General features: G+C 41.2%; 7 protein-coding genes across 8 annotated transcripts; 4 read left to right on the plus strand and 3 right to left on the minus strand.

Moving 5' to 3' along the window:
* Positions 1–4647: 4647 nt before the first annotated feature.
* On the minus strand, positions 4648–22610 carry lingo4b (leucine rich repeat and Ig domain containing 4b). Its single transcript, XM_020498075.2, has 3 exons — positions 22262–22610; positions 7989–8105; positions 4648–7860 (listed from the first exon to the last, which is right to left on the minus strand). The coding sequence occupies exon 3, from the start codon at positions 7846–7848 to the stop codon at positions 6013–6015; it is 1836 nt and encodes a 611-aa protein (XP_020353664.1). The 5' UTR covers positions 7849–7860; positions 7989–8105; positions 22262–22610; the 3' UTR covers positions 4648–6012.
* A 15659-nt stretch (positions 22611–38269) lies between these two features.
* On the plus strand, positions 38270–45120 carry ctsk (cathepsin K). The gene is made up of 8 exons (XM_020498073.2): positions 38270–38431; positions 39264–39390; positions 40187–40309; positions 41256–41408; positions 42235–42453; positions 43925–44090; positions 44236–44344; positions 44502–45120. Exons 2-8 carry the CDS (start codon positions 39265–39267, stop codon positions 44599–44601), a joined length of 996 nt encoding a protein of 331 aa, XP_020353662.1. The 5' UTR covers positions 38270–38431; position 39264; the 3' UTR covers positions 44602–45120.
* Positions 45121–45879: 759 nt separating this feature from the next.
* On the plus strand, positions 45880–54563 carry LOC109902020 (cathepsin S-like). The gene is made up of 8 exons (XM_020498072.2): positions 45880–46032; positions 46811–46935; positions 47204–47326; positions 47990–48142; positions 49445–49669; positions 49831–49996; positions 50207–50309; positions 54095–54563. Exons 2-8 carry the CDS (start codon positions 46813–46815, stop codon positions 54192–54194), a joined length of 993 nt encoding a protein of 330 aa, XP_020353661.1. The 5' UTR covers positions 45880–46032; positions 46811–46812; the 3' UTR covers positions 54195–54563.
* Positions 54564–58265: 3702 nt separating this feature from the next.
* Positions 58266–65759, minus strand: onecutl (one cut domain, family member, like). The gene is made up of 2 exons (XM_020497697.2): positions 64376–65759; positions 58266–58952 (listed from the first exon to the last, which is right to left on the minus strand). Exons 1-2 carry the CDS (start codon positions 65409–65411, stop codon positions 58642–58644), a joined length of 1347 nt encoding a protein of 448 aa, XP_020353286.1. The 5' UTR covers positions 65412–65759; the 3' UTR covers positions 58266–58641.
* A 23362-nt stretch (positions 65760–89121) lies between these two features.
* On the minus strand, positions 89122–98694 carry hormad1 (HORMA domain containing 1). Of its 2 annotated transcripts, none has more exons than XM_020498067.2 (16): positions 98385–98694; positions 98059–98122; positions 97756–97900; positions 97581–97644; positions 97409–97445; positions 97290–97310; positions 97172–97198; positions 96963–97030; positions 92105–92256; positions 91027–91184; positions 90838–90927; positions 90628–90685; positions 90448–90509; positions 90178–90261; positions 89913–89981; positions 89122–89681 (listed from the first exon to the last, which is right to left on the minus strand). In XM_020498067.2, the coding sequence occupies exons 2-16, from the start codon at positions 98089–98091 to the stop codon at positions 89589–89591; spliced, it is 1161 nt and encodes a 386-aa protein (XP_020353656.1). In that variant the 5' UTR covers positions 98092–98122; positions 98385–98694; the 3' UTR covers positions 89122–89588. The 2 variants fall into 2 exon arrangements, with proteins under 2 accessions (XP_020353656.1, XP_020353658.1); XM_020498069.2 differs by having other exon boundaries at positions 89123–89678.
* A 219-nt stretch (positions 98695–98913) lies between these two features.
* On the plus strand, positions 98914–108784 carry LOC109902019 (alpha-endosulfine-like). Its single transcript, XM_020498071.2, has 3 exons — positions 98914–99099; positions 103203–103325; positions 106256–108784. The coding sequence occupies exons 1-3, from the start codon at positions 99046–99048 to the stop codon at positions 106424–106426; spliced, it is 348 nt and encodes a 115-aa protein (XP_020353660.1). The 5' UTR covers positions 98914–99045; the 3' UTR covers positions 106427–108784.
* Positions 108785–115148: 6364 nt separating this feature from the next.
* On the plus strand, positions 115149–118196 carry LOC109902018 (induced myeloid leukemia cell differentiation protein Mcl-1 homolog). Its single transcript, XM_020498070.2, has 3 exons — positions 115149–116118; positions 116293–116543; positions 116671–118196. The coding sequence occupies exons 1-3, from the start codon at positions 115659–115661 to the stop codon at positions 116785–116787; spliced, it is 828 nt and encodes a 275-aa protein (XP_020353659.1). The 5' UTR covers positions 115149–115658; the 3' UTR covers positions 116788–118196.
* The last annotated feature ends 25983 nt before the right edge of the window (positions 118197–144179 follow it).

Consider the following 144179-nt stretch of genomic DNA (forward strand, 5'->3'; position numbering starts at 1 on the left):
GCTCTCTCTTCTCCTGTAGCTCCAAGGCATAGCGATTGGTCTCTGCTATGTCTCCCACCAGCTCCTCTGTCAGAAACAACTTGAAGCACTCTGCCTCAGATGGAAATGGCAAGGGGCGGTGCTCTCCAGACTGGGACTCATCAAAGCAAACAACAGGGCCAGGAGGGGTGAAATGGCTGGCAGCCTTCCAGCTACCACAGAACTCCTGTACTTCATCCACTGTTGGTCTGCCTCCATCACCACCAGCATCTTCAAAGGGAACTAGGACGTTGTCAGTGGACAAGGGGTCCTCAGATTCAGGGTTCTCAATGGCTGGGGGGCAGCTCCTCACTGTCACTGTCAGAATCTAATTCCTGACTTTCAGACACATTGTCAGAATCTTTTTTAAATCTCCAGAATTTCTGCATTTGTGAGTTGTCTCCTTTTGAAAGACATTGCTAATGCTACAACTTAACTCACTAGCTACATCCATAAAACAACAACACCGAATGGCTCAGAGTGGGAGTGAGAGGTTACGGGTTTGACTGCCTGCGCTCGCCATTTGTATCAATAAATCACTATCAGAAAATGTTTTTTTTGTGGTAATTATTGATATATTTACTGTTTTATTAACATGTTTTTCAATTACCAGTAATAAATCATGCATTCCGATTCTTGCATGGATTGTAATAAGCACATAGTATGTGTGTAAAATACCTTTTTTAAGGTTGTACTGATTATGAGGAGCTAAGATACTTTCAGCTATGTGTGGAGCCATGTTTGTTGACATACAATGCATTCTGGGTTTCACGTAATCGTCTTTCGCACCAAAGATGCTATAACAAAAGGAGGTGAGTAAGGATACACTCATTTTTTGAGAACTTAAGGAAGTGAATGGTGGGAATTGAACGATGGTAGACGACACACCCCTTCAACATGCATACTATAAACAGACCAAACTCATCTTGTCTTCTCTTATTATCTTAGGTGTCTGTGAGGAAAAGAAGCATGGCTGCGCCCTGAAACTAATCGCGGTCGAATTACTTTCGATTTCGAGAAAGTGTTTTACTCAATAATTTCTATCAATGTTAAGCTCACCCGTGATGTGATTAATTATACATATTAATTGCTATTAGCTAATTCATGTTGTAGTTTATGTCAGCCGAGAGTTAGAAAATATGACCGGTTGTGTTACGTCAATCTTTCCCACAGTTAGCGCTAGGACAAATGTAGCCTACGTTCACACGTTCCAACACACAGGTGTGATCGTTTGACAGTGGTCCCTGAAGAGTATGATCACACGCGTGTGATTAGAACACTCATTTAGAATGCTTATTTAGAACAGCCACTTACAAAGCATGTAGAGGTCTGTCATTTTTTAAATCATAGGTACACTTCAACTGTGAGAGACGGAATCTATAACAAAAATCCAGAAAATCACATTGTATGATTTTTAAGTAATTAATTTGCATTTTATTGCATGACATAAGTATTTGATACATCAGAAAAGCAGAACTTAATATTTGGTACTGAAACTTTTGTTTGCAATTACAGAGATCATACGTTTCCTGTAGTCCTTGACCAGGTTTGCACACACGGCAGCAGGGATTTTGGCCCACTCCTCCATACAGACCTTCTCTAGACCCTTCAGGTTTCGGGGCTGTCGCTGGGCAATACGGACTTTCAGCTTCCTCCAAAGATTTTCTATTGGGTTCAGGTCTGGAGACTGGCTAGCCACGACCCATCTTCAATGCTCTTACTAAGGAAAGGAGGTTGTTGGCCAAGATCTTGCGATACATGGCCCCATCCATCCTCCCCTCAATACTGTGCAGTTGTCCTGTCCCCTTTGCAGAAAAGCATCCCCAAAGAATTATGTTTCCACCTCCATGCTTCATGGTTGGGATGGTGTTCTTGGGGTTGTACTCATCCTTCTTCTTCCTCCAAACATGGCGAGTGGAGTTTAGGCCAAAAAACTATATTTTTGTCTCATCAGACCACATGTGTAGTTCTGGGCTGATCCCTCACCTTCCTCATGATCATTGATGCCCCACGAGGTGAGATCTTGCATGGAGCCCCAGACCGAGGGTGATTGACCGTCATCTTGAACTTCTTCCATTTTCTAATAATTGTGCCAACAGTTGTTGCCTTCTCACCAAGCTGCTTGCCTATTGTCCTGTAGCCCATCCCAGCCTTGTGCAGGTCTACAATTTTTAGCCCTGATGTCCTTACACAGCTCTCTAGTCTTGGCCATTGTGTAGAGGTTGGAGTCTATTTGATTGAGTGTGTGAACATATGTCTTTTATACAGGTAACGAGTTCAAACAGGTGCAGTTAATACAGGTCATGTGGAGAACAGGAGGGCTTCTTAAAGAAAAACTAACAGGTCTGTGAGAGCCGGGATTCTTACTGGTTGGTAGGTGACCAAATACTTAAGTCATGCAATAAAATGCTAATTAATTACTTAAAAATCATACAATGTGATTTTCTGGATTTTTTGTCTCTCACAGTTGAAGTGTACCTATCATAAAAATTACAGACCTCTACATGCTTTGTAAGTAGGAAAACCTGCAAAATTGGCAGTGTATCAAATACTTGTTTTCCCCACTGTACATATGAGATGAGTAATGTAGGGTATGTAAACATTATATAAAGTGGCATTGTTTAAAGTGGCTAGTGGCACATTTATTACATCAATGTTTTCATTATTAGAGTGGCTAGAGATGAGTCAATATGTTGGCAGCAGCCACTCAATGTTAGTGATGGATGTTTAGGGGGCGGCCCGTCAGGAAGTCCAGGACTCAGTTGCACAGGGCGGGGTTGAGACCCAGGGTCTCGAGCTTAATGACGAGTTTAGAGGGTACTATGGTGTTAAATGCTGAGCTGTAGTCGATGAACAGCATTCTTACATAGGTATTCCTCTTGTCCAGATGGGTTAGGGCAGTGTGCAAAGTGATTGCGATTGCGTCGTCTGTGGAACTATTGGGGCAGTAAGCAAATTGGAGGGGGTCTAGGGTGTCAGGTAGAGTGGAGGTGATATGGTCCTTGACTAGTCTCTCAAAACACTTCATGATGACGGAAGTGAGTGTTACGTGGCGATAGTCATTTAGCTCAGTTACCTTCGCTCTCTTGGGAACAGGAACAATGGTATCCCTCTTGAAGCATGTGGGAACAGCAGACTGGGATAAGGATGGATTGAATATGTCCGTAAATACACCATCTAGTCTGAGACACTAAAGAAGAGCGTTCACAGCAACTCCGGAGTAATAGATATTTAGACACTTTTAGCAAAATATGATATTTACATAATACAGAGATCATTTGGCATCTGTTATTTTAGATTTAGGCTACTGTATCTGCAGCATATGCCATCCTTCTACCCATCGCCTAGATTAATTAGTCATTGTCACCTAAAACTACAATTTATTTCCCTTCTTATAAAATCCAATCAGTAAGAGTTCCACAAAATGATTTCCCAAGAAACGGTGACCCAGCACCTTTCTATAATTAATACAAAATAAAATATGTTTGGTAAGTGTAATGGATGAGACTTGAGAATCTTTAACCATGTCGTTTTAGCACCACTCAGTGGCCAGCATCTGGCCAGATAATGGGAACACAAAGCATCATCGTTATTTTATCACCTGGAATTCAGACACAAGGGCCCCAATTCAATCAATTATAGGTATAGAAAAACTGCACTGTGGGTTCATTAAAGGTGTTAACCATGTTAGAACTCAGTCACCTGACACGTTCTTTCTCTTGTGGGTATATCTGTGTAGAGGTGCAATAATACTGTAGACCTGTACTGTAAACCATGAGACCTACTTGAGAGTATATTTTTCTTTGGGTGCCTGTTGTAAACCTAAATAGATTTATACCTACAAAAAATAATGATTTCCTGTCCTCGCTGTCTTTAACATAGGGAGCATTGGATTATGACGCTACAGTAAAACCTTTGGATTCCATTCCATGAGAGGAAATAGTTGCATTAAAACAGATAATATGACAGGCCAGGCCTTGGGTTAGCAGCCACCAGATAGACCTATATAACAGATTGAGACATGCAGAGGTAATCCAAAAGGGTTTAAATCTCTGCTCATGCACGTGATTATCATTTTTTCTAGATTATTCTGGGCAAGGGCAAGAGAGAGAAAATGATTTGCTTTCCACAGAATCCACTTAGAGCTGGTGGGCTTCATATCTGTCTGGACGGGAAATTGTCAGTGGATCTCCTGAGGTTGACCTTCATCCTGTCACCTTCAACTGAACTAATGAGACAATATACAGCAAAACTCTAATTTACTATTTCCCCCTTTCCCATCATAAAATTAAGACTAACAAGGAAGGGTAACAGACAAACACAGCTCTATCAAATAACCATCTGCGTTTGCGCTGAGGCGATGAAACAAATCTGTTTATTTTCTCTGCTCTAATCGATTGAAATGGTCAGACAACTGAGTCAAAACATTGAGATCAATAACGTACTGTGTCTTATGTAGGGAAGGATGTCTCTCTCTCATAGCAATTATTTAACAATGTACTGTATAGTCATTTAAAATAGAGCCCAACTCAGAACCACTGAGATTTGTATGTTGTAGCAGACTGAATAGTTTTTTTGTCATTTCATGAAAGGCTATGGGATATTGCTGAATCAATCCAAGGCAATAAGGCAGGTTAAATAGGTTTTTAATCATTTCAAAATGCAAAAAGATTATATTTTACAAATAAGATAGCAAAACAACAGACTTAACTATAGATGTGTACATAATTTACATTGTATTGGAATTTTGGTTTGTGTGTACCTACACAACAAGTGTACATGAAAGAAGAGTGGCATATTTAAGTAGCACTAATCCACAGGACTAGATACAGCCATAAAGTAACCTAGAGCATGGAAATGTCCATGACCTACATTTGACATTGTACAAGGTACTGTTCGCCATTACAGTTCATCATTGTTTCTTGAATGGCGAGTGAGATTACTCAGGCACATATTTTCAATACCCTGTGATCGATTAACATTCAGGAAAAATAAACAGTGTGAGGTTACATGAATGTTATACAGTTATATTATCATTGAAGCATTGTTGCTGATTGCAATATCTTACCAAATTATACAGTATAAAAAGAAAATGACTTGCTAAAAATAATCTTGAATTCTCTGTATTTGATGTGTTCGAACTATCTTACTTTGTTGTAAAAAATAAAATGGAAATAGGATTTAAAGCTTAAAAGATTGTTTATAATATGACATGGAATTGGATACATTCTCATGTACAGATTAGAATTTCATCACCCGCTGGACACTGTCAAATTCTGATAACTAAATAATACTCCTGTCCCCAAAACAACATGAATTCTCATAAACTAGAGGCTAGTCAAAAAGTGAGCCATGAAATGTTACTGTACAGTGAAACTGATTTATCTACCGTATTTGAATATAGCCTAGTACAATATTCTATACATCTATTATAACTATATAACTACAGTCATGTGTTTGCATATTATTATAGTTTCATAGAGCCTTATGCAAATGGTGAGTATGCAGTCTCTGAATGGATCCTATGTGGATAAGCATAAATAGTTATCCTCAGGTCAGAGGGCAATTCTTGCTTGACCTGTATTGGCAAGTTGACACATGATATCCACACTTACTATACATCAGATCCGCCAAGCACACCAGATATGAGTGAAATGAAAGTTGACACTTTAAGAGCATTCCTTATACACATGAACATGTATAATGTTTCATATCATCATGTTCGATTTGTAGCACTGTAATTGTAATGTTGAATAAATACTGACACCATTTAAAAAAATTGACAACAGAGTTTAAATAAACCAGTTTCTAGACAACCACTGTTCATTATTTTCTTCTACAAGATATTTAGGATGATATGTATAATTTCAGTATGTTAAGGGTGCACTGAGGATCTAGCTTTCTGAAGGCAGGCAGTGTCCCTGTGTCCCTGTAGAGCCTTCACCCTCAGGGAGTGACACAGTCAATGTGTCCCAAGTCCTCTCCCACATAACCTTAGATAAGCTTCATGGTGAACTTGCCAGCATCACCTCCACCCCCTCCTCCTCCTCCTACACCCATTGAGGTACGGGGCACATAGTCGATGGTGGCTGTGTGTTTGATTTGCCCCTTGCTCTGGCTCCAGAAGAACATGAAGACGAAGCAGATAGCCACTGAGCTGAGGAAGGACAGGAAGCCCATGGTGGTGGCGATGATCAGTGTCTTGGCATCAAACGGGTACTGGTTGGCCACCTGGGCAGAGGAGTTGGCAGTAGGGGCGTGTGAGGACTCTATCCAGCCTTCATCGGTGAAAAAGGGCATGGTGCGGTTACGTGGGAAACCCTTCACATAGAGGCTGACGTACAGGCTGTCGTTGCCAGCTGCGTTGCCCGCTGTGCACCGGTATGTGCCGCTGTCCTGAACCTGGGCATAGCGTACCTCTAGAGTCCCATTGGACAACACCCTGATGCGCCCTGTAGTGGAGAGCGGAATCCGCTGGGCTGACAACCAGGTAAAGGAGGGAATTGGGTCACCGTCCGCCTTGCAAGAGAAGAGCACCGTAGTGCCCTCCTCCACCCTGACCTCCTGGGACCTGCGGTCTACAATTCGGGCCTGCCGGCAGGTGAACAGTCTCGGAAGCTCTTTCTCTGAGAAGTCCCGGAATTCCCGCTCTCGCACCATGTCCGGGGTGGAGCAGGTGGGTTGGCGGCCGTCAAAGTTTAGGCGCTGTCGCCGGCGGACCACCCAGAGCAGTCGGCAGTCACAGGCCAGGGGGTTCCCATCTAGCCGCAGGACCTGCAGATTTCCCACCGAGTGGAAGGCACTCTCCTCCAGCGTGCTGAGCTGGTTGGATGTCACGTTGAGCAGACGGAAGTAAGCCAGCCCCCTGAAGGCCCCTGGCTCGATGCGGAGCAGGTTGCCCCCAGCTAGGTGCAGTTCCTGCAGCCGCAACAAGTCCCCCAGTAAGTTACCTTGGATGGCTGTGATGGGGTTGTAGGACAGGTCCAAGTAGCCAAGGTAGACCAGGTGGCGCAGCACCTGGTATGGGACAGCACTAAGATTGCAGCTGCTGATGACCAGCGAGGTGAGGTTGAGGCCAATCAGGCTGTTGCTGGCCAGGGTGTCCAGCAAGGGCCAGTGGGAGATGACGAGGCTGCGCAGTCGATGCAGGTGGCGGAAGGCATTGTTGGGCAGCGCCGAAATAGTGAGGCGGAACATGCGCAGCCGAGTCAGGCTCTGGAGCTGGGACAGTGCCTCGGTGGGGATGGAGGTCAGGTTGCTGCGGTCCAGATTGAGCTCCTGCAGGTTCTGCAGGCCGGTAAAGGCCCGCTGGGAGATGAACACCAGGTCATTCTCCCCAGCCTCCAGCTGGTGCAGGCTCACCAATTCACGGAAGGTGTAGTCCAGAAAGACTAGGATCTCGTTCTCACTCAGGTCCAGGAAGCGCAGGCTGGGCAGTCCGGAGAAGACCCCCACAGAGATGATCTTGAGGCGGTTGCTCCTAATGCACAGGGTCTTGAGGTTCTGCAGGCCCTGGAAAGCCTCCACTTCAATCATGGCGATGACATTGTCACTAATGTCCAGATCCTCTAGCTGGGTCAATCCAAAGAACTGGCGACGACCCAGTGTCTTCAGCTTGTTACGAGATAAGTTAATGCGCTGGGTGCCACTAGCGAAGCCCTGAGACACAGAAGTCAGCTGTTTGTCAGAGCAGTTCACATCTAAAGTCTCAAGCCGACACACACACCTGGCAGGGCAAGGCCAGGGGAAGTCCCCTGCTGACACACCCAATAATCCACACTGGAGCAAGATGCTCCATGCCCCCCATCGGACAACAGACTCCACAAACATCTTGCCTCCTGCCTAAAAAGGGAAACAAAAAGGGCACAAGTTATGAACCGATAGCTAAAGAACAGTCATGCTTACTTGCAATGCCATAACAAATGAAAACAAAGGTATGAATATATTTTAGTACTTGTTAAGGAACTTACCGATTTACTATGAGGATGCAGGTTTTCATAACCAGTGGTGGTCAAGTTGGGATCAGACTTGAGTTAAGTCTTCTATAAGAGATGATGTTCTGTAAAAAACATGTCCTTGCAAATGGCCTAGAGAGACAAAAGAGACAGGAATGAATCTTCCCCCTCCCAAAAAAACATAAGCAATGATTCTTTGTAGCATTTGTAAATCGTGGATTGCAAATGCTAGATTTATGGACAAAGCATGAGTTTCCAACATTTTGAGATAAACCTAACAAAGTGGTGAATTTGAGTGTGGAATCAAGAGAATAAAAAATGTATAAAAAATTATTATTAACATCAGAGCATAATTAGGGTACTATTTAGAGCAGATTTCATAATTACTATCGGCCTACATCTCTGTTTAATACTGATAGCATCTCTACTAATTGATTACCAAATAATAGATCCTTTACCACTTGTACTCTGCACCTTATATCCTCAGTCTAAGCTGCAGGCTAAAAGGTAGTGGTACGGTAATGAAACATACGCCCATGACTGTGCCCCCATCTTGATCTGCACAAAAAAAATCCTCATTAGTGCATCCAGACCTATGCTTACTGATTCTAAAAACCCTGATGAAGGCCAGTTTGGATGGGAGCTGTGCCCCCTGGCCAGACATCTGGATTAGGCAGGCTATCTGGGGAAGGGCCAGTGACACGTGACATGTGAAGGCAGATGTGCACACGTAAGCGATACAGGACCAAGTTGAGAAGGTTGAGTAGGGAATAGTCAAACATTCCCATGGAGGCATATCATACATACCCCAAGAAACAAAAAGATTTTGTCGTACTGTGCAGCCGAATCTTCAATTAATTAAGCAGGACAAGAAATTAGGGAACATTTTCCACTACACTGTATTAAAAGGGATAGTTCAAGATTTTTTTCCTTCTATTTACCCAGAGTCAGATGAACTCATGAACACAATGCTAGCAGCTACTGTAGACTTTCAGTCATTGCACTAACGCTAATAAGCAATAGCTCCAGAAACTACCTTTGACTTCCTTTAAACTGCACACAGACACATAGATTTTTTCATTTGACTCTGGGTAAGTAGAAAAAAAGGCTTAATTGACTAAATCTCTAACTATTCTTTTAAGTACAAATATATAAAATATAATATGACATACATTTCAGCAACATCTGTGATTCAACTACGGTACAAATCAGATTTTGGGAATGCTTTTAAAAAGTTTTAATCCTGATGACGACTAAAGCACTAACTCTTACACCGACACAAATGCCAAAAACATTAGTCGTAACTGCAACTACATGTAGATCTACAGTAGACCTCAAACACCAAAGGGCAACATCGAAATCAACCACATTAAAAGCAGTGCTACTTAAGTAGTTTTTGGGGGTATCTGTACTTTACTTTTTATATTTTTGACTACTTATACTTTTGTTTCACTACATTCCTTGTTTCACTACATTTTCCGACACCCAAAAGTACTTGTTAAATAATAGTGAAGACATCAAAACTATGAAATAACACATATGGAATCATGTAGTAAGCAAAAAAAAGTGTTGCACAAATCAAAACCTATTTTATATTTGAGATAATGCAAAGTAGCCACCCTATGCCTTGACAGCTTTGCGCACTCTTGGCATTCTCTCAGGTAGCCACCTGGAATGCATTTAATTTAACAAGTGTGCCTGGTTAAAAGGTAATTTGTGGAATTTCTTACCTTTTTAATGCGTTTGAACCAATTAGTTATGTTGTGACAAGGTAGGGGTAGTATACAGAAGATAGCCCTATTTGGTAAAAGACCAAGTCCATATTATGGCAAGAACAGCTCAAATAGGCAAAGAGAAACGACAGTCCATCATTACATGAGGACATGGTCAGTCAATGCAGAACATTTATTCAAGTGCAGTTGCAAAAACCATCAAGCGCTATGATAAACTGGCTCTCATAAGGACCGCCACAGGAAAGGAAAACCCAGAGTTAACTCTCCTGCAGAGGATAAGATCATTAAAGTTACCAGCCTCAGAAATTGAAGCCCAAATAAATGCTTCAGAGTTCAAGTAACAAACACATCCAAACATCAACTGTTCAAAGGAGACTGCGTGAATCAGACCTTCATGGCTGAATTGCTGCAAAGAATCCACTACTAAAAAGGACACCAATAATAAGAAGAGACTTGCTTGGGCCAAGAAACACGAGTAATGGACATTAGACTGGTGGAAATCTGTCCTTTGGTCTGAGTCCAAATTTGAGATTTTTGGCTCCAACCACTAATTGAGTACTAATTGATTACCAAATAATACATCCTTTACTACTTTTACTCTGCACCTTATATCCTCAGTCTAAGTTGCAGGCTAAAAGGGATTGGTACGGTAATGAAACATACGCCCATGACTGTGCCCCATCTTGATCTAAACAAAAAAATCTGCTGTGTCTTTGTGAGACAAAGAGTAGGTGAATGGATGATCTCTGCATGTGTGGTTCCCACCATGAAGCATGGAGGAGGTGTGATGGTGGTGACATTGTCTGTGATTTATTTAGATTAAGGCACACTTAACCAGCATGGCTACCACAGCATTCTGCAGTGATACGCCATCCCATCTGGTTTGCTCTTAGTGGGACTATCATTTGTTTTTCAACAGGACAATGACCAAACACACCTCCAGGCTGTGTAAGGGCTATTTGACCAAGAAGGCGAGTGATTGAGCAGTGCATCAGATGACCTGGCCTCCACAATCATCCAACCTCAATCCCAATTGAGATGGTTTGAGATGAGTTGGACTGCAGAATGAAGGAAAAGCAGGCAACAAGTGCTCAGCATTTATGGGAACTCTTTCAAGACTGTTGGAAAAGCATTTCATGTGAAGCTGGTTGAGAGACTGCCAAGAGTGTGCAAAGCTGTCATCAAGGCAAAGGGTGTCTACTTTGAAGAATCTCAAATACATCATATATTTTTATTTGTTTTTGGTTACTACATGATTCCATATGTGTTATTTCATAGTGTTGATGTCTTCACTATTATTCTACAATGTAGCAAATAGTACAAAATAAAGAAAAAACCTTGAATGAGTAGGTGCGTCCAAACTTTTGACTGGTACTGTGTGTCCATGCATACACCATGAAGTTAGATTGCAGTCAATGGTCATGACCTAGGGGTCACAAAGAGACTCTTTTCTCTGTGTATATCAATGATGTTGCTCTTGCTGCGGGCGATTCCCTGATCCACCTCTACGCAGACGACACGATTCTATATACTTTCGGCCCGTCTTTGGACACTGTGCTATCTAACCTCCAAACAAGCTTCTATTGGTAAATAGCCCACCCTTTTCACCTACCTCATCCCCATACTGTTTTTATTTATTTACTTTTCTGCTCTTCTGCACACCAATATCTCTACCTGTACATGACCATCTGATCATTCACCACTCCAGTGTTACTCTGCAAAATTGTAATTATTTGCCTACCTCCTCATGCCTTTTGCACACATTGTATATAGACCCCCCCTTTGTTTTCTACTGTGTTATTGACTTGTTAATTGTTTACTCCATGTGTAACTCTTTGTTGTATGCTCACACTGCTATGCTTTATCTTGGCCAGGTCGCAGTTGCAAATGAGAACTTGTTCTCAACTAGCCTACCTGGTTAAATAAAGGTGAAATAAAAAAATAAATAAAAAATGACCTAGTCTGTCAAATTAGACAGTATCAGGAATCTAGATTCCACAGTCACACGGTATCATATTCCTCTTTATTTATGCTAAGTACATTCTAACAGGTAAAAATAGTATTCAATTTCAACTATTGTTCCGATTGAAATAGTTGTTGTTGAGGAAGCTGCTGAATGAAGTCTGTCCTGAGTGGTAAGGGTATTGGGTTTGTTTTGTTGCCTGATTGGCCGATATGATGCAGCCGTAAACCTTTTGCATAACACAAAAACCCAGCCGTCCAAACCTGTGCAGCGGCCAGCTCTTATCTAACAGACAACCACAACGCCAAATGCAAACAATATCAAAGCCAACCTGATGTAACATCCACTCAGACAATCCCATGGCAGATCCAGAAACCATGTTTGGTGTTTGGGTTGGTCCCCACTGTTCCTTAATTCTTTCAAACATTTGGACTTTCCCACTCAGCTCTCCCCCATCATCACACAAAACTCATCAAGTCCGCTCAGCTGTCATCGTGTTACATCAAACTGTGGACAGATGTCAGAACATTCTGAGTGTCAAAACAGTGACCTTGCAGTGCGTGCCTAGCTACAGAATCCCCATTACTGACGCCATTACTGTGGCTCAAGAGCCTCCTTCTCATTTTGACATGACCCGCAGCAGAAACAGAGCAAAACAACAACCCCAAACTAAGTTTAATCTGTTTTTTATGTGATTCATTGTTTTTAAGGGACATCTGCTCTGCAGCCTGCCTAGTATTTCCCAGAGCCTTTGGTCTTTCCTACCTCAAGACATATTTTTCCCAATCAGTACTGGCAGGAACACTTAGAGATTATAGGCAAAAAGACCCAATTGAACCGGTGCATGATGTCTAGCTAGGGGCCGCTTTGGATGGGCCACGAGAACAGTCTTATCTTCATTCACTGGCAGACTTTTCCTCCCCTCCCCACATTGGTCACTCTCTATATCACCATGGGGTTAGAAAGAGAATGCATAATGTAAGCCAGGCTACACTTTGACACTTGCCTAAGTGCTATTCTTAGACCAATTAAGATGGCTGAAATGAAACAACAGCACAGACCTGGGGGCCCAGGTGTGTGTTACACTCTGTTGAAAGTGTCTCTGTGTGTATATCTGTATGTTTTTATATGCTAGAAAGACATTGTTTATTGCTCCTGGCACCTGCCACAGTGTACCAGCCCCTGTGATATGCACCAGAGTTCTACAAGCGTGTATTAAAAGGTTTGTGAGCAGAACAGCTGCTAGGCTGAGGGGGAGAGAATAGCAGTGCTCTTCAGAATGCCAGATTCTTTTTCCATTGGGTCTGCCAGGAAAAGGAGAAAGGGCTCGTAAACAACCTCAAGTCAAGCGAGCCATTTCTGATTCAATCACTTTAAAACATTTTGTAAAGACAAGGTATATCTCAATAATATTGCATGTAGGGAAGCCATAAAGAAGAGTATGTTTGTCTGACTGTAAGCTTGCAACTGTGACAAATATGATTATATTAACTGTGTGGCACTATGCCCACATTTGCGATTGCATTTGTTTCATATGGATTAAATGTGTTTTATACAAATGCTTTGTGTGTATTTGCAACTTAAAGGTCTGTGGGTTTGGGGGAGTTTTTGGTCTTTGTATGGTGGAATGTGTGTTTATGCGTCGGTATGCTTAGGGTTAAGCGTTATGCATTTTGTGTGTGTGTGTGTGTGTGTGTGTGTGTGTGTGTTCTGAATATTTTTGTATTTACACTCTCACTCTGTCTCACAGGCAGAGGCAGAAGTGGGTCACTGTGACAGCCCACTTAAATAAATTTGGTTCCAGAGACACTGTTCCGTTGTGTTGCAGGGTGCACTATATTATAATTCTTTATCAAGGCAGTCAGTTAAGTCACTGCTCACACAAAGTGCACTATCTGAAAAATTAATAATAGCACAAATAAATTAGAAAAGTTAATTGGTTTCAGTGTAGCACAGATGTGACATGCCAAATGAGGTCGTTTTAGTTAATAGCATGGACTGATTGAATCCATCGAGGTACAATGAGAGAAAGAACAATGTCTGACAGGAGGAGATAGATGGTAAACAAGGGTTCCAGCAAGCACGCTTCATCAAAAGGTGCTGGATTCTTCTGAAGGTGGACTTCAGCGGTCAGGAAATGTTCTGCCTATGGGGAACATACCAAGAATAAATAACAGCGGCCAATTATACCATTTGTGGATTACATTGGGCCTCTGTTACAAGGTCTCCTTTAGGCTACACTTTCATTAGAAAGTCCTTCCATTTTCAGCATACCCTCTCTGCTTTCACTATTCCAAAACAGCTTTGAGAGGACAAAGATATCAACCTCTTGAAAGAGAGCCACAACAGTTTGTTACAGGTTGTGTTTTTCACAGAAAAACAACTAAACTACATAATCCTCCACACACACACCACTGGACAGGTGGAGCTTTTTCCCTTTGGCACACTTACCGGGCTGCTTGCTAATCTGATCAGAGCCATCCACAATCCTAAATTGATTCCAATAAAGGTAACCTGCTATGGTGGTGCTAAAGCTATACTGTGGGTCAAATCATGTGGAATGGTAATAAAACTCACATACTGTACTCTCTGGGTACAGCACATACTGGGGTTGTTCTCTCATCCAATAAATGTGATAACCGCGGTTGAGTCTAAAATAATACATCATCAAATAAAGGCTCCAGAGACACAGAGTCCATTTCCTTGTGACCTCAGAGTAAGTATGCAGGTTTTTTGCTCAAATAGATTGGTTGGCAAGTTAACAATGAAGATTTATTATAATGCTGTGATGTTGTGTTTACATCATTGATTATTTTAATAAGTCCTCTGATATGCAGAAACACTACGGAATTTAGTTGAACATAATCAAATTTAAAGGTGGAATGAAAACATGAGTAAATATTAGTCCTAGTCCTTTAGCACCTCTCTCATAACCACTGCAATGATGAAAATAAGTAATTTGCTGGTTTGACATGAGCCCAAGTGTATTGCCATTTAAATATTCATATTGTGACTTTAATTATGTATGCATAACAACAATCGTTCCAAATGGGTATTGTTTGAGGCTAATGATATGGCATTAAAAAAAAGAGAACGACAGAAACAATCCTTTGAAACGGTCAACCCAGGACAGAGTTGGTGTGAACATAATACATTATCCTCCATAAACAGAGGGGGATACATGAAGAAAAAAAAACGATTTGCCTTGTGTAAGTTTAAGAAATATTGCCTAGTATCTTGTCATTCTGTGACCAAAAACCCACATATCTTTAAGATATTTAAAAACAAAAATTATGAAAGTTCACAGAAGTAACAAGTAAAAGGTAGACCAACCAGTTAGTTCATGTTTTTACTGATAACAATTTGGTTCATTATTTATTAAGTGATTAAATGAAGTGATTATTCTGTTACCAAATCGGTGAAAAAAGAATAACCAGAATATCTGTAACAGGCTGACTGCAACTGAATGCCTACAATGGGAATTCATAGTCAGAAACCACAGTTGGGTCACCTGATCCTGTCCTCCCTTCCACTGGCATACTGTTATGTTCAGCTCATAACTGTTTTGTTTCTGTCACGTGGTGGTTAAAGCAAGAGTTTGAAAACAGTCTGGATAACCCACCTCTTACTGACACCCACCCACTGAGCACTGACCTACACCGGACATCCATGAAAAGTAGTTGAAATTTGGTCAGCCCAAATCTGAACCAATCATAGACGTCTGTTTCACAAGTTTGGACAGCACAGTACAGTACAGCCCATCACAGTATAGTACAGTACAGAAAAGTAGGTCAGTGCAATACAGTAATGTACCGTAGAGTTCAGTACAGTAGAGCACACTAGAGTAGAGTACAATATAATTTACTCTAATGTACTGTACTGAAATGTACTGAACATAAAAATAAGATAGCAGTTTATTAAAACTTCTTCAGGATAGGTGGGTCCCCCACGGGACGGTTGAGCTAACGTAGGCTAATGCGATTAGCATGAGATTGTAAGTAACAAGAACATTTCCCAGGACATAGACATATCTGATATTGGCAGAAAGCTTAAATTCTTGTTAATCTAAATGCACTGTCCAATTTACAGTAGCTATTACAGTGAAAGAATACCATGTTTGTGGAGAGTGCACAGTTAGGAACTTTTAAAGTTATTAACACACCTATTAGGCACATTTGGGCAGCCTTGATACAACATTTTGAACAGAAATGCAATAGTTCATTGGATCAGTCTTTCTTTAATCAGCTCTAATGTGTTATATTCTCTTACATTCCTTTCACATTTCCAAACTTCAAAGTGTTTCCTTTCAAATGGTATCAAGAATATGCATATCCTTGCTTCAATGCTTGAGCTACAGGCAGTTAGATTTGGGTATGTCATTTTAGGCAAAAATTGAAGGGTGTGATCCTTAAGAGGTGAACAGTGCAGCTCAAGAAGAGTTAAGAAATTATTTACCAAATAAACTAAAGTAAAAAAATATATAAAAAGTAACACAATAAAATAGCAATAATGAGGCCATATAAAGGGGGTAATGTACGGGGGTACAGGTAGGTCGAGGTAGGAGTGAAGTGACTATGCATAGACAATAAACAGCGAGTAGGAGCAGTGTACAAAACAAATGGGGGGGGGGGGGGGGGGGTCAATGTAAATAGTCCAGTGGCCATTTGATTAATTGTTCAGCTGTCTTATGGCTTGGGGCTAGAAGCTGTTAAGGATCCTTTTGGTCCTAGACTTGGCGCTCCGGTACAGCTTGCTGTGCGGTCGCAGAGAAAATAGTCTATGACAATTTTTTGGGGCGTTCCTCTGACACCGCCTATTATATAAGTCCTGGATGGCAGGAAGCTTGGCCCCCGTGATGTAATGGGCCTTACGCACTACCCTCTGTAGTGTCTTATGGTCAGATGCCTAGCAGTTGCCATACCAGACGGTGATGCAACGTGTCAGGATGCTCTTGATGGTGTAGCTGTTTGGACCATGATAGTTTGTTGGTGATGTGGACACCAAGGAACTTGAAACTCTCGACCCGCTCCACTACAGCCTCATCGATGTTAATGGGGGCTTGTTCAGCCTGCATTTTCCTGTAGTCCACGATCAGCTCCTTTGTCTTGCTCACATTGAGGGAGAAGTTGTTGTCCTGGCACCACACTACAAGGTCTCTGACCTCCTCCCTATAGGCTGTCTCATCGTTGTCGGTGATCAGTCCAACCACTGTTGTGACATCAGCAAACTTAATGATGGTGTTGGAGTCGTGCTTGGCCACGCAGTCGTGGGTGAACAGAGAGTACAGGAGGGGACTAAGTACACACCCCTGAGGGGCCCCAGTGTTGAGGATCGGCGTGGCAGACGTGTTGTTGCCTACCTTTACCACCTGGGGGCAGCCCGTCAGGAAGTCCAGGATCCAGTTGTAGAAGGAGGTTTTTAGTCCCAGGGTCCTTAGCTTAGTGATGAGCTTCGTGGGCACTATGGTGTTGAACGCTGAGCTGTAGTCAATGAACGGCATGCTTGGCAGTGTGCCAGTGTGCGCATGTGACAAATACAAATTTGATTTGAAATAAAAAAAGTTCCCAGAAATGTTTCATACGCACAAAATCATATTTCTCTGAAAATAAAATGTTGTGCACAAATTTGTTTACATCCCTGTTAGTGAGAGTTTCTCCTTTGCCAACATAATCCATCCACCTGACCGGTGTGGCAAATCAAGAAGCTAATTAAACAGCATTGTCCACAGCACAGGTGCACATTGCGCTGGGGACAATAAAAGGCCACTTTAAAATGTGCGGTTTTTGTCACACAACCTGAGACATCTGTGACATTGTGTTTTGAGGGAGCGTGCAATTGGCATGCTGACTGCAGGAATGTCCACCAAAGCTGTTGCCAAAGAACTGAATGTTCATTTCTCTACCAAAAGCCACCTCCAACATCATTTTTGAGAATTTGGAAGTACGTCCAACCAGCCTGACAACCGTTTGCTGATGTCAACGTTGTGAATAGAGTGCCCCATGATGGCGGTGGGGTTATGGTATGGGCAGGCATAAGCTACGGACAATGAAAATGATTGCATTTCAAGCCTCAGGCCAATTGTCATGCCAGTCATCCGCAGCCATCACCTCATGTTTCAGCATGATAATGCACTGTCCCATGTCGCAAGTATCTGTACACGATTCCTGGAAGCTGAAAATGTCCCAGTTCTTCCATGGCCTGCATACTCAGCAGACATGTCACCCATTGAGCATGTTTGGGATGCTCTGGGTCGGCATTTACAACAGCGTGTTCCAGTTTCCACCAATAGCCAGCAACTTCGCACAGCCATTGAAGAGGAGTGGAACAACAGGCCACAATCAACAACCTGATCAACTCTATGTGAAGGAGATGTTGCGCTGCATGAGGCAAATGGTGCTCACACCAGATACTAACTGGTTTTCTGATCCACACCCCTATCTTTTTTTAAGGTAGCTGTGACCAACAGATGCATATCTGTATTCCCAGTCATGTGAAATCCATAGGGTAGGGCCTAATGAATTTATTTTAATTGACTGATTTCCTTAAATTCTTTGAAATTGTTGCATGTTGTGTTTATATTTTTGTTCAGTATATATTTAATCTCTGATGTTTATTGAAAACAAATACATTTGCAGAATGAGAACTTGTCCTTCAAATACATCGTTACAGATGTTGGTTAGCTAGCTAGCACATTTTTGCCATATTAGCATTGACATGAAATCAGTCAAAACACCTCAAAACAAGACATGGTATCAAGAACAACATACAACTAGCTGAAACAACTCCCCTCATGGCAGTTTCTTATCATTATTGCTAGCTACCTGGCCATCCAGAATCACAACAACACACTGCCTTCTGCCCCATTAAAGTGTTTGCATTGTTTTTGTGAGATCTGCTAACCAGTCTATAGTACCGATCAGGGACCCATGATGTCATTCTGTTACCATTATTCTGTTACCATGTGTTAATCCACTTCACTATAGTTCAATAACCAAAATGTATATATATTTTTAAACTCAAGGTGCCATACACTACATGACCAAGAGTATGTGGACACCTGCCCGTCGAACATCTCTTTCCAAAATCATGGGCATTAATATGGAGTTGGTCCCCCTCTTCTGGGAAGGCTTTCCATTAGATCCTTCAGGGACATGCTTCCATTCAGCCACAACAGCATTGAGGTTCGGGAACTGATGTTGGCTGACTAGGCCTGGATCACAAGCTGTGTTCTAATTCATCCAAAAGGTGTTCGATGGGGTTGATGTCACGGCTCTGTGCAGGCCAGTCAAGTCCTTCAAAACCGATCTAGACAAACCATTTCTGTATGGACCTCGCTTTGTGCACAGGGGCATTGTCATGCTGAAACAGGAAAGGGCCTTCCCCAAACTGTTGCCACAAAGTTGGAAGCACAGAAGCATCTCAAATGTAATTGTATGCTGTAGCGTTAAGATTTCCCTTCACTAGAACTAAGGGGCCTAACCCGAAACATGTAAAACAGCCCCAGATCATTATTCCTCCTCCACCAAACTTTACAGTTGGAACTATACATTGGGGCAGGTAGCATTCTCCTGGCATCCGCCAAACCCAAATACATCTGTCGGACTGGCAGATGGTGAAGCGTGATTCATCACTCCAGAGAACGCGTTTCCACTGCTCCACAGTCCAATGGTGGCGAGCTTTACACCACTCCAGGCAACGCTTGGCATTGCGCATGGTGATCTTAAGCTTGTGTGCAGCTGCTTGCCCATAGAAACCCATTTCATGAAGCTTCCGGCAAACAGTTATTGTGCTAACGTTGCTTTCAGGGGCAGTTTGGAACTCGGTAGTGGGTTTCAACTGAGGACAGGTGATTTTTACTTGATATGCGCCTCAGCACTTGGCGGTCCCATTCTTAGAGCTTGTGTGGCCTACCACTTTGCACCTGAACCATTGTTGCTCCTAGACATTTCTACTTCCCAAAACAAGCACTTACAGTAGACCGGGGTAGCTCTAGCAGGGCAGAAATTTGACCAACTGACTTGTTGTAAAGGTGGCATCCTATGACGGTGCCACGTTGAAAGTCACTGAGCTCTTCAGTAAGGCCATTCTACTGCCAATGTTTGTTTATGGAGATTGCATGGCTGTGTGCTCGATGTTATACACCTATCAGCAACGGGTGTGGCTGAAATAGCCAAATCCAACTAATTTTAAGGGGTGTCTACATACTTCTGTATATACAGCATATCATAGCTGACACCCCATTATTTCTGCAGACATCTTTGAATCTTAATTCAGTCATTTTTGGACAACGTGGTAACATAAAACACTGATGGAGATTTCACTGTCATTCTGTTACCAAACTTTACATCTGCACTGTTCTTTGAATAAATGTATTTTTTTTTAATGTTCTGTGGAAATAAAAAGTAGTCCTTGTGCATAGACTTGTATGGTTTGTTTAATTTTGAAATCAATGTTTTTTGTTTGGCATACTATTAAAGTGTCGTCTCACCACCATTATTTTACTGTGGAATTGCCTTGATGTTAATCCCCTGGACTATAAGAGTCAAATTGGAGCAGAATGGATGAAAGTGTGCAGGGATCTGTGGCGCATTCTTTCGGGTTCAAAGGGCAAGGCCATGCGGGTAGAGGGGTCACACTCCCACTTTAAAAATGGGCATATCTTTTTTTATAATTGGGGCCACATCTTAAAGGTGCTATATGCAGAAATCGTTCTGCCATTTCCTGGTTGCTAAAATTCAAATAATTTTAGTTTACGTGACAAAACAAGCAATGGATAGAGAATTATTGTACCATCTAAACCTCTGTGAAATATATTTTCAGTAACCAAAAATATTGTGTTTTCAGCTCTTTGAAGCTGGTATACAAAACTGAAAGTAAAAGATGCAAAAACTAAACTTAATGACTTAATAACCCACATAGAACATATCTACCGCTTCTTAGACTTCCTTTCAATGAGAATGATAGACCTATAACCCACATTTCTATGTGAATTTGGTCAGGTCGCCCAAAATGTTATGTATTGCATCTTTAACGATTAGATTTATAAATAGATATGTATTTTTTAGTGCCGTACTAGTTAGTGCAATACTAACAAGTAATTGTTCAAATATATCTTTAATGCAAAATAATGATTAGTGCTTGATGAGTCACAGCTGCCCAGCAACGAAATAATGCATCTTAATTGTATGCATTTAATGACTCCCATATTCCTCCATGACACATCTTAAAAGATATGGCCGTTTTTATAGTGGGAGTGTGACTTCGTTACCGCGTGACCTTGCCCCAATCATTTTAGCTAAGCTTACTATTAAGGGCTGCAGATGAAGCTAAAAGTTGCAGCTGAGCAACCCGTCAAAATAGATTCCCATTCCTAGATTGTTGGGACTGTATAAGCAGCCCTGCCTCACAGAACTTTGAAATGAAGAACAAGTACATTCGAAATATTAGCTTTACACTTCGGTAACGATGACCAAGCAAAACAAAGAAGGCACTGATGAAAAATACTTTCTTGCTTGACCCAGATCAGGTCTCGTTAATAATTAAAAGTCAGGATAAATCAGTCCCCTAACAAGGAGACTGAAATACTTCCTGTGCATAAAGCACCTCCTGATTAAAGTGCCTATTTGGCCAGTCACCAAAACGTACTCTTTGGCACTCAGCTTTGCCAGTCGCACTTCATTGTTGTGATATTCGCCTTCTCTCTGGCTGGGGGGAAAAAAAGAAGAAAAAAAATCTACAGGCTGGATAACATTATTGTATCTTTCTCTCTCCCTTGATGAATTATAATTGAAATGTTAATTTTAGTTTATCAGGCTACAGATGAAAATCAATTATGAAATTGAAAATATATCATAAACGTCTAGTTATCTAATTATACATTTTAATGGATATTCTTATGATTGGCTCATCCATCAAGAACATTTACCATGCTCAATCAGGATTGCTTTAAATGTTTTTTTTTAAATGGTCACCACCGGAAAAACTTAGCATCATGCATACACTTACATCTGAAAATAAATCAAGTAGTCTAGCCTTTGCTTCTTTGACAATATAGCGTAGCCAACCCAGGTACTGTATTTTTATATATTTATATATATTATGTGTTTTTGTTCCTTCCATATTAGGTTGTGGACCTGTTCAAATGTTGTGTCAAAGGAACAAAATGGAAATGACAGTCACCATTTTGGCACTTATTGTGGGATTAAAGTCGAAAGCCATGTCAAGAACTCTTTGATCAGGTCTCTGTCCAGAAGCCCACGTTGACCATAAAACTATTACATGGGGTCTGAATTAGGCTGACCCATAAATCAATCGGCGACAACACAAGTTTGCTCCTGGACGACTGTCTTGCTTGAGTTTCCAGAAACAAACAAGTATGATGTAATTCACAATATGTAACGTTACAAAATATTGTTGCCCACAGGTGCTTAGTTCATATTATTGACAAGTAGCCTACAATGCAGATTGGTAAATCAGTAGCCTAGTTTATGAACTATGTCTCATATAAAAACACAATTTCAAAATCAATTAGGGTTATGGTTACACAATTTAAAATGTACACTGAAAATGGTATACAATGAACGAAAACTCACCAGCTAATGACTTCAATGAAACGTTGATAGTACAACATTTCCATATTTTACCCACAACTCCAAACGTTCGGGTTCCTTCTCGCCTAAGCTTTTCGTTCGGTTGCTGGTTGATTTATCATGTTTTACAATACTTTAAAACATATGCCTTGAGACCTCACAAAATTTAATTCGTCCTCCTTCATTAATTTCTTCTGATTACTGCACCACCCTCGGGGAGTAGTAGGATAATTACGCTACGGAAAAGAATTTAGGTCGACTACTTTATTCTCTTCTGACGCTATTGAAAGCCCGCCTTCTTGCCCCTGCTCGTGCTCTTCTGCGTGGTAGTGATGCTCTTGCTCAAGTCGCAATCGCATCCCACAGAAAAATATCACAATTACCTCAAGCGAACTGGAGGAAAGTAGCCTATAGGTGTGAATCAACGAACCAGTCAACGACATGAATGAAACACTTGTCCATGAGGACAGAGAGCAACGGCCAAGTGTGCAACAACGGGTTCATAGTAGGCTACCATTGATGCGCGAATATGGTGGCGAAATCCCTGAGCTCTCAGCATTCTGACAGGATTTGTGATTTTATCCACTAGACTGATTGAGTTCTGGAAATGATCCAGGACAGTACATTACTATCGCGCTAGGTAGGCCAATATTTGGGAATGATGGGCAAATGTGCACTCTGGTCAGCCACATTTTTTGACTTAGGCAAGACACCAGCTGGTTAGAAAATAAAGAAATATATAGAAATAAAAAACTATAGGGCAATCACAGACTAAATTCATCTCCTTCAGTGTTAGGTTGGAGAGTCCATGCCTCAAAAGTGTTCATACAAATGCATGCAATCATTCGTGGATTTGCCCCAATAATCCTCACAAAACACTATTTGACATTTTAATTGGTACAAAAGCATGTTGGTATGGTTGATTCTAACCTGACATTAAGTATTCCCTTTAGGTTATACAAGAGATTTGTGTTCAAGAATAATTATGTCTAGCACCTTATCAAGTGTGGCCAACCTGACAATGCCCTGTGAACTTCCCATCAGTGGGATTCGGGCAAACTACTCTGGGTTTTGTTTTAATCTAACACTGTGACTGTTTCTCAGAAAGATGCCAGATGGTCTAGATGTTGGGCCTTGGCTCCCGCTAGTAAATGGTAGATTTGGTCTCTATCTCACGTTCCATTTTAAAGAATCCTCATCAGTTTGCCTGGTGTTCTCTGATTGGAGCAGGGCAGCCTTGCGGTTCCTCTCTATGGAGCATAACATGGAGCATCTGCCAGCCGGTATGTTCCTGATGAGGAGCAAGAGGAAAAGTGCGTCTGAAACTGAGGCAGGTGCAGAAGGTTATTGCGTTTAACAACACTCAACACATGGCCATGTTAATTTGGAGAAACTGCCCGAGGCCTTGTCAAAGTTAGTTTTGAACAGATGATATCCCTACAAGCTCTCACATTCTCACGTCAGAATTAGACATTCATCCATGTTTCTCAAATGTCAAATTTCAAAGTGTTTAAGGTTAAGTTTATGCATCAGCTTCAAATGTTTAAGGTAATGTTTCAGGTTAGGCATGAACTCAGATAGGTTAAGGTAAGGGTTAAGGTTTGGGATAGGCTTAAAACAAAAATATAGAAAATGACTTTCTATCACTGGATTCAAACATGCAACTTTTGGAATTAGAGGCAGATGCTTGAACGTAACATCGCTCACTGTTGCCCCTAGTGGCTGGTTTCCACGTCATCTCCTGACATCCTTGGACATGGATGGACGTCAGAATACTGACTTGTATCATGGGTGACCTGCCTGCGATATCCAGCATTCAGAAAGAATGGGATTGATATAAAAAAAATGCATTAGAGATACATTATGTCTTGATTGTACAGGAGTACCACGCTCTCCACATTACATTCTGTTACATTGTTTTGTCTCTGAGGTGCATTAGTTGGCGTTGGTTGCTTTGCCGACACAATGTAGCTGACAGTCACTTAATTCATTTTAATGACCAGTATGATACATTTGCTGTAGTGATCGTGAGTAGCCTTTTATTTATCTGTATCTGAAACTGGTGCGCCATCCATTAGTGATTTGGGAGGACAGTGGCACTCTTGGCAAAGCCCAAAGGACTTTAATTACGTTTGGCCACTGGGGGGAGAATGTCTAAAATGAACAAAGGGAGATGGAGCCGGTTCTCTATAATTAGCCAGGTTCACCTTTACCACCGAATGGAGTTCACTTACTTTAATCTGAATTAAAGTAGTACAACAAAACAATCTAGTGGACTACATTAGTGTCACATACTCCATTTCACATATATCAGACCTGAACGAAATCTGAGAAAACACAACGAGGAATGATTTGAATCATTGTCAAAATCTTTATATCAACATTGTCGATTAATGTAGATATATACTTCTAGCCAAAAACAAAACATGTACAGAATAACAGAAAGATAATGTTGTGCTTCATCAGAATGATACCGTAAAGGATCATAATCTGTATAATATGAATCATCTTCATGTTTTTCTCTGCACGGGAAGGAGCCTGAAATTAAGAATGAGCTCTTTCTTGAGGGTTTTTCTTTTTGTAGCGGCTACCACAGACAGCTGGTCAAAGACCTGCTAACAGGCTCTGCTTGGTTAGCGGCCAGCACTTCGTTTTGTAACCAAGAAGATTACATTGGGATTATTTGTTTTGGGTGGCTCTGATCCATCCTTAAATATTTTTATATAATGAAAACAAGGGAAAAACAAAAACAAAACACACTCCCTTCTCCAAAGCAAGACTCAAGAAATGAATTAAATATAAATGCTAATCTCAGACAAACATGTAATTAGTAAAACAATGTTGTGATGAATTTGTTCAATGTTTTTGCAAAACAGAATCATGTGTTAGTAATGTTGCTTGGTTGATGCAGATAATAGATTCTGGGATACTGGGAATTTGTTAAACTGTCTTTCATCTGTTATAATAGTTTGACCACCATTTCAATTTGAGATTTGAGTTTAAAATCTTAACAGACCGAACCAACCAACCAACCAAGTAAACAAACACACACATGCCCACACACAAAATAGTAACTGTGGTGCATGGAATTTCAGATGATGTCAAAAATCATCCTAATACTATTTCGTGGTCAAAGCATGGAACTCCAAATAGACCTATTGTCACGTTCTGACCTTAGTTCCTTTTTTATGTCTCTATTTTGGTTTGCTCAGGGCGTGAGTTGGGGTGGGCATTCTATGTTTTTCTTTCTCTGTTTTGTTCTTGTTCTATGTGTTTGGCCTGGTATGGTTCCCAATCAGAGGCAGCTGTTTATCGTTGTCTCTGATTGAGAACCATACTTAGGTAGCGTGTTCCCACCTGGGTTTGTGGGTAGTTGTTTTCTGTTTTGTGTTGCTGCACCTTACAGGACTGTTTAGTTTTCCTCTCGTTGTTATTTTGTTTAGTGTTTCTGTTCTAATAAAAGTAACATGAACACTTACCACGCTGCACCTTGGTCCTCACCTTCTTCAACCCACGACGATCGTTACAGAACTACCCACCAAAAAAGAACCAAGCAGCGTGGTGAAAGGGACTCCTGGACAGGTGAGCAGCGTTATCTGGAGTATGAGACAACCTGGGAGGAGATAGAGTGGTGGTCGGTCGACCCAGGGAGAGTGCCGGAGCCCTCCTGGGATTCTCTGGAACAGTGCGAGGAGGGATACTGGAGAAAGGACTTGGCACAGTGGCGCAATCACGAGGGGCAGCCCCAGAATTGTTTTGGGGGGGGACACGGGGAGATTGGCAAAGTCAGGTAGGAGACCTGAGCCAACTCCCCGTGTGCTTACCGTGCTGAGTGAGTGACCGGGCAGGCACCGTGTTATGTTAGGCGGTGAGGCACACGGTGTCCCCAGTGCGCGCGCATAGCCCGATGCGCTACATCGCAGCTCCACGAATCGGCCGGGCTAGAGTGGGCATCGAGCAGCCAGGAGGGATGAAGCCGGCTCAGCGCATCTGGTCTCCAGTGCGTCTCCTCGGCCCGGGTTATATGGCACCAGCCCTACGCACGGTGTCTCTCCTCCCTCCAGGTTCTCCCACCTGTCTGGCGTCTCCAGAGCCGCCCTCCTGTCCGGCGCCGCCAGAGCCGCCCTCCTGTCCGGCGCCGCCAGAGCCGCCCTTCACTCCGGCGCCGCCCTTCACCTCCAGAGCCCTTCACCGCCAGAGCCGCCCTTCACTCCGGCGCCGCCAGAGCCGCCCTTCACTCCGCCACCACCAGAGCCACCCTTCACTCCAGCGTTGCCGGAGTCTCCCGCACGTTGTTTTCTGTTTTGTGTTGCTGCACCTTACAGAACTGTTTCGTTTTCATTTTACTCTCGTTATTTTGTTTAGTGTTTCTGTTCTAATAAAAGTAACATGAACACTTACCACACTGCATCTTGGTCCTCACCTTCTTCAACCCACGACGATCGTTACACCTATCAGCTTTTAAACCCCCAGTGAGGCCTCAGCTGTTTTCTCTTGTGGCTCTGCTTGGCTCTTCTAATGAGCAGGCCCATAATGCAGAGCGCTCAAGTATTCTTTAAAATATTGGCACCGCTATGAAGTGAATGTCACTGGTCACGATGGCAACACCCACCCGTAGCACGCGCTCCAGCAGGTGTATCTCACTGATCATCCCTAAAGCCAACACCAAATTTGGCCGCCTTTCTTTCCAGTTCTCTGCTGCCTGTGACTGGAACGAATTGCAAAAATCGCTGAAGTTGGAGACTTTTATCTCCCTCACCAACTTTAAACATGTCTATCGGTAAATAGCCCACCCAACTTACCTACCTCATCCCCATACGGTTTTTATTTATTTACTTTTCTGCTATTTTGCACACCAGTATATCTTCCTGCACATGACCATCTGATCAGTTATCACTCCAGTGTTAATCTGCTAAATTGTAATTATTCGCCTACCTTCTCATGCCTTTTGCACACAATGTATATAGACTCTTTTTTTCTTTTTTTTTCTACTGTGTTATTGACTTGTTTATTGTTTACCCCATGTGTAACTCTGTGTTGTCTGTTCACACTGCTATGCTTTATCTTGGCCAGGTCGCGGTTGTAAATGAGAACTTGTTCTCAACTAGCCTACCTGGTTAAATAAAGGTGAAATAAATAAATGAAATAAAAAACTTCAACTGTGAGAGACGAAATCTAAAACAAAAATCCAGAAAATCGCATTGTATGATTTTTAAGTCATTAATTAGCATTTTATTGCATGACATAAGTATTTGATCACCTACCAACCAGTAAGAATTCCGGCTCACACAGACCTGTTAGTTTTTCTTTAAGATGCCCTCCTGTTCTCCACTCATTACCTGTATTAACTGCACCTGTTTGAACTTGTTACCTGTATAAAAGACACCTGTCCACACACTCAATCAAACAGACTCCAACCTCTCCACAATGGCCAAGACCAGAGAGCTGTGTAAGGACATCAGGGATAAAATTGTAGACCTGCACAAGGCTGGGATGGGTTACAGGACAATAGGCAAGCAGCTTGGTGAGCAGGCAACAACTGTTGGCGCAATTATTATAAAATGGAAGAAGTTCAAGATGACGGTCAATCACCCTCGGTCTGGGGCTCCATGCAAGATCTCACCTCGTGGGGCATCAATGATCATGAGGAAGGTGAGGGATCAGCCCAGAACTACACGGCAGGACCTGGTCAATGACCTGAAGAGAGCTGGTACCACAGTCTCAAAGAAAACCATTAGTAACACACTACACCGTCATGGATTAAAATCCTGCAGCGCACGCAAGGTCCCCCTGCTCAAGCCAGCGCATGTCCAGGCCCGTCTGAAGTTGGCCAATGACCATCTGGATGATCCAAAGGAGGAATGGGAGAAGGTCATGTGGTCTGATGAGACTAAACTCCACTCTAAACTCCACTTTCTGTGTTTGGAGGAAGAAGAAGGATGAGTACAACCCCAAGAACACCATCCCAACTGTGAAGCATGGAGGTGGAAACATCATTCTTTGGGGATGCTTTTCTGCAAAGGAGACAGGACGACTGCACCGTATTGAGGGGAGGATGGATGGGGCCATGTATCGCGAGATCTTGGCCAACAACCTCCTTCCCTCAGTAAGAGCATTGAAGATGGGTCGTGGCTGGGTCTTCCGAAACACACAGCCAGGGCAACTAAGTAGTGGCTCCGTAAGAAGCATCTCAAGGTCCTGGAGAGGCCTAGCCAGTCTCCAGACCTGAACCCAATAGAAAATCTTTGGAGGGAGCTGAAAGTCCGTATTGCCCAGCGACAGCCCCGAAACCTGAAGGATCTGGAGAAGGTCTGTATGGAGGAGGGGCCAAAATCCCTGCTGCAGTGTATGCAAACCTGGCCAAGAACTACAGGAAACGTATGATCTCTGTAATTGCAAACAAAGGTTTCTGTACCAAATATTAAGTTCTGCTTTTCTGATGTATCAAATACTTATGTCATGCAATAAAAAGCAAATTAATTACTTAAAAATCATACAATGTGATTTTCTGGATATTTGTTTTAGATTCTGTCTCTCACAGTTGAAGTGTACCTATGATACAAATTACAGACCTCTACATGCTCTGTAAGTAGGAAAACCTGCAAAATCGGCAGTGTATCAAATACTTGATCTCCCCACTGTACATATAACTAGGAATAAAGTGACAGATAGTAAACAGTAGCAGCAGCATATGTAATGAGTACAAAAAGGGGTTAATGAACATAGTCCGGGTAGCTATTTGGTTAACTATTTAACTAACTATTTAGCAGCCTTGTGGTTTGGGGGTAGAAGCTGTTCATGTCCTGTTGGCTCCAGACTTGGTGCAACGGTACTGCTTGCCATGTGGTAGCAAAGAGAACATTCTATGACCTGGGTGGCTGGAGTCTTTGACAATTTTCAGGGCCTTCATCTGACATCGCCTTGTATAGAGGTCCTGGATGGCAGGGAGCTCGACCCCAGTGATGTGCTGGGCCGCACACACTACCCTCTCTAGCACCTTGCGGTCAAGCAGTTGCCATACCATGCAGCGAGTCAAGATGCTCTCAATGGTGCAGCTGTATAAATTTTTGAGGATCTGAGAGCCCATGGAAAATCTTTTCAGCCTCCGTAGTGGGAAGAGGCATTGTCATGCCATCTTTCCAACTGTGTTGGTGTGTTTGAACCACGATATGGACACAGAGGAACTTGAAGTTCTCAACCCGCTGCACCCAGCCCCGTCGATGTGATTGGGGGCGTGCTCAGCCCTCCGTTTCCTCTAGTCCACAATTTTCTCCTATGTCTTGCTGACGTTGAGGGAGAGGTTGTTGTCCTGTCACCACATTTCCAGGTCTCTGACCTCCTCCCTATAGACTGTCTCATTGTCATTAGTGATGAGGCCTACTACCGTCATGTCATCAGCAACCTTAATGATGGTATTGGAGTCATGTGCGGCCACACAGTCATGGGTGAACAGAGAGTACAGGAGGGGACAAAGCACGCACCACTGAGGGGGGTGTTGTTCCCTACCCTCCCAACCTAGGGGGGGGGGGTCCCATCAGGAAGTCTAGGATCCAGTTGCAGAGAGAGATGTTCAGTCCCTGGGTCTTTAGCTTAGTGATGAGCTTGGAGAGCACTATGGTGTTGAACGCTGAGCTGTAGTCAATGAACAGCATTCTCACATAGGAGTTCCTCTTGTCCATGTGGGAAAGGACAGTGTGGAGTGCAATAGAGATTGCGTCATCTGTGGATCTGTTGGGGCGGTATTCGAATTGGAGTGTGTCTGGGATGATGGTGTTAATGTGATCCTTTACCAGCCTTTTAAAGCATTTCATGGCTACAGATGTGAGTGCTATGGGGTGTTACGAGATTACCTTGGCGTTCTTGGGCACAGGGACTATGGTGGTCTGCTTGAAACATGTAGGTAATACAGACTGGGTCAGGGAGAAGTTAAAAATGTCAGTGAAGACACTTTCCAGCTGGTCAGCGCATGCTCTGAGTACGCTGACCAACTGGAAAGTGTCTTCACTTTCTCTTCCGAGTGTTAGGATTAGGGCCTGGTCCGGGTTGAGCAGTATGCCCAGCGCCGCCGACTCGTTGAAGTAGAAATCCATCTCCAAATCAAGGTTAGTTATCGCTGTTCTGATGTTCAGAAGCTCTTTCCGGTCATAGGAAACGATATCACAAACATTTGGTACAAAAAAAGTTAAGATCATCGCAAAAGAAAACCACTCAAAATGATACGTTCCAGCGCCATTCCTCCCCATGTGCAAAGCCAAAGGAGGAAGCCCCTAAGTGATATTACATCCCAAGCCTTACGGTTTAACTAGTTACCCCAAAACTAACAGCTGTCACGTGGATTTTGTGTCAAAGTCACTGATGGTATTTCAGTACAGACTAAGGTCTACCAACACTAAGATCAGAATGTGGTTGGATGCATTCTATGCAATGATAGATTTCCCATCCAGGGCCTCAAGTCTTTGTTGTAATACAATGTGTTGCTAATTCTCTGAACACTGATTGACTGATTCAGGACAGGCTCAGCCATTCACCAGATGCTTTTATCTAGAGCGACTGCAAGTCAACACATACAGTAGGCCTATTGGTACATGTAACCCGTGTGGGAACCTACAGCCCCATGGTCCACTTGAATGAACAATCTACAAAACTACAGTTATTCATTATCTAGTCTGATTTTCTAACCCTTTCAAATGGTGAAAGAATGCCCAGCTATAATGGGACAAGTGGTTATTTTCAACACATCTGGATGTTCCAGAGTTGAGGGACATTCAAATCAAACAATCCTGCCTACCCCCTTGGTTTATCATAGATGTATTGCATTGAGAGATGATACAGAATATATTAAACAGTCAATTTAAAAATCAATGTACTGGAATTCAAATCCAGCTTCTCCTTTTATAAACTATCTCTGCTGAGAATGAAATAAAGACTACACTTGAATCTGTTGTCAAAACATATATTCAAACCCTCTAGTTTAAATGCATTTCTCTGAATTGGTCAGTCACAAGTGCACACAGTTCACATCTGAATTCAAACCCAGGCATACACATATTTCAGTAGATTAGAAAAAATCTGAATGAATGTTACTCCATATACAGATACTGGACAGGGAATAAACAAAATAGATGTATAATTATCATAACAAAATATATGGATTGGTTGTAAATTCCAAAGCTTCTACTGTGGAATTGCTGTAAAAACATGGTAAAGGAGCGGTCTTATGGATCTTGGTGTGTATATATAAACATGGAGTATATATGGTTGTTTATGATTACTTTGTTGCTCTCATAAAACAACACAATGATGTCAGATTACTTATTATTATAGTACCAGACCAGCTTAGTCAAACTGGAGATCCCATCCCATGAATCAGTCATGGGATTGGTCATATGATCAGAGCAGAGGATCCTGGGAGGTGATCTGCTTCCAGTTTTGTGGTGGGCTCAATGGTATGCACAAAAACAGGAAACAGATGTGGCCTCCCCTCCAACAGCTCTGTCAGGTCTCACTAAATATTGAACGGAAATTCAAGTAAATAGGAAATCGAATATGTTTAATGTAATGGTACCAGGATTTTGTACAGAACACAAAACTATGTAGTAACACAATGACCATGCCATTTAAGGAACTGTAGGTGAGAGTGGGGTAAGTTGTGCCAAAAGGTTAGTTTAGCCACCCCTTGTTTCTAGGATACCGTACACAAAATGAACCATGTAACCAAATATTTGGGAAGAGGTCATCTCTTCGAGTCTGTGAAGGAAGAAACCACATGGAAAAAGTGGTAAGCAAGTTAGGTCCCAAAAAATTATTTTCACTAAGTCAAATTAATTTATTGCGTTATAGGTTTCTTGATGCTTAAATCTAAACCAAGTAGATCATTTTAAGGCTTTTTATACATTAGTTGGGGTCTCTATAAACTACAATATGAGGTCCTAAACCTAGCATGAAAGCTCTTCCTCAGCTGTGTGGGCTAATATAGTCCAAATGGTTTCTTTAAGATAAATTGCGCTATTTGGTTTTATGCATATTACGCATAGTATTTTTGCAGTTGGTCATGCATAGGAACTTAAGATGCATTTTATTGTTACAGAGCAAACATCATGTCCCAAGTATACAAACGAAAAACAAGCAAGGGTTTAGCCCCTTGAGGTTCTTGAAAGAGCAGCCAAGGAAGTGAGAGAAAGGAAGAAGTCCATTTGAGCAGCAGCAAGGGATGAAAAAAATGGACCAAATTACACTTAAGAGTTATATAGACAAAAAAGAAAATGAACATGCACCTGTTCGAAAGAGAGACTATGAGAGAGTAGCAGTGGCACACAAGCTCTTGTCTGACATGGGTCAGAGCTTGCTAAACAAATCAAGAATCTTGCAGACCAGTTTCATGGGCTTAGTAGCCTCAGATGCAGAGAACTTGCCTACGAATTTCTACATTGAAACAACATCCCTGTCCCAGACATTTCCTGCCCCCTTTTGAAGACACCTCGCATCTGTGTGATTAGTCAAGTTCAAACTATGAAAAATGCCTTCCTCAGTTGAGTTTGTATTTGTATTTATTATGGATCCCCATTAGCTGCTGCCAAGGCAGCAGGTACTCTTCCTGGGGTCCAGCAAAATTAAGGCAGTTATACAATTTGTAAAACATTACAATACATTCACAACAGATTTCACAACACATTAATTGTGTGCCCTCAGGCCACTACTCTATTATCACATATCTACAACATAAAATCCATGTGTATGTGTGTGTACAGTGAGTATGTTATCGTGTGTGTATGCATGTGTCTGTGCCTGTGTTTTTGTTTCTTCACAGTCCCCACTGTTCAATAAGGTGTATTTTTATCTGTTTTGTAAATCTGATTTTACTGCTTGCATCAGTTACTTGATGTGGGATTCAGTTCCATGTCTCATGGCTCTATATGGTACTGTGCACCTCCCATAGTCTGTTCTGGACTTGGGGACTGTGAAGAAACATCTGGTGGCATGTTTTGTGGGGTATGCATGGGTGTCCGAGCTGTGTGCCAGTAGTTGAAACAGACACCTCGGTGCGTTCAACATGTCAATACCTCTCACAAATACAAGTAGTGATGAAGTCAATCTCTCCTCCACTTTGAGCCAGGAGAGATTGACATGCATTTTATTAATGTTAGCTCTCTGTGTACATCCAAGGGCAAGCCGTGCTGCCCTGTTCTGAGCCGATTGCAGTTTTCCTAAATCCCTCTTTGTGACACCTGACCACACAACTGAACAATAGTCCAGGTGTGACAAAACTAGGGCTTGTAGGACCTGGCTTGTTGATAGTGCTGTTAAGATGGCAGAGCAGGACTTTATTATGGACAGACTCATCTTAGCTACTGTTGTATCCATATTTTTTGACCATGACAGTTTACAATCCAGGGTTACTCCAAGCAGTTTAGTCACCTCAACTTGCTCAATTTCCACATTATTCATTACAATATTTAGTTGAGGTTTAGGGTGTAGTGAATGATTTGTCCCAAATACAATGCTTTTAGTTTTATAAATATTTAGGACTAACTGATTGCTTGCCTCCCATTCTGAAACTAACTGCAGCTCCTTGTTAAGTATTGCAGTCATTTCAGTTGCTGTGTAGCTGACGTAGACACACTGGCTTTACTCAAAGCCAGTAGCACGTCGTTAGTAAAGATTGAAAAAAGTAAGGGGCCAAGACTGCTGCCCTGAGGAATTCCTGATTCTACCTGGATTGTGTTGGAGAGACTTCCATTAAAGAACACCCTCTGTGTTTTATTAGACAGGTAACTCTTTTTTCCAATATAGCAGGGTGTGTAAGGCACATAGAGTACATGTATAGCACATAGTGTACATTTCTTCAGCAGCCGACTATGATCGATAATGTCAAAAGCCTCACTGAAGTTTAACAAAACAGCCCTCACAATCTTTTAATCATCAATTTCTCTCAACCAATCATCAGTCATTTGTGTAAGTGCTGTGCTTGTTGAATGTTCTTTCCTATAGGCGTGCTGAAAGTCTGTTGTCAATTTTCACTGTAGAATTGCATCTGATCAAACACAATTTTTTCCAAAAGTTTACTAAGGGTTGGTAACAGGCTGATTGGTCTTTACTATTCTTAGGTAGCGGAATGACTTTTGCTTCCCTCCAGCCCCGAGGGCACACACTTTCTAGTAGGCTTAAATTGAAGATATGGCAAATAGGAGAGGCAATATCATCCGCTGTTCTCCTAAGTAAATTTCCATCCAAGTTGTCAGACCCCACTGGCTTGTCATTGTTGATAGACAACAATAACTTTTTCACCTCTTACACACTTACTTTATGGAATTCAAAATTACAATGCTTGTCTTTCATAATTTGGTCAGAAATACTTGGATGGGTAGTGTCAGTGTTTGTTGCTGGCATGCCTACATTTTTAAATCTTGCCAATGAAAAAAATCATTAAAGTAGTTGGCAATATCAGTGGGTTTTGTGATGAATGAGCCATTTGATTCAATGAATGATGGAGCCCCCCTCTAGGCCACAACTGAAGTGTTTTCTTCCAAGGTGTAATGAAAGGTATTATCACTGGGATATGAGGTTACCAGGGCCTGAGCCTATGTTAAATGTTTTTTTATAGTACAAAGTGTTACAAATGTGTGTGTTTCATGTTAAGCCTATGTTAAGTGTTAAACCTGTGTTAAAAGATGCTTAAAAAAATTTTAAGAGAAAAAATTATGCAAAATGATGATTTTGTTGAATTGTGTTTGTGAAATAAAGATAGACATTGTTTTAAAAATATGATGGTAATATTTAATATAGTACAGAAATGTGTAGATGTGTAGATCTTACACCAAGGCGGCTTAACTTACCCTGCCCCTATGCTAAATTTACCTCACACCTGGGGTTAAGGTGCCAAACAACTAATTTTATTGAACAAGCTATGTTTTCAAAACTGTTATGTTTACATGAATTCTGATTATTTCCAACAACATCCAGAAATACAGTACCAGTCAAAAGTTTGGGCACACCTACTTATTCAAGGGTTATTCTTTATTTTTACTGTTTTCTACATTGTCGAATAATGGTGATAACATCAAAACTATGAAATAGCACACATGTAGTAACCAAAAAAGTGTTAAACAAATCAAAATATATTTTATATTTGAGATTCTTCAAAGTAGCTACCCTGTGCCTTGATGACAGCTTTGCACACTCTTGGCATTCTCTCAACCAGCTTCATGAGGTAGTCACCTGGAATCCATTTAAATTAACAGGTGTGCCTTGTTAAAAGGTCATTTGTGGAATTTCTTTCCTTCTTAATGCGTTTGAGCCAATCAGTTATCTTGTGACAAGGTAGGGGATAGAAGATAGCCCTATTTGGTAAAATATCAAGTCCATATTATGGCAATAACAGCTCAAATAGGCAAAGAGAAATGAAAGTCCTTCTTTACCGTAAGACATGAATGGGAGTCAATGTGTAACATTTCAAGGTAGGGGTGCAGTCGCAAAAACCATCAAGTGCTATGAGGAAACTGGCTCTCATGAGGACCCACACAGGAAAGGAAGAGGAAGGCAGAGGATAAGTTCATTAGAGTTACCAGCCTCAGAAATTCCAGCCCAAATAAATGCTTCACAGAGTTCATGTAACAGACACATGTCAACATCATCTGAGACTGTGTGAATCTGGCCATCATGGTCGAATTACTCCAAATAAACGACTACTAATGGACACCAATAATAATAAGAGACATGCTTGGGCCAAGAAACACGAGCAATGGACATTAGACTGGCGGAAAATCGGTCTTTTGGTCTGATGAGTCCAAATTTGAGATTTCTGGTTCCAACCGCAGTGTCTTTGTGAGACGCAGAGTAGGTGATTTCCACGTGTGGTTCCCACCGTGAAGCATGGAGGAGAAAGTGTGATGGTGTGGGGGTGCTTTGCTGGTGACATTGTCTGTGATTTATTTAGAATTCAAGGCACACTTAACCAGCATGGCTATCATTTGTTTTTCAACAGGACAATGACCCAAAACACACCTCCAGGCTGTGTAAGGGCTATTGAGAAAGAAGGAAAGTGATGGAGTGCTGCATCAGATGACCTGGCCTCCACAATCACCCAAACTCAACCCAATTGAGATTGTTTGAGATGAGTTGAGTGAAGCTGAGTTATGCTCAGCATATGTGGGAACTCCTTAAAGACTGTTGGAAAACATTCCTCGCGAAGCTGGTTGAGTGAATGCCAAGAGTGTGCAAAGCTGTCATCAAGACAAAGGGTGGTTACTTTGAAGAATCTCAAATATAAAATATATTTGAATTTGTTTAACACTTTTGGGTTACTACATGAATCCATGTGGGTCATTTAATCGTTTTGATGTCTTCACTATTATTCTACAATGTATAAAATAGTAAAAAGAAAGAGAAACCCTTGAATGAGTAGGTGTGTCCAAACTTTGACTGGTACTGTATATGTAGATATCCTTGTTAGAAAGAATACTATATTTCTCACATTTAATTTGTTTGCTTAGCAATTTCAAAGTGAACACTCCATTGGAATTCAAGTTATTTCAAGTATTGGCACTGTCACATAAACATGGTCAATCAGAAAATACCTACTAAAATACCAACGCCCCCCACTCCACAAACACACCAACATGCACATGCACATGCACGCACGCACACACACACACAAACACATCACCATGACATGTTCTCGACCTGAGAGGGGGACTGCTGGTTGAACGATGCAGACAGTCCTGGTCTCATTATCTAGAGTGGCTGGCCCAATCAAACAGTGCCTGAAAGAGTCTTAAAGGAGCTTAAGTCTCATTCTGCTGCCCAGTGAGCTCCGGAGGGCCAAGGGCAAATGCTTCAGGTGCCCAAGTCTATACCAGAGATCAGACAGATTACAAATGGTCATTGACGAATGCCAGGCTAGCTCCCTTGCACATGAATGACTCTCATACTCGAGACTCCACATGGCTTGACCTTAAACATCAACCTTCTACTTTTGAAACAGAGAGAGCTAAACATCTTTATTCTGGTATCTAGTGTTTTATGTTGAAATAATGATAATGTCTTATAAAAAATGGTAACTAGATTTGACCAAGAAACATGTTCTTACGATGCAAAAATTTGAGGAAATCCACTTAAACATGCATTCATTCAGCACAGGAGAACAGTTTGGGTTGAATAGGGCCCCATTTTACATGAACAAGTGTGAGTAATCAACATGCAGTTTAGTGTGTTGTGCTCATGGTTGAGTGTATGTCACGAGATGCATTCTTTTTTAAGGGGTGATTTAAGCATGTAGAGTCATGTCTGACTGCATGTACCTAACATCACGAGACAGTCTACATATACACACAGCCCTGACACATTGGCTCAGGACCACAGGGGGTTGACTAACACACGGAAGTACCCGTTCGAACATCAGAGCAATGGTGATCATATGCAGAAGGGGGGGACCGTAGCATAGAATTTTGGGGATTTGCTACAGACAGTATGTCACATTCTATATAGAGAGGCCACCTTGAGACTTGTATATTATACTTAACCCTGATTTGAGTCACATGGAAAAATTCAACTTTGCGTCAGCTATCCAAAGTGAAGGTCCAAAGTTATCCAAATGGCCTATCCCCCCCACCACCAGACAACACCACCCCACTCACAGCTCATACCCTCAATTTTACCAGCATGCCTAGTATTTTTTTTTGCATTACACCATTATGTAATTTACAACGTAGGCTCATTCTGAAATAATAAATACTATACAAATATTTTGTTGTTTGATATATATTCACAATCATTCACTTTCTTTATTTTCTGAATCTTCTAAATAAATAGTTAGAGGCTACTGCTTGCCTACATCTTTTAATTCAAATAATCGTTATACACTTGTTATAAACCTATGCGACTGAGATAAATGTGCACAGCGAATAAAGGCCTATTGCAATGTTAAATATTGACTTAAAAGTTAGAGACGCCGCTGCAATTTGACACCTGACATCATCTGGTTGGCTCCTTTAGATGATCGAATCCAGATGTAATTCCCCTTTGCGGAAACTGTTTCCCCTCCTAAATTTAGAGCTCTCTTTGCACTTCCTCAAACTGCAGACTATATAACTGCTCACACAGTGACATACTTCATCGTAGGGAAACAACTGGTCAAAGTAATTCATCCGACATCTTCTCTTCAAGTCTACGATCAAGGTAGAATTTGCCAACTCCACATTTTTTTCAATTTCTTAAATCCGCAAACTTTTGATGTTGCCTTTATGTCTACATTATTTTTTCAAGCAGTCATTTGGTAGAATTATGTTCATTAGAACGTTCAGTTTCACTTGGGATTTTATGTTTCCATAAAATAATTACCACATCGAATTAGTTGTTAAAAATAACATTGATAATCACTGCGTTTCGACAAATAGTAGGCTTCGTTTGTTTTATAGTTAAAACATTGCAGAGCAGTGATGTGATTATAAGTGTACTATTTTCTGTTTGCAACAAAGAATGCATTTTGGTCATGGTGTAGCCAAACATTTATCATAGAAGTGAAACAGTTCTAAAGTTAACTATGAAACCTTTATTGCCTGTATAGCCTACATTAATTTATAGCACCATGAAACAATGGGAATATTAAACATGAAGTAAACCCTAAGTAAACCCTATTATTACTGTGCAGCAAAGGTCTATACAGTAGCATGAAGTTCCCTATGAATGAGCTGAGGAATTTCCCATAGAACATAGAGATACTGTCTTTTGTTATGACACCTCTTAATAATGAGGCAGAGCGAGAAAAATATGAACTGAAGCCCAATGTACTTCACCTCTCTTATGGATGTTACGTTGTCAGTATGAAAGTCAACAACCATTTCTGTATTTGTACTGTAATTAGTGCCCTTCCTTGGGTTTGTCTAGACTCTTAGGTGCTGCCACAATATTGAAATGTAGAAATATAATGCATAATGCAATTATCTAATTGTATTTATCAATGTAATATGTATACATCAAGAACTAAAGTAGCCCTTTTGTCTTTTCTCAGAATGCTGCTGTGTGGTTGTGTACTGCTGCTCTTGGGCTCAGTCCTAGCCCATCCCCTGAACGAGATGTCACTGGAAGTACAGTGGGACTCCTGGAAGACCACCCACCTGAGAGAGTACAACGGCCTGGTGAGTGTCCGTCTTTCTGGCTGCCTGGCTACCTACTCCTCACATTTATGCAGTGGTTTTTGTTTAAATTCTGCCTGTTCCTCTAAAGGTTGGTAATTACAGAACGATTACCTCAGCCTTGGATAACAAATACTCATGATGTTTCTTATTTGCTTTGACAGTGAAAATGCTTTTGAATATCAAAGCCATTCTTCATCATGACATTAGTTATAATATAGTCACTTATACGTATGAGAACACTGTTGTCTTTAAGTCAATAGTTTACAAAATATTGTGGAAAACTTCTGTATGTGTTGTTGTCCCTTGAAATGTTTTGTTATTATACCTTGCAAGCAAGAAAAGCAGGAAACATGAGAACTAAATCTTCCGTTCAGAATTTCAACTATCTTGTTTTTACAGTAAAGAGTTATCAGCCAAGCTGTTAGGAACACAAGTATTTCAGTGCTATAAGCTAACTTGACCTTACAAGACAATGTTTGGGCCTCACTGCTTCAGGATGTGTGTCCCCCACAATTTACGGTCAGCACATTCCTCAGCAGAAAACACAAGACAGCACTTTTCCCCCTACTACATCCAGCTTTGAAGCATCATTCCTCACACACTGTAATGAGTGATCGATGGCACTGTTAAAGAGTTGACAATAAATATTTTCCTAACTACCTTTCACCTCCACCATTTTGTGTCTCTTTGAACCAGTTCAGTTGCACTGTGGAGACTGTGAGCACAGGGACCAAAGAACACACGAATGGCCAGCTGTATGATTGATACTCGTGTTTTGTGGATGTTTTCATGGTAGGGGGAGGAGGCGATCCGTAGAACCATCTGGGAGAAGAACATGCGTCTGATCGAAGCCCACAATGAGGAGGCCGCTCTGGGCATTCACTCGTACGAGCTGGGCATGAACCACCTGGGAGACATGGTGAGTTAGTGAGCCACATCCTCTATGGGTGTTTTTTGTTGTTGTTGCGTACATGGAGAAAAAGTACAAAAAATGGGAGGGTCTAAAAAGGGTCTATGTAACTCCGTGTGAAAACATACGTCTGGAATGATATGTCAGAGGGAAACTATTTTGTGTTTGCTGTCCTCAGTTATCCTTTCTAACCATTGTCTCCCTACTGTCCAAGGCTTATCATTTTGGGTATGTGTTTCAAATAGGGGAATGTCCCTCAAGTTGTAGTTATGGTTTTATTTCACAAACAAGATCAAGCACAGAACAGAGTAGTGGCTTTTAGCTGATGCAGAGCACAGCCATCTGTGTTTTTACTCACTCAATGGCTTACTGATTCAAATGGAGGTTGTTAGGTTAGTGAACATTAAATCTACCCCTAGCCGTGACTTGCATGTCAGGTTGGGTCATGAGTGATGACTGTGTTAGTGTGAGACTTGAAATCCCTGAACGGGCTGTAGATTAAAACGGCAGGGAAAAACAACCTGATATATAGCAGCTTGACTTTTACTGCTTGGCTTCTATGCCACTCATTAATGCCTTGTCCATTTCTTATCCATCGGAGTACACAGAGATCAGTTCATCTGAATGTCAGTTTCACTTCTATGTTGAGATGTTCTGTAAATAAAACAAGGATGTATAGTACTTAAAGTTTCACAGAGACTAGCAGTAACCTAACATGTTTTAGCACTCGTACGGTATCAGGGCATGATGGGTTTAAAATTATGTAAATTGTGTCCGTTTTTATTTAATTTTTTATTTCATGATCTCCAATGGGATTAATAAGCCATTGCTTTTTTAATATGATAACTGCTGGACTATAAACATGGAACCACTTGTCCCTACTCATAGTGGGTAAATGGTTCATAGTCTATTGCTGTGCATGCATCCTCATCCTCATCCGCATCCCTCTCCTCAGACGTCAGAGGAGATAGTTGAGAAGCTGACTGGCCTCCAGGTGCCCATGAACAGGGACCGTAGCAACACCTGGATCCCTGACAACAATGTGGGGAAGCTCCCCAGGTCCATCGACTACCGCAAGAAGGGCATGGTGACCCCAGTCAAGAACCAGGTTAGAGGATGCGAACAACAACGAGCTGTCACTCAAGTCCACTGTTTCCCCTAGATGTATTTCTTATTTCCTAGATTAATTGCGCCAAAATGTTCAAACAAGCTTAATTGAGGCCAAAATAATGGTTTTAGGTAGAGAGCAACAGTCTAGGCGGGGTGCCATCTGAAAATGTCTAGGGGAAACACTGGGTTATAAAGAACTGATTTCATATTCCTCCTTGCTTTCAGTCAGTTTAGTCAGGCCTCTTTGTTTTCTTGAGGTAGCAAATGATCACAGTTACAGTACAGTCACGTAACCTGTCTAGGACAATAAAAACCCATGGTTTGTCTAATTGACTTAGACAAGTAAAGAATGTTTGATTATGAAAGGTAATTACTCATTATGATCTAATTGGACACTAAGGCATTATTTATTATTCATGTCAACATGGTATTTAGTTAAGTGGTACATTAAGTACCCAGGCTGAAATATGGAGTACATCTTTGCTACCAGGGAACACTAGGAGATTAGCCCTAGATTTATACCATTAATGAACATTAGGTCACTTTACATGAGCACTAATAGTCTGTGGTATCAACAAAGAGCTGTCAGGTTCAGGAGGGATGTGATAGTGAGGTGTGAGTGCAGTATGTCTACCCTCTAGTGGTGAATATGATAACTACAGACGTTCTGAGGGCAGACGAAAAAAACATTATTTGCTGAAACCCTCTGAAAGATTTTTTTCAATCAGGGCCTTTGACTCTCTGTCAAAGTGCACCACCTGATGGACAAATTGGAGAAGGCAGCCGTGACCCTAATGTAAATGCTTATGTCCTCTCTTTCTCAGCTCTCCTGTGGCTCATGCTGGGCCTTCAGCTCTGCTGGGGCCCTGGAGGGCCAGCTGGCAAAGACCACAGGCAAACTGATAGACCTCAGCCCCCAGAACCTGGTGGACTGTGTCACTGAGAACAATGGCTGTGGTGGAGGCTACATGACCAACGCCTTCGAATACGTTGAGGAAAACGGAGGCATCGACACAGAGGAGACATACCCTTACCTTGGCCAGGTAGGGGCATGGTTTGGCTGACATTGAAACAGAATGTGACTGTCGTTTTAGTTTGTTCGCCAAACTAAAACAGCTGTTTTACATCCATGGTCTTATGTAATTCTCCAATGGCCGAACTACAAACAACACAAGCACTTTGCTCACTTCCATATTGTTTAGTGCTTTGCTTGTATGTAACCACTTCTGTAGTTGTCCACATTTTCCTGGGATATACAGAACACACCACTACCAAGGTGCTATGAAAGTTATTAGTAATTTGCTAGAAATGTACAGTAGCAACATAGTACCAAGACCAGCTATAGTGGAAAGTCAGTAAGCCTGATCACCAACAACGACGAGACAGCCTACAGGGAGGATATAGGCACTCTGACTGCGTGGTGCCAGGTAAACAACCTCTCCCTCAACGTTAGCAAAACAAAGGAGCTGATTGTGGACTTCAGGAGGAACCAGGCTGGACACGCCCCCATCCCCATCAACGGGGCCGCCGTGGAGACGGTCTGCTGTGGAGATGGCCGTCTCAGAGAAGCTGAAATGGTCTAACCACACGGACACCGTAGTGAAGAAGGCAGCGACTCTTCAACCTCAGGATGCTGAAGAAATTTGGCATGTCCCCGAGGGCCCTCACAGTGTTCTACAGAAGCACCGTCGAGAGCGTACTGTCGGGTTGCATCACAGCCTGGTACGGCAATTACGTACAGCCGAACGCACCATTGGGTGCACACTGCCTGCCCTACAGGACATCTAGAACACCAGGTGTCACAGGAAAGCCAAGAAGATCATTGGGGATCCCAGCCATCCAAACCATGCCCTGTTCTCCCCGCTTCAATCACTCAGACGCGAGCAATACAGGAGCATCATGGCAAAAACTGAAAGACTGGCCTATAGTTTCTACCCTCAGTCCATCAGGCTGCTGAACAGCCACCACTAGTCAGCTATCTGCTCCCCCTATGGACATCCCCCCGCTACTCCCCGCAAATGGACATCCCCCCACATCTTCAACTCTCACTTATCTTACCTGCTACTCTCCCTATGGACATTCTTTCTCCTGCTGTTCCCCCACCCCCCAGTAGATTTTACTCTGCCCCCACCCCAACATTCATCACTGTTGCAGTTGTTAATATGTTTATTATTACTTTTTGGTTTTGATTCCACTCAATGATCATGCTGCTGCTCCCCCTATGGTCATTCTACCCCACCCCCCCAACAGTCTTTACTCTGCCTCCACCCCAATGACCATGTATTTATTCACCACTGCCACAGTTGTTATTATGTATATAGTGCTATTTCTATTTCTATTGTTTTTATTACCATTTTCATCATTTTATTTCACTTAGTCCTGCATGTTGGAGCTCGAAGCCTAAGATGTTCACTCTACCCTGCAATCACCCCTGCAATCCTGTACATGTGCCCATTAAGCGATCGGAATCGGAATCATAAATAAACCAATCCATGTCTACCACTCTGTCTACAGGATGAGCAGTGTGCCTACAACGCGTCTGGCATGGGTGCTCAGTGTCGCGGGTTCAAGGAGATCCCTGAGGGAGACGAGTGGGCACTGACCAAGGCTGTAGTCAAAGTGGGGCCTGTGGCTGTGGGCATTGATGCCACCCTCTCCACCTTCCAATTCTACCAGAGAGGTGAGTGACATTCTGCCTCCAAGTACCATGGATAGAATAATCAACCACGTGTAGTGGTCTAACACATGACACATGCCAGTAGACTCCTAAAGCACTTCTCTTAAAGCTTATTGAAGCTCATTCCTTTACACTGTAATTTACTCAGGTGTGTACTACGACCCCAACTGCAACAAGGATGACATCAACCACGCCGTGCTTGCAGTGGGCTATGGACAAACTGCCAAGGGCGTGAAATTCTGGATCGTCAAGAACAGGTGGGTCACAATGCACTGGGCTTATTCAATGGCATCAGGTAATACGTTACACACGGTTGACTTGAAATGTATTTTTTCAAAACCACGATTTATCCTCTTTATCCTCTCTCTCTCTCTCTCTCTCTCTCTCTCTCTCGCTCTCCCCCCTCTCTAACAGCTGGAGCGAGAGCTGGGGCAAACAGGGCTACATCATGATGGCACGTAACCGCGGGAATGCATGTGGCATTGCCAACCTGGCCAGTTACCCCATCATGTGAACACCAAGCGGCGGAGTGCACCATGGAGGCAGGGAAGCCAAACCACATAGCAATGACTACACACGATACAGAAAATAACACTATGTTTCTGGAATAGCACATTCATATAGTCTGGAAGTTTGGGTATCCCAGAGTTTTTTTTTGCAACCTACTCAAGTCTTACTGTTATATCTTCAAACTGCCAGACTTCAATTGTAGTCTGATCTACAGTGGAACAACTATGATTGTGATGAGGAATCTGTGTAGTGCACAGCACTTTGCATAGGTTGTATTCAGTGTGTCAGGTCAGGTAACATTGCTGTGCAATGGGAGTTTTGTCTCACTTTCCTGTCAATGCAAAAAGGTGTTAAACTTAGTAAATGTAAGTGTGTGTCGATCAAGATTGCTCCCGGTGGGTTTTTCTTTGAATGATGTTGACTTTTATTTTATTGTTCAGCACTTTTACACCAAAATCTGATGATTGAATTGTAACATTGCTTTCTATGAAATGGAATAAAAGTTGATTAATTTGAAATGTGAGTGTATGTGCCTGTACATTTCCCCATTGAAGGGAAGAGATGTGAAAGAAAGACCAACAGAAAAAGGAAGATTAAGGTTCCTGAGGTTTTTCAGCGATGTTAAGTATCTCAAATGAACAATCATTCAGTGTACCTTATTGCAGTGCTGTATGTATACACACACAACAATATGAAGGAAGTATACATGTACATGTGTTGACTGTTCAATCTGATGATGATGATGAATGCAGTACTGATAAGAAGCCTTCTTGAGGTCATGAGATAGAGAGACAATGAGAGAATAAACAGGTGAAAATGTCACATACCAGTTTCATACCAGTAACGCCTCTTCCTGCCTCAGACTCACACCTCTCAAATAACAGACTTCCGGTTATCTAGTCTTAAAAATCAAATGAAAGCTCTTGTATAGTTAATGTAGTGATGATTGAATGTAATGTTTATACATACACTGATGGCAATGTTTAAAACAGAGTTTGGCAGGTAGCCTACTGTTAAGAGCAATGGGCCGGTAACCAAAAGGTTGCTGGTTTGAATCCCTATGCCAACTAGGTGAAACATTTGTAGATGTGCCCCCAAGCAAATCACTTAACCCGAGTTGTTTATATATTTGAACAGATATTTAAGAACAGTGGGCTGGCTAATAGTCAGTATATATATATTTTCCCCCTAGAAGTCATACACATTATAATTAAGGGGTCTATAATATTGTTTTTTTTAAATGCAATGAGAAATAGTATTTTAGCATGGTCAACATAGACATTTATAGATGACACATTAGAAATGGTCAGTGAGGAAGTTCTACCACATGACTTGCACAAATAAATATCAAGCAGGAAAACAGATCCCACTGAAATCAATTGACGCGCCTTGCTCTCCTCTGAAGTCATCATCAGGTGCAACCGAGTTTTACAAGGTAAAACGTTTCTCCGTTTTCAGTCGAGGCAGATAAGACTATTTCAAGTTCATAATGTAGTTAGCTAGACTCGTTTTAATTAGGAATTTGGTTTTAACTTGCCCTTATTTTAAAACATTTTGATAAAGCATTCGCTTTACATTCGTTTTTAATTTGTCAGTGTAACATTACTTGCTTATAACCATTCATGCATTTGTGTTTTCTTCCTTTCGTGAAATTGTCAAATTCCTCTTTTCATTACAACCTTTTTTGTAACTTGGACGACATCAACATTAATTAGTTGTACAGTTTCATAAACTAGATGATTTCTACTGATAGCCTAGTGGCAAACCTACTGAGATACTTATTTAACTAAATAATATGCCTACCCAACGACACAATATTCTTATTTTTTATGAAATTAGATCATTTGACCCGTTTTGGGGCTTTCTTTTACGCAGTAGAGATGGGTTAACAGATAGCCTAATCTTGAGCACTGAAGCTTCCTATTGAATAGGCCATAAACATCTTTCTATATGCAACGTTTTTGTAGAATCTGAGTGATGGAGTTATTTATTTGATCAGCGTTTAAAGACTCTTGATCAACAGTTTGCTAGCGGAACGGTTTCAATAACCGTTGATGGTTGGTCTTGTGACATGCAGAGTCATTGTGTATAGGCTACAGTTGTTGACGTAATTGAGCCGCACACACACTATTAATTCCTTATTTGGATACACAATGAAATACTACAATATAATTGCCTCCTGGTTGTATAACACTTGTCTATCTTCTGTGCAGGCATGATGTTGTGGAGCCTGCTGCTCGCTGTGCTATGTGGCACAGCAGTTGCCCTGTTTGACCCGATGCTGGAACAGCACTGGCAGATGTGGAAGAAGACACATGACAAGAACTACCAGACTGAGGTGAGATGAACCAGCATCACTGTCAGATGTTTTGGCGAGGATAAGGCCAAGCTGCTACTATAGTGGCATTTAGACAGGTTCTGTTTGCTGCATAGGTTGAAAGTACCACCACCTTTCCCACATACATTTCTTACATATAACTAGCTATCACTGAATGCATTGTGATTCAACCTGTGTGGTTTACATATTTGAAAGTGTACTGTTTTACAAGTCATAGACTGAGATTTTTCTACCCCTGTGTGTGTGTGTGTGTGTGGATACCGTGTAGGTTGAGGAGCTGGGCCGAAGGGAGGTCTGGGAGAAGAATCTTCAGCTGATCAGCCTCCACAACCTTGAGGCATCCATGGACATGCACACCTATGACCTGGGCATGAATCACATGGGGGACATGGTGAGGGCCTCAGATCACTGAAAATGCCAAGGGACAATTTGGAACTCTGATATCTGAAGTTGTTAGTAAACTTAGCACCTACCTTGGCCTGATTCCATACAATTTTGATAGTGCTTGTATGGATAGTGCTTCCAAAAAAACATATGCAGAATATTTGATGCTTTCAGTAGGTAATGCAGTCAGCCTGGTTTACATGAAGGAAGATTCAAACATTTAGATTTTGACCTACATTACTATTTATTTTGTTGAGTTCCTTTGTGGTTGTTTTCCGGTGTTTGATTTTCTTGGCTAATAGCTCTTGAAATGTTGCTTAAACTGCTTTCCTGAAGACAAGACAGTGCATGCATTCCTTCCTAATCTTAGTGATTAATGAGCATGACTGCAAATATACTTCCTTATTCCTCTAGTATGTATAACAAGTGGATGTACCCTTTCATGAGTACGCATCTGATTTGTTTTCTGTAAATACACAAGTAAAAGTATCATCCCATTGCACTACAGTATGTGCCTTTAAATGTATTTGTTATCCTGTTTCAACGTGTTTCTTCCTCCAGTTGATGTAGCCTTGGGTTCATGGGATGGCTTTATTATACTGATTAAAGTAAGTGCTCTTTAAATGCTCAGTCTGGTTGACGTGTTGCCTCTCTTGTCAACCATTTTCAGACCCAGGAGGAGATTGTCCAGTCTTTTGCCTCATTGCGTGTTCCTGCTGACCTCAAGAGGGAGCCCTCTGCATTTGTAGGATCCTCCGGTGCCCCCATACCTGATACCATTGACTGGAGAGAGGAGGGCTATGTCACTGGAGTCAAAATGCAGGTAATGATGAACAGCTATCAGTGCAGTTTGTGCCTGCTCCTTTATATACTGACATGTATGTGTAACTGATAGATGCACAAACACTACATGTTAATGTTGGTAAACTGTAATGTCTTTGGCTATAATGTCTTTTTCGCTATGTGTCGGGCCCCAGTAAGACTAGCTGTCGCCAATGGCGTCGGCTATCGTAGAAATATTGTTTCAATAATATCTCTCAGATACCGGAACTTGTGAATTCAAATAGACATTATTACAAAGTAACAAGCTGAGCTGGTCCATGGAGCAACTGCCTTCCCCAGTCTCAGCACATTCCTTTATACATTTTCAAGTTGACATATATCTTATAGTTCTTCCCCTTTATGTTAATAATCAGCTCATTTTGGCTTCATGCCACTTTGGTTTCCCACTCTAAATTCCTTCCTGCGGGTGGGCTTGATTATATTGGTGGTGCAATTGTGACTGTTTGGTTAAAAAATCATTTCAACCCACACCAAGCTGCAGTCATAAGTATATTCATTATATTGATTATGACCCTTCTTATCCAGGCATACATCTGGATTACAATGTGTGTCTATTTCTTTGGTATATTGACTTTTCTCATGCTATATAGGTGTAATTATAGGTTTCTTTTAAGCTTTTAATGATTCTGTTTTGCTATATTATTATTTCACAAAACCACCCATACAGCTAATGGGGATAAATAATAAATAAATAAAATACATTGTGTACATTGTACTGTTGTATGTATATCATACATTATATGTATTCTCTTTTTTAACTATTGGTAAATATCCTTGGGATGAATTAAAGTTGTTGTTACAGTAGAATAACGGATATCAGGATGTTAAAACACAGAGCTGTCTCTTTTCAGGTCGTACTTCCTCTGTTTGTTTACTGTAAGGCCTCTTCCTTGTTCTCAGTCATTTCATTATTTCATTTTTTTTGTGAGGAAGTCGTCGGCTTAAGTGCTAGGGTGTGCAAGTTTAAAACCACTGAGTGACAAGCACTGCATGTGACACAAACATTTCCGTTACACTTTATTGTGCCAGTAAAATGTTTCTGTATTACATAGTAATACCGCTGAGCACTATTTGAAACCTACTTGTGAATTATATTTCACTTTTTTCCCCCTTTTTGTTTTATTGAATGTTTCAGAAACCATTGCCACCACATTATTTCTTGTAGATGTAATAGTAATGAAACAGTACAGTAAAAAAAACAGGTCAACTAATAGGACTCTCAAATCAACTTTATCCAGGTATTAGATGTGGATTGCTTCCCTAACAATTGTCTTGTCCATAGGGCTCCTGTGGCTCCTGCTGGGCATTCAGCTCTGTCGGGGCCCTGGAGGGCCAGCTGATGAAGACCACAGGTGAACTGGTAGATCTCAGCCCCCAGAACCTGTTGGACTGCTCCACCAAATACGGCAATCAGGGCTGCCACGGTGGCTTCATGACCAAGGCCTTTCAGTATGTCATCGACAACCAGGGCATTGCCTCTGACGAATCCTACCCCTACAAGGGAGTGGTGAGGATAAACGAGTATTAACAGTATTAATAGTGTGTAGCTGGGGTCAGCTGCCCTTGGTAAGTAGCTGCAGTAACTAGCTGGTTGTAGCTTATTTCCCACACCACATTAGCCTTGTGCAGTAGTATCTGACCCCTTTGTTGTCTTGTCTCCCCTGTTAGCAACAACAGTGTGGCTACAACCCTGCTCAGGGTGCTGCAAACTGTTCCAGATACAGCTTTCTGCCTGAGGGGGATGAGGGGGTTCTGAAAGAAGCACTGGCCATCATCGGACCTATCTCTGTCGGCATTGATTCCACCCGACCTAATTTTGCCTTCTACCGCAGAGGTACGGAAAACTTAATTTCAACTTCTTGGGTCATGTTTATACATTTTAAGGACAGTATGGTCTTGACATTGGTCATGTATATCTCAATCTGAAACTATGTGGATTTTATTGTGTGTCCACTTTATGGTCAACCGTTCGGCTTTGACTTGTGGAGAAATGCATATATATTGAGGTTAGACTTGTCATGGTCCAACCCATGTATAATTGTAGGAGTTTACAATGATCCAACTTGCACAAAGAAGACAAACCATGCTGTCCTTGCTGTGGGATACGGTACCCTGGGCGGGCAGGATTACTGGCTGGTGAAGAACAGGTAAGGGGATTTAGAACTTCACTCAGAGTTTCCATTTTCAAAGCTCCATCTGCTCTTCTGTTGTTCTGTATCTAGATATTTAGTCAAACAGGGCTACTGTTCAGAGCTGAGATGAAAAGATCCTCCAAGTGGACTTGTATTCAACTAGATTCCCCTTTTCAAACCTCCGTCTGCTCCTTTGTTTTATTCTGACAAACAGGACCATGGTGAAGGGTAAAAATGGAAGTCAAAAGAGAAAGTGAAACTCAAATTGGGCTTTAGACAAATGAACCTTGGTAGTTTGGGATTTAATGCTATTGTTTATTGTGGGGTTATTCAGCTGGGGGTCTGCGGCCCCTTAGGGGTACTGCAGGGGGTCTGCCAAAATAATAATAATTGTAATATTATTTTTTCCCCCAATGTTTTTATGAATATCTCTAGCAACAACAGAATAAACAACATACCTACTGTAGAAAACAGGAGAATATCTTCTTTCTACACTAAAAACATCTATAAAAACAACATGCTAAAATTTCTAAGATTTTACTGCGTTACAGTTCATATCAGGAAATCAGTCAATTTAAATAAATTCATTAGGCCCTGATCTATGAATGTCACATGACTGGGAATACAGATAGGCATATGTTGATCACTGATATCTTTAAAAAAAGGTATGGGCGTGGATCAGAAAACCAGTCAGTATCTGGTGTGACCTCCGTTTGTCTTATATTTTTGTTCGGTATAATAATGTAAATTTGATCTCTTAACTCCTAATATTGAGCAAATTACACTGATTGGAGCCAATTACACTCACTGGAGTATCTAACATAGGCTTTGAAAAAGCGTCAGCGAATAGGCTACCAGTGCGGCACGTGCCACAGGCTGCTGGTTAGCTGACTAAACTCAACTCCGCGGTGAAGGTGGTTTCTGATAAACTCCACCAACGGAGTTGAGCAGAGACCAGGCTTTGTGGAATATAAGCTCTACATTGATTTGCCCAAGGTCAATACTTAAAAAAATGTAAATTAAGAAACGTTTACCTTGTACCTACCAATGTTTATCCTCTGTTTATCATAAACTTTATCATAAACTTCCTTCACGATGGAGTTGAGTCAGCTAGCTGCTGGGAAACTTTCTTGATTTGGACATACATGGCTGGCTAACCTTTGTTTAACAGCTAAATAGCTGCTCTTAGCGGAAATGTGTTTGGAGTTACCTTTCTAGCTAATTGGCAGTGTTGGGTAGGTTACTTTCTAAATGTAATCCATACCAGTTATTAGTTACCTGTGCAAAATTGTAATCAGTAACCAGTAGCATAACTTTTGGATTACCCAAACTGAGCAATGTAATCTGCTTACATTCAGTTACTTTTAGATTACTTTCCTCTTAAAATACTAAAATGTATGTTACCAATTGAACCACATCTATTGCAGGATAAATCAATGTTAAGGTTTACATAGCTGGCCATATATCGATGTTACATTTTACTCTATGGGTTGGTTATGTAGGCTTCTTCTAACCCATCACTTTCTACTACATATAATAATACCATTAAATTATATCTTTACATTAAAAACCAAAGTCTGTCAGAATTCCAGTCATTACAAAAAATGTTATACCCCTTGATCTTCAAGAATAGGACTTGGAAATATGTAAGTATATGTAATATACTTGTCGTGGGTGGGGAGTCAAATGCAGGAGACAGAGAGTACAATGCTGTGCTCTTTAATTGCACCAACGCACCACAGGGTGCTCACAATAATAACGGCCCCAAAACACAGGGAATGAAAAATGACTACTGAAAAATACACGACCAGGAACTAACACGTTCCTCTACTACAGAGCCGAAGGTTACAATGCATAATCCCGCACAACAACCAGGCGGGCCGGCTGTCTAATAAAGACAAACTAATCATCACAAACAGGTGCTACCAATAAACATACAAGGAGGGGGAGGAAAGACAATCAGTGGCAGCTAATAGGCCGGTGACGACAACCGCCGAGCGCCACCCGACCGGGAAGGGAAACCACCCTCCGTCGGACTCGTGACAGTATAGATTAGCCTAATTGTTTTACCTGAGCATAACCCCAAAACTAAGGACAGCCTTACTCTGTTGTTTATGATTTTGTTGTCATGGAGGACTGATTAGGCTCATTGATTTGAGTTGAAAAGTAAATTCTGCGCTCATGGAATGTCATGCTTTGAGCACTACTGGAAAGTGCTATTTATATGTGAAAATTAAATGCCATATGCTGTATTTGCTACAGGCCTATTGTTTACCTTTTTGTTGGTGACACTTTGATATCTTGATAGTATGCAGCTGTTTAATGGGCAAATCCACAGATGAAACAATAACAAAACGGACGCCCCGCCTCTGTTTTGGTAAAAAGCTGAGGGATGGGCCTGGAGAAATGTAACCACTCTCAGATTCATAGACAGAGCTACGGATGCAAGGACTGACTATCCATGATATCACAATTATTATTTTAACCATGTTATGAGTCTATACCTTGTGTGTTTACATTTACAATGTTTACAAACATTGGAGTAAAACAAGCTTATATTTTGGGTTCTCATGGAGTGTGACAGTTGAACTATACTCATGAGGCATTTATAAGTTGTATTCTTCAAGAATAAATGTATATATATGTATATATATAGAGAGAATTTATAAATCCACAAATGGATGTAGCAACTACAGATTGCCCCTTTAAGTCTATCAAAAGTGTGCGAGTTGGAACGTGTCCATTAAGCCTATGGATTTAATTGTATTATCAGCATGAATTAGATTGAGCAATACAAGCCCCACTTTTATTCCTTAGGCTTGGATATGCACTGTGCAGCTGTTACATGAGCGCATTTCTCACTGGCTGTCCACTGGTTTCAAAAAGAATGATTGATAGACAGCTTAAACTTCTTGAATTCAACCATTATTGGGTTCAAATACACATTTAGATATGTGAACAGCCATCCACAACAAACACAATCCGCAAGGCGCAAATAGCTAAATGAGAGAGCAGCAGTGTGGTTCACGTCAATGCGCTATGTAGATATCAATAATAAGTGATATCCGTATCGCCGTAGACTACACCACTGCTGTCATCCTTACCTCCAAGCGTTTATTCAAGTTGGATAATCTTTGGATGCCAACAGAAGTCGTACCATTGGAAGACATAGCTTGGACTGTGGCCTAAAAAAAACTATTCCTGCTCTTTTCCCACGATCCATCAAACCCATTTTGTGAGTCATCATAGGGGTCTCTGACTTGTGGTCAGACTCGCTCAGATGGAACAAATTTAAATTTGCGCCTTTCTTCAATGCTGATTTGAATGTCATTGAGAAAACAGAGTGTCAAAGATTTTTTTTCGCAAACCTCCTTTCCGAATTTAAAAGTAATCCTCGAAGTAATCATCCAGTTTTTCAAAAGTGTCTGTAATCCGATTACAATATTTTAGCTGGTAATTTAACGGATTACAGTTACCGTTTTCTTGGTAATCCCTTACATGTGATCCGTTACTCTCGAACCCTGCTAATAGGCTATGTTAGAGTTTACATTTCCTCTTACAATTATAATGTGGGGAGGTCAAAATAATGAAAAATTATCTATTAAATCTTTTCCATTATGATTCAGCTGGTGATAAAACAAGACAGGTGATTTATTTTGTTGCTAATGTAGGATGGGGGTCCCTGGGTCCAGGTTTGCCTGGCAGGGGGTCCCTGGGCAAGAAACCCTTGAAGACCTCAGGTTTATTGAGTATTGATGTTCATTGGAAATATGTTTAAATCTTTCTCACCCTCTGTCTAGCTGGGGCTTATCGTGGGGAGACCAGGGATATATACGGATGTCACGCAACAAGGACAACCAGTGTGGCATCGCCTTGTACGGCTGCTACCCTGTCATGTAACTCCTGCTAACTGGAAAAACGGAGCCCTTTTATTAATTGAATATAATTCATTTTTACTAGCTCCATTGTTTTAGTCTTGTTTTACCATTTCACTTTCTGTCACTTTCTGTCTATATAGACAGTACTTCTTTAAAATCGTTTTTAGAAGTAATGTATAAGGCAAATGTGATTATCTACATTATCACTGTATCTAGCGTCCTGTCCAGGGGGTGTACTAGTACATCAAGTTGCCTCACACTACAGAAACAGGAGCTAGGCTCTTGCTCGTATGAGCCGTTTTAGCTCGCACATGCCAAGGCTCGTGCAAAGCTACTTGCTTAAATTAAAGTATATTTTGTCATTGAATAAATATAACTTTTAAAGAACTGATTTGAATTTAATTCATATTTCTACCTCCAAACTGTAGTGACTGTAATGTGCAATGTGTGTTTATTTCCATTTCCTCCGTCACAGTCAAAATGACAAGTATGTAGACCTACATCATGTGTGTTGCCATGTAGTGTGAATGAAGTCAGCAAACTAAATTGGGTTACAAATGAGTCATTTTAATTTTTTGGTGCAACATCACAACAAACAATTTCACATGAGGTATTCAAAGGGATTCTCTTTAGTTGTTACAAAATGTCCCACCATGATTGACATTTAAAGTGTTGTGTTTTAAGCCTTTGGTTGGTTAGCCACATTCATTAGTTAGTCTAACACATGGACGAGAATGGCACGATAAGTATGGTGGGCGAGTCCTAGTTTAGGAACCCAGACACAAACCCATGTCAAATACAATATTTCCCTCAATTTGGCCTCGTTAAAGCTTTTGAATTGAGTCATTTATTCCTGCTTCCAACAGTGGGATCAAACAGTATTTCAAATACACTAACATATTGGAAAAGGGGTAATGGTTTTACAAATGTGAAAAAATAGCTTTAGTCTCCTCTTGACCTTTTGTTTTTGGTTGAACTCTTGATTCTTGGGCTTTCATAACTGTTACAGTAAGTCACATGATTCTAGTTTGGTACAAGGAATAGGCAACGTTGATTACAGCAAGATCCTCCTTGCCTGGATTGTCACCTACTTTTTTGGTCTTGAAAATGATTATATACAGATTATTGGTAAGTATGACTTCTGTAGTACACTGGACTACGCTTTGGCTGGATGGGGCTTGGTTGCTCCTGTAACAGATTGATTCCAGCACATTTGGTTTTCAAAAAGCATGAGAGACAGATGGACAGACAGATAGACAGAAAGGATGGAATCTTTGGTTAAGAAACTTATTTGCCACACAACATCTCACACAGTTGAGGTAGATGGGTAAGTATTCATGTACACAGGGGGACAAAGGGAACACTGGGGTTACGGAGTCCAAATACTTCCTCTACAGTCACAACTTCATGTCAATCTCTCAGTTCCAACTTCAAATGCTGAACCTAAAAATAATGTGCTACTTAACACATCTCACTGGACTTCACTATCTTTGGATTTCTGGTGTACTAATTAAGATGGAATGATAACCCCACGTATAGTACAAAAACAATATCAGAGCGTATCCATGCATATTCAGTTATACTTTGGTATATAATGTACCTGTGTTTTTAAGCCCCAGAAGAGCTTGAAAACATTGTCGACTAAGATGTCCTTTAATCTAGAGAGACATTTCTTTACGATCCACTAGGGGGTGCAACAGGCTAAATTGATGACAGACCATCTGCAATGGTCTTATCAACTCTCCATTCAAAGGAGAGATCTCTCCTCAGGTAAAACAGAGCAGACAATGACTGAGAAGTCTCTCTCCCATTTGAAGGCAGACTCTATTCTAAAATATGGGCAGCGGGAAAAGAATAAAGGTGTCATGGGGACCTATTCTATTGTCTTTGATAGAACACCACATGACAAGCTAGAAAACAAGGAACATCAAAACTGGTAGGGGTTTTCATGTTCCCTGCACCAGACTGGCCCCCTCCCTTGGTCCCAGCATGCTTACAATTGTTGCTCATTAAACTTTAATTCTACTCTATTGTGCCCTTCCACCCCCTCTCCCAAAACATTGCACCCTGTTCAGGGGTGATTCAGCCACTTCTCTGATCTCCCCGCCCCCTTTGAATACCCCTAAACCCACGGGTCTGGCCAGGAGCAGACCCTTAGACCAGATACGCAGAGAGGAGACGGATGAAAAAGGCTCCCTTTGAAGTCTGCAAAAGTCGATGGCCTCTTTCATGACCGCCCATCTTTCAAGTGCACGCTGTGAAGGGGCCCCGACAACACGCCCCTCCCAAGGTTAAAGACAGGAGAGGTGCACGCTAGCTGGTGGACAAGCTATCCATCCCCACTACCCGACAAAGCAAAACCGAGAACACGCTAGAGGAGCCTGTGGAACTGAGAAGACTGGCAGAAGGGATGAGTCTGGAGGATGGTGAAATCACATTGAGCAGGACATAGACAGGAGTGTGTGCACTGCATCAAGGGGAGTCACTGCTATGCAAACCCCGGGAAGATGCACAGCATGCATGTTTCCATGGGGTCTCAAAGGATTCACACTTAAGAGCCTGAAATGCTCTGTAAGTGCATCCCTGGACTCTCCAGACACTCTGCTGAATGATGTTTGAACACAATTTTACAAGCAACCTGTGAACCTATGAGATGTCACATTACCACAACATTCAAACAAGCTTAGTCTTGGCATAAGACCTGACCACAGAGACATTTGCCAATAGTAAAGAAATCCCCATTATTCTACAAAACAAAGGCCTTAAAGAGAGAGATACATAACATCACTGGGAGTCGGGGGAGAGGAAAGGGGTTTAGGCCATACATTCAGGGAGGACAATCTTAATCTTTGGTATTACGATGGGATTCTACAACTAAAAGTACCCATCAGAAAAAAATTATGTTTCACACAGACATACAAAGCATTATTAAATAAATACTTACAGTATATAGATAGCATAAATAAACAACCAAATAAATAGAGAGAAACAAAAGAAAAACAATAAATGCAGAAATGCAGTAATAAATACATTGATCAGTTCAGCAATGGCATTTTAAATTCTTGCTCCAATGAAACTGGTTATAAAGAGCCATGTTAAAACCGTCCCTCGAGGAACTAAAATGACCTTGGTGTACGTAGCAGGACTGGAACAACAACTCATACTTCCATTGGATTTCTATAAATAGAGCAATGTGCTTGAAATCTGTACAAAAGGGCTGAAAGAATCACATTCCTCCATTTTCCAGGCGTCTGTAAAAAAAGATTTGCAATGGAGCCGAGGTTTGTTCAGTTAAGTGTTTTGAAACATGAGTGGAAAAAATACTACACCATTACTATACATTGTGTTACAAGTACTTCTTTCCATTGCGTCCGTCGTGTTCAAAGTGTTTTGGTTGAGTCAAAATGGCTACAGAGCTTTTGTGTGGTAGGTCAGTCAATGTCTTAAAGCTGGAGGGTTGCATCAAAAAGTCTCTGACTTGGCATCCCTTGAAATTCTGCCCTTATTTACTGATTCTGTCCCGATTTAAAGTGAGACACACCAAGGTTGCTCCTTGAAAACTGTGATTCATTCAAGCTGGAACCGTTGTCAAGAAGTGTAAAATAAAAGTCAAGGTTCTCGTGACAGGTAATGATTGAAAACGGAGAATCGTGGAGAGAGAAATAACCTCCTGATCATCCAGAGAGTTCTGCAGTCCTGCGAACCATGTTATATGGGAACACATGCCGCATTCTTTAGAAAACGTGATGGAGCTCTGATTTTGTCACAATCCCCATGTTATTCTCTGTGACCTTCGTCTTGACTCCTCAGAGAAACAAAGGACATAAGATGGAGATCTGTCGATGTAACGGGTGGTGAAAATTTGAATTAGGGGTGTTATGCAATGCAGTGATGCCTCTTGATTTCTCTTTCTACTAAGGGAGATGAAATTAGCCCTGAGGGCAAAAAAAGTCCTGATTATTAATAGCCTCATAACCATATTATTCCTTGTGTCATAATAAAAAATAAAAAAAAGTTGCATTTTTAACTCTGGATTGTTGGAAAAGGACCCGTAAGTAAGCATTTCACTGTTAGTCTACACCTGTTGTTAACGAAGCATGTGGCAAATGAAATTGTATATGATTTCATAACCTACCATATTCAAATTGAATGTGATGAAATGAAAGAAATCAAGGGTGCTCACTGTTACCCTCTTAAAATTTGAATAAACTATTCACCCACGACCATTCAAATTATAGGAACTTGTCTCATACAAGTTCTCATATTATTCTGGGTATCACCCCTTCAATATCAAGGAGTGATCAACTTTGGTTTGAAATGCTCTGTGATAATTCTTCATAAAAACTAAACTACGCCAACTCCATCACTCCCTCTAATAACGAGGAGTACATTATTACGCCTGATCTCTACCTAGACCAGTCTATGTGCCCTCTGCTGCCACGACGCCCACCCAGCCCACCTCTATCCCATCAGGCCGTGCTGCAGGACACGGCCGAGGAGGACACGCTGGAGCCCGAGGAGCCTGTGGAGGAGGGGCGGCCCTCTTCCGCCCACTTGTTGACGTTGCGGCGTCGGGCGTTCATGAAGAAGTTGCTGACGGTGGAGAGCTCCAGGCCCAGCTGCTGGGAGATGGTGACCTGGAGGTCCTTGGCTGGCCGGTGGTTCTCCCGGAAGATGGCCAATAGGGTACGCCTCTGGAGGTCTGTGAACACCAGCCTGGTGCGCTTGGGGCCCTGGTTGCGCTCCAGTTTACTCTGCTCCTGCTCCTTCCGCTTGCAAGCTGTAGGCAGAAGAAGTAGAAAAATGGGTTAGCTAAAACAGACTGGCTAGCTAACTAGGACAAATGGATTAGCTGAGAGAAAGTGGATTTCTTGAAGGAAAACAGATTAGCTAAGCAAGTTTGATTCGCTAAAAGAGATGAATCAGCAACTTGTTTCACTGCACAGTTGGTAAAGTAAACCTAATCCACCAGAAATCAAGACATTAGGCTGTCACACTGTTACTAGTAGGACACTCAACTTGGATAAATGCTTACTAGACAACAAGACAAGGCCTAAAAATAATTGTTGTCATGGACATTATCCCCCACCAGCAAAGAAAAAAACATAAAATAGTCTACAGATAAATAACAAATAAAGAAGTTGTTCTAGGCACACATTTCATTTTTTACTGAATAGGTCAACATTGACATTTTTGTCATTTAGCAGACACTCTTATCCAGATTAGTTAGTGCATTCATATTAAGATAGCTAGGTGGGACAACCACATATCTCAGTCATAGCAAGTATATTTTTCCTCAATAAAGTGGCTAACAGCAAAGTCAGTGCTAGTGGGGGGGAGTCAAGTGCGAGTGTTAGTTCACGAAAGGCAAATGCAGTGTACATGCCACTGGGCTAGTCTGCTCTGTTTTCTGTTGGCATGTGCAGACCTGTGACAGGTCAGTGCGCCTGAGTGACACCTGACCTGTGTGTGGTGGGAAAATTAGGTTAACACAGCGCATGTACATTAGCAAATGGGGAGTTTTCAGAATTAGCCTACGCTAGACTAGAGCATGAAATAAAATGTCAATTTGACCTACTGCACAACAACACTGGCTTCTTCAATCGGCCTACATGCAGTTCTGGCTTATGTTGTTGCTATTACTGACTATCAAAGGTTTGTTTAATAATTACTGTTACAGTTTTACCTAAACATTTTCACACATTTACTGGTAAGACTCGGCTACAATTTCGCTTCGCTTTCATTTCGAATTTCAGTTCGACTAAATTCCAAGTCGTTGTTTTCCATTTACACTTATCCAGAACAGAGGATGGAGATGTAGCAATGGGGGCAGAGGCTACCATTCTACAGGAATAACAGACATTTTCCAAGGCAAAAAAGAGAAGCCAACTTGAGGCAGGCAAAATTGGCCATGCCAACCTAATAGCATCCAAATGTAGACTATAACAAGCATTTTTTGCAGTAAAATCCCTAAAGTCTTTTTGCATTAGGATGGTAAATGACTGTCTATGTGCAAGTCTGTGCATCATTCACAGGAGGGTGAAAAGTGTTTATGCGATTCACACACAATTGCAGTCCGAGATCATAGTATACAGCATCCAGTGCAGTCCTCATAAGGAAAAAGAACATCATGTCTGAGAGAAAATGCAGTAATTGCTATATATATTGTTCAATGTTTACATGTAGCCTAATTAGAGTGTTGAGAGAAAACGGTATAGGCTATGGCCTGTGTCTGCAGTGCATCCATATGAGGATTAGACAATACAAAGTGTATGGGCTACTCTGCCCACAACTAAACATTTTACCACATATACAAGTAGGCCTACAATAGTGTTTACTGGAAACACTACACCCACCGTTGTCTTTGTAAATGAAGACAGCCCCCCCCCCTTCCTTCTTCCTCCTTTTCCCTCCTCTTCCCCGCTGACTTGTCTTAGTGGACACTCCAACATCATTCGTTTCTCATAAAAGTCATTTACATGAGGCGGAGAGAGTGAGTGATAATCACTGTAGGGAGAACTCATTTATTTTCTATTAAATAGGTTACGTCAGAGAGGATTGAAACAAGCAGAGTCTGCACTGCTCCGAGTGTTCAGAAGCCCTAAGTGGACTAAAACATATTTGGGTGACTCCTGTAATTACCTAAATGCACACTTTTAAGACGTCTCAATCAGCAGTGTGTGGTTGTATTGCTTTTTTGCTGATGGTGAGGGGCTTTTTAAAGCGTAAGCAGTGACACACCACACACACACACAGCGAGGCTGCCCCCAGTCTCAAAAAAAGGCGCTGAGATGTTCAATAGATAGATTGGCTTACTGTATATCTCCCCGTTGAAAATCATCTCACACATTGAGGGTTGATAGGCCTAATATTTGCTGTAAACCCACAGTAGTGCAAATTATAAACAGCAATTCGAAGACAATTTATACATATTTTATAATTAGGACATTTATTAGCAGTGCCATTATAACGATGACATTTCAAATTCACTAGCCTATAGCTGAGGTCTAGTTTAGCAAATGTGAATGTTGTGCCTTAATACATTGTGCTGTAATTTCCACTCTATATTTACTCTGAATCATTATCTGAAGGAAATGTTAGACTCTGCGATGTCTAACCTCTTGTCAACTTGAGATTACAGGGCCTGTTAGCTTTTAGGCATCTACAGCTCATTTACATTTGAGAGTTATCGAACCATGTCTCATTAAAATCTGAACGGCCTGAAATTTCAGAAACATGTCAATATTACCACAACTAAAATATATAGGTTTTCCCAACTGCTACATGTTTTACTGGCATTATATATTCCTACCGTGTCAATACGAAGACTGCAGCTATAGAACCCATACTGCCCTGTGCTCAGAAACACATTGTAATGAAAGCAATGACATGAAAGTAGTGGTTAGTTTGCTTGTACTGTGGAATTATGGGTTGTTGGAGGAGTCAGGGTGTCCTACAGCTCCTTTTTCCCTCTGCCCCTCCATCCTATCCTTTTCTCCCTCCCTGGCTGGCGATCATAACGCCGACCATTAAGTAAATGCTTCCTTATGCTGTAATCATGTGTAAAAGGCTTGCAATTACCATGTTATAAATCCCTGGCACTGGGGCTACTCCTGGAGACATAAATATTCCCCTATAGGCTTCTTCTGATCGTGGGAACAGCCCCTGATCATGATGTATGCCCTTGTCTCGTGTTGCTGAAACGTGATCGAAAGCCCTTTCCCTACCCCCCGGCGTCTGAACCTCCACCCCCCTCCTAGCCGACCCCCTCCCTGTCTCCCCCCTCCAGCCCCAGCCCACCCCCTGCTGATTTCTTGGGCCAGGGGCTGATAGAAATTATTGATTAAATCTGTGCAGCTCAGACTCCTCGACCCATAGAGGCTGGTTAACCCCTTCCGTGCCAGAATGGGGAGCTGCAACAACCCGATAAAAACAACATTGTTTGTTTGGGAGACTGGGCTGTTAAAACCACACATTTTTATATGCAAATGTTTCCCTTGTGACCTTTGAGCTAGGATAACTGAACTGAATATAGCAGCGTATATACAGTGGATTGGCTTCATAGCTTTCATTACTGGGTGATGGCGCAGCCACTGGACCTGAGACATAAACCGCATTGACCTTTCTTATTAATTTAGACCTTCAGTCAAGGGCTTCAGCCATCATCTTTAAAGTTAGGTTCCCTGATCCCTCGCGACTTAAAGTGTTCAAGCACCACTGTGTGGTCTTTAGCTGCACCCTGCCTTCTTCTCTGACTACAGCCTGATTGCCTCCTCCTCAGCCTGTGGTTGGCCTGAAGATGCATCTAATATACAGAGCCAGAGAGCATAACCACTAAACAGGAGAGAAAAAAAATAACCTTCTCCATGTAAGTGCTTCAGAATGTCTCATAAAGAGGAATATTAAAAGACGATGACATTACATAATCAGGTCCACCATTTATCCTAAAGCTTTGCATAATAAACAAAATTCTCGAGGGAAGATAACTGGCATGATAAAAAATAAATAAACATGGAGAGCTGGCTGAGACACTGAGATGCTGAAGGAGCTGATGGGTATTTAAGGAAGTGCTGCATTAAGGTAGATCATCTTAAAACTTGAGGCGTGACGGAAAGAACACTTGAGCTATCTTCAGACTAGGGAGCACAGGGCACTGTGCATTCTAATTCCTGTCTCGATCTGCCGATGCGGTCGAGGTGTGTGTGGGCATGGCGTGCTGCTCTTTCCCATGGAAATCAATAGAGGCTTGTAATTAAACAAAAGGGGGTTGGCTGGGAAGGGAAAAACAACCCCCTCAGAAAGTAGGTTATTTAGAAAAGTGCAGAGCTGTCCAAATTGTGAATTTGCCATTAACTAAATATGCAAGTTTAGACTGTGTGGGGGAGAAACGTTGTCAAATGTTAGTACGCTTGCAATACATCCCCCATGTAAGCTCCTTAATTTTTTATGACTAGGATTGATCTGCTCCTTGAATTTTGAGCAGTGAGTCGTGAAAAAAAATCTATGACCGTTGAGGTAAAATAACAAGAATACTGCAAGATAATCCAAATTGTTGGGTCATCTATCATAAAAAGGTGGTGTTTCCACAAAATGAAAAAAAAATTATCATGTTTACAGATGACACAACACCTCAGTGGAAACATGTCCTCCTTGCACAATAACACTGCTTCAAGTCAAGATTGGATGCATTGAAGACAACATAACATGTCACATAACAGAAACTCTGCAAATCTAAACAAGATAATTCATCACTTGCAACTGGGTTGAGTATGATTAGTGGAAAATTTTGTCAAACTGAGGATGTACACATGTGTTCAGAGAGCTAAACAATCAAAGATCAATAATTGTAAGAGGATTGCAAGAGTGCACAATCATTACTTATGAACCCTATTGTGCTTTTGGGCTTAATCAGTTGGGCTGCTGACAGATAGTGAAAAGCTGTGATCAACTGTGCTTGCTTACACAGCTCACAGACCCCTGCCAACATATACACACTCCTCTCAGCCCATATCATATTACTGTGCTCACTTGGATCTCTTTCTGTGCTTCATGTATCAGATGGGTTCTCAGTCTCCATGGAGTGACAACACTGTAACACAGCGCTGCATATTGTGCTATCTTCTTCACTGCATATCCGCAAAGAATATCAAATGTCAACCAAATCATGTCCTGCTTTTTAAAAATACATATATTTTTTCATAATGTTGTTTTATCTTGTACTCCCATTTCACAAATATTCATTTTATTTTTCTAAGATATGGGGATTTCAAATTAAGTTTGGGTGAAAGCACAAGTGTATGTTTCCACAACAGAAACAACATTTCCTAACTATCTCCCCAACTCTTAACTTCAGGCATGCACAAACAAATAGTGTTTTATGGTGGTTTTATGGCAGGTTTCACCAACAATAATCCTTGTAATTATGATCTCCATGGTTCATTTAAGAAGGCAAAATGTCCATTCTGAAGGTTTAACTAGATCACAATACATTGTGTACCCTGCTCCTTGAATGCTTTGTCACATGTATTTTGTGAGAGTCCTAAAATGTGAAAGGCATGACCGTACAAACTATGGACCAATCATTCAAATCTACCCATTAGGAACATAGGAAAGGCACAACTAGTTTTTCATTCCTCTGAGCAGCATACAGATCGTGTTGGATTTTTGGAGAAAAACATGGAGAGAAATGGAAAGAGATCTTACCTTCCAGCCGCAGTGAGGCCATCCTTTGAAACTCGGGCTCCTGCAGCCAGCGGGACATCCTCTTGAAGGTCTCGCGACCAGACTTGAGCTTGCCCCAGGGCTTGGGGTTCCTTAGGAGGTCAGACAGAGTGCCCTGTGACCTACACAGCACCCTCTCTGCAAATATGGCCTGGGGGATGCTGTACCTCTTCAGCTCAGTGATGATCCTCTGGGCCACATCCCTGGTGTCGATCTCCTCTCCAGCCCCTCCACCTCCACCGCCCTGGGAGCTGGGCAGCATGCCCTCACCGCTGGGCGAAGAGGATGAGGAGTGAGAGAGCTCCCCGGCCTTTGAGGACTGATGGCTGGAGTGGTGGTGTTGGTAGTGCTGGCTGTAGATGTGAGGATGGTGGCTGGGCGCGTGTTGGTGAGCCTCCATCTTGTTCAGCTGATGGCTGACCGACGAGTCGCCGCCCAGCCCTGAAGGGGACATCTCCCTGCCGAAGTCCGCCGTCCTGCAGAAGATGTTGCCCCCATGGACCTCGTAACCACTTGGAAGCATCTGGCCACCATTGCCGTTGGGGCTGTTTCCCAGGCTCCCATAACCGTGCATGGGTGTCCCCAAGCCAGAGCCTGTAGAAGGTGGCGAAAGGCTCTGTGTCATCCCCAGATCTTTGCCGTAAGGGTTGTAGAAGTTGCCACCCAAGCCTCTGTCCTCACGCATGAGAGTAAAGCTCCCGATGACATTGCTGACCGGCAGGCAGGGATGGTGGTGGTGATGGTGGTGGTGAAATTTGTCATCGAAGGGCTGCAGGGGGGTTAGTGTGGTGTACGTGCTGCCACAGCTAGATGGAGCATCTCCTCCATAGCCCAGGGCTGACATGGAGTGGTCGAAACCTGGAGGTCGGTGCTCATGCTCCAGGGACATGGAGTGCCCCCCAAGGGAGGGCCTGGGGAAAGCAGCTGAAAGGTCCCGTGAATGCAGCATCGCTCTGCCATCCTGACTGTGGAGCTCAGAGTGGATTTGGACAGACATCTCCCCTAGGCTTCCATCCATTTTGAATTCAGTTAATTGACCTTTTTTTCTATCTTGATGGTGTTGTTTCAGTAGCCTAGTTGTTGTTTAACAGTAGCCTAACAGTCTGGATGGCCCTTCTTCTGTTGCACAATACTATGGATTTATTGATTTCTGAATGGATTGATTTATGAGCTTCTATAAGGTCTAATTAATTATCTGATAACAACTTAAGTAGTATCTTTAAACTCCTTCAAACTCCAGGAAATCAAGTGTGAAGCAGCTTCAGTAAGATTAACTATCACATTATTTGGATTTGTGCTACAACACTCTTCTCATCCTTTCTTTGGGGCTCAACTGTGTTCCTCCGCAGAATCGTCGCTCTTTTGCCTGCGGGAGATCAAATGTTTACTCGTCTGTATTTTAGTTATAGCCTGCTCATGCAAAAGTGACGTTTAAGCTATTGTAGACTATAACCACAGTCACAAGCATTTCAAACATTAAGAGTATTTTTTCATTCCTTCGAGAGCCGATCAATGCATATGTAACACAAAAAAAAAGACATCGAGATGTCTTCACAGGCAAATCCACTTTTACAAATCACATTAATGCCTCTCATGCAAAGTTCTGAATACTCGATGAGGGCGCACACGATTATTTGGACATTAACGTGCGTCATGCTTGTATATTTCTCAACACAACACGGACAACGAATGGTCGTTACATGTTCTATTTAGGAAATGTCTGAGCATTTAAGTTGTTTTGAGATATAACGACACCAAAAATAAACAGATATGTGGCCTCATAATTGTATTATTCCTACCTTATTCCGTTATATGAGCGCATCCGCGTCTGTTGTCGGTCCTCTGCATCTCTCCGATTGTGTCGCTTGTCTCTTGTCTTCCAGCCTGTCCGCGCAGATTCACACAATTGGTCAGATGCATGGAGGGATGCTTCACACAATAAAACAAGAGGCCAAACAATTGGCGGTTCGGTATACGTCGTCCTTTCCCTGTCCTTTCGTATTTTTTTTTAAGTCAAACGTCCAACTGTAGCCTCGCTCTTCTCTACCTAGCAGCTCTCCTCTTTTTCTTTCATTATCTCGTGAGATTTTCCTCCTCCTCTTCCCTCAGCCTGCTACTTCATCGATTTCAGCCCCACCAACTCTTTCGCTTCTCTTCCTCCCCCCGCTCACACTCGCTCCTTTCAGTAGGCTACGTCACAGTCTTAAAAATCTGACAGATGTGCAATGAAATTCCAACTCCAATTAACCCTTTCGCTTCGGCCAACGTCTCCAGGGAGGGGGCAGGGTTTGACCAACTAGGTGAAGACGAACCCTTTTTCACAACCCCCAATTTAAGCCTTTTTATCTAATAGCATGCAGAGATGATGAATTTTGCGAACATCCTGACCATGGTTCAGCTATTTAATTCGCCTGATCCTGGACTGCAACGGTTAGGCTACTGTAGCTCACTGAGATAGCTTACTGTGTTGTGCTTTTGTGTCCATCCATGCTACACAAACCTATTATTATCTTTAGACGACGGACTGCAGATTTAACTGTAAACAATTGTTTGTGTCCATATTTTCCTTTATTGTTATTATTATAATTACTAGTAGTGGTAGTAGTAGTAGTAGTAGTAATGAAGTAGTAGTAGTGGTTGAATTCTTATTATTATTATGGGATTATTATTATAGTATCCGGTTACTATTATTATTAGACATAGTGGCCTATTAATAATAACAAAAGTTATTAGTCATGAATATGCAATTATAAGAATCGCATTACAGTCTTATTGGCTATTGAAAATATATTTATATTGAGTACATGGTGTAGACTCTCACCACCCATTTTGGAATACCTAAATCTGCATCTCTCCGTAGGGCTCATCTGAATGATATTATAATGTCCTCCTGCTTTAAAGCTTCTTTTGATTTTTTTTCTTATTTTGGAGATTTGAGGGAAATGTAAATCCAACCTCTTACACATAAACGTTGTCAAGTGACACGCTTGTAACTGATTCATTTAGGGAACCTCTTAATCAGCACTCAAACCACGGTTGAGCAGGCCCGTTGACACCAGATTGCGTACTTCAATCTGTAGTTCTAAACAAGATCAATGAGGCCATTCGTTTAAATGCGACCTTTTTACATAAGATACTCGACCTATAGCAGATATTGCTCTGGCTTTTCATTTAACAGCACATATTTGGTGAGTCCACTGTGTGCGTGTGCGTGTGCGTGCGTGTGTGTGTGTGTGTGTGTGTGTGTGTGTGTGTGTGTGTGTGTGTGTGTGTGTGTGTGTGTGTGTGTGTGTGTGTGTGTGTGTGTGTGTGTGTGTGTGTGTGTGTGTGTGTGTGTGTGTGTGTGTGTGTGTGTGTGTGTGTCAGATCGAGAGATTTGGGAGTTGAGAGAAGGAGATGTGGTTGATACTAGGCATACTAATCATATCTAACTGTCAGTTTAATTTTCAGAGATGAGCAATTCTGGCTTTTGAAAAAATTCCGTGTGCGGTGGGACCGATGCCTTCCCGGAGCAGATGCTGCCCTATCGATCCGCGCCGAGAAAGCCTGGATGGTGAGATACATGTATGGATAGCAAGTAGCTGGAGGTAAAATGGTCAGCAGCTACAGAGCGAAAATAAAAAGGTCTTTTAGGAGGTCGGGGTGAAAGTTCACCTTCTGTGGCTGGAAAACTCGAGTAGGCATGCTGACACCCGAGCTTCAGCACTCAGACGCTGCCCTGGAGTATGTGGCCCTCAACTTCGCGTCATATCCGTATTAACAATATATGTAATTGACAGAAAGACAAACAGTAGGCTACTGTTTTTATTTTTGTCAACTCCCATTGATTAAGATTATACAAAAACAACACCAGGCTATTCTCGACGAAATCAAAGAGGCTGTCCGGTTATTTCTCTCTGCCAAAAAGCAAATCAATAGCCTATATATCGTCATATGGACATTGTTTTGTTTTTGACCTATGCTGCTATCGGACTAAAACGCAAGCCTACTCTCATCTTCTTCAATGATTTTGTAAAGGCTACTGCTCACATAAAATGCTTAATTCATAGATTTTTCTCAAAATCTATCCAGTTCCCTTACCTACATTTTATTAGCATAATAATTACATAGCCTATAGGTTTCACAGACGAAGCTCTTGCTTTGAAGGCCTACCAAACTGGATGCCACTTTCACTTCAAATAGCACACAATACAACATTTAGCCATTTATCTAAGACACTATATTATGTTATAGGCCGATTGTAGGCTACACAGGCCTATTGCCGGCTACATATGGCTATTGCCATTATAATACCAACAATGACAAGTATCATGATGACAAGAATAAACGCGGGGATTAAAAAGATGTCACTGTATTATATTTGTTGAACATTAAAATATCAAATATTCTACCTGACGCAAAGATCTGATGAGTTTAATCAGGCTATGTTGAGGCACAGATACATATATATTTTTTGAAATGTTTACTCTTATCATAAGCCTATACATTGTCATTGTATCAGAGATTTCAAGTTGACCTTTTTCAGACCCACTAAAGGAGAACAGTTCCTCAATGGACGCATGATATCTGCGAGGAAGGAAAAGTAGGCCACAACTCCCTTGGTAATCTATATCTGTAAATTCATTTTCAATCTTAGTACTAGCTTCAAATCGCTCGAGACCTTCATGAAAATCTGTTTTTGCTTTGCATGTTTTATTTTTTAGAAAGGACTATGTGATGCATAGCCAGCCTACAGGAAAAGACAGTCCTACCTATGAAGAGTTTCCGTTATCCTTAGGATGTATTGCTATTTCCTAATGTAGGCTAGTCAACATATCTGGCAAATGTTTTCAAATAATTGTTTGAAGCATAGGCCTATATGCTTCTATATTACACAATAGCCTACTGAGTTTGATATGAGTCTTGGGGATTGTAGCATTATGATCTTATTTGATGGTGCTTTCATCTTGAGAACCCTCATGCATTATTAAATCCGGCATGATTTCACTTGAAAACAGAGGCACTGTTCTGCGCAAATGATGGAACACATGAAACCTGAAAGCGAAACCGTGTCCAGTGCCTTGGTTGTTTACCTTCTAGCCCATAAGGGACAGGGCTTTGAGACCATGTCTGTTTCCTCTGCTTTTAACCATTAAGCGAAGACTCCTTACCAGACTAACTTTTCCTCGAATCCATTGAAGATTAGGCTAAAAAAAAGTAAGCTATAGGCCAAGTGCATGAAGATGAAATATCACACACACAAACACACACACATGTACACACACACGTACGGTTTACATTTCCATATTTACTTTTAAGCTAACCTCAAGTTTCGTACACGCACAATGAAGATGTTATGTGTGAAAATATTAAGGCTAAACATGTGATCTGTAGGCATATTGTCTCAGAGTTATCTGATTCCCTCTTTTTTATGAAGAAAACATAATATACAATATGTATGTACTGAATAGACTAGTTGAGTCGAATACCTAATAGGCAAACCATAAAACAAGAATAAAACACAAGGCCTTGCACTATACTTCTGCCGATCACTAAACATTCGGTTAGGCCTATTCTGCAAGAGAAACACAGAGGAACACATTCGAGGTTATTACATTTATTAACGTTTTACTGTGTATTATGAACTTTATTTATTTCATCATTATTTATGCATACCCTACTTTATGTTTATTCGTAAATGCAGCCAAACCATACAAACGTTACATGCTCTCCTGTAACAGCTTGTTCAACAAAACCTTGCATCCAAAAGTTACTTTCCAATTTCGTTGTGTCAGTATAGGCTTATGAAGGCCTATCTCACCATGTGCATGGGACAGACTAACTTTTATTTTAACGAGTTAACAAACCATACGCTAATAAACTGAACGATCTTGACATTTTTACATTGTAAAAACTATTCCAAACGTTCATTGTGCAGTCCATTGGATATATATTTTGATAGACACAAAGAAATATATGTGTCCTGTTGTCTATTCTCTTACTAAATTATCACTTTCATTATACCAATCCCAGTTACACGAACTTCAGCATTTCCACTTTATATAAGGCCATTAACATACATGTTTGTTACTTGAAATAGGCCAGAGCATGTCAAAAGTTGAAATAGTTTCAATAGTTTCAATCAAGAAAATGTCGCCAGTTTGTTGGTCTGTTTAGGCATTATGCTGTGACGTAGAGGTGAAGATTATGGCATTTGGAGTTGAGTTTGGGATTTGCATAATAAATTGTAAGCTTCCTTTTACATTATGTTTATTCCAAATATATCATAAATGTTCGTATATTTGGTCACATATGGGAGTGCATTTGGCCTATAAATGGTAGACTATAGGCCTATTGGAAAAGTGTAAACTGCTAATGCCATAAATAGACAAAAGTTAGGCTATAAAGGTGATAGGCCAACTTGTAAATTGTAAATATCTATCCATTTATTTATATTGTTGTGCAATTTGTTTTTCAGTTTCAAGATAAAATGTAAATAAAGATAGCTGTATAAAAAGGTATTACGAAATAGCCTTCATTGTAACCACAGTGCTGAGAGTTTTTAAACCGCATAATAATTGTATCTAATCTAATTCTTTCTCAAACGATTAGAACTACCTCATGCAACATTTTTTAAAGTAAGAAAATACTAATTTGTCTCTAAAATATATATATTTCGTGGTCTTTTTCTCCCCCCGAAACTGTATGAATCTTCATTTTATTGTTTTTATTTCATTGGGCCTATATTTTAATTAATTAAAGGAAAATACACCCATCAACCAATCAATAAATAAATTACTACCATGATGCAAGAGAATAATCAATAATTTAATCAATTTGACTGGATTAGATTTCTAACATCAGAAAATAAAATTATAGGCTATTGATCTATTCATCAATGAAAAGTCTGGATCATATTCGTGTAACTTACAACATAAGACAACACAGGTGTTTTTAGTTAGTCAATGCATGAGTGAGTCAATAAATCCGATAGACATATAGCTTGATAATCAATTGTGGATGTACTTTTAGTTGTGGATAACGCATACTTTAGAATGAAATCAAACGCATTGTGGTTAAAACGTCGTAAACCGCGCATAGGCCGTTTGCTGAAGTCGTGTCAATAAAATCCATACTTCCCTTAAAAATGTGTCATCTTGGAAGGCAAACTCATATTTGCTATCCAATTATGATCCAATATTTTGATGAGATCCAAAAGACATCAACTGCGTTGAATGACAGGTTGACTGACATCAACAGAGGCTCAACGTGTAGCCCAGGGGTTCACTTAGGTGCCAAAAGAGCGCGAATGTAGGATACTTCCTCATTTAGAAATGAATATTTTTGTGTTCTAAGATGTTTTATTTTATTCTAAAAGTATAGCAGCATATCCTACGTTAACTGTATCCAGTCATTCGCCTACCAATGCCAGTAATGATATCCTAAATGTCAGGGTCAGAACAACTTTGTGCACTTATGATTTGATGCCTTATACTATTTTCTCTATGAACATATCTAGTAATTTGACTTTAGTTTTGACTTTTTTTTACAGTTTAATATTGAACTTAGACGTCCAATAGGTAATAGAATACGTTACACGTAGGCTATTTGTGACCTGTTAAACAATTAAAAAACATTTAGATTCAAACGCTAAATACGATAAACAATTAGCCTAAATTACTGTACTTTTGTTTACACTGGTCTCAATTAAATTAAAATAATATATTATAATACATCGTAGATAGTTTTTGCCCTAGCCTAGGCTAATAATTGAGGAGTGTCGATTTTTCGATGCATCGAGTTTTCAGATTAAGACACGTGTGTGCAGCCAGGTGCAGCTGTTGGCTAAAATGATGGCATAAATGTTATCAACATGAGGGTCTTCGATAAAACCACATTTTGAGTTGTTTTAGCTTAGTTCAGTTAACTTAGTTCGGTGTAGGCTAAGTCTTCGGTGTGTGCATATTTGTTGATGTTTAGCCTAATCAATATAGGCATCTTGCATATTTACAAATATAGACCTAAAAATCACATCGCTGTTATAATTAGAAAAATTACAGGAATCCATTCTTTATGTTAATGACATTACATATTGCTAATGTTTGCATCCCGAAAGAGGGAAAAACGATTTCATATGCAACCTTCTGCTCGAGGGGTTAGAAGGATCGATATAGTTGCCCTTTGTTTTACTCCCTGAATCTGGTACACATCTTACATTAACTATGTAGGAGTTCTGTAAAGTTTGAACATTAGCAGTAGGCTACTCAGCAACTGACTTTCCTTGTGCAGTTTCTGCAGATGGCAACATAGGCCTGCAGGAACATATGAGTGCAGTAGCATTAAACACAGTCAAATTGGTCTTGTGTAACTAAAACCCCAATGTTGTATGAAGAAAATTGTCTCTTGTCAAAGTTAATGTGAAATAAATATTGCCTTTAGGTCATGGTTACAATCTCACCTTATTCCTCTTGGTCAATAAAATATTTAGAGCCATCTTTAAAGCCACAGTCTGGGATTTGGGATGCTGTTCACCAGTCATTTAATGAGCTTAAAGGCCCAATGCAGCCGTTTTGTATCAATCTCAAATCATTTCTGGGTAACAATATTAGTGCCTTACTGTAATATATTAGAATGGGCAAAGCTTTTTAGCAAAAAACTCTTTCTCAAGCAAGAATTTAGCTAGAACTGTCTTGGAGTGGTCTGATTGGGGAGGGGGAAACTGAAAACTATCTGTTATTGGCAGAGAGGTTTGGAACCCTCTTTCTTATTTGTCTATGATCTATTATTATTTTTCTGTAAACCAATTTATGATGTCACCATGGAAAGCCCATACTCCCACCCTGTCACAGTTCTTGTTTCTCGAGCGCTGTGTGAATTTGAGAGGGGTTACATTTCCCTAGTCCCATCCCTCAGCTGTATATCAAAACAACTGTCAGGGACCCCATTTTGTTTGTTTTTCAAATCCCAGAATATAGTTTTATAGAATCTATGCATAGTACCTAGTGAAATTATTCTAAAAAGAACTATTTAGGATTCTTCTACAATAAATCTAATAGAATATCAGAAAAGATTCTGATTGCGCAACACCACGTTTCACTGCAACCTATTGCCACGAATGCCTTTTGATGGTCTTGATTGTCAACTATGTTGATGCAATATGTTTTGGTTTTTGCACATTGTATTTTATTTTCTATTCTACCTTATAGTTCAACAGATTTGATTCCAAAGCAAGCTAACATGAACACCCCCTCTCCCCCTCTTTCTTCCTGACCCCCCTCCTTCTCTCGCTTCTCTTCTCTCTCTCTGTCTCTCTCTCTCTGACTATCTCTCTCTCTCTCAATTCAATTCTCTCTCTGTCTCTAATGCTCTCTCCCCCCCCCCCCCCACACACACACACACACACTCACACAAACAAACCCTGCCGTTCTATCATCTCCCTCCTTGCATGCTCTCCACACCTTTCAGTCCCGCTTGGAATAAAAACCCATTTCTCAGAAATATCCATAACCATCTTATGAATTCCCTAATCATAACTGCTTAACGATGTATGACCGTTTGCCACTGTGCATTAGAGATACCACTTATGAAACATTTACAAATAGATTAGCATCATACACACTGTTCTATTTTCTATCATGATAATGCTTGCCTTGGCCTGTCAGCATGAGTGTGTGTCTCTTACAGCCAAGAGTGTATGAGTCTTTGCGGGTTAGCTCAGTGTTGTCTAGTCGGTGCTGTTTAGGGTTTGAAGCCGTCAGCGTCGCTCTGTCAGGTCAGCACCTGCATCCATTTCCCCCTCCTCTCCCATCCTCCGTTCCGCAGCCGCAGTCTGCTCCGGAGCTCTCCTCTCCTCAAATTATCCCCTGCTTTCCGTTCCTTGTCCTGTTTTTTTAATCCGTTCTGCATCCTCTGCCTGAGCTCTGTCTCCCTGCTTGCGGCAGGGCTCTTCTGTGTCCCAGCTGCATATGTGCGTCTCTCTCCTGCCTACCGGTTCTCTCCCTTCTCTCTTTAATCAGCATGTTAATAAGAAAGGTAACTAATCAATACATTCAATGGCCTGGCCTGGCGATTGATACTATCTCAAACACCCCCCTCACTCTCCCCAGCCAAACACACACACACACAAACACACACACACACACACACACACACACACACACACACAAACACACAGAGTTCAAGCACTCTTGCTACAGGGGCTCTCTGTGGTAATTGTAATACATTATAATTTTCCAAATGTTTGGGGCAAATGTGTCACATCAATCTAATTACACAGAGTGAAAGGCTGACCTTTCTTTCTTAGTCTTTCTTTTTTCTCTTCCCTATCAGTGAACTTCACATTTGGTTGTTCATACTGTAGCTTTTAACCCATATTCTTCCTTTTTTTGTAGGCTAGTACTGTAGTGTTGTTTAGGTTATTCGGGCTGGGAGGCCTACAGAATCCTCAGGGCAGAAAAAGGTTGGTCTCAGAAGGGATACAAATGTTTAGGAGAAAATCTACTCATACAGCTCAGGGCTTTTAAAAAAGAGTAAAGAACATCCTGCCTTGTACCAAAGCAAATGCATAACCACATTCCCACCCCCCAATATTACTAATAGACAGAAAAACTTCCAAAACAGTCCTCAGGATATGGACTCAAACACAGAAATAAAACATGTCTCTGCAACTACTGAGGCTCACATGAGAGACATGGCAGAAGATAAAGGGAAAGGCTTCATGCAGGAAGGAGGCAATGCTACATTGGCAACTCTACAATACAAGGTGGCCTTTTATGGCTGACAGTATGGGCTTCTCCCTCTGACCTTAACCCAATGTGGTTTTGCCTTCTGGTAACTTCACTGCCGAGGCCAGAATGGTGTAGATCCATTTACATCTGTCTGTGAGTTGAAATGTTTCCCTTTCCCCCTCCGTATCATTTGACCCTCTCGCGGTGTGCAATCAATAAGAAAAAGGCTGCAATGGTACCTATTGTATGAATTATTACTGACAATGTGTTATGAATTTATTGTAAATATTTTATTATCATTGAGTCAAGATAATAACTACATTATTAGTTGGGGTAACATGTATTTATACAGTACAATGTATTTTAGAGCTTAAGAGTTTTTAATGATTTAATTACCTGCCAAAAGGGTCTCATCTTTTTATTATTTTTTAAAACATTTTAGAACAGAATTGAGGTATTGTAAATTCCCACTTCAGATCGTTGTGTTATGTGGGTGGAGGATGATTGTTATTACATTGGTTTAGAAACACCACAAAGGAAACTGAAGCCTAAGAATGTCCCCATAATGTTTATACATGTTGAGTGCATTTCTAACAAACAGTGGCCACTGTTTAGTCTGGATAGAAATGCACTTACATTGTACTTGAAACATGCATGTTTGAAACCTTAAAAGGCTGAAGAGAACATATCTAAATGTTCAGTAAATAGCTACCTTCTGGTTGCTTGTACATTTGGAAAATTGCTCTTATATTAACAGTTTCCAGGTAAATGGCTGAACAACAGAATCCAGGCAATGGATAGGTATCAAACCTGCCTCAGCCATGTTTATGCAATATCCTTGTTTACAAACAACCTGCACATTCATGTCTGATTCAGAAAACTGGAAGCATCTACTTGAGAGGGGGGAGTCCATGTTGTATTGATGTACCCTAACCCATTCTGCAAAGGTATTAGACCAGGGTGGAAAACCTATGCTGCATAAACACTGCAATGCGTATTCAATTGATTTGAGCCTAATGTACAGAAAGCTGTGAATATCACTGGGAGATTCCACATCTAAGGCATTCGACGCCTTATATCACAAATTCATGCTTTGCAGGATACCTCTATAGCCCATATAGCCTATATCCTGTTTCATTGCATTATCTGCATGTCCGAAGCCTCCCATTGGGGCTCAGAATGACCACTGGCCCCAGTGACCCTCAGCTCTGCTGTCACCCTTCATCATCCCGTGCTCCATCTTGGATGGTGTGGTCACCTAGCAACGGAGGCCAGGGTTCGCGGCTCATGGACCAGAGGCTATTGGGAAATTAATCGATACTCCTCGGCCAAACTCGGCTCATCCCCTTCCCCCCCTTATTATGGCCAAATGAGACGAGGCATTTCTCACTTTTCTACACCTCTGTTTGTGAGGATATCCTGTTACAGGACAAGAAATGGCTCTGCTTGCCATCAGCCTTCAATGAGGATGCTTATCTATGTATCTGTCCCTTCACCCACCATCCATTTCACCAATGAATGATGGAAGGGACAAATAAAGCAAATTTGTAAGGATTTTAGTATCTTTGAATTGAGTATGGCTTTCAGTCATATAATGCTGACCGGAGATTGTTTTGGTGCAAGATCCTCTGCTATGTACAGTATGGTCAGCACAATGTTTCTGACGGCATTTAGTGCCTGCACTCCATTTTAGAGCTTTTGGATTTTCAGTTTGATTCATGAAATCGTATTAAACAACTCTCTGATGTGAACACAACGATCATTTCCAACAAAGCCAAATTAATAAATGCTAATAGGATATTGGATTGGGAAATAAAGGTGAAGCTGAGGTTTAGGCATATAGCTAGTGTTATCTAGCAATCCAGATCTGTTTAGCAGGTTCCCTGTTTATTATGAAGGTCCCCAACCTTTATAATCAGGCAAGGGTCAGTCACCTTTGATCCCCTCCGACCATACTGGGAGGATGGGCAAAATTCGATCACCTTAAACAGTTTAAGACAGAAGGGCAGAGAAGGGGAGGACGATGAAAGGTTGGGGGGAGGGAGGAGGGAGTAGGAGGAGGAGAGGGAGGAGGTGTAACAATCCAGTGCTAATCTGTTCCCTGATCAGAGCCATCAGACTGAATGGGGAGACTAAAGTAGATCTGGTAGTCCATCTGTGCTGATTTACCTCCATTGTCTTCCCTATCTAAAAGGAGGAGCACCATTTTTTGCCATTCCTGTACAAATGATTTCACAACAATTCAGAGATTTCACCCTAAAATCACTGCAGCCGATGTTGAATATTCTTAATATGGTTCTGATCATATTTATTTCTTATATGTGGGATACATGTGTGACAAAACAGAAACTGTCTTCGCACAGTAATAGTTGTAGTACTGAAAGCACCAAAGCATACTGCAGAGGCACACACCGAGGCAGCTGTGGCGGTAGCCATCTTTTGGAGATTCTCCACAGATCAGGCAAACAGCTTTCGTAACTTTTGTTGCTCATCCCGATAAGAGGATGCCGCGTACACACAGATGGCTGTCCAGCGCGTGGCCGGAGGTGGGCAGTGAAATGACCCCCCCCCCCCAGCTGGACACTGTGGACAGGTCACTGATCTCCAATCCCTTCCTTTTGAGCCAGCTGCCAGCAGGCCATGCTAATGGTGAACCCCTCCCCCTCAGAGGCCAGGCCACAGGGAGTGTCCAGCTGCCCCCCGCTCCCCGGCCTTTCACTGGACACCATAGAGCCTGGGGGGGGTAGGGGCAGGGGTGGAGGCCCACAGGAGAGGCAGATGAGAGCAACAGCCACAAGGATGAAGCATGGAGGCATGACAAGAGAAGAGAAAATAACATTTTAACCATAAAACTGAGTCGCCGCCTCTGGAAACTGGTGAGACAGTATGTGTTTGTGTGAGAGTGCGGCTCCCATTGTCCCTGTTCAATGTCCAGTTGAGGATAGAATGGTGGATGATACAGAATGGATGGAGGAGCTCTGGAGAACGCATTGACTCAGCAACACATTACATTTGGATGTGTCTGATGCTAATGTGATGCTCTTACGGACAGTACTGTTTCCAGTTCGATGACTTGGCATGGGCCCATCCTGCACAGGGGGTGGTAGCTCTACTGAGCTGGAGCCTGGCTGACAACTGAGAGAAGGCTTTTGGGTTTGGTTGCCTGGAGTAATGTCGATAAATCAATAGGACACACGTCACTGCAGGCCTGAGAAGCCACATGAAACTGCCATTGATCGGCATAAAGTGTAGCGGAGGGGAGGAGGGTTGGGGGGGCTGAACCGAGGTGTTGGGATGGGAGGTACGAGGAGTCGAGAACCCGACCTTCACAATGAAGACACGGGTCAACTGTCGGGGCAGTGGCCAGTAGCCCTTGAACAACACCGCAGAGCCACGTGCCCATCAACACCACTATGTCACAGTTTACAAAACAGGAACAGCCTCCATCTCAGCAATACACTGCAATGGTGCACTCTGACACATTACTTGACTGACTGGCCCTGTACAATACAAATATAGCTTATAATGTCACATTGTAGCTGTTTTCACTGAAATAGATCATGTAATAGTGTTAGGAAATACTTAATCATGTAGGAATGTTCATGTGATTTAATTGTGTTTAATTTTAGTGAATGGAAAGCTTCATCAACTTAAACCAAACTAGATTGAAGGAAAATCTTAAAAAAGGCACTCAATATACAGAACATGGTTTTCCATAACCACTGTTTCCTACGACTCAATGTCCATGACCGCAGCATTGTATACCAGATCCACTGTAGCAAGTCCCCACAACCAATTCCCCTCTCCTCCTGCATTTTCAGCAGTAGTTTCGATTGCCGATCAATACAACAACACATGATCAACACAGACCAGATCATGATATCCATCCCCCTCACTTAGGGCAGACCAGGGGAGCACCAGGAGCCAATGAGTCCCTTGTTTAAAGTGTGATAAGTTCAAAGCACACTACAGACAGACAAGGGTATGTCTGGTGTCAAGTTCTCTTGACATTCTGTCTGGCTCTGGTGCAGCGTTTTGATCTTCAGTGCTGACCAGGAGGAAAGCGTAGACAATCCCTCAACCACTCCCTCTCTCTCATCCAATTTCTCTTAGCTCTCTGGCCTTGCCCCTACATTTGCTCATGGTGAGCTAATGGCCAGCACATTGATCATGCTTGTTCGACCTCCAAATTGAGGTCAACCACGAAAGAAGCCCTCTCCAATGTCAGGAAACAACTGCTGATTTCAACAGTAATATGTGCTTTATTAGCTTTTATGAAATCATTTAATGTATTTTCTTTTTTTTTCTATTGCCACATGAAACGCCTATTGTTAAATATCTGTCCCATGACATTTTTATTTATTTAGGCCAACTCAAAGTTATTACACATTGTATAATTTCTTTAAAAGTGGAATATATATAAATTCCAACACCGTTGCATTAATTTGCCGGACACTTTCATTATCACCATAGGAACATGAAATAGGCAGGTGTAAATAAATACATGGCAGTCTCTGTCCTTGCTCTGCGAGTTTCCATGGAAACGGCTGATAGAGTATCTTATCGATCGCGGTGTCCAGTCTGAATTGTGTAGCCTCCTGAACCGACTTTTTTTCTGCAGTGATGGGCGTGGATCAATATCCCGATATTGTATGCTTTTTCGCCTTCCGTCCTCCATAATAGCAAAAGATAGAACAAATAATTGGAAAATGTCAGAGATACTATTTCTAGAAAAGTCTAATGATCAACTGAAATGCTTTAATTGACATTAAAACGAGCATTTAAATGTATTTTATCCCAAAATGTGACGCATGCTCTTGTATGGCGCGCGCATGTTTTGGGGGCAGAATAATGGTCGCGCAGCCCTCAACATTCTGTCACAGCCACTCCATAATCACCCATTTCTTTAGTCTCAATATTTACGCATAGCCTACAGTCAGGGTGCATTCACCCAAATGTGTATCCATTTACCCAAATCGTCTCTCTATAGTCGAATGAGTATATTTAACCAACTGCTAAATAAAAGTCTATTCATCTGTTCTAAACGTAATGGCGCGAGAGGAGCCGCAGCGGACCTGGGGGAGCTCGTTTAAATCCTGCCTGAGGGATCCCCCCAGCTAGGGGTCATGGTTGAAGTCATGGAGCATCGGATTTAAAGGTGGGCTCTCCTCAAGGTGTCTCTGTCGCCCCGAGGCACGGTCATCACAATTCCTAGATAGGTGGAAATGGAAGTGCAGAGTGGACAAAGGCTTTTGGACACTTCAAGAAATGTTAGCCAATGAGCTTGGTGATGGTCAAACACCTTCAATAAAAACACCTTGCCCTAACCAATACACTATAGCCTTGTACTGTTTCACAATTCATCTGGTCTCCAAACCAACATTTTTTCAGGACCTATTGATATGGGGGGCAAATTATTATTGTAGTGTCAGTTTCATTCAGTGTGAGGCTACTAATAAACAGACAGATATGATATTAGACTTTGAAAAAGAGCGTAAAATAATATGGCCTATTTTACTTCCAGCATGTCATGTAGTCAATGAGAGTGTGTTATGGATGTCCATGTTTACAAAAAAAGGGAACATGAAATGCATAGAAGCAGACTGAAGGTGGTTTGTTAGTGGACTGGTGTCATGCTGCTATTTTTTTTATAGTCCAGCACCAACCTGACATATATACAGTCTCTCCCCACACAGAGATGTCAATATGTTTGGTCTTCACTGGGTGGAATGCGCCCTCAGGCTCCCATATGAAATTAGCTGACCAGTCCCATGTTGGTTCCTTTCATGCCCCCTCTTAATGCTGTGTATACTATTGTATCAATAATTCAGCCACAATTTAGATGTAGTTGTGCCACATGTTACAGGTCAATTGTAATGGTTAGATTGCACTGTATGCCTGATATACTCTAGATAGAACTTTTGTGACCAAGCTATATCTTAGAAAAAGGAGCTAAGTAGATCCATACAGGGTTCTTCGGATTGTCCCCATAGGGGAACCATTTTTGGTCCTAGGTAGAACCCTTTGCAAAGGGTTTTTACTTATAATGTAGGGTACTTCATAGATGTAGGGTACTTCATAGAACCCTCTGTAAAGGGTTCTAGGTAGAACCCTCTATGAACGGTTCCACCTTTCTTAGTAGCCTTTAAAATAAAACAATTTATGACAATACCTTACACATATCATAAGGCCTTTAATTGAGGGACTAGTTATACCCTAACACAGTGGTGTTATGAAACTCATGGTTTACAGGCCACATCTGGCCTGCAAGTCACATCACTAGAGTTTTTACATTTGAGTAATTTAGCAGATACTCTTATCCAGAGAGACTCACCGTAGCGAGTGCATACATTTTCATACTTAATTTTTTTTTTTATGCTGGTTAACCAATGGGTATTGAAGCCATGTTTTTTCAAGCAGCATGCTCTACTAACTGAGCCACACAGGACCATTGTGCTGGCTTGCAAAGAGATGTCTAATTCCTATTGGAATCCAGCCAGTGAGGATATCCAACAACTTGAACATTTAATCACCCGCAACCTGCATTCAGAATGACTGCCAAGGTAGGGAAGATTGATAAAAGAGACTAATTAAACCATCTCAACTGAAACAACCATCTCAGTAATGGGTGCATTCAGTCCAACTACTAACAGATTTGATTAGTTTAGAAAAGTGTATCTTATTTATCTTTGTGTAGTGTAAGATCAATCAATCAATCAATGTACATGCAAAAACACAGATATTGAAACAAACAATTCTAAAAATCAACCTGCTATAGAGCTGGGAAATATAAGAAGGTTTGGGAGTTGTTTTGAGTGTTTTTTCTCTATACAGAGTAAAAATAACACAATCACTCTCACCTTTGGTTATTAACACCAACACTCAGGATATTTAAAACGGAAATATCTTATTCACATAAGTATTCAGATCCTTTACCATGAGACTCGAAATTGAGCTCTGGTATATCCTGTTTCCATTGATAATCCTTGATATGTTTCTGCAACTTGATTGGAGTCCACCTGTGGTAAATTCAATGGATTGGACATGATTTGGAAAGGCACACAGCTGTCTATATACAGTTCCACAGTTGACAGTGCATGTCAGAGCAAAAACCAAGCCATGAGGTTGAAGGAATTGTCTGTAGAGCTCCGAAACATGATTGTGTCGAGACACAGATCTGGGCAGGGGTACCAACAAATGTCTGCAGCATTGAAGGTCCACAAGAACACAGTGGCCTCCATCTTAAATGGAAGAAGTTTGGAATCACAAAGACTCTTCCTAGAGATGGCCGCCCGGCCAAACTGAGCAATCGGGGGAGAAGGGCCTTGGTCAGGGAGGTGACCAAGAACCTGATCGTCACCCTGTCAGAGATCTAGAGTTCCTATTTGGAGATGGGAGAACCTGCCAGAAGGACAACCATCTCTGCAGCACTCCACCAATCAGGCCTTTATAGTAGAGTGGCCATACTGAAGCCACTCCTCAGTAAAAGGTACATGATGCCAAAAGGCATCTAAAGACTCTCTGGCCATGAGAAACAAGATTCTCTGGTCTGATGAAACCAAGATTAAGCACTTTGGCCTGAATGCCAAGCGTCACGTCTGGAGGAAACCTGGCACCATCCCTATGGTGAAGCATGGAGGTGGCAGCATCATGCTGTGGGGATGTTTTTTAGCGGCAGGGACTGGAAGACTAGTCAGGATCGAGGCAAAGATGAACAGAGCAAAGTACAGAGAGATTCTTGAAGAAAACCTGCTCAGAGGGGCTCAGGACCTCAGACTGGGGCAAAAGTTCACCTTCCAACACGTGAACAACTCTAAGCACACAGCCAAGACAATGCAGGAAGGGCTTCGGGACAAGTCTCTGAATGTTCTTGAGTGGCAAAGCCAGACTCCCCATCTAGCCTGACAGAGCTTGAGAGGATCTGCATAGAAGAATGGGAGAAACTCCCCAAATACAGGTGTGCTAAGCTTGTAGCGTCATACACAAGAAGACTCGAGGCTGTAATCGCTGCCGAAGGTGCTTCAACAAAGTTCTGAGTAAAGGGTCTGAAAACGTATATATAAATGTGACATTTTTTTAAATATTTTTTTTTATATAAATTAGCAAACATTTAGCAAACATGTTTAGAAAACATGTTTTTGCTTTGTCATTATGTGGTATTGTGTGTAGATTGATGAGAATAAAAAAAATAACAATTTAATCCATTTTAGAACAGAGCTGTAACAAACAGAATGTGGAAAACTTTAAGGGGTCTGAATACTTTCCGAAGGAACTGTAGGTAGAGTTTAAAACATTCTTATACCTAATCCTTTTAATAAACTCTGAAGCGTTAAAGTTTAAACATTGAGATAAACACTAATGCTTATGCACTATTTCAAATGTCAAATAAAAAAATACAATGAAAACGTGTTCAGATTCAAAAGGGTTCTAGGTGGAACCCTTCTTGCCTTCCATAGAATCCTTCTTCCCAAGACGGTTCTTAGGATGAGAAAGGTTCTAGGTTGAACGCTTTGCCTTACAAAGAACCCTCGTCTTCCAAAAAGGGTTCTTCAGATGAAAATGGTTATTGGTAGAACCCTATCCCTCTGCAAATAACCCTTTACAAAACCTTTTTTATAAGAGTGTATAAGCTTCACGCTAAAGTGGCTTGTCAAATTCATCATATTGTAGGCCTTCTGTGCTTTGTGACACGGTTCTGACACCAAGTAGCTGAGCCTGAGGTCCATGCTCCACAAAGGAGCAAAAGGCTGAGAGTGTGTCATATGAACACACTTAACTGGGGATGTATCCACTATCCACAGGACTGGTGGGTCCAGACAGGTCTCAGGGGTTCTTCCTATGCCGTCTCCATTGCTGTGTTGGATACTTGCCGTTATCTGGGCGGCTAGCTCAGCCGCGGGTGGTTACTGTTAGCTCCACACACTACAACAGAAATGGAAATCACTGTAGTGTTTGTGCGTGCTGGATGGGAGGAGGGAGCAAGAGGAGGAAAGTGTCTGCCCTCGCATCCCGCTGAGATGAAAACCCTTCAGCCTAGAGAGGAGGAAATGCTACCAGGGCAGAAGTCAGCCTCCCCGGGCCTCGGCATGTGGGAGAGAAGGAGAATCAAGGAGTCAAACTTTTCTCTCCCTCCAGCAGATTGTGTGTGAGAGCTGTCAAAGTGAGAACCTGGTGCTAAACTTCAGCTGCTCAACTTCATTTGTACATGTAAATGGAACTTCCTGAACATATTACAGTTTACTATAGAATACTACAGTACTTACTATAGAATTCTGTATTAAACTGTAGTATACTGTACAATACTATACTACCTACTATCCATCGATCATGTATAGTACTTAGTACAGAATTTGTAGTATACTGTAGAATACTATAGTTAACACTACAGTATTATCCACAAAAAAACACTGTAATAAATACTACAGAAATGTCAGCAAAAACACTACAGTCTGCAAAAACATTTTTTTTAAACTATAGTAAATAGTACAGTATTTCATTTGCATATGCCCTGCCCATTCTCATCGCCCATAACCCAATTTGCAGCACCCATATATTGTGTTCCCTACAAGTTATAGAAAGGAGCAGAATCTCTGAACTACCCTTTCAGAACCCAGTCCTACCTACTTACAGGTTCTGGAATATTTCTCTAGTAGATTTCCTCAAGGAGAAAGCCTCCACTTCTATATCAAAGATAAAACAAAGCAAAAATTGTTTTACAGTAATGTCCCCCAAAACACTACAGTAAATACTACAGTATACCGTACGGAAGTCCGCAAAAACACTATAGAAAATACTACTGCATACCACAGTCCGCAAAAGCACTACAGTCGTTACTTAAGCAATCAGGCCTGAGGGTGTGTGGTATATAGCCAATATAGCACGGCTAAGGGCTGTTCTTAAGCACGACGCAATGTGGAGAGCCTGGACACAGCCCTTAACTGTAATATATTGGCCATATATCACAAACCCCTGAGGTGCCTTATTGTTAGTATAAACTCTTTACCAATGTAATTAGAGCAGTAAAAATAACTGTTTTGTCATACCTGTGGTATAAGGTCTGATATACCACAGCTGTCAGCCAATCAGCATTCAGGGCTCGAACCACCCAGTTTATAATATAGTATATACAATTTTTTTCCCCACTATAGTGTTTATACTATAGTAAACTGTAAATACTACAGTATACTACAATAAATACTAAAAAAGGTCAGCAAAAACATTCCTACTGTAGCATACACTATAGTTTCTTTTCATGTGGGATGTACTGTTGGTCCAGTTTTCTACTGTTATGCAAAAAAGAAGACATAGCCTACACCTTCAAGGGCCTTACTGTGTGTTAGATCTGTGCTGGCCCTGTTGTCGTGGCTCTATAAAACTGGTATAAGGGATGTCGCCCAAGTCATCTGACCATCAGCATGCGTTCCCCTGCCTAGCCTTGGGTACTGTAGGTACGGCAGTCAGTAGTTATTCATCATCCGCAATGTTAACGATTACAGCATGTCGATAGCAAACCCAGGAGTTAAATGAGTTTGTGCACTCAGCTACGCCTGTGCTTGCAGTTCAAGGTCATTCCCTTGATCCTGACAGAGGGAGGATTCTTGGCTATGTTAGAAAGAAGCACACACATCTCGCCCAAGGTCAAGTGTGCCACTATTTAGAACAAATAGATACATGAAACACTCAATCTTGTGAGTGGGTAAAGAGTGGCCTCAGACCTTGGCCAGGGTGAAGTCACCAGCCACTCATATATTTTGTTCGTTGCTTGTATTTCAAGTTGAAGTTGGTCTCATCAGTTAGTCTTTTACATTTCCAAGTCGGGTTGAATGTAATTCAACGGAAAAGTTAGCATAGATTTTTGTCACGTTTAAGGACATGCTAGAGTGCAATGTGCAGAGAGATCTCAAAGGCTCCAGGTGACATATAGAGCATTTTTCATGCACCTGCTGACCAAATATACATCCGATTTCCTTAAAGCTTTTCAGCAAAATGTACCATGACCAAGACTGCTTTTTCACAAGGCTTAAAGCATTGTGTTTGACCAAGTTGGACAGGCAGTTCACGTGGCGAGAGGATACACTTGATTTGGAGTTAGTTAGCAGCTCATGCCTATCGTAATGGACAATGGTGAGGGCAAGTGTCTCTCCCTCCCTCCCCTTTCTCTCCTGGCGTGTTCCCCCCAGAGACACGAGCCTGGCCGGGCGCTCTGATGACCAAGCGTGACATTTAAACCCCTGCCCTCCGGTGGCTTTGGGGGAGGGTGAGGTCCATCTGAGCACAGAGAAAAGGGGTACAAGGCAGAAGCTCTCCCTTCAATCTGCCCTCCTCCTCCCTCCCACTCTCTCAGAAATCCTCAGTGTCAGAACTCAGCCATTGTAAGTGTCCTGAACTGAAGAAAGGGCCTTTGGTAAACAATTCAGCTGTCTACTCAGATCACAATGGAAGCACATCCCATTGCTTTGAGCATCTGTTTCAAGTAGGTAACACTACTGCTCAACACTGACCATATACATATACTCAATCTCAGAATCTGTTCTCCCTGGAAACACCTGCTCACATGGAATCTTATTTAACTTATTTTAATGCAAATCAAATAGGAATAGGCTTTCACTCTGCATACAGTGCTTTCTATGGTACCACAAAGCAAATCATTTTAGAGTTCTAGTTGTGATTAAAATGTAGTGCAGTTGGAAGTGAATACTGTAGAGAAAGAAAGAAACCTGTTTATTGGTGCAAGTACATGGAAGTATTTGTCAATAGTCACATAGGTCTACAGATACTGCATCCTTTATCATCTAGGCCTGAGTCTCATCACATTCTGCAGCAACCTATCGCCCCCTTGTGGTCGTTTTCAAAACTACCAAATAGCAAATTACGGTATAGTATGTATTTTATATACTAGTGTAATACATATCATTTATACTAGTTCAGAGGTATTCAGTGTGTTTTCCTCTAATTTAGTTTACAGCTTCCCTATTGTTTATTTTTGCAGACTTTAATCAATATATATCAGGCTTTCCCTCAAATTGTTGTTATTGTTCATAGTCATGCTCAGATACCATGTCGTCTATATTCCGAGGAGACTCCCCCAGTTCCTTTTACCTTTTACAGCAAAGGGTTAACATCAGCCACGATGCTCTGCTGAAGAACCGCTAATCAGCTAGGAAACATTTGCTGCCCTTCTGGCAAGGTCAAAGGGGTCACAGTCCCTGGCTGAATGTCCAGTCCTCTCTCTCCCCCGCTTGCCTCTAAACCCTAACCGCCTCTGGAGCCCACAGGCCCTGCAGGCATAATCACAGCACCCCCTACATACAGCCTGAGTGTCTTTCTAATCTAAGGCTCAGGGATGGGCCAGTCCATCCGTCTATCAGTCCGTCTGTCTGACAGGGCTTCCCTCCTCATCACATGAACCGCCTCGGCCGGCTCATATTGACTCAGAGACCCGGGCCTTGGCTCCACATAGTGGGAGATACGGCCTCTGAAACCAGCCTCATGTTTGACCAGCTGATTGATTTGTTAACACTTGCCATTCGACGTGTGTCCCTGAATTTAATTTCAGAATTCATTTCTTGAGACGTGTGTAATACAGGCATAATGTTTGAAGGATAGGGGGTGGAGGTAAGTAGCATTGCATTTCAGATGTTGTCTGCTGATGTTGGCATGTCGTTTTTGATTCATTTGTGCACTTTACCTCATTGGAGTAGGCTAGAAGAGCTTCAGTCATACTGTATTTTCTCTGATGTATTACACACCTGATATACACTGCAATTCAGCTTTTAGACACTAATGTGTACAAGAACAAATAAACCTTACTAGAAACTCCACATGTTAAAACTGTCCCATCAATGTTGTCAAGTAGCCAGTTACCAATAATTGCTAAGCAGTGGAGGCTGGTGAGGGGATAGTAATGGCTGGAATGGAGTGGCTGGAATGAAACACGTTTCCATGTGCTCACTCCATTCCAGCCATTACTATGAGCCATCCTCCCTTCACCATCCTCCACTGTTACAAAGCTATAGGAGTTAGATTAACCTTAAATCATAAAAGCCACCTGTTCAATGTGTACTATTAGATTAAGTATTGGTTAGAATAATCAACCTGGATACACAGGTACTATAACTACAATATAGTGTAACATGACTAGAGACATTCTTACTGTCTTTTTATGACCGTGGGCTGTCGATATAATAAAAATGGTTGAAAAATGCTTTTCACAGCTCATAAAGATTGTCAATTCGCTGCTGAGTGGGAATTGTCAAAGGCACAGAGGGTATTGTACTAGATTTTTCAGTCCATTCCACTTTCCACTTGAATGTTATCTCCAGTGCCTATAAAAAAACAAGAGACAATGAAATGAGGTTATTCTCCAGTGCCGAAGACAAGCCCTGTTCGGATGTAGGAGCTGATTTGATGGACTCTCCCTCTCCCGCCAGCCGGTGTGGTGGAGAGAAGAGAGAGGGCCTGTTTGGATATGCATCACAAAGGCTTCCTGCAGTATTGATCTGCAGTGGGTTAAGGTAGTCTATCAGCAAATGTCCCTCTCTCTGGGAAAAACAACAGCTGATTAAAAGCACACAGCAGCCAGGCAGGAGGCTGCTGATGGCCGGTTATCTCAGCCCAAAGGTCAGTGTGTACAGATATAATCCACTTTCACTTAACAGCTTAATTTAAGTCACACCTCATGCTAATGCCGCCATTTGGCAGTCCCTTTGTTAAAGGTTGGCTATTATTTAACAAGAAGATGATACAGTATTGTATAGATTTTTCTGCACTCATGCTAATAGCATCAGGTCTTGCAGACAGGAAGCTGAAGCTCTTTGAGCTTGAATTGTAGCAAGAACTTGCGTTTCCTTTTTCCAACCATGACACTAAAACAGGTGCACCCAGGTTTGCTGCTGATGGAAGCAGTTGTATCTGAGGTTCAGCACTAGCATGTAGAACTATCTGCTCTTAAACATACAGACCGAAATAAGAACCCTTTTTCAAAACTGAGAAAAGGCACTTTAATTTATTAGAAACATACATTTAATCAAATAACTTACAACTGGAGGGTACTGTATATTGATACTTTATATAACAATATAAAATATAAACACAATTTTGCACAGTATAACGTTCATGGTAATCAAAAGACAAAAATAAGTCATTCTCACAATGAAAATGTCATCCTTTGAAATAAATAAAACTGTGAGTTTCGTACTTCACAGACCCTAATATACAATTGTAGAAAATACATTTTTCCCAGTCTCCATATCACACACTAGCATGTACCTCAACAATGGAAACAAAAGTATAAACATAAACAAGGTGGACTAGAAAGAACCATTTCCTGTATCCTTTCCATTGTAACAACAGAATGCAGAGGTACTATTGTGGTGTTGGCGCTGGGCACTACAGCTTTTCCTTTAAAACAACTAAAAAGGCCTAGAGGCCATCCAAATTAGAACATTAGTTCTAGTCTTGACATGTATCTTATAGGTAAGGTGGAGAGGTCAGTAGCGTTCCTTGGGTTCGCTGAACTTACGTTTCTTCGGCACAGAGGCCTGGACATCCTGACTGCAGGGGAACTCGAACTGCGATATCTGCTAATCAGAGAGTGACAGACATTTTACAAACTAATGCAAGACTCTAAAATGAATAATGATTGCCAAACAATATTCTGTATACACCTAGATGGGATGGACTGAATGAGTCATATTGACTCAAAAAACATGTAGGTTTTATCTTTAAAAGACAATTTGCAAATTATTATCACTCCTTCCTTGAGTAAGACTGGGGGCTGAAATCTATGATGCTCGAGGGGGCGTGTCTCCCACCATTTTGTCTTCGATGGGAGAGGGCTTCTTCTTCTTGACACTGTGCACCTCAGTCTCAGCCTTTCTCTCCTGCGCACACACACACAGAACAAAGACAGTAAATCACAGACTGCAGGGAAGTGCTTGAGAAGCTAGTCAGATACACTAGTCCCATAGATATACATCCTCCGTGATCATTTTTACATGACGTTATACAAAGATGTCTTCCATTTGAACAGAACCAGTAGGAGTTAGATATGGTTGTGCGTTTTTGGGGGGCACTGACCAGGGTGGACCTGGTGACGCGTCCGCTCCTGGTCCTCTTAATGACCACTTCCAGGTCAGATGTCCTCTTTCCCAAAGAGTCCATCTGAGACAGACAGGTCAATCAAACCACAGACCGTTACCTTCACAACTGGAGCAGCCCCTATATTACTTTATATTCATACAGTACCATCCCACCTATGTACTTGTATTGTTCTGTATTTACATTTGGTTGATACAAGGCCTATCTTAGTCATGACTATGCAGAATGTACATTTTGTTGTTATTTTACCTGAGAGTTCTCTGTGCTCTCTTCACACACCTCCATCTTCTCCTGGCAGTTCACCTGGACCTCTTTGAGCATCAAACATGATGAAAACACAACATGGATTTCAGACCGCATTTGACTTCTTAAAAGAGAAAAAATGTTCAGTGAAACTTCTTTATACTAAGTTTTGAGAGGAGGTCCTACCGGAATTGTCCAAGTAAATGTCGTTGTCCGGATTTTCCATTACTTTTATCATGCGGGTCTGAAAGTAGAAACCCCATAAAAAATGTTATATACTGTAGATATATCCCATGGGATAGAGACAGCAGCGCCCCCTACTGGGTTAAAACAATAGCGCCTTGCCATAGGCACCCAGTCAAATTAGCCTAGATTTATGTCAGCCTCAGGTCTCACCTGCTGACTGCTGATCTTGGTCACTGTCCCCCCCTCCTCCATCTTCAGCTCCCACTTGTCCCTCACGCAGATTGGCTGCTCGTCATCAACCTACAGAGAAAAGGGGACAGTTGTTTAATCAACGTGTCACCCACTAGTCTGGTTGACATTACTCTGACTCTTTAGTTATTTCCCCCGTTTCCTTCATACCTGCTCCAGCCTTTCTCTCTCTGTGGTCACGTCCACCTTCAGGGTGTGGAAGGGAGTGACCACCTCGCCCATGGTCAGGTTGACGGGCTCCTTCTCAAACTGCATGCTATCGCCGTCCCCCTCCATGAAGCCTGGGGGCTGGTAGTCCTGGGGAGTGACTGAGATATACACACACACACACTCTTTAGGTGGTTTAAAAAAACAACATATACTTGTTATATCCTATGAAAGTTACATTTGACTTCCGTACTCCGTCCGGGTTTTGTAGGCTAAGAATGGGCTTCAAATTTTGATATCAAATTCATAAAAACGGGGTCATTTAAGATATATTTATCGTATATATGCCAGTTTTCAACGTATTTGACGCTCAATAAGCACAAAGCTGAAAAGTTTCATTTGAACTACACAAATGAACTACATGTGTGTTATATTGGCCATATACCACACCACCTCGGGTCTTATTGCTTAAATATACGCTGAGTATACAAAAAACCTGCTCTTTCCATGACATAGACTGACCAGGTGAAAGCTATGATCCCTTATTGATGTCACTTGTTAAATCCACTTCAATCAGTGTAGAAGGGAAGGTGACAGGTTAAAGAAGGATTTTGAAGCCTTGAGACAATTGAGACATGGATTGTGTATGTGTGCCATTCAGAGGGTGAATGGACAAGACACAAGATTGAAGTGCCTTTGAACTGGGTATGGTAGTAGTTGCCAGGCGCACCGGTTTGAGTGTGTAAAAAACTGAAATGCAGCTGGATTTTTCACACTCAACCGTTTCCCGTGTGTATCAAGAATGGTCCACCACCCAAATGACATCCAGCCAACTTGACACGACTGTGGGAACCATTGGAGTCAACATGGGCCAGCATCCCAGTGGAATGCTTTTGACACCTTGTAGAGTCCATGCCCCAATGATTTGAGGCTGTTCTGAGCACTCCTAATGTTTGGTATACTCAGTGTAATTAAATGAATTTGATCATTCAAAAGACCTGGGACATGACCCCGGAACAGCGTATTGCATCACATCATCCCTTGTCTTTTAGCTTACTCTACATCATTGTGTGGTCTTTACCGTCGTCGTAGTAGGAGAGTTTCATGTTAAGACAGACATTGTCTGGCAGAGGACCCAGGTTCTGCATCAGTGTGTAGAGTTTACGCACCAGGAGGATGCTGGATTTTTTTGTGCTGCTGCAAGCCAGTTTTCCCAGATTCTTGCTGTTTTTGCTAAAAAAAAATAAATGTAAACATTTTTAAACAATTTAAAGTGTCTTTCTTCAATGCTTCTCAATGAAATTCTGCCATGTTATCATTATGTTATACACATTAGGGTTGAATATTTTCCCCGAATTTGACAAATGTCCGCCAAGACCGGATGTGTCCTTCAAAAGCATTACAAAGCATATAAATAGGCCTATGTCTGGATTTTATTAGAGCTTTGATCGTAAAGTCATGCCTGATGCAACCTAAAGCTGATTAAATACATTTTATGACCCTACATTAAAGACAATTAATGAGCCCAAGCCCAAATGATTGAAACAGTTATCCAATACAGCTACTTCACATTACATAAGACAGAAAAACATAAAAGCACATAGATGTAGCTAGCTATATGCTCTCTTGGGTAAATACATGAAACAAGCTCCAGTAATCTTTTTGAGTGTGAACTGTATTACTGTACTGCATTCTATTATACTGTATTATATGTACTGGAATTATGCAGCTCGTTCAAACCATAATAAAGCAGGGAGATAACATGCGATTCTGGTGCAGCACATGCGGTCTACAAAGTTATAAGTATAGGCTAGTGAATTTGATTGACATTTTTCATAATATTTCCCCTAATGTTATTAGTCTACCTCCTCTTTCTCTCTAGTGTTGCTTCATTCCTTCCTTGCTTTCAACAGTTAAATTTAATTTGTTTTGTTGTCCTTATCTTTATCATTCTAATGACATGCTTGAATAATATAGGACTAGAATGAGATGCAACAGGCTTTCACTTCTCTTCATGAGGATTGGATGGTTATGGGTCTACATAAATAACTGCTATAGCCTACCGCCATCCCACATTCGCTCTTCTTTCAAACTACCCATGAGTTCTATTGGCTGCTGTATTTAACATTCAGCAAACAAGAGCTTGTGTCCCTCTTCCAATAGTCTATTGGTATAAAAAATGCAAAAAAATTATATCCAGCCGCTATTCTAGTCTAGGTTTTCCTGCATGGGAGCATTTTTTTATTTACAGAGAGAGGACAGCTGAGTACAGGTGTGTGCGCAAGAGACAGAGGCTATAAGTTAGAAGCTTATTATGCATTACCCATCATCATTTATTACCTAAATATAAGGCTAATACTGCATTGGATGTATTACCTGAACGAGGTAGGCTAGCACATCTAGAGTGCATTTGGAAATTATTCAGAGCCCTTGACTTTCTCAAAAAAATTTTTACATTACAGCCTTATTCTAAAATGTATTAAATAAAACCTGTTCCTCATAAATCTACACACAATACCCCAAATTTGGACAAAAAGACAGGATTGTGTTGAGGCACAGATTTGGGGAAGGGTACATTTCAAAACATTTCTACTGCATTAAAGATCCCCAAGAACACAGTGGCCTCCATAATTATTAAATGGAAGAAGTTTGGAACCACCAAGACTCTTGCTAGAGCTGGCCGCTCAACCAAACTGAGCAATCGAGGGAGAAGTGCCTTGGTCAGGGAGGCGACCAAGAACCCAATGGTCACACTAACAGAGATCCAGACTTCCTCTGTGGAGATGGGAGAAACTTCCAGAAAGACAACCATCTCTGCAGCTCTCCACCAATTAGGCCTTTATGGTAGAGTGGCCAGACGGAAGCCACTCCTCAGTAAAAGGTTCATGACAGCCCGCTTGAAGTTTGACTAAGGCACCTAAAGACTCCTAAAGAGGCACCTAAAGAAACAAGATTCTCTGGTCTGATGAAACCAAGATTGAACTCTTTGGCCTGAATGCCAAACATAATGTCTGCAGGAAACCTGGCACCATCCCTACGTGGTGGTGGCAGCATCATGCTGTGGGGATGTTTTTCTGCGGCAGGGACTGGGAGACTAGTCAGGCTCGAGGGAAAGATGAACGGAACAAAGTACAGAGAGATCCTTGAAGAAAACCTGCTCAAGAGCACTCAGGACCTCAGACAGGCATATGTTCACCTTCCAACAGGACAACGAACCTAGGCACATAGCCAAGACAACGCAGCATTGGCTTCAGGACAAGTCTCTGAATGTCCTTGAGTGGCCCAGCCAAAGCCTGGACTTGAACCTGATTGAACATCTCTGGAGAGACCTGAAAATAGCTGTGCAGCAACGCTCCCCATCCAACTTAACAGAGCTTGACAAGATCTGCATAGAAGAATGGGAGAAACTCCCCAATACAGGTGTGCAAAACTTGTAGTGTCATACCCAAGAAGACTCGAGACTGTAATCGCTGCCAAAGGTGCTTTAACAAAGTACTGAGTAAAGGGTCTGAATACTTATGAAAATGTGATATTTCTGTTTTTATTTTATATATACATTCACAAAAAACTATTAAAACCTGTTTTTGCATTGTCATTATGGGGTATTCTTTGTATATTGATGAGGGGAAAAAACTATTGAATCAATTTTAAAATAAAGCTGTAACGTAACAAAATATGGAAAAAGTCAAGGGTTCTGAATACTTTCCGAATGCACTGTACATATAGGCCTATATACAGTTGAAGTCTGAAGTTTACATACACCTTAGCCAAATACATTTAAACTCAAGTTTTTCAAAATTCCTAACATTTAATCCTAGTAAAAATTCCCTGTTTTAGGTCAGTTAGGATCACCACTTTATTTAAAGAATGTTAAATGTCAGAATAATAGTTGAGAGATATTATTTATTTCTGCTTTTATTTCTTTCATCACATTCCCAGTGGGTCAGAAGTTTACATACACTCAATTAGTATTTGGTAGCATTGCCTTTAAATTGGTTAACTTGGGTCAAACATTTCAGCCTTCCACAAGCTTTCCTACAATAAGTTGGGTGAATTTTGGCCCATTCCTCCTGACAAAGCTGGTGCAACTGAATCAGGTTTGTAGGCCTCCTTGCTCGCACATGCTTTTTCAGTTCTGCCCACAGATTTTCTATGGGATTGAGGTCAGGGATTTGTCATGGCCTCTCCAATACCTTGACTTTGTTGTCCTTAAGCCATTTTGCCACAACTTCGGAAGCATGCTTGTGGTCATTGTCCATTTGGAAAACCCATTTGCGACCAAGCTTTAACTTCCTGACTGATGTCTTGAGATGTTTCTTCAATACATCCACCAAATTTTCCTCATCATGATGCCATCTACTTTGTGAAGTGCACCAGTCCCTCCTGCAGCAAAGCACCCCCACAACATGATGCTGCCACCCCCGTGCTTCACGGTTGGGATGGTGTTCTTCGGCTCGCAATCCTCCCCTTTTGTCCTCCAAAGATAACAATGGTCATTATGGCCAAACAGTTCTATTTTTGTTTAATTTGACCAGAGGACATTTCTCCAAAAAGTACGATCTTTGTCCCCATGTGCAGTTGCAAACCGTAGTCTGGCTTTTTTATGGCAGTTTCTGAGTTTTTGGCTTATTCCTTGCTGAGCGGCCTTTCAGGTTATGTCAATATTAGACTTGTTTTACTGTGAATATAGATACTTTTGTACCCGTTTCCTCCAGCATCTTCACAAAGTCCTTTGCTGTTGTTCTGGGATTCATTTGCACTTTTTGCACCAAAGTACATTAATCTCTAGGAGACAGAACGTGTCTCCTTCCTGAGAGGTATAACGGCTGCGTGGTCCTGTGGTGTTAATACTTGCGTACTATTGTTTGTACAGATGAACGTGGTACCTTCAGGCGTTTGGAAAATTATCCCAAGGATGAACCAGACTTGTGGAGGTCTACATTTTTTTTCTGATGTCTTGGCTGATTTCTTTTGATTTTCTCATGTCAAGCAAAGAGGCACTGAGTTTGAAGGTAGGCCTTAAAATACATCCACAGGTACACCTCCAATTGACTCAAATGATGTCAATTAGCCTATCAGAAGCTTCTAAAGCCATGACATCATTTTCTGGAATTTTCCAAGCTGTTTAGGCACAGTCAACTTAGTGTATGTAAACTTCTGACCCACTGGAATTGTGAAACAGTGTATTATTAGTGAAATAATCTGTCTGTAAACAATTGTTGGAAAAATGCTTTGTGTCATGCACAAAGTAGATGTCCTAACCGACTTTCCAAAACTATAGTTTGTTAATTAACAAGAAATTTGTGGAGTGGTTGAAAAATGAGTTTGAATGACTCCAACCTAAGTGTATGTAAACTACCGACTTCAACTGTATATCAATCTTGAACACGATTATCTATTTTGGATGCAATTTGAATGGAATTGATGGAAAGAAAGAAAGACTGCGAGAGAGCATTCACTCATGCACCGATTTAAAGAAACGATAAAGGAGTGTTTTAACCACGGCAATTAAAGAAATATATAATCTTTACAATAAAAAAATAAGGTGATCCCCGAAAGCCAGATGGAGGTGTGCAAATTAGATGCGCATTCAGTCTTTATATTACTGTAGCATAGGCTATACTGCAGCAAATGTAGGACAACCTATCACAATAAAAAAAATTACAAAGTTACCAAGGGAGGGTCTACATACTGAGATGGGCTGTCGGTTCCCACCCTGAGTGTTGATGATTCATTATGCAGTGACCAGAGGGAAGGCCTTACTGAATCCAGATTTAGACATCGCATATAATTGAACAGTTCCATTTCAAGTCATGCTGTTCATATAAATAATTTATAATAATTTACCGGTTTCTCAGTTATTTGGGCAGTAAATCTCTGTAAATCTCAGTAACCGGGTTCCCACCATTCAACCCTAATACACATTCACAAAGCTATACCTTTCAAAGTCAATTTTGGGTCCCTTTTCAGTGTATTGGACTTTGAACTGGTAGCATTCAGTAACCTTCTGGAAATTGTAAAGAAAGACCAGTGTCACAATGAGAAACAGCTTGATTCAAGAGGTTACACATACTGTAGTTTGTTCTAGTGCAGAGAATCAAAGCATTACTATGATCGATGCCTATGGGGTTAAAAAGTAGTCTATTACCTTTGGATTCTCTGGGTCTGTGTATATCTATAGAAAGTGGAAGGAGACTACAAACTTTAGCAACGGAAAATGTAAATGCTATATATGCTGAAGAAAATACTTGATACGATATACTCACAGACATAACGACCGTCCTCAACTGTTGGAATACAAGACATTCATTATTTGTAATTAATTAATTAACATTAATAACATGCAGATAATGAATAAACAACTAAATGCTAGCATCTCACTTACGTATTTTCTCTGAAGGGCATCAAAGCATCCATGCATCCTGGGAGGTGTATAAAAGAGTCTTAATTAATCAACACTGAATTAATCATCTAACTAGGATAAAGGGAAAGGATTTGGCCACAGAGTACTGTACTGTACTGTAATTTCCCACTGAGGTTTGGTGGTGAATACTAACCACTGTACAATCTGACTGGCACCAGGGCAGGTGCGCTCCTCCCTGAGGATCATAACTTTCTGCTCTGTGGCATAGAAAGAGAAGTGTAAGGCTACTTCTTGAAGATCTCGGCTAGGGTATCATAATTTAAATAACAATTGAGTTCATTTAAAAATAACATAAATTGTGTTTTGACCTTCAACATATTTTCTCCCATAAGCTTTTTCTGGGAAAAGACCCCTGAGATAAGTGATGCTGGAGACTGCAATGGCCAGCAGTTTCTTCACAACAATCAAGGACTGCTGCTCTGTTGAAACTACATTTGGCAGCAACTGGGTGCCCTATAAAATATAACAAAGACAGGCGCTTACACCGAGGCAATTTGAAGAGGTCTGAATAAATAGACGCATGTAGATATTCATAGAACATGCCATTTGCTAGCTATAAAACAGCAATTCAATAGGACCAAGGTCTGGCTATGGATTGCCAAATGTTTTACCTGAGCAGCCCGCAAACGTTGTTCACAGGCCATGGTAGTAATAGTTGATAACAAGTTGTCAAATCTACAAAATTAAGATTAATCAGAAGCCAGGTAGCTAGCTATCAAGGTAAAGCTATGTTGAAATATGTAACTAGCTAGCTAAGTACTAGTTTACACAGATAGATACAGAAATATGTTATACTAATCTGGCTAGCTACGTCAGCTAACTAGCTATCTGCATTACATTCGTTAGCTAACGTAGCTAGAAGTACACACACCTACTGATCATGACACTGATTTTACTCTACAACCCATTGTGAATAGTATGAAATTGCATAACTCACATAGCTAGCTATTACTATCTAGATAGAGCGCAGTCACTCAAATTTGTTTTTTGGTTAAAAAAAATTATACAAAAATACAATCTAGAAGCTAGCCAGACCGAATTTACTAAAAAACTGTTGGATGTTGGGCCAAACTCGCGCCAGACACACACATTTACCCGCCAAACCTGACAGCTAAAGTAGCCAATCAGAGGGAAGCTTAGATAACGTACATTTTCTTGCCACCACCACAAGCATTGAGTGATTAGTGATATCAAATGTAATAAGTGATATGTCCTGGCCGAGGTAAACATCAGTTTTAAATTAAGTTGATTGTTGTGGCTCTGTTAGTGTAGTTTGATGCAACGCTGCGCACAGATTGAATATCCGCACTCTATTGGACACAGCTCTGTCATTCAGCATTTCTCTATGATTAGTAGCATTTCATTGGCTCTCCTGGTATCTAATACAACGTGTTTCCTTATACCATTGGTTACTGTATATGTATGTCACAAATGGCAATCCCACACGACGGCGTCACAAATATCTTGCTTTTTTTGTGTCGAGGAGCCTTGTTCACAAGAGGCAGGTTAGATTTTGTGGAAGCTAGAGGAGCACCCCTGCATACATTCTAACCTGCGTTTTCAAGCAAATCGGACTTCTAGTCCATTATAGCTGCGTAATGTCGTCCGAAAATCTATCAGATTCTCCGATGGAATATGAGGATGAAAAACAGGTGGGTTTAATATCATGACACTATCTTGAGTTGGAAAGCTAACTATAACGCTAGCTCGTTGTAACGCGTTACAAGTAAAGTGTTTGATTTGATAGCTAGCTAGTTAGCTTTCGTTATAGCATCAAACCTGTAAACTTCTCGTTTACCAACAATGACAGTGTGTATAAATGTTTTGGAAAGGTATTGAGTAAGATTTACGTGTCTCCCGATAATCAATAATAACGTAGGTACTGTATTATTGAGTTATTTGTTCCGTTTTCCCTTGTGCCATTGTGGCTCGCTGGTCCATAGGTTATAAAATATGCCTGGGCCGTATTGGTCTATCCTGACACTGCAGTAGTTGAGGTTGAGTTTTCCGGCTTTCGAGACAAATACAAACAATACTACTATAGCCTATCCTTTGAAATCTGTGTTTCAATGGAAACCAGGGTCGATCATCACAGTTACTTACATGCTAGCGGATCAGTCACACAAAGCTTTAATGATGTATAAGCTAGATCTATTGATTCATACTCGTTTTCAGTCCCCTATGCTTTGTGAATGTTATTTGCAGTGTTTCACTGATATTAGGCGTAGCTATATATACAGTTGAAGTCGGAAGTTTACATACACTTAGGTTGGAGTCATTAAAACTCATTTTTTCAACCAAATGTTTTAACAAACCATAGTTTTTGCAAGTCTGTTAAGACATCTACTTTGTGCATGACACAAGTCATTTATCCAACAATTATTTACAGACCTATGTTTTCACTTATAATTCACTGTATCACAATTTCAGCGGGGCAGAAGTTTACATACACTAAGTTGACTGTGCCGTTTAAACAGCTTGGAACATTCCAGAAAATTATGTCATTGCTTTAGAAGCTTCTGATTGACTCAAATTATGTAAATTAGCCTATTGGAGGTGTACCTGTGGATGTATTTCAAGGCCTTCCTTCAAACTTCAGTGCCTCTTTGCTTGACATCATGGGAAAATCAAAATAAATCAGCTAAGACCTCAGAAAAGAACATTGTAGACCTCCACAAGTCTGGTTCATCCTTGGGAGCAATTTCCAAATGCCTGAAGGTACCACGTTCATCTGTACAAACAATAGTACGCAAGTATAAACACCATGGGACCACGCAGCCATAATACCGCTCAGGAAGGAGATGTGTTCTGTCTCCTAGAGATGAACGTACTTTGGTGCGAGAAGTGCAAATCAATCCCAGAACAACAGTAAAGGACCTGGATGAAACCGGTACAAAACTATCTATATCCACAGTAAAATGAGTCCTATATCGACATAACTTGAAAGGCCGCACAGCAAGGAAGAAGCCACTGCTCCAAAACCGCCATAAAAAAGACAGACTACAGTTTGCAACTGCACATGGGGACAAAGATTGTACTATTTGGAGAAATGTCCTCTGGTCAAATGAAACAAAAATAGAACTGTTTGGCCATAATGACCATCGTTATGTTTGGAAGAAAAAGGGGGAGGCTTGCAAGCCGAAGTGCACCATCTCAACCGTGAAGCAAAGGGATGGCAGCATCATGTTGTGCGGGTGCTTTGCCGCAGGAGGGACTGGTACACTTCACAAAATAGATTGCATCATGAGGAAAAATTATGTGGATATATTGAAGCAACATCTCAAGACATCAGTCAGGTAGTTAAAGGTTAGTCACATGGTTCTTCCAAATGTACAACGACCCCAAAGCATGTTTCCAAAGTTGTGGCAAAATGGCTTAGGGACAACAAAGTCAATGTATTGGAGTGGCCATCACAAAGCCCTAACATTCTCATTCTCTCTACTATTATTCTGACATTTCACATTCTTAAAATAAAGTGGTGATCCTAACTGACCTAAAATGAGGAATTTCTACTTGGATTAAATGTCAGGAATTGTAAAAACTGATTTGAAATGTATTTGGCTCAGGTGTATGTAAACTTCCAACTTCAACTGATGAAAAGTCACTTGTACAGGCAGCATCCTGAGTAGATGCTGGTGAAGGTCAGAGGTCTGTTGACAAACCCACTGGTCATATCATCAATATTCATTGACTAGCAGGTATAGGGAAGGTACTGATGCTATACTTTGTCTTATCGATGATAATGGGTGCTTTTAATGCAATGGTATTTTGATACAATGACTTGAAGCGAAACTGGTCATTTGAGAATAACATTTCATGGTAGCTAGCTACTATGGGTCTAGCAGTTTGGAACCGTTTGAGGGTGTGAAAAGTATCCAGTCCACTCTTGCATTTTCCCTCATTGGGGCTGAATATAGCAACTTTTTACGTTTTTATAATGGATCCAAGTGAATCAGCAAGGGAATCTGTTCATCTGCTTCTCTACCCTGAGTCACCTAATATCCCTGCTCCAGCAAGCTTTGCGTTTACTGTCCTCTGCATGGAATGGCAGATATTCTCCTGTACTTCGATTGCAGGGTTTTGTGGGTTTCTCAATGTCTTCTTAGCTTTATTTAGCCAGATAAGTTATGTCTAAACAGTGATGCTGAGACTCAGATTTTTCCAATGAAAATGTATGCCAAACTAATAACCAATGATTGCACAGTAATAAAAAAAAAACATGCATCCACAAGGACTACTTTTAACAGTTTCCACACAAAAAATTTACAAAACACATTTACTTGAAGAACAGTACAGATACAAACAGAATGATGGTTTGTGCTGTCATTCTGTTACCAAACTTTGCATCTGCACTGTTCTGTAAGTACAAAAATAAAATAGAAATTGCTACATTTTCTGTAGAAATTGTTAGAAGTAGTGCTTGTGCATAGAGTTGTATGGTTTGTTTAACTTTGTAATCATTGGGTTTTGTTTTGACATTTTAAAGTGAAAAATCAGTCTCAGCTTCACTCTGTTACTGTGGAATTGCCCCAATAGAGAATACATGTTTTGCAGAGTCTCTGGACTGTGGGCAATTATAAGGTGTGTCCTGTTAGCCTACTTTCCACTGGCATCTGTCCATGGACTCCACACTGGCAGTAAAGGGTAAACCAGTTTGTCTAGTGCAGGAGTTGCCTCCAGTAAAACCATAGGCTTACACCTTACAAAAAGCTTTAGCATGAAGGTGTCATGTGAACACTAGAACCACTCTGCAAGCTCTGTGTACCTAGACTTTGGTCAGCAATTACTCAGGCCTGTTTCTGTATAATATTCTCCATAACCATAAATAACCATGGCTTGTACATATTTGCAGACAAACTGTTTTCCTTTCATAAAGTCATCTGTTTTTATGGCACCAATAACATGTCAGGGATGGGGAAACGGGTAACAAGGCTGTTTTATCCACATTAGCTGAAGAAAAGTGTGTAAGATATGGGGAAATAATGGATGTGAAGCTGCTTTTTAGTCACTTAATTCTTACTCAATCATAACACTCGTCTTCTGAGTGAGTTGTTTATCGCAGGCAACCATGAGGGCGTGAGAGAGTGTTGCAGGAGAGCATGCAGAGTGTGACTCATACTATGAAGACGCTTCAACTCCCTCAAGTCATTTTCATGGCGTTAGCCCACTTCACAGCTGAATATGAGTAGGGTTAGGCTATATGATTCAGATGCAATCCTTTCTGAAGTGCACAGTGCCAGCCCAGTAATCTTGTTGTTTTGTCATCAGACCATCTTATAACCTTCTTATTAGTTTCAAGTTTTAATGCCACAAGTACAGTGAAATGTTCTTCTTGCAACTTCTAAACCCAACAATGCAGTAATCAATAACAATGTAATACTAAAAACAACATAAGGTAGAACATAAACACACAAGAAATAGAAATAAGAATAACACGAGAAAGTAAGTAAGCATTCTATATACAGGGTCAGTCAGTTCCAGTACCATATTTACAATGTGCAGGGATAGGAATGGAGGTAGATAATTGTAGGGGTACGGTGATTATGCATCAGGACAGTTAAATGGAGAATGTCTATTTTAAAAGCCTATGCTTGTTCTTCTCTGCGCATCATGGCTGACATTATGATGAAGGATATATAGGCGTAGGCTACATAAGCCTATTGTTTAGATGTTTCCCCTCTTTAGCTAAATTCCTTGCACATAGCAAGTAGCACCCATATGACGGCACATCAAAATGTTTTCTTTGTCTGGACAGGACTCTCAGGAAAAGAATGCCAACCTTGTGAAGGGTGAAGAGGTCAAGCTGAAGGCCAAGTACCCCGGCCTGGGCCAAAAGCCTGGAGGCTCTGACTTCCTCATGAAGAGGCTACAGAAAGGGGTAGGTGGAACCCTTCTCCTGGAGAGCCACAGATAATATATGCTTTTGATTCCGCATGTTAGTGAGGCTGGAACAAACACCTACACACCCTTGTTGACCACTTGACTAGGAAATCGCATAGGCTTTGAATACACCTCTAAGACATTTCAATGCGTTCTGCATTTATGAGGATCTGAGATTACCTTGGTATGTCTGTGGCAGTAGCGATGTTTCAATTAACTTGTCCAGATACTTTTTTATTTTTTTGTCAACATTTTAGAAAGTTCACAAAGAATAGAGATTTAACTTTAAGTTTAATTATCTTGTGTCAATAAATACAGCTGGACGTAATGACCTCGCACCTAAAAAATTCTATATATTTTTTTAGCAAAAACCTACAGTGTCGAATAACAATAATGGTTGAAGTATTTCATTACCCATTTAGGCAAATTGTGCAGTAATAAATTGGCGACAGCCTCTATGCCCTCCCACACATCGGTTTCATGTCTCGGGTATAGCCAGTGAAAGTCATGTATAGAATGCAATAATTTACTAATATTTCCATATTCTAATAATTCTCATGTGCCAATGTATCGCCATGGTGAAACTTGCACTCCTGTAGAGCTGAAATAATTGGATATGGAAACTTGCATCCAGCCAACCAGAAAAGCAAGGCAAAGCAATTTAGTCATTCTTGGAAGTCAGGACAATCCTTGTCCTGCAAAAAAAATTTATTTTATTGTTGAAAAAAATGATTTAGAATTATTTAGAATTAAAATGTGTAGTGGAGCTTTATAGTTACTTGTGACATACTTTTTCTTGCCACTGTATGTGAACCCTTTGGAATTACCTGGATATCTACATTATTTGGTCATCAAATTTGATCTGATCTTCATCTAAGTCACAACAATAGGCAAACAGTGTGCTTAAACTAATAACACACAAATTATTGTATTTTTCTTTTATATATTTAATACATAATTTAAACATTCACTTTTTCCAACCTACACTGTATGTGAATGCTAAAAGTTTCTCTAAACGCCTTGATGTCCACGGTAAGGCAAATTGTCTATAAATGGAGAAAGTTCAGCGCTGTTGCTACTCTCCCTAGGAGTGGCCGTCCTGCAAAGATGACTGCAAGAGCACAGCGCAGAATGCTCAATGTGGGTTAAGAATAATCCTAGTGTCAGCTAAAGACTTATAGAAATCTCTGGAACATGCTAACATCTCTGTTGACGAGTCTATGATACGTAAAACACGAAGCAAGAATGGTGTTCGTGGGAGGGCACCACGGAAGAAAACACTGCTGTCCAAAATCAAATCAAATCAAATGTATTTATATAGCCCTTCGTACATCAGCTGATATCTCAAAGTGCTGTACAGAAACCCAGCCTAAAACCCCAAGCAGCAAGCAATGCAGGTGTAGAAGCACGGTGGCTAGGAAAAACTCCCTAGAAAGGCCAAAACCTAGGAAGAAACCTAGAGAGGAACCAGGCTATGTGGGGTGGCCAGTCCTCTTCTGGCTGTGCCGGGTGGAGATTAAAACAGAACATGGCCAAGATGTTCAAATGTTCATAAATGATCAGCATGTTCGAATAATAAGAAGGCAGAACAGTTGAAACTGGAGCAGCAGCACGGCCAGGTGGACTGGGGACAGCAAGGAGTCATCATGTCAGGTAATCCTGGGGCATGGTCCTAGGGCTCAGGTCCTCCGAGAGAGAGAAGGAGAGAATTAGAGAACGCACACTTAGATTCACATAGGACACCGAATAGGACAGGAGAAGTACTCCAGATATAACAAACTGACCCTAGCCCCCTGACACATAAACTACTGCAGCAAAAAAAACATTGCTGCACATCTGAAGTCTGCAAAAGTGGATGTTCCACAGCGCTACTGGCAAAATATTCAGTGGACAGATGAAACTACAGTTGAGTTGTTTGGAAGGAACACACACCACTGTGTGGAGAAAAAAAAGGCACCGCACACCAACATCCAAACGTCATCCCAACTGTAAAGTATGGTGGAGGGAGCATCATGGTTTGGGGCTGCTTTGCTGCCTCAGGGTAGCCTAGACCGCTTGCTATCTTGGACAGAAATGAATTTCAAAGTTTATCAAGACATTTTGCAGGAGAATGTTAGGCTATTTGTCTGCAAATTGAAGCTCAACAGAAGTTTGGTGACGCAACAGGACAACGACCCAAAAAACAGAAGTAAATTAACAACAGAATGGCTTCAACAGAAGAAAATAGGCTTTCTGGAGTGGCCCAGTCAGAGTCCTGACCTCGACCCAATTGAAATGCTGTGGCATGACCTCAAGAGAGCAGTTTACACCAGACATCCCAAGAATATTGATGAACTAAAACAGTTTTGTAAAGAGGGATGGTCCAAAATTCCTCCTGACTGTTGTGCAGGTCTGATCCGCTACTACAGAAAACGTTTGGTTGAGGTTATTGCTGCCAAAGAAGGGTCAACCAGTTATTAAATCCCAAGGGTTCACATACTTTTTCCACCCTGCACTGTGAATGTTTATATGGTGTGTTCAATAAAGACATGAAAACGCATAATTGTTTGTGTGTTATTAGTTTAAGCAGACTATTTGTCTATTGGTGTGACCTAGATGAAGATCAGATCAAATTTTATGCAGAAATCCAGGTATTTCCAAAGGGTTCACCTACTTTTTCTTGCCACTGAAACTACATTTATTCCAAAAACATTGTTTCCATTTGTCTAAATAAAGTTAGACAAAAGAAAATCCACCCCTGTCGAATGAATAAAAATTGAAGAGCTTTAGAACATTTCTGCCATTTCCATGACACATCGCAATTATTTTTTTTGCGACATTGCTTTTGTTGAATAAACCAGCGTCAATGAACCTGCCTATATTAATTTTAACTAGCAGAACTACTCAAGACAACCTGAATTGAATTCCTTTTTTCTTGCCCCCACCTAGCAAAAATACTTTGACTCAGGTGACTACAACATGGCCAAGGCCAAGATGAAGAACAAACAGCTGCCCGTGGCAGGCCCCGACAAGAACCTCGTCACAGGGGACCACATTCCCACGCCACAGGACCTGCCCCAGAGGAGGTCCTCCTTGGTGACCAGCAAACTAGCAGGCTAGCCTAGCCTCCACCCATCCACCAGGCCCCCAGCTAACGTTCCCCAACAATGTTCCCCCCCCTAGTCATCTCCAGGCTCCACTTGGCTTTAACATATCGGGGAGAGCTGTGAAAGTCAGTACATATTGCTTGTATATGGGTATGGTGGGGAGGGGAGGTGAGCTGGGACCTTTTCTACCATCTCTCCACAAAGCTCTGCCCTCTGCGCACTCTGCTCTACCGCCTCCCTTATGTCTTGGTTTGGTGTTCAGAGGTACATAAAGTAGATGTGCCATCAGGGAGGCTGAGTTTAATGCACTTTGTATTATGTACAGTACGTTTTTGCATCCCGAACGACACCAAAATATGTTGTTGACGAGGGAGTTGGGAACCATGATCGCTCCACATTTTTCGATGTTGTGTTCTCGTCAAAGCTGGGGGTAGATGTTTGCGTATTTTGCTTGCACACCAAATCTGGGAGGGAAGGGAACCATGGTGAAGTATCCAAAGGAAGGGAGCGGTAATCAGAGGGAAAAGTAGAAACTGATTTGTGGTTTCCTTTATCTCATGTTCTGTCAAACAAAAATCCAAGGTCGTCCATGCTGACCTGAATGAACAGATATGAAACTGCACATTTTCTGCTCATGTCGCTTTAATTCTTGACTCCCTGTTGCTCTTTTTTTAAATATGCTGCATGATTGTAACATGTAACGAAATGTGCAAATCTGGAGGGGTTAGACGACTGATAGGAAGTAGCAAGCAACCAAATGGAGCCCTGGAATGTCCATGGTCACTCTCCACACCTTCCTTCCCTCTCAATGTCCTGACAATCCACACACTCTGTCTGTAGGCTGCCCATGGCGAAAGCAATGGCAGAGCAAACTGAATACCCATGTATCATTTTTAAGGCTGGGAAAAGAAGCAACTGTTTAATATTCAAGTTAAATCTCAGTTCTGTGGCTATTACATCACCTCAAAAAGCCTAAATGATTGGTAGGGGATCAATTCAGTGTATATTTCTGTATTGTGTTGAGAAAATTGACATTTGGTATGATTTGTGTCTTCATAAAGGGTTGTTTGTTCATTGTCACGTATTAGCCATTTACTACAATCTGGCTCTTTTCACTGTTAATGGCAGTTCCTGTTGAGAAACTCTTCCAGTAACAGAAGAGTATTGCCTAGTTCCCAATTACATTAGTTGCTAAACCTCTCCTCGGTCTCTCCTTCAAATTCAACATAGTAGGAGCCTCCCAGTGTACTGCTAAACAGTCGGCCCCTGGCTCACACAGACCTAACTGGGACACAGCGTGTTTTAGAGATATGCTCACTTGACGCATGTCAAAGGGAAGGGATTTTATGACAGGAGAGGGGGGGGGGGGGGGGGGGGCGCAGGCAGGCAGGCAGGCAAAGTATGAGTGTGGACTTAGTTGACCCTGCTCATACCTGTTGGTATGGTACAACTTGCCAAATAGTTAACTCATACAAAAGTAAAATGCTTGTACTCTGGTTTAAAGGTCAGAGGTTGTAGGCTATCACCTGAATGAGTTGTCCTATCACACTACACACTTGATCACTCCTATCTTGGCACCTTTTGAATATTCCCTGTGTCTAATTGGCATTGAGTGTGCTTGTCTGGGTTAGTATGAATGTGCTACTGTTCTCTGTCCCAGTGGGTGTAAATAGGCTTTTGGAGGCAGAGTTTTTTTTTTCTTTCTGATTTCACTACTTGTAGTTCTCTGATTCCAATGTTTCCTTTCTCCTGTCATTGAATACACCTACGTAAGCTTTATATATATAATTGTTTTTACTGCAGAGACATTAATCTGTATAATATGAATGTGTGTAAATGCTGCTGATTCAGTCGATGACAAATCTTTTAAACTGAGATATTACCCTAATAAAGAACGCCTGTCCTAGGATTCAAACAATCGGACCCACTCCTACCATGAATGTCTGCTAATGAGAGACTCACTAACCACTCCAGGTTTGGGAGTATAATTCCATTTCAATTAGGATATGAATTGAAATTCTACCCATGATCAATGCAATCCATTTTGGGAACTGGCCAGCTGGAGTTGAAATTTAATTGACACCAACATGTTATTTGAATAGAAAGACCGTGCAGAATCCTAAATATTTGTAGCATGGCTTATTAAAGTGTCAAATAATATAATTGGATATGCTGAAATTAAGGTTGTTGAAACAACCGCAATCAAGAATTCCTCTCATAGGTTTTTGTGCACTGTCTGGCTTTGTATGGATTCATGTAATGAGAGATATACAGGTGAAGTCGGAAGTTTACATACACGTTAGCCAAATACATTTAACCTCAGTTTCACACTTCCTGACATTTAATCCCAGTAAAAAAAAATCCCTGTCATAGGTCAATTAGGATCACTACTTTATTTTAAGAATGTGAAATGTCAGAATAATAGTAGAGAGAATTATTTATTTCAGCTTGTCAGAAGTTTACACACTCAATTAGTATTTGGTGGCATTGCCTTTAAATTGTTTTAACTTGGTTCAAATGTTTCAGGTAGCCTTCCACAAGCTTCCCACAATAATTTGGGGGAATTTTGGCCCATTCCTCCTGACAGAGCTGGTGTAACGAAGTCAGGTTTGTAGGCCTCCTTGCTCGCACACGCTTTTTCAGTTCTGCCCACAAATGTTCTATATGTTTGAGGTCAGGGCTTTGTGATGGCCACTCCAATATCTTGACTTTGTTGTCCCTAAGCCATTTTGCCACAACTTTGGAAGCATGCTTTGGGTCATTGTCCATTTGGAAGACCCATTTGCGACCAAGTTTAACTTCCTGACTGATGTCTTGAGATGTTGCTTCAATATATCCACAATTTTTCTTCCTCATGATGCCATCTATTTTGTGAAGTGCACCAGTCCCTCCTGCAGCAAAGCACCCCCACAACATGATGCTGCCACCCCCATGATTCATGGTTGGGATAGTGTTCTTCGGCTTGCAAGCCTCCCCCTTTTTCCTCCAAACATAACGATGGTCATTATGGCCAAACAGTTCTATTTTTGTTTCATCAGACCAGAGGACATTTCTCCAAAAAGTACAATCTTTGTCCCCATGTGCAGTTACAAACCGTAGTCTGGCTTTTTTTATGGCAGTTTTGGAGCAGTGGCTTCTTCCTTGCTGAGCGGCCTTTCAAGTTATGTCGATTATAGGACTAATTTTACTGTGGATATAGATATTTTGTACCTGTTTCCTCCAGCATCTTCACGAGGTCCTTTGATGCTCTTCTGGGATTGATTTGCACTTCTCGCACCAAAGTACGTTCATCTCTAGGAGACAGAACGGGTCTCCTTCCTGAGCGGTATGATGCCTGCGTGTTCCCATGGTGTTTCTACTTGCGTACTATTGTTTGTACAGATGAACGTGGTACCTTCAGGCATTTGGAAATTGCGCCCAAGGATGAACTAGACTTGAGGTCTAGAATAGTTTTTTCTGAGGTCTTGGCTGATTTCTTTTGATTTTCCCATGATGTCAAGCAAAGAGGCACTACGTTTGAAGTTAGACCCTGAAATACATCTACAGGAACACCTCCAATTGACTCAAATTATGTCAATTAGCATATCAGAAGCATCTAAAGCCATGATGTAATTTTCTGGGATTTTCCAAGCTGTTTAAAGGCACAGTCAACTTAGTGTATGTAAACTTCTGACCCACTGGAATTGTGATACATTGAATTATTAGTGAAATAATCTGTCTGTAAACAATTGTTGGAAAAATGCTTTGTGTCATGCACAAAGTAGATGTCCTAACCGACTTGCCAAAACTATAGTTTGTTAACAAGAAATTTGTGGAGTGGTTGAAAAACGAGTTTTAATGACTCCAACCTAAATGTATGTCAACTTCCGACTTCAACTGTAGGAGGGTATGTTAAAATACCATGTCTTCTGTTCAACTATGATAAGTATGTGCCAGAATGTAAACAAGTGAAAATGACTGTGTGCTCTAAAGTACCTTGTGCTGCTTACCTAACCTGTTTTTGTTTAGCATACAGTAAAGATGTTTTAACATTCTCACTCACTGCATAACTACAACAAAAGTTTATCCTGGCCCAAGATAACTGCAGCACCCTTGCTCCCAATAACTGGGGGTTTACATAAGGATATGCTGATTGTGGAGCTGGAGACACAACAAAATATTGATTTTAAGAAATTTGGAAGTACATGAGTACTAATAATGTTTCAGTTGTGTGGAAGTAATGGAGTGAATTTGTCACCATTTGAAATAAACTTTTACATTTAATATCAATTGCTTGTTGTATGTTCAATGTTCTTCTCACATTATTGATTTGATCACCAGTCCTGTTTACAACAGAAACCAATAACCAGCTACACCGGGGGCCTGTTGCACAAAACTAGGATAAGGGATTAAGCCAGGATATCTTGGTGATCCTGGCTCAATTGATCCGTAATCCGGTTGCACTAAAGATGGATAGGGGGCAGGAGGATATGTTATGGTATAAATTACCATGGAGATCTATTCTGTGGAGCTAGCCTGCTCCAGACCAGGCTAAATTCCAGGATCTATTTAATCTCATCCCTAATGTCAGTCAGCAGTCACCACAAATGGAAACCAATAGTTATTTCACTGCTCACTATACATTCACATAACTAGACCCACTTATTTAAACGTTTGTGATCATTAATTTCAATGATTTGAGAATTTTTTTAGATGTTGCTATCATTAGATAATTTAGTTTCCCCATAGGCTATATATAGAATATTAGGGCCACAGAGGGGAAAAAAACGTCATAATATTGTAACCAGTTGTTTTAAAGGAGGACAGATGTGGGGCATTTTGTGAAATTGTACTTCAGTATGGTTTCATAAACAAAGACGTGCCAGAATATTAAGTATCACATTGTCATAAGTATCAAAACTGTAAAAACAATATGTAGCTTTTCTGCAGAAAGAACCAGCCTCAAATTTATGACTATCCTTTTTCTTCAGTGTGGCCCTAGTACTCTGTCATATAAACAAATACACATTCCATATGAATATAAAAACACAATGTGTAACATTATGTTCCTTTATTGAATAAGGACAAAACAAAGCAGGTAAACCATCAGCTCCTTTCGAAACTGAAGTCACAGTGACTCTACAAGATGGAAAGCACAGAATCCAAGCATATTATACAAAATGATACATACACATTCAAAGGTCTGTATATAACACACCCTGCATGTCTGCACACTAAAATAAATGCAGGACAAATCCATACACATCAACTGAACAGACAAATGAATGGATGCAGTAGCCTCCCTGCAGCCTTGTATTACACACAGTATACCGCACAAACATAAGAGGCCAAATTCGTCAAAAAACGAACCCAAAAAACCCCTAATTCCTCTGCCACCGCAGGACATATTTAACCAAAATTGAAAGCACACATACTAACTAAAATAATTCAACACATATTGGTCCCTCAGCAGCTGACCACTGTCGTCATCAGGGAAGATTGCCGGATTGTCCCAGTCCATGGCTGGTGGCACTCTGGGGGCCCTCTCCTTCCTCAGGCAGGCCACATTGTGGAGGACAGCACAAGCCACAGTAATATCACATGCCCTAACAGGGCTGACCCTTAATTTGTGAAGGCAGTGAAAGCGTGCCTTCAGGAGGCCAAAGGTCATTTCAACTCTGGCCCTGGCATGGGCATGGTTGTAGGCCTGCTGTGCTTCCTGGGGGTCTGTGAAAGGTGTCAGGAGAAAAGGCTGGCAGCCATACCCCCTGTCTCCCAGCAACACACCAGAGAATTCACCTGTCAACACAAAATCTCATCATTACTACCTCATAAACACAGTGATATTCTTGACACAGCCATGATGGTTATAAATAGGGGTTGTGTGGCTTACCTTGTGATAGATTTCAGAGGCCCGAAAGATTCTGGAGTCATGGACTGAGCCAGGCCATTTTGCCACAACATTGCTGATCACACAGTCAGCATTGCAGACCATCTGAAATCATAAGATGAGGAATATTACACCAATCAATGCACATCACTGGCAATGCAGAGTGTTCGTCAATGGACAATATCAAAAAGTTATGTTCACCTGAACATTAATGCTGTGAAAGGATTTCCTATTCACAAAATCGGCCTCATGGGCACCTGAGGGGGCTTTTATCCTTATGTGTGTGCAGTCCACTGCACCAATGACATTGGGGAAACCTGTCACACAAAGTAATGAGTATCCTACTATGTGTTAACAGTTGTCCTGTAATTTGTAGATCCTCTTACCTGCAATCCTATAGAACTCCTCTTTGATGTCACAGAGTCTTCTGTGGCCAGGGAAGGAGATGAAGACATCTGCTAATGCTTTGATAGCCAGACACACACTCCTTATTGTGCGGCAAATTGTGGCCTTGTTCAGCTGTTCTGCATCCCCCACTGAGTACAGGAAGGCTCCACTAGCAAAAAAGCGCAAGGCCACACAAACCATTTGCTCCACACTCAGTGCATGGCTCCGTGCAGTGCGGTGCTTAATCCTGGGACCCAGTAGTCTGCATAGATACCTGATGCCATCTGCAGAAAACCTGTATCTTTCATATAGATGGTCATCAGGGAAGGCCAGTGGGTCCAACCGGTCCCTGAAGACCCTTTCTCGCCTGAAGGCTCTCCTCAGCACAAGTGCTTCTTCATCCACCACATCTCGCACGAATGGGCATGCCATTGTCAGAGCAGAAAGGAACACACATTTTGGGCCTTCATATAGGCTAGTGGCCACACCTGGTGCTGGGGGGGTGGGCAAAAGAGGGCGATGCCTTATAACGATGACTTGGTTGTACTGATTGCTGGGAAAATAAAAAAAACCTTAGAAAGATGCCACCGTCCTGTGTGCTCACAATAAGAGCTCATATGTCATGGCTCACTTGACTTTACGAGAATATACCTAATTTTTATTTTGAGCTGTCTCATCTTCTTGGAGCTGGGGGAGGAAAGAAAAATAATGATTAATACATTTGTGTTACAGTTAGCATACAGTGTACATTGAAGGCATATCTCACCTCCCTCTCAAGTTTTTTTATTTCAAGGTCCAGTTTCCTAATTGTCCTCTTTTTTATTTCGAACTCCAGTGCAAGATTTTCCATCTTTTTCTTCTTGTACTGAATGTCTATGTCTGCCAGTTCTATTTGGCGCCGGAGGTGGTTGCCATACAACTTTCTGATAGCTTGTGAGCTCTGTGAACACAATACAATTAGCGCAGCTGGAATTTGGCAGGATGTGGTGTCCTTTTATTAATACGCACTATGTTGCCAGGCTGGTTTTCCCACTGTATAGCATCTGGGTCCTGTAAAAGAAATTAGATTTTTTGATTTTGATGAGGACTCCTCACCATTGTAGAGTAAATAGTACTTTCACAGTCTTAACATGATACCTCATGCCTTCTGGAATCCAGAGAGATGGTCTCCTCCTCATCATCGTCTCCATCATGTGCGGTTGCTGCTGCACTGGGGCCTTCACCCTATCACATTTAATCGGATTCATATTGAAGCTAGTAGACAAGACATGCCAGGCCTACAGTATGCCTTTGATGGAGTACTCACTGGATCAGCATCGTCTGGTGCTTGTGCTGGTGGCTCTAACAGGAACACAGTGCTGCCAGACACTGCAAGGCAATAGGTAAACCAAAGTCAGACAGTCCAAATTGATTCAATATGAATGTGGTTGTATCCCATGTAGAGATGGAAGGACATACCTTGAATGAATCGGGTGGCATCTTGGGAGGAACCTATGCTCGTCTCTTTCCCCCCAGGGATCCCCTCTAAGACGGGCCTGCCTTTATTTAGCTCCAAGGCCATGTCCTCTGCTGGGGTAAGGTCAGCCTTTGATGACCCACCACCCGTGCCTTGTCTGTGGGTATTCTTTTTCACTGCTAAAACAGTACAGCCAATGTGTGAGCAGGCACCTTCTGGGTACAATATATGCTTGTGCTTTGTTAAATATTAGTCAGGGACCATACCATTCTGCAGAATGTTCTTGTATTTGATTTTGACCTGCTGCCATGTCCGTTTTGGCCCGTTCATGTTTAATCTACACACACACACACACACACACACACACACACATTTAATGGAGTCACACTGCAAAAAATTACTTGGTATTTTTGTCTTGTTTTCAGTAAAAATATCAAAAAATTTATCATAGCTTTATACAGTGTGATGGAGTTACTTTACACAATTTCACTCATATCTGCAGTGCATTTCAATAAAAAAATTTAACCGTTTCATAATTACAGTACAACTGCATTTTTGGAGATGTGAATTAAATATTTGAATTGTAATTGTGATGTTTCAGCGGAGCGGTGAGTGTGTAATTGTGCACTAATTACGCATTCAGGCGGTCTGCAATACTTTGCCACGCTTTTTCTCTTTGCTTTATCACTGTGGCGGTGTTGCCTTTCTTCTTAATTATATATTTTACCTCCTCGTATGCCTCCATGAGGATTTGTGCTTCCGACGGGGAAAAGTACGCGGCTCTAGTTGCCATGGTAAATCAGTTAATCTGTGATCTGTGGCGGGGTCTATTTGAGTGAGCCGTGAGCGCGCACCTATCCAGGATTGGTTTCACCTGGCTTAATGAATCCGTGTCTGCTCATCCTGGCTTGGTCTTTGTGCAACCAATTAAGCCTGGACGCACATGTTTTGGCTTCATTGAGCTCAGCTGAGTCATTTATCCCGGATGTCTTAATTCTACTTTTGTGCAACAGGCCCCGGGCAGGATACCTCCACTTTATATGTTGATAAGTTACATACAAAGTATATGATCACAATCCGTCATTGGCCACCAGGGGACAGCAGAATTCCGCATTAACTATTTATCAATGGTCTCTGAAGGGATATAGCAGAGTGTACACTCCCCAGCCAATCAAAACGTAAAATGTATTTATCTCTACCGTTCAATGCAGAGAGAATGCATTTTTATATCCTCTCTTCGTGGATGTTTTTATCTGAATGTTATTGGAAAAACAGATATATTTGTAAAGCTAATTCAAGGAAGAGGGTGCCCAATGGGATAGGCAGTCGAAGTCCCTCCCACTTGTCTTTTCAAACATTACACGACAAAAGGTTGGTCATTTCCGCACCAGACTCACTGTTGTAGTTAGCAGTCAACGATGGGTGATATTTGAGCAACAAAGTAGCTAACCGCTAGCTTTTCGTAAAATAACAGCTAGAAGTGTATATTTTATTTATCAAACGCTCGTTTCTTTATCTAAACGTTAAGCCAAGATGAGTCTGTTGTCGTCGTCGATTGCCCGAGCCACAACTACGATGTTGCATTTTCAAAATGGAGGATCTTCGTACCTAGCTGATGATGCTAGCCCTTTGTACTATATCGACGGGGCCGTATGTGCTGGGGCGTCACCGAAGTCTAAAGTGGACTTGGGAAATGGGACCGGCGATACTCCACCACGACCCACGACGTTAGGAGTGAATGTCGTGAAAAGCAACGTCCTCGATAATCATTTGTCAGACCGAAGCAACAATGACGATTCTTTGCCCTGCACTCCTCAGATGGCGTCAGAATGTGGGCCTGAACTATTGGAACATGATACCAGACAACTCATTGATGATATGTTGAGGGAATACACAGGACTGTCTCAGCCTCGATGGAAGCAAAGCAAGTATCTTACGACCATGAAGCGAGTGGTGGAGGACGTAATAGCAAAGCACCGATATGCATACAATGGTACGTAGATTTACAGTAATGCTCTCTATAGATCCTTATGGTACTGTATATCCAAATTTTCTGTATAAGTGGTACTGAGCTCATCATGCGCTAACTTGGTTAATAGCATAGCAATATTATCAGTAATATGTTTAGTTCTTTTTACTCAGACCTAGATTTTAAATGTATTTTTAGGTATGGTCGTCAAACTTGACTTGGATGATCGATGCGATGACATGAGCGTCGTCAATTCTGTGGCCAAGACCATGTTCAGTGATGGGATCACGAACTGGGGTCGCATCGCCAGCCTGGTGGCATTTGGCGCAGTGGTGAGCCAGCACCTGAAGGAGAGTGGCAGGGGACACTGCGTTGATTTGGTGGGCCGAGAGATTGCCACATACCTCCTCTCTGACCAAAGGGACTGGCTGGTCAAAAACAATGCTTGGGTGAGTCATCTATGTGTTCCATTAGTCATTTGAAAATGTGAGCTAATCTGAGGATAGTTAATCTTATTTAGTTTACTTGTTCAATAGCTAATCATGAACCAAACTTTGCCTTTTGTCTCCCTCTCAGAATGGATTTGTAGAGTTTTTTCATGTTCAAGATCCTGAGTCCTCGGTAAGGAACACCCTCCTAGCCTTTGCTGGAGTTGCTGGGATTGGGGCAACACTTGCCATGTTGATCAGGTGAATTGAACAATACTTACCTGTTACTTTTTTTCAACAAAGAAAATGGACTATGCCCGCAAGTTCTCTGAAATCCTTGATAGCACCATGGTTGGAATGAGTACCCAGTGATGTCCTGCTTAGTCAAAGAAGAGGGTCAGTCTGTTGGATTATAGTGATGGACTGAATTGGGACGGTGCTTTGGTGTCAAGCTCAAGTTTGCTTTTTTCCCGCATCAACATTTTGGGGCCTTTTTTGAGGGGTCATTTTAGGATATTTGGTAACAGTCTCCAAATATATTCATCTGACTTCTTAAATCTAATGGACTTGTTAAATGGCGCTTTTATTTAATGTAAAAAGTACAGACATTTTATTTTTGTAATAAATGTATAGTTGAATTTAGACTAGTACAAAGTTAATTCATCTGCAAACTGTCAACTCTCTTTTTAAGTAATCAAGATGGAAAAGCACTAGCTAATAGCTATAATTCACAATGGCAAAGTTCTGCCTCTGACCATAAATTTGGCTCAAATGACTTGTTTCTAGTCCTTGTTATATTAGTCATACATGTACATACAGGGATTGGTGTAAGAAAGGCAGAACCTGCATTGAACTGACCACTGAGGGCCTTAGAATTCAACTAAGAAGGTATACCCAGGTTATGGGCATTGACAATGGAAAGTGCTTACAGCAGAAAGGCTTTATTTTATATGCAATTAATTGCCTTAGGGTCTTTATGACATGCATGTATGTCATAAAGCCCCTATCTCTCCTACACCACATTCATAAGTCTGTATTCCTGTTCCTTGGGGTAGATTTTCCAGTCTTGCCTGGCAATGCATTTGTGTGGTTGCAATGTGACTTCCTGATTAATGAAATCTTGTGACTGTTGCACTAGGCTTTACTGGGAGGGGGAAGGGGGGACCTGTTTGAAAGTCAATTGAATATTCCATTCTCAAGACTATGCTGATTTGTATTTGAAGTGTTTCATTTCCAAATTATATCCATGTAAATGAAATGTGCTCGCAGGTATGTGTTTTAAATATGAGCATAAAGATTGCACATGGTATCTGGCATTGGTTCAATAGAGGCAAGATCATCTGGACAGTGAACGTGTACCACAGTTCCACCCAAAGAACTAGCACTAACCCTCCTGATGTATCTTGCTGGCAAATTCCTGTAATCTCCTGAAGTTAAATGATTTAAAGGATAAAATCATGCAACTTTATTCACTTTTGTGACTGCAATGAATAAAGGATGTGACTTTATTCACTTTGTGGCTGCAATTTTCTCAAAGCAGAAGTTTGACGGTTAACTTGCTGTGAACTTTTGAGACTACTTCTCGGAAGGGAGGGAGATTTTGTGAAAAGACAGCAGTGACGTCTGCACTGTGCTAGTTTCTGGTGCTGAAAAGTAAACCCATACACAAATGAATTCCTGTGTTGTACATAGTCATCTACACACACACGCACAGTTAAGTGTGTTTATTCACACCATATCCCCGGACATGCACTGTGAGGTTATTTCCTAGAAATTAAACTTCTGTGGTAACCACGCCTATATGTGTGTCATAGTCAGACCTCCACCACGGTATCACTTCAGCTGCAGCCTCAGTTGTTAGAAACATAGTTATTAAACTAAGTCCACCAGAACCTCTTGGGCGCCTCAACCTCTGAGTTGTCAATAAAATAAGTTAACAGCAGTCCAAAGATCTTTTACAATGTTGCATAATGTCAGTGACCACCTTTTTAGCTATTAAGTTTGAGATGTTTCCACATAATGCATCTGACAGCTCTGTCTGCGCCACAATCATAGTTTTGTAACAGTTGAAGCAAATATTAACCACATCCTTTGTTGCTCACACTATTTTGCCAACTTGAGTTTCTTCTGCATATTTAATCATGTCTGATACCAAAGCAGTATTTTATCACCGAGTGCCACAAGATGTAATGCATCCAGTCTCAATTAATTTAATGATATGCAAAATAAAATTACGTAATTGAAATCCTCTTGCACATAGGCCATAAAATGACTGAGCGACAGCCCGGAAATTACCCCTGTTCTTTCTTTGCATATGTCCGTCACTGATAGTGTATACATGTAGAACGGTCAGAACCAGACTGGTTATTGTAGCTGTTGCTTTCACCTAAAGCTTAAGGAGGAGAACTGGAGCGAGGGGGGGCTCATTGCGGAAGGAAGCATTGCACATTGCTGGCCTATCTAATCAGGCATGCTTTTAGACGGCTATGGAAATCAGCCACAGAGCAGGTATTGTTTGACCTCTGCTGGACCCAAGGGAAGTTGGAGATATCCCAGAGCGTAGTGATGCAAGTTGAGGGGAAATGAGAGTTCACTTTTGTGTTTGCACTCTGTCTCATAAGAACAGTTCTCCAAATGTAAAATGTGTAATTTATGAGGTTGTCAATGAGAAGATGACATGACTACACTGTAGAAGACTCACTAGTCTCACCTAGGCTAATCTTGGATCAAATTCACATTATCTGTGTCAGAGCATGCCATATTTTGGATAAAGAGGATTTTCTTTGGTAATGAAAGGTGGTATGGAAACAACAATATGCTAGAGCAGGAATTCCCAAACTGGGGTATGTATGCTCAATGCTGTCCGGGGTATGCCAAATACAAATGTGATTCACATTTACAAAAAACAAGTGTATGTGTGTGTGTATATATATACACACACACACAACTGTTCAAAAGTTTGGGGTCACTTAAATGTTCTTGTTTTTGAAAGAAAAGCATTTTTCTGTCCATTAAAATAACATCAAATTGATCAGAAATACAGTGTAGACATTGTTCATTTTGTAAATGACTATTATAGCTGGAAACGGCAGATTTTTAATGGAATATCTACATAGGTGTACAGAGGCCCATTATCAGCAACATTATCAGAGGCCCATATCAGCAATTATGGAGCATTAGTGGGTTCGATTACAGACTCAAAATGGCCAGAAGCAAATAACTTTCTTCTGAAACTTGTCAGTCTATTATTGTTCTGATAAATGAAGGCTATTCCATGTAAGAAACTGAAGATCTGGTACAATGCTGTGTACTACTCCCTTCACAGAACAGCACAAACTGACTAACAAGAATAGAAAGAGGAGTGGGAGGCCCCGGTGCACAACTGAGCAAGAGTACAAGTACATTAGTGTCTAGTTTAAGATACAGACGCCTCACAAGTCCTCAACTGGCAGCGTCATTAAATAGTACCCGCAAAACACCAGTCTCAACGTCAACAGTGAAGAGGAGACTCCGGGAGCACATCCAATGCTAGCATCAGTAATTCTACATTTGTTGTTAGCCCAGCTAGCAAGGACACTGACAGTTGTTAATCTGATGCAACCAATGCGCTACTGCCCCCTTACCCGGGAAAGCACCAAACCTGTTGGGACGTTGGACCATTGTAAAGGTGCAAATATGATGAGAACTTCATTGATTTGGGGTTCACTTATATTGGGAGTAGTGTCTTTCCTCAGCCACAGTGTGTTAGTACTTTTGCACATATCTCACAACTCGATGAAATCTTCACTCTTGCGCAGACATTTAGAAACAAAACATGCCAATTTGAAAAACAAGCCACAAGTTTTTTTTTGGCTAGAATGAAGACTACTTTTGAGTAGTAAGACGTATATAAAAGTAACAGATGCCATTAATATGAAGGGGCTAGAAGCATCCTATATGGTCAACTACCAAGTGGCTAGGACAGGCAAGCCCCATACTATTACGGAAGACTTAATTCTTCCTGCTGCCGTGGATATGGCTGGGGGAAAAAGCCAAAAAACTATACAGACAATGCCTTCATCTAACAACGCTGTTTCATGACGCATCAGTGACCTGGCAGGAGATGTTTTGAAACAATTACTGCTTCGCATACAACCAATGAATTCTATGCGTTACTGCTGGATGAGTCAACAGACCTGGCAGGCCTGGCACAGCTCCTGGTATATGTCTGTTACGTTTATGGGGGGTCAATTAAGGAAGACATCCTCTTCTGGAAACCAGAACAAACAGGAGAGGATATTTTGAAAGTACTGTACAGCTTTGTGACATCAAATGGACGTGTTGGTATCTGTACTGATGGCGCAAAAGCCATGACGGAGACATAGTGGAGTGGTAACATGCGTGCAAGCAGCTACTCCCGACGCTACTTGGGTACACTGCAGCATCCACCGAGAGGCTCTTGCTGCCAAGGGAATGCCTGACAGCTTGAAATATGTTTTGGACACTACAGTGAAAATGGTTAACTGTGTTACTTTTGTTAAAGCAAGGCCCCTGAACTCTCATGTATTTTCTGCACTATGCAATGATATGGGCAGCAGCCATGTAACGCTTTTACAACATACAGAAAGAAGTGCGCTGGTTATCAAGGGGCAAAGTATTGACACGTTTTTTTTTGTGACAAACTCACACTCATTCTCACATTCATTCTTATGTTTAATAAATGTATTGTGTGTGTGTGTGTGTGTGGCAGGCTAACAATGATGGCAAAACATTTGAGAGTGTGCTCACCCTGGTGCTAGAGGGGGTACGCAGCTGGAGGTTGAATGTTTGAAGGGGTACGGGACTATAGAACGTTTGGGAACCACTGTGCTAGATTAAACATACTTTGTACTTTAATCTAATTTAATGTGAACAGTGTTGTTGTGGGGGAGGGATGCAGCTATTTCAAGCCTCAATTTAGGGAATCCTTTCAAAGGGTTATGTTGCGCTTAGTCATGATCCCTCTGTGTGTGTGTGTGTGTGTGTGTGTGTGTTGGGGGTAGTTCTGTTTGTTCAGATCTCCTCTGTCGTCTCTGGTTACAGCACAAACACACACCCATAGAGGTCTTATGAGGAATCATAGTAGGCCCTCTCCATGGTGACTGGTGCTCACATCAGACCTCTCCTAACCCTCCTGATAATGACGTTGGAAGCCACCATGTTTACCGTCACCAACGGGCTAGTTCATGTGGGCATTGCCAAGCACTTACTTGCTACTCAGGCCTGGGCAACTCCAGTCCTTGGGGGCTTGATTTGGTGTCACACTTTTGACCCAGCTCCAGGTAACACCTGACTCTAATAATCAACTAGTCATGATTTTCAGTTAAAAATGCAATTAGTTTAAATCAGTTGTGTTTGCTAGTAGGGCTGGGTGATATGGCCAAAATCTCATATCCCGATTATAGGTCATTTCATATCCCGATAACGATACATATCACGATATAGCACATTTTCTGTAAATTCAATGAATAAATAGTTTATATAAAATGACCACATGTAAAGGCCTATTTATTATTACATTTTGAATTATACTCAACAAATAAAAAGGTACTTACTCATATTTGATTATTTTATTTAGAACCTGTGCAAATGTTCAATTAAGCATGTAACAAAATATAAAATATCAATGTATCAAATCTAAAAAGGTAAATAGGAAACACTTCAACTATAGTTGCAAACAAAATAAATATAGGCCTAAAATAATATATATAATATACAGTTGAAGTCAGTAGTTTATATACACTTAGGTTGGAGTCATTAAAACTCGTTTTTCAACCACTCAAACATGTCTTGTTAACAAACTATACTTTTGGCAAGTCGATTAGGACATCTACTTTGTGCATGACACAAGTAGAGGAGGCCTACAATCCTGACTCAGTTACACCAGCTCTGTCAGGAGGAATGGGCCAAAATTCATCCAACATATTGTAGGAAGCTTGTGGAAGGCTACCCGAAACATTTGAACCAAGTTAAACCATTTTAAGGCTATGCTACCAAATACTAAATGAGTGTGTTAACTTCTGGCCCACTGGGAATGTGATGAATGAAAAAAATTATTCTACTTTTATTCTGACATTTCACATTCTTAAAATAAAGTGGTGATCCTAATTGACCTACGACAGGGAATATTTACAAGGAATAAATGTCAGGAATTGTGAAAAACTGAGTTTAAATGTATTTGGCTCAGGTGTATGTCAACTACCCACTTCAACTGTATAACACACACACACTAACGATCAAACGTTTTAGAACACCTACTCATTCAAGGGCTTTTCTTTATTTTTTACAATTTTCTACATTGTAGAATAATTGTGAAGACATCAACTATGAAATAACACATGGAATCATGTAGTAACCAAAAAAGTGTTAAACAAATCAAAATATATTTGAGATTATTCAAAGTAGCCACCCTTTGCCTTGATGACAGCTTTGCACACTCTTGGCATTCTCTCAATCAGCTTCATAATGGAATGCAGGTGTGCCTTCTTAAAAGGTCATTTGTGGAATTTCTTTCCTTCTTAATGCGTTTGAACCAATCAGTTGTGTTGTGACAAGGAAGGGGGGTCTGCAGCAATATGCCATCCCATCTGGTTTGGGCTTAGTTCCACTATCATTTGTTTTTCAGCAGGACAATGACACAACACCTCCAGGCTGTGTAAGGGTTATTTTATCAAGGAGAGTGATGGAATGCTGCATCCGATGACCTGGCCTCCACAATCCTGCGACCTCGACCAAATTGAGATGGTTTGGGATGAGTCGGACCGCAGAGTGTAGGAAAAGCAGCCAAGAAATGCTCTGCATATGTAGGAACTCCTTCAAGACTGTTGGAAAAGCATTCCAGGTGAAGCTGGTTGAGATAATGCCAAGAGTGTGCAAAGGGTGGCTACTTTGAAGAATCTCAAATATAGAAAATATATATGTAACGTTCAAAAGTTTGGGGTCACTTAGAAATGTCCTTGTTCTTGAAGCTATTTGTTTGTCCATTAAAATATTAGATTGATCAGAAATACAGTGTAGACATTGTTAATGTTTTAAATGACTATTGTAGCTGAGAACAGCAGATTTCTTTTATGGAATATCTACATAGGCATATAGAGGTCCATTATCAGCAACCATCACTCCTGTGTTCCAATGGTACGTTGTGTTAGCTAATCCAAGTTTATTATTTTAAAAGGCTAATTGATCATTAGAAAACCTTTTGCAAATATGTTAGCACAGCTGAAAACTGCTGATTTAAAGAAGCAATAAAACTGGCCTTTAGACTAGTTGAGTATCTGGAGTATCAGCATTTGTGGGTTTGATTACAGGCTCAAAATGGCCAGAAACAAATAACTTTCTTCTGAAACTCATCAGTCTATTCTTGTTCTGAGAAATGTTTGACCTCTCATTGCCAACAAAGGGTATATAACAAAGTATTGAGCTAAACTTTTGTTATTGACCAAATACTTATTTTCCACCATAATTTGAAAATAAATTCATTAAAAATCCTATAATGTGATTTTCTGGATTTTTTTTCTAATTTTGTCTGTCATAGTTGAAGTGTACCTATGATGAAAATTACAGGCCTCTCTCATCTTTTTAAGTGGGAGAACTTGCACAATTGGTGGCTGACTAAATACTTTTTTGCCCCACTGTATGTGGAAGTGTATATTGGCTATGGCGTCTCAAAATGGACAAACAGTATTGCCACGTTTCTCTTTTTTAGCAAAGGTTGCTTAAGGGTGTATGCAAGCACACTTGTTCAGTTCTGCCAAGATCGGCTGATGTGTGTCGAAGTCTTAGGGCAGTTGAAATCAGTGAGGGGCATCATTTTTGGGGTTTCTTGCATTTGGAATTCTATTGAATTCTACTTATCACGCTATGCCACAATAAACATAAAGTTCTAATGCTGAGACTCCGAGACCATCGAGTGCTTTTGAAGTCACAGGTAGGCGTGAAATCTGTAGCCCCCGCTGCGTTGTATCAGCACAATGGACAATGCCCTATACACTAAAGCGAGGCCGTTTTGGTAATGAATATTTATATAATAATTCACCTATTACAAACAGCCTACGTTAATGCAGCAGTACACACAGCTGTCTTACCAAAATATTACAAACTAAATGCTGAAAGTAGTAGCCTAGTTATTCATGCATGCAAACATGCAACATGCACACTTTTTTTCTAAGAGTGTAGACTTACCTGGGCTCTTCCAAGATCGTCAGGAACAGTCAGAGTTGGAGGGGCCTGTGGAGCCATTATCCTGGGGGAGCTTGTGGAATGGTGGGTAGGCTCTGCACCTGACGCTCTGTAGCATCGTTGCTACTGGGCTTGGCGGCAGCTTCGGTGGTTTGATGCTGCTGCTGGTCCTTGCTCTCCTTTTCCTTTTGGCGAAGCCAATTTATAATATCCATTATGGCAGTGGCAGATTATCTGGTTAGAGCTAGCTAAATAGGCTAAGGCAAATAATACTGACACTTTTCACAGCTAGCTTACAAGCTAACTAAACTGTGGTGGTGGGGCGTGAGGCAGAGATGAGTGAAACAGCTTCAATGGTAAATTTGACCCTGTCCTTATATATCAACATCTAATATTACAGATGGAGGCGCATCACGTTATTCACTTAGCCTACCAGAGATGAGAAGCTTTTTCCACACTTTTTATGGAAACCCAAAGGAGTCAAACCTAACCACCCCAGTGGCTTTCCATAGCCCCCCTATACACACCGCGGTGCGATGTGTCCATTGTGCTGACACATTGCAGCAGAGATGCAAATTTTGTGCCAACCGACAAATCAATCATTTGACCTTTTTTGTTATTTTTATATAGGGACATAAAACTAAAACTGAGGGGGGCACAAGTTTCAACTGAGGGGACTGAGCCTCCTTTTCCCCCCTTGTGGAGTTGGGCCGAGTTCCAGTGTAACTTGTAACAGATTGGCTTCACATCACACATACTTCAGTGCCATCCACCCTACGCAGTCCTGGCCTGCCTGATGCGACTCAAGTGGTAGACAGCTAGGGAGAGCTGTGACACACTGATCTGGATAAAACTCCTAAAGTTGTTTTGGATGGGGGCAGCGCTCGGGGGGGGCTGTGAGTTGATGGCCATGTTGGTGTTTGAGTGAGAAAGACACAGAGACTTTCCAGACTCTTAAGTCAGGAGGACTTTGCAGACTAACACAGTCCACCCCCTCAAACACTGTTGGGATCTAGCCTTAACGTTAACTAACTGGCATGCAATTCAAGCGTGAGGCCGAGACGTTATCTGGAAACAACCATCTAGCTACCTATTGGCCAGTAATGGCAGCATTTGAGAAGAAGCTGCTCATAGTGGGAGATGGAGCATGTGGAAAGACCAGTCTGCTCATCGTCTTCAGTGTAGACCAGTTATCCGAGTCCTACGCACCCACTGTCTTTGTGCAATATGTACTTGTATATGAGTGAATTTGCTATATGAACACTTCCCTTGTGAGCCTGTACTGCAATGTAACTGAAGTGCTCAGTCAGGTGACATGTTGTGTCATACCTGCCAATTTAGTGCACACACTGTGACCTATAGTCTTTATGATTATTTGGAATGTTTGATCATACAGGCATAACGTTTTTTTAAATAAATGTGCGTCATATAAAACCCTATGTGCATCTTCATATGCACGCACAAGGACCAGCCTGGAAAACTCTTGTTAACACAGGTGTTAACAGGTATCGTTTGGTATTTGTGTAATAATAACTATGTTACATTTAAAAAAATCTCTGTTCTTGCTTTGTCTAGGGTGTTTCTTAATCATGCCTCATCTCTGCCTGGTCACACCCATGAAACTAGCCAACTACCAACACAGAATCAAATACCTATAGCTCAGGAGTGGACTACTAGCATATATGTGATGTTCTTCTCTTCACCCAGTTGGTTGCAAGAGAAGCATTCTATAAATGTGCCTTTTGAGGGCATGTTTATCTACAGTATGTTAAAGCAGACTTTACCGGAGGAAAGAAAAATAGGTAGTGCACTAGATAAGGTGTCCCAGATTATACCTTTATTCTCTATCGCCATTTCCTGTCTGTGCATAAAGTCAACACTGCACAGCAGAGGTTTGTCACCTGTAAAGTTGTACAGGTTTAGAGCATGTTGTAAACAGGTTTGTTTCTATGCCATCAGCTACTTTGTATTGTATATGCTTTAAGTAGTTTGTAGTCTTCTCTTTCTGGAATGTGGAAGTTTTACCCTCCCCATCCAGGCCTAACTTTAACATCAAGGAATGTCTCAGACTATAACCACAACAGGCTAAAAGCTTATTTTAATTTTAAATCAGGTCACTATCTTTAATTCACTAAAGCTTCTCTCACAAAAAACTCTTTTTTTCTCAACAAGATTTGGATTTAGGCTATTTGCAAGTTTATGTAACTTCTACAAGTGGGCTGGCTTTAACTGCAGTTTTCAATAAAGCAAAGTTGGGGATTGGCTGAAAGTTTCTCCACTTCCCCTTAGCAACAGCCAACTGAGTCCTGCCCCTGAAACTTAAAAAGCAACAGTTTCCCAGAAGTCAGCTGACACAGAAGTTTATCTGTGACAGCAGAGAGAGTGAAGATTAGTCTTCTACGCAGTCCATTTTACTTCTGAATCAAATGGTGCACTGGTACTTTGGATTAATATGACATGAGATGTAGTGCAGGGCCAGAGTATAGCCGTGGGAATTCTAGTGTTTGCCCTGTTCCCGTAGTGCTGTAATACATGCCACCTCAGTGTGAACTCTGAACCCAATCCCACACACTCAGAGTTGCATGGCCATGGGGCTGAGCTCACATCTCATCCACATGGTACACTGTGTCATGTCCTCAAATGTAAAGCACATTCATTGTCTTTGTCAGTTGAACTGTTAATCTTGCATTGGACTTTCTTGCCTTTGTAGGAATAATTTGCTGTTCCACTTTTGGACTACCTTGCCTTCAACTGAATAACTTGTTCCACATTTACCAACATTAAGGCCAAATTAATTTTACACTGAACAAAAATATAAATGCAACATGCAACAATTTCAAAGATTTTACTGAGTTACAGTTCGTATAAGGAAATCAGTAAATTGAAAAAAATGCATCAAGCACTAATCTTTGGATTTCACATGACTGAGAATACAGACATGTATTTGTTGGTCACAGATACCTTAAAAGAAAGGTAGGGACGTGCATCAGAAAACCAGTCAATATCTGGTGTGACCACCATTTGCTTCATGCAGCCTGACACATCTCCTTCGCATAGAATTGATCAGGCTGTTGATTGTGGCCTGTGGAATGTTTATCCACTCCTCTTCAATGGCTGTGTGAAGTTTCTGGATATTGGCGGGAACTGTAACACGCTGTCGTACACGTCGATCCAGAGCAACCCAAACATGCTCAATGGCTGACATGTCTGGTGAGTATGCAAGCCATGGAAGAACTGGGACATTTTCAACTTCCAGGAATTGTGTACAGATCCTTGCGACATGGGGCCATGCATTATAATGCTGAAACATAAGGTGATGGCAGTGGATGAATGGTACGACAATGGGCCTCGGGATATCGTCAAGGTATATCTGTGCATAAATTGCCATCGATAAAATGCAACTGTGTTTGTTGTACATAGCTTATGCCTGCCCAAACCATATAACCCCACCACCATGGGGAACTCTGTTCACAATGTTGACATCAGCAAACCGCTTGCCCACACGATGACATACAAGCTGTCTACAATCTGCTATTTAATCATCTTATATGCCACACCTGTCAGGTGAAAGCATTACCTTGGCAAAGGAGAAATGCTCACTAACAGGGATATAAACAAATTTCTGCAGAGAATTTGAGAGAAATAAGATTTTTGTGCTTATGGAACATTTCTGGGATCTTGTATTTCAGCTCATGAAACATGGGATCAACACTTTACATATTGCGTTTATATTTTTGTTCAGTATAAGTTTACTTTTTCAAACTTATTGGCACAAGAGATGCATTTTAACTGTCCCTTTTCTCAGTACATTGTAGTCTCAGGGAGAGCAGTAACCTCAGATGTGAGGGCATAGTGGGCCATTCCAGTTAGGGCCTGTTTTCCCACCCTCTGTGAGAGGACAACAGTGCAGTCCAGAGACAAATATTCCCTACAGTAGGGGTGTAACATGTTCCCAAGAATTCCTACTCATAACATACCGGAAGGAAGCAGTGGGTGGTGCATGTTATGTTACTAAGAATACCAATACAGCCAGAACACAGCGTTCTTTGTGGATTCTAACTTGGAGACCAGGCAACACCCATCTTTGAGGACAATTCCACCCCTTGCAGTGGTTATAGGCGAATCTAGTGTTTTGACATCCACCATTGTGTTTAATGTCAATGGTTTACTTTTACCTTTAATAATTTGTTTCACGTTGCATGCATAGGTGGTCATTCCATTTACTGTGTAACTATTTTGAGAGTCACAAATGCATTATTTCAACTGCCACAGTGTTAATATGTGTCTATACACAGTCAAATCAAACTTTATTTGCCACACGCACCAAATACAAGAAGTGTGGACTTTACCGTGAAATGTTACTTACAAGCCCTTAACCAACAGTGCAGTTCAAGAAGAAGAATATATTTACCAAGAAGGCTAAAATAAAAAGTAATAAAAAAAAGTAACACAATAAGAATAACAATAACGAGGCTTTATATAGGGGCACCGGTACCGAGTCAGGGTGCGGGGGTACAGGCTTGTTGAGGTAATCTGTACATGTAGGTGGGGGCGAAGTGACTGTACATAGGTAACAAACAAACGGCGAGTAGCAGCAGTGTACAGGGGGTTGGGGGGGTCAATGTAAATTGTCCGGTGGTGATTTTTATGTATTGTTCAGCAGTCTAATGGCTTGGGTGTAGAAGCTGTTGAGGAGCCTTTTGGTCCTAGACTTGGCACTCCGGTACCGCTTGTTGTGCGGTAGCAGAGAAAACAGTCTATAACTGTTAGTGACTGGAGGCTCTGACAATTTTCTGGGCTTTCCTCTGACACCGCCTATTATATATGTCCTGGATGGCAGGAAGCTTGGCCCCGGTGATGTACTGGGCCTTTACGCACTACCCTCTGTAGTGCCTTACGGTCAGATGCCGAGCAGTTGCCATACCAGGCGGTGATGCAACCGGTCAGGATGCTCTAGATGGTGCAGCTGTAGAACCTTTTGAGGATCTGGGGACCCATGTCAGATCTTTTCAGTCTCCTGAGGAGGAAAAGGTTTTATTGCGCCCTCTTCACGACTGTCTTGGTATGTTTGGACCATGATAGTTCATTGGTGATGTGGACAACTCTCAACCCGCTCCACTACAGCCCTGTTGAGGTTAATGGGAATACAGGAGGGGACTAAGTACACACCCCTGAGGGGCCCCAGTGTTAAGGATCAGCATGGCAGATGTGTTGTTGCCTACTATTACTACCTGGGGGCGGCCCGTCAGGAAGTCCAGGATCCACTTGCAGAGGGAGGTGTTTAGTCCCAGAGTCCTTAGCTCAGTAATGAGCTTCGTGGGCATTATGGTGTTGAACGCTGAGCTGTAGTCAATGAATAGCATTCTCACATAGGTGTTCCTTTTGTCCAGGTGAGAAAGGGCAGTCTGGAGTGCAATTGAGATTGCATCATCTGTGGATCTGTTGGGGTGGTATGCGAATTGGAGTGGGTCTAGGGTGTCGGGGAGGATGTTGATGTGAGCCATGACCTGCCTTTCAAAGCACTTCATGGCTACCGACGTGAGTGCCATGGGGCGGTAATAATTTAGGCAGGTTACCTTCGCTTCCTTGGGCACAGGGACTATGGTGTTCTGCTTGAAAAATGTAGGTATTACAGACTTTTCAACCTCAGGGAGAGGTTGAAAATGTCAGTGAAGACACTTGACAGCGAGTGCTTTGAGTATACATCCTGGTAATCCGTCTGGCCCCGCGGCTTTATGAATGTTGACCTGTTTGTGAAGGTTTTGTTCACAATGGCTACCGAGAGCGTTATCACACAGTCATCCAGAACAGCTGGTGCTCTCCTGCATGCTTCACTGTTGCTTGCCTCGAAGCGATCATAAAAGGCATTGCGCTTGTCTGGTTGCTCGCGGCACTGGGCAGCTCGCCTCTGGTTTTCCCTTTGTAGTCCGTAATAGTTTTCAAGCCTTGCCACGTCCGACGAGCATCAGAGACGGTGAAGTAGGATTCAATCTTTATCCAGTATTATCGCTTTGCTATGTGTACTTGTTAAATACCAGAGAATTACCATGAAACTAGTTGAAAATGCAGTTTTTAAACTAGACACCGCTTGACTTCACAGAAACTCAAACTCATATGGACCCATTGCACTGTAACAGTGTGTGCCTTTGTAATGGTGTCTTGGTGTCATGTTTGCATAGAGATTATATGGCAAACATTTAAATAGACTTGTAGACCCCTTCCATGGCTTTTAGCTTCTTGAGGTCAAGCTGCAACAGGCCAAGACCTGTTTGCCCTCAACGCTCTCAGGTGTAATGTTGTTTTATATGTCCATTAAGTGGGTGGGGGTCAAAGGGTTTTGTGTCTCTCCTCGCCTGTGTTTCAAAACAGTGATAAAAACCACCCAAAGTATCACCAGGGATTGATTGGGATCAAATGGTCAGGTTTGATATTATTTGCCCCTAGCTAACATTCCTAGCTTCATTCTATCTATGGAGCATGTATGACACCAACTCATCCAATTGAATAGGGCCCATTGGGATAAATAACACAGACGGAATTGCCCACATGGTCAAGGGAAAAAAAGTTGTGTGACGGTATAGAGTGGTGTAAAATACTTAAGTAAAAATACTTCAAAGTACTACTTAAATCTCTTTTTTGTGTGTGCGTGTGTGGGGGGGGGTTATCTGTACTTTACTATTTGTATTTTGGACAAATTTTATTTTCACGTCACTACATTCCAAAAACAAATTCTGTTATTTTTACTGCATACATTTTCCCTGACACCCAAAAGTACTCGTTACATTTTGAATGCTTATCAGGAAAGAAAAATGGTCCAGTTCACACACTTATAGTTGAAGTCGGAAGTTTACATACACTTGTTTTTCAACCACTCCACAAATGTCTTGTTAATTTTGGCAAGTCGGTTAGGACATCTACTTTGTGCATGACACAAAGCATTTTTCCAACAATTGTTTACAGACAGATTATTTCACTAATAATACACTGTATCACAATTCCAGTGGGTCAGAAGTTTACATACACTAAGTTGACTGTGCCTTTAAACAGCTTGGAAAATTCCAGAAAATGATGTCATGGCTTTAGAAGCTTCTGATAGGCTAATTGACATAATTTGTGTCCATTGGAGGTGTACCTGTGGATGTATTTCAAGGCCTACCTTCAAACTTAGTGCCTCTTTGCTTGACATCATGAGAAAATCAAAAGAAATCAGCCTCAGAAACAAAATTGTAGACCTCCACAATTCTGGTTCATCCTTGGGAGCAATTTCCAAACGCCTGAACGTACCACGTTCATCTGTACAAACAATAGTACGCAAGTATAAACACCATGGGACCACTCAGCCATCATACTGCTCAGGAAGTAGACGCATTCTGTCTCCTAGTGATTAACATACTTTGGTGCGGAAAGTGCAAATCAATCCAGAATAACAGCAAAGGACCTTGTGAAGATGCTGGAGGAAACAGGTACAAAAGTATCTATATCCACAGTAAAACGAGTCCTATATCGACATAACCTGAAAGGCCACTCAGCAAGGAAGAAGCCACTGCTCCAAAACTGCCATAAAAAAAGCCAGACTACACTTTGCAACTGAACATGGGGACAAAGATTGTACTTTTTGGAGAAATGTCCTCTGGTCTGATGAAACAAAAATAGATCTGTTTGGCCATAATGACCATCGTTATGTCTGGAGGAAAAAGGGGGAGGCTTGCAAGCTGAAGAACACCATCCCAACTGTGAAGCACGGGGGTGGCATCATCATGTTGTGGGGATGCTTTGCTGCAGGAGGGACTGGTGTACTTCACAAAATAGATGGCATCATGAGGAGGAAAAATGATGTGGATATATTGAAGCAACATCTCAAGACATCAGTCAGGAAGTTAAACTTGGTCGCAAAAGGGTCTTCCAAATGGACAATCACCCCAAGCATACATCCAAGTTGTGGCAAAATGGCTTAAGGACAACAAAGCTAAGGTATTGGAGTGGCCATCACAAAGCCCTGACCTCAATCCTATGGAAAAGTTGTGGGCAGAAAAGAAAAAGCGTGTGCGAGCGAGGAGGCTTACAAACCTGACTCAGTTACACAAGCTCTGTCAGGAGGAATGGGCCAACTTATTGTGGGAAGCTTGTGGAAGGCTATCCGAAACATTTGACCCCTTTAACAATTTAAAGCCAATGCTACCAAATACTAATTGAATGTATGTCAACTTCTGGCCCATTGGGAATGTGATGAAATAACTAAAAGTTGAGATAAATCATTCTCTCTACTATTATTCTGACATTTCACATTCTTATAAAAAGTGGTGATCGTAACTGACCTACGACAGGGAATTTTTACTAGAATTAAATGTCAGGAATAGTGAAAAACTGAGTTTACATGTATTTGGCTAAGGGGTATGTAAACTTCCGACTTGAACTGTATCAAGAGAACATCCCTGGTCAACTTACTGCCTCTGATCCGCCTGTCAAGTCCTGACCTTAGTTCCTTTTTTTATGTCTCTATTTTAGGTTGGTCAGGGCGTGAGTTGGGGTGGGCATTCTATGTTTTGTTCTATGTTTGTATTTCTATGTGTTTGGCCTGGTATGGCTCCCAATCAGAGGCAGCTGTCAATCGTTGTCTCTGATTGAGAACCATACTTAGGCAGCCTGTTTTCACCCTTGAGTTGTGGGTAGTTGTTTTCTGTCCCAGACAGGACTGTTTCGCTTGTTCCGTTTTGTTATTTTTGTTCCAGTGTTCAGTGTAATTAAAAGATCATGAACACGTACCACGCTGCACCTTGGTCCTCTCCTTCTTCCACCTACGACAGCCGTTACACTGGCGGACTCACTAAACACAAATGCTTTGTTTGTAAATTATGGCTGAGTGTTGGAGTTTGCCCCTAGCTATCTGTAAATAAATAAAAATACAAAGGAATTTTAAATGATTTTTATTTGTAATACTTAAGTATTTTAGCAATCACATGTACTTTTGATACTTAAGTATATTTAAAACCAAATACTTTCAGACTTTTACTCAAGTAATATTTTACTGGGTGACTTTTACTTTTACTTGAGTCCTTTTATATTAAGGTATATTTTACTTTTACTCAAATATGACAATTTGGTACTTTTTCCACCATTAACGGTACATCATGTACCGCATGTTCCATTCAGCAGGAACAGGGTCATATGTCTGTATGTGTCACAGGATGTGACTCAGTCTGAATGATCAAGTGTTGGGACATCTCTTCTTTAGCACAGGGATCAATGATGATGATGTGCGATGGGCATGTCCCCCAAAGTAGAAGTGGTTTCACAAGAAACAGTATAATTATTACTCTTTATTTGGAATCATTAGAGCGGCTGAGCATACACTATTATGGTGTGTTTTCAATGTGCAATATCGTGAGGTATTTATACAAGTGAAGACAGAAATGACAATGGCCTAATTGTGACTACAAATCAAACATCAATGGTCTTGGTTTAATCTCAAAACATGACTAACACATCTCTCAACATCTATGATCTATTGGGAATCCAAATGTCAGCCTTATTTGTGATATATTACAGCACTGTAGTCTATATTTAGCAAGTTTAACATGCATTCAAATGTTATGTGGTTTATCAGTGTGTCCTCATAGGCCTTACCCTTATAAAGACAATAATTAGAAGGTCCCTTTCTTATTGTTAGCTTGTGTTTTGTCTCTATAGGCCTACATATGAATTTGGGTCAACACTTAAGCCTTTTATCCTCCCCCTGTAGATGACTGGGGGATTACAACACAGTCAAAATAAGTGCTTTGCTGATAAGTGACAGAAAAAGCCAGACCAGCTCAAGCCTGTTTCCTTGACCGAGACAGTGATGTTGTCAACAGCTATTTCCAAGAGTGCTGTTTAACAAATGATCCCTGTACTTTGGCCTGCTGCTTTTTACGTTGTTGTTCATCTTACATCAGCTACAGGTTTATAACAGGACAGTTATTTTTTTCACATGATGAAAAACATGAAAAAACATAATCTCCTAAAAGGCTAATACTGATGTTTGCTGGCAGAACAGTTTAACCATGAAACACTCCATAGATGTGACATCATCATGTCACCACTAGGGATGTGGCGATCCTGACATTTTTGTCAGCTGTGGATTGTCAAGCAAATAACTGCCGGGCTCACGGTAATTGACTATTAATTAACCTAAACATGTTTAGCATCTCTTGGCTTCCACGCATAGCCTACAAGACACTGATGCACACCTTTTGGAACATCTGCGTTTAAAAAGTCTCATAAGTCCATGTAATATAGCCTACACCGTCACAATAAGTCCATGTAATATAGCCTACACCGTCACAATAAGTCCATGTAATATAGCCTACACCGTCACAATAAGTCCATGTAATATAGCCTACACGTCACAATAAGTCCATGTAATATAGCCTACACCGTCACAATAAGTCCATGTAATATAGCCTACACCGTCACAATAAGTCCATGTAATATAGCCTACACCATCACAATAAGTCCATGTAATATAGCCTCCACACCGTCACAATAAGTCCATGTAATATAGCCTACACCGTCACAATAAGTCCATGTAATATAGCCTACACCGTCACAATAAGTCCATGTAATATAGCCTACACCGTCACAATAAGTCCATGTAATATAGCCTACACTGTCACAATAAGTCCATGTAATATAGCCTACACCGTCACAATAAGTCCATGTAATATAGCCTACACTGTCACAATAAGTCCATGTAATATAGCCTCCACTGTCACAATAAGTCCATGTAATATAGCCTCCACCGTCACAATAAGTCCATGTAATATAGCCTACACCGTCACAATAAGTCCATGTAATATAGCCTACAACGTCACAATAAGTCCATGTAATATAGCCTACACTGTCACAATAAGTCCATGTAATATAGCCTCCACCGTCACAATAAGTCCATGTAATATAGCCTACACCGTCACAATAAGTCCATGTAATATAACATACACCGTCACAATAAGTCCATGTAATATAGCCTCCACCGTCACAATAAGTCCATGTAATATAGCCTACACCGTCACAATAAGTCCATGTAATATAGCCTACACCGTCACAATAAGTCCATGTAATATAGCTTACACCGTCACAATAAGTCCATGTAATATAGCTTACACCGTCACAATAAGTCCATGTAATATAACCTACACCGTCACAATAAGTCCATGTAATATAGCCTCCACCGTCACAATAAGTCCATGTAATATAGCCTACACCGTCACAATAAGTCCATGTAATATAGCCTACAACGTCACAATAAGTCCATGTAATATAACCTACACCGTCACAATAAGTCCATGTAATATAGCCTCCACCGTCACAATAAGTCCATGTAATATAGCTTACACCGTCACAATAAGTCCATGTAATATAACCTACACCGTCACAATAAGTCCATGATTTATTTTAGACAGGTCTAAAGAAACATGTTATGAAGAAAAAGGTAGTCTATTTCAGAAGAACAGAATAGCATACTCTGAGTTGTCCTTATGTTAGGCCCTGATATGGCTGTGGGCTATACTAGTTTATTTAGCAGACAAGATTTGCTTAGAAGTACATGGCATTCTTTTTTATTATTTTATAGTATGACGAATACAATTGAAGGTCGCTGAATAAAATAGAATGCATATTTTCCCCAAACGATTTCCAAGGAAGTGCTGTTGAGCGGTGAACAAAGAAACAGATCCTCCTATAAGCCTCATTTCAAGTTATTTATACAACTTTGTTTGTGAAACAAACATTGGGCTATATGTTTAGATTTTTAATACAGTATAATAACGATGATGTAATACATTCACCAATGCATTGGTTATTGTTCAAAGTCGAACCTCCACCGTGTATCTGTGTGCCATAGTACTAGTTTGTTATATATCGTGACAATGAGGTATGAATATTGATTAAAGGTTTTTCAGTTTGGCGCATAGGGCTACGTGTTTTATGACCATGTTAACCTTTGACAGATCTTGTGTTTTTTTCAGCCAATGAGAATGCTGATTGTCAACTATAAACTACAGTTAAGGGTTATACTCAAGGTTACTGGAGGACATTTTGATTAACTGAATCCTGGTGATTCACCACCACCGGTTATTTCTTTACCGTGTAGCCTTATATTAACCATGTGTTGGCAGTTTTGGTCGATGGAAAGCAGTAGGCCTGTTCTTGTCTCGTGCTTTTTGAAAATGTATAGCTTCCCCATTTTGTTATATCATAAGCTATGTTATAAACATCATAAATACGTGGTTGGAAGAATGTCATATAGACATCCAACCTCAACAGCACATTGTTGGTAACACTTTATTTTATGATAGTTTACGCTGGTGTTTACCTGGTACTAGGAAATGTGTCATATCAACTGGTACTTTTAGCAAAAGATTGAAACACTGTTGGTTTTTAACTGCTACTAAATGGTGCCTATGATGTTTGTTTTAATGAATATCATATGAGTGGTTAATGGGTTATTATTGTTTATTTACCATGTTGCCATGTAATTCCTATACTGTAAATAGCTGTTCATTTTTATACCATAAAATAAAGTGGTAACCTTTCTTTTCTTACTAGATAGTGTAGGTGTTAGTGTAAATTTAAATGAATGCTAAAAAGTTAAATATTTGTCTGCAAAGATATATATGCATTATACAGTCTAAAGAGCAATACTATCCCAGAAATAAATAACTGTAAATAAAATATGTTGTTATGACATCATGAACCAAAAGTATTTGCATTGCATTCAACTTAAGAAATTAAATTGATTGGGAAATGACCAAATGGGAACGCTGCAAGAATGATTTTATTTCACATTTATTTAACCAGATAGGCCAGTTGAGAACAAGTTCTCATTTACAACTGCGACCTGGCCAAGATAAAGCAAAGCAGTGCGACACAAACAACAACACAGAGTTACACATGGAATAAACAAACATACAGTCAATAACACAATAGAAAAAATTAGAAAAAAAGTATATATACAGTGTGTGCAAATGAGGTAAGATAAGAGAGGTAAGGCAATCAAATAGGCCATAGTGGCAAGGTAATTACAATATAGCAATTAAATACTGGAGTGATAGATGTGCAGAAGATGAATGTGCAAGTAGAGATACTGGGGTGCAAAGGAGCGAAAATAATTAAATAAATGCAGTATGGGGATGAGGTAGTTGGATGGGCTATATACCGATGGGCTATGTATAGAGGCTATGTATAGGTGCAATGATCTGTGAGCTGCTCTGACAGCTGGTGCTTGAAGTTAGTTAGGGCGATAAGAGATGAGAGGAATACTTCTGTTATCAGGATCATATTCCGTGGGAAATTACTGAGTAGGCAGGATTTGATCTATGTTTATCTTTGTTAATTATGGTAACTGACTTTGTTGCTTTGGTGTTTGCTTGCTTGCATGCACGAACCTCTCTGTCTTTCACAGCTAAGTGTACTACTAAACATAAGATAACCAATATTGGTCACCCTTTCTGTGGATTGAGGTAAATCCAGTAGCAGCACAGAAGCTTGGTGTTGAATATGTTTGACAATAGCATGATAGCTTCACTTCTTCACTGCTTTCAATGTTGATTATAATGGTTTTAGTTTGCAATGCAGGATGGTTTGTTTTGACCATCTAGAAGCTGAGGTGGTATCAGGTGAAGGTGACTGCAAAATCGGTTAATGGTGAGTACTGTCCCACCCTGATCCCTAAGGTGTGTGTGTTTAGTAGTTTGTTTATTAGTGTCTCTCCTAGTTTATAAGGAGGTAGTTTTCCCATCAGTAACACTGAAAGCTTTGCTTCCTGGAGGGCTCCCACCCATGGGAGTGGACATAGATTGGGGGAAAACAACAACCCCAAAGACCACACATGAAAGACAGTCAATAAGAAAACAGCAGTTTCATTGACCCCCACTTACAGAACAGAGGAACTGAACACCACTGTCTACCGTGGTCATCCTGCTGCTCAAACCATCTATTTTAAAGATGTATTATTCATGTAAATAAGGTATCAAAACCCGGAAGTATTTCACAATTTAATGCCCATATACAGTACTCAATTGATAGTTAAAGCTCTATTTATGACATGAGTGTGTGCCCATTCAAGCCAATCCCTCACCCGCTCACCTTTTCTGTGGGCAACTAATCCTATATGATTCCTAAATTGAGTTGAGTGTATCAAACATCCTTGAGCAGAATCTGCATATTTGCGACCTTTGACTCATTGTTTTGAAGCAAGTTTGTTTTGGTGTGAGCCATGCAAATGCATGTACACGTGCACATGTTATCAGCACACATTAATGGCATCAGTGTTTAAGGTTTAGCCTTCAGCACAATGGCTAAGAGCTTACTCTGTTAACCAGGCACTACTAATAACAGCTAGGGGCTGCACTTGCAAAGGTGAGGTACTGATAAAGACAAACCATTGCTCTTTGGCTTGCTTGGTACTGTGCTTGTTGTTGGTGCCATAGTGTGGATCGCTACAAGCTACTCTTATAAATCAAATGTTGACAGCTTGGCTTGTCTTGGTCTTCTCTATCTCGAATGGATCCAAATCATATTGTTTTGTTGATGTTTACACTTTGGTGAAATTACATCATGTCAAAAATACTATACATGACCAAAAGTATGTGGACACCTGCTTATCGAACATCTCTTTCCAAAATAATGGGCATTAATATGGAGTTGGTCCCCCTTTGCTGCTATAAGAGCCTCCACTCTTCTGGCTTTCCACTAGATGTTGGAACATTGCTGCAGGGACTTCCATTCAGCCAAAAGAGCACTAGTAAGGTCGGGCACTGAAGTTGGCCAATTAGGCCTGGCTCGCAGTCAGCGTTTCAATGCATCCCAAAGGTGTTCGATGGGGTTGAGGTCAGGGCTATGCACAGACCAGTCAAGTTCTTCCACGCAGATCTCAACAAACCATTTCTGTATGGATCTCGATTTGTGCACAAGGGCATTTTCATACTGGAACAGGAAAGGACTTTTCCCAAACTGTTTCCACAAAGTTGGAAGCTCAGAATCGTCTAGAACGTAATTACATGATGTAGCGTTAAGATTTCCCTTCACTGGAACTAAGGGGCCTAGCCAAACCATGAAAAACAGCCCCAGACCATTATTCCTCCTTCACCAAACTTTACAGTTGGCACTATGAATTGTGTGGCCTACCACTTCGCAGCTGAGCCGTTGCTGCTCCTATACGTTTCCTCTTCACAATAACAGTACTTACAGTTGACCAGGGCAGCTCTAGCAAGGCATGAATTTGACAAACTGACTTAATGGAAAGGTGGCATTCTATGATGGTGGCACATTGAAAGTCACTGAGCTTTTAAGTCAGGCATTCTACTGCAAATGTTTGTCTATGGAGATTGCATGGCTGCGTGCTTGGCTGAAATAGCCAAATCCACTCATTTGAAGGCGTGTCCACATACTTTTGTATATATAATGTATGATGAGAACGTGTCATCACTTGCTTGTAGATTTTTCAGAATGAAAATAATGTTTTTCGCAAGTTAACCTTAGGTTGTTTTACAGGGACACTGTTTCACTCTGTTTCTCTCTCTCTTTTTTCAACACATGAATTCAGCAGATTATCAGGTCCTTGAAAACGAAACCAAACAAGCTATTTACCACAATATGGGAACAAAGTGAATACTTGAGGGGAAGAGAAACACATTACATTGCAGAGAGGATAGGCTGACGGATACAAGAAATACTCAAAGCAAAACACAATATAACAGTTCTAACATATACAAGTCAACTAGGATGAAAGTTGTAGATAAGGGAAGTGTTTTCTAGCCAATGATGGTTCAGCAACAGACTATCCATATATCCAATGTCCTTGACATTGCCTCTAGATTTCAAGGAGGGGAGGGGGGTGTAGATAGCCCTTCTTGAATGAGCTGCCAGGAGAGAATGTCAAAGAATCCCATGAATGAGAACAGAACAGAGTGTTTTTAGCAGGATCCCAAAAGTACATGTTGAAATGAAGCAATTTCTTTTGGTTTGTTTACAATTTGTTCAAGAAGGGGGATCTTTCCTCTGTTAATTGATTAAAGTTGTACATTGCACCAGTATTTTCCCACTTTCTTTTGATATAGGAAAACACCCATCTTATGATCTGGACCTTTTTATTATGGTCTGGTATTTACCCATCTCTGAACTGAAACCCGCCTTCAGGTGTTAACACACCTCCAGGGTTTTTTGATCAACTTCTGGCTCTCCCACTCAGTGCTAGCTTTATTAAAGGCCATTGTGTTGGAGGAGTCTGTCGACTGAGAATTTACGTCTACGTTCACAGAAAATGACAGGTTGGCTTGGCTCACCGCATTCTTTCGCCTCCCACGCACATTCTCTTAAGGAAGTGGCTCTCAAGTTTCAAACACACTCAGGCTTATAGACACACTTCGCTACACACACACACTATTCAGTGTTTTACCTTACTGAGTCTCCGTGGCACTAAAGGCCAGTCTCTATGATTCCCCCAGAACATTCCAGTGTGGTTATTATGGTTTGAATGAGTAAGCATAGACTATCTATAAAAAGGAAATGATCACACAACAGCACACCATAAAAGTTATATTGAAGTCTCATGAGCATCAGACTGCCACAGTGGCACTTCACTGAAACTAAAATTCCTGAATCATCTACTGTGTTCCTGCTAAGGCTGGCCAACTCTTTGGATATCTTTTTCTGTCACAGTAGCTATATAAAAATATATAATTTTAATTTGGTTATTCTAGCTAACATGCCTTCCTGGTAGTACTTTTAACCTATTTCAGCTCACACCAACAAACTTCAACAAATTAACTTCCCATTGTGTGTTCCTGGTTTCATATTTACTTCCTGATTTTTTTCACCTTTCCCCTTCATTGTCACAGTCACCTGTCTTGTCCTTGCCGTGACAAGCCAGTGACATTTGATACTGACAGTAAATATAATATTCTTTACAGAAATTGACGTGTCAGTCAATATTCTCTCCTTCTCTCCACAGCCTCCACTATTCTTCCCATAGGCTTTCTGTCCTTCTCCCCACTCCTTGCACATGATGTTTGCTTCCTCCTAAAGCAAATTTACCCTGGCTAGTTTACCAGCAGGCAGGCAGGCAGGCATACAAGAGCTGGCTTGTCTGTGGTGAAGCACTATACCAGGAAATGAGCTTTAGCACACACAGCTCCTCTCTCATCTGATGTGTTGTTGTCTTCTGGTTATGGCTCTTGATAAACCATGTTCGATCACATAGTCTTCCCACTGAATAAGATGGACAGTATGTATAAGCACAACGCAACACGGGGGGCCTGGATACAGCCTTTAGCCGTGGTATATTGGCAAAATATCACAAACCCAGAGGTGCCTTATTACTATTATAAACTAGTTACCAGCATAATTAAAACAGTAAAAATAAATGCTCTGTCATACCAGTGGAATACGGTCTGATATACCACAGCTTTCAGCCAATCAGCATTCAGGACTCGAACCAGCCAGAATATAATAAGACATAGCTTATTCTCTCTGACACACATAGAGATAGACATTGTGACTGTTTGTTTAGTGAGTAATACTTGGAATGGGAAGTATGTACTGTAACTGTGTGGTAATGAAGTATCTGTCCAGGCTGCCAGCAAAAGCCAATGGAACAGTGTACTGGAGGAAAACAAGCTCTTTCTTTGTGTATTTGTTACAAAGTTTGGATTAGTGATTAGATTTGCAGGACAAATTCAATTAAAGTGGATGTTTGGAGGCTAATTCAGTTATGAATCCGAGTTGAGGTTAATTTCAGTTCCTTGGAGTTGTACGATGATTTACATTTGGGCTATGCTCACTACTTTGAATGTCTATATGTCACAGCCTTACATTTAAATATTAGTAATCAAACGAACAGCTGGCAATGCCGTTGCAATTAGCATCCTCTTACAAGATCCAACATGCTCAATTCGTTGTTGTAATCCCCCATTCTGTTTTTCCAGTTGGTTCTGTTTTGGGTATGGGTGGCAGGTGGAGGAGGGTTATTCCTATTCCTAACCAGCAAGGTAGGAGCAGGATTAGCACAATGTGAGGTATAGTCATGCCTGAGTTCATAGTTAGCTAGCTACAACTGGTCCTAAAATAGTGTTCCCACGCTTTTCTCAGGAAAATTGGCTGTTTTTGCTTTGTTAGCACCTTAGGGGAAAACACTGTCAGCTGACACTGAAAGAGAGTAGTCCTGAATCCTGTGAAGACCAGATTTGACTGGATTATGCAGGTCCTGGTAGCAACACCACATCATACTTACAAGGGTTTGTTTCAGGAAGTCAGTGCCATATATGGCCAGGAGGAAGTGACTCCATCCTAATCACTTCAAATCAAATTTTATTGGTCATACACATATTTAGCAGATGTTATTGCGGGTGTAGCGGAATGCTTGTGTTCCTTGCTCCAACAGTGCAGTTATATCTAACAATACACAACAATACACACTAATCTAAAAAGTAAAAGAATGGAATTAAGAAATATAGATATATTAGGATGAGCAATGACAGAGTCCAGAGTAGAAATACAGTATATACAGTACCAGTCAAAAGTTTGGACACACCTGCTCATTCAAGGGTTTTTCCTTATTTTTACTATTTTATACATTGTAGAATAATAGTGAAGGTATCAAAACTATGAAACAACACATATGGAATCATGTAGTAACCAAAAAAAGTGTTAAACAAATCAAAATATATTTTATATTTTAGACTCTTTAAAGCCACCCTTTGCAGCTTTGCACGCTCTTGGCATTCTCTCAACCAGCTTCCCCTAGAATGCTTTTCCAACAGTCTTGAAGGAGTTCCCACATATACTGAGCACTTGCTGGCTGCTTTTCCTTCACTCTGCAGTCCAACTCATCCCAAACCATCTCAATTGGGTTGAGGTCGTGCGATTGTGGAGGACAGGTCATCTGATGCAGCACTCCATCACTTCCCTCCTTGGTCAAATAGCCCTTACACAGCCTGGAGGTGTGTTGGATCATTGTCCTGTTGAAAACAAATGATAGTCCCCCAAAGTACAAACCAGATGGGATGGCGTATCGCTGCAGAATGCTGTGGTAGCCATGCTGGTTAAGGGTGCCTTGAATTCTAAATAAATCACAGACAGTGTCACCAGCAAAGCACCCCCACACCATCACACCTCCTCCATGGTTCATGGTGGGAACCACACATGCGGAGATCAACCGTTCACCTATTCTGCATTCTGCAAAAACACAGCGGGTGGAACCAAAAATCTCAAATTTGGACTCATCAGACCAAAGGACAGATTTCCACCGGTCTAATGTCCATTGATTGTGTTTCTTGGCCCAAGCAAGTCTGTTCTTCTTATTTGTGTCCTTAAGTAATGGTTTCTTTGCAGCAATTCGATCATGAAGGATTGCTTCACGCAGTCTCCTCTGAACAGTTGATGTTGAGATATGTCTGTTACTTGAACTCTGTGAAGCATTTATTTGGG

The sequence above is a fragment of the Oncorhynchus kisutch genome, linkage group LG13, assembly GCF_002021735.2.
Source record: "Oncorhynchus kisutch isolate 150728-3 linkage group LG13, Okis_V2, whole genome shotgun sequence".
Lineage (NCBI taxonomy): Eukaryota > Metazoa > Chordata > Actinopteri > Salmoniformes > Salmonidae > Oncorhynchus > Oncorhynchus kisutch.

Excerpts from the sequence above, each read along its gene's own strand:
- LOC109902020 (XM_020498072.2), top strand. The coding sequence starts at position 46,813 with ATGATGTTGTGGAGCCTGCTGCTCGCTGTGCTATGTGGCACAGCAGTT. Across the intron at positions 48,143-49,444 it reads TCACTGGAGTCAAAATGCAG|GGCTCCTGTGGCTCCTGCTG; the intron begins GTAATGATGAAC and ends TCTTGTCCATAG. Across the intron at positions 49,670-49,830 it reads CCTACCCCTACAAGGGAGTG|CAACAACAGTGTGGCTACAA; the intron begins GTGAGGATAAAC and ends CTCCCCTGTTAG.
- LOC109902019 (XM_020498071.2), top strand. The coding sequence starts at position 99,046 with ATGTCGTCCGAAAATCTATCAGATTCTCCGATGGAATATGAGGATGAA. Across the intron at positions 99,100-103,202 it reads AATATGAGGATGAAAAACAG|GACTCTCAGGAAAAGAATGC; the intron begins GTGGGTTTAATA and ends TTGTCTGGACAG. Across the intron at positions 103,326-106,255 it reads TGAAGAGGCTACAGAAAGGG|CAAAAATACTTTGACTCAGG; the intron begins GTAGGTGGAACC and ends GCCCCCACCTAG.
- hormad1 (XM_020498067.2), bottom strand. The coding sequence starts at position 98,091 with ATGGCCTGTGAACAACGTTTGCGGGCTGCTCAG. Across the intron at positions 97,901-98,058 it reads AACGTTTGCGGGCTGCTCAG|GGCACCCAGTTGCTGCCAAA; the intron begins GTAAAACATTTG and ends TATATTTTATAG. Across the intron at positions 90,510-90,627 it reads CATTTACTTGGACAATTCCG|AGGTCCAGGTGAACTGCCAG; the intron begins GTAGGACCTCCT and ends TGATGCTCAAAG.
- lingo4b (XM_020498075.2), bottom strand. The coding sequence starts at position 7,848 with ATGTTTGTGGAGTCTGTTGTCCGATGGGGGGCATGGAGCATCTTGCTC.
- ctsk (XM_020498073.2), top strand. The coding sequence starts at position 39,265 with ATGCTGCTGTGTGGTTGTGTACTGCTGCTCTTGGGCTCAGTCCTAGCC. Across the intron at positions 40,310-41,255 it reads TGAACCACCTGGGAGACATG|ACGTCAGAGGAGATAGTTGA; the intron begins GTGAGTTAGTGA and ends CCCTCTCCTCAG. Across the intron at positions 44,091-44,235 it reads CTTCCAATTCTACCAGAGAG|GTGTGTACTACGACCCCAAC; the intron begins GTGAGTGACATT and ends TAATTTACTCAG.
- onecutl (XM_020497697.2), bottom strand. The coding sequence starts at position 65,411 with ATGGATGGAAGCCTAGGGGAGATGTCTGTCCAAATCCACTCTGAGCTC. Across the intron at positions 58,953-64,375 it reads GGCCTCACTGCGGCTGGAAG|CTTGCAAGCGGAAGGAGCAG; the intron begins GTAAGATCTCTT and ends TTCTGCCTACAG.
- LOC109902018 (XM_020498070.2), top strand. The coding sequence starts at position 115,659 with ATGAGTCTGTTGTCGTCGTCGATTGCCCGAGCCACAACTACGATGTTG. Across the intron at positions 116,119-116,292 it reads GCACCGATATGCATACAATG|GTATGGTCGTCAAACTTGAC; the intron begins GTACGTAGATTT and ends ATGTATTTTTAG. Across the intron at positions 116,544-116,670 it reads TGGTCAAAAACAATGCTTGG|AATGGATTTGTAGAGTTTTT; the intron begins GTGAGTCATCTA and ends TCTCCCTCTCAG.